General features: G+C 49.2%; 7 protein-coding genes across 10 annotated transcripts in view; 6 read left to right on the top strand and 1 right to left on the bottom strand.

The window, feature by feature from the left end:
* Positions 1 to 23,588, bottom strand: part of LOC310746927 (asialoglycoprotein receptor 1-like) — a 38,793-nt gene extending 15,205 nt beyond the window's left edge. Inside the window, exons 1-3 of one of the 4 annotated variants that reach the window (XM_083581182.1) lie at positions 23,319 to 23,588; positions 1,490 to 1,660; positions 747 to 886 (exon numbers count right to left, since the gene is read on the bottom strand). In XM_083581182.1, coding sequence (XP_083437308.1) covers positions 747 to 840 — 94 coding nt within the window. In that variant the 5' untranslated portion in view covers positions 841 to 886; positions 1,490 to 1,660; positions 23,319 to 23,588. Of the gene's footprint in view, positions 1 to 746; positions 887 to 1,489; positions 1,661 to 1,839; positions 1,918 to 23,318 lie in introns of those variants that run through there. The other 3 variants (XM_083581184.1, XM_083581183.1, XM_083581185.1) reach the window with 3 other exon arrangements.
* Positions 8,330 to 24,628, top strand: LOC310748680 (zona pellucida sperm-binding protein 3-like; the record flags this gene model as incomplete). Its single annotated transcript, XM_083584526.1, has 9 exons — positions 8,330 to 8,761; positions 11,761 to 11,879; positions 14,418 to 14,521; positions 15,384 to 15,555; positions 17,487 to 17,607; positions 20,054 to 20,145; positions 21,101 to 21,240; positions 23,347 to 23,466; positions 24,618 to 24,628. The coding sequence occupies exons 1-9, from the start codon at positions 8,399 to 8,401 to the stop codon at positions 24,626 to 24,628; spliced, it is 1,242 nt and encodes a 413-aa protein (XP_083440652.1). The 5' UTR covers positions 8,330 to 8,398.
* LOC310746974 (uncharacterized protein) lies at positions 23,322 to 41,258 on the top strand. Its single transcript, XM_083581253.1, has 6 exons — positions 23,322 to 23,466; positions 32,097 to 32,219; positions 33,377 to 33,460; positions 35,013 to 35,150; positions 39,441 to 39,578; positions 40,923 to 41,258. Exons 2-6 carry the CDS (start codon positions 32,102 to 32,104, stop codon positions 41,066 to 41,068), a joined length of 624 nt encoding a protein of 207 aa, XP_083437379.1. The 5' UTR covers positions 23,322 to 23,466; positions 32,097 to 32,101; the 3' UTR covers positions 41,069 to 41,258.
* An 8,094-nt stretch (positions 41,259 to 49,352) lies between these two features.
* Positions 49,353 to 87,015, top strand: SENP3 (SUMO specific peptidase 3). The gene is made up of 11 exons (XM_083580933.1): positions 49,353 to 49,516; positions 53,420 to 54,423; positions 60,829 to 61,116; positions 65,515 to 65,626; positions 67,370 to 67,517; positions 69,486 to 69,533; positions 72,852 to 72,929; positions 74,781 to 74,918; positions 76,336 to 76,419; positions 77,821 to 77,871; positions 86,084 to 87,015. Exons 2-11 carry the CDS (start codon positions 53,433 to 53,435, stop codon positions 86,192 to 86,194), a joined length of 2,049 nt encoding a protein of 682 aa, XP_083437059.1. The 5' UTR covers positions 49,353 to 49,516; positions 53,420 to 53,432; the 3' UTR covers positions 86,195 to 87,015.
* Positions 87,016 to 92,016: 5,001 nt separating this feature from the next.
* EIF4A1 (eukaryotic translation initiation factor 4A1) lies at positions 92,017 to 102,187 on the top strand. Its single transcript, XM_083581083.1, has 11 exons — positions 92,017 to 92,105; positions 93,926 to 93,974; positions 94,158 to 94,290; positions 94,890 to 95,029; positions 96,113 to 96,281; positions 97,164 to 97,273; positions 97,936 to 98,079; positions 98,192 to 98,329; positions 99,175 to 99,264; positions 99,996 to 100,075; positions 101,309 to 102,187. The coding sequence occupies exons 1-11, from the start codon at positions 92,083 to 92,085 to the stop codon at positions 101,451 to 101,453; spliced, it is 1,221 nt and encodes a 406-aa protein (XP_083437209.1). The 5' UTR covers positions 92,017 to 92,082; the 3' UTR covers positions 101,454 to 102,187.
* Positions 102,188 to 109,695: 7,508 nt separating this feature from the next.
* Positions 109,696 to 119,910, top strand: CD68 (CD68 molecule). Its single transcript, XM_083581090.1, has 6 exons — positions 109,696 to 109,930; positions 110,721 to 111,349; positions 114,502 to 114,621; positions 117,554 to 117,617; positions 118,219 to 118,386; positions 118,990 to 119,910. Exons 1-6 carry the CDS (start codon positions 109,876 to 109,878, stop codon positions 119,127 to 119,129), a joined length of 1,176 nt encoding a protein of 391 aa, XP_083437216.1. The 5' UTR covers positions 109,696 to 109,875; the 3' UTR covers positions 119,130 to 119,910.
* A 2,946-nt stretch (positions 119,911 to 122,856) lies between these two features.
* MPDU1 (mannose-P-dolichol utilization defect 1) lies at positions 122,857 to 135,827 on the top strand. The gene is given in 8 exon segments (XM_083581140.1): positions 122,857 to 123,039; positions 123,041 to 123,149; positions 123,876 to 123,941; positions 124,792 to 124,924; positions 128,733 to 128,818; positions 130,738 to 130,856; positions 133,695 to 133,805; positions 134,533 to 135,827. Coding segments are annotated over 8 exon segments (912 nt in total). The 5' UTR covers positions 122,857 to 122,871; the 3' UTR covers positions 134,653 to 135,827.
* The last annotated feature ends 4,430 nt before the right edge of the window (positions 135,828 to 140,257 follow it).

Below are 140,257 nucleotides of genomic sequence, written 5' to 3'. Positions count from 1 at the left end.
AGGTTGCGCGCGGCTATGGCAGAAGCCAAGACAGTGAGCGGGATGCATCCTGCTCACTGTCTTGGCTTCTTTGCTCTATGGGGCTGGGGGGGGGGGACCCGGGCTTTCCCGGCAGCCCCAAGAAGCTCGCAGAGCAGCGGGAAGGCTGCGCGCCTTTCCGCTGCTCCCCGACCTGCTCTTTGGGGCTGGTGGTGGGCTTCCCCACGCCAGGCCCAAAGAGCAGGTTGAAAGGAACCTAAAGCCTCCGGAGCGCAGTGGATACTCCCGCCACGCTCTTGAGGCTTTGGGTTGCCTTCACTGAAGCCTGGAGAGTGAGAGGGGTCGTGCACATCTACCCCTCTCGCTCTCCTACAGGCTTCCAAGGTAGCCGCCTGAAGGCGACTGAACGCACCTTGAACAGCACCTTGTTTTAGAGGGGGAGAACAAGAAAAAAATATTCTCCCCCTCTCTGTGCAGCACCTCCTACCGCTTCGCTGAAGGGGCGCTGGGCAGAGAGGGGGAGAATTTTTTTTATCTTGTTCTCCCCCTCTAAAACAAGGTGCGTCCTAAGGTCCGGTGCGTCCTATAGAGCGAAAAATACGGTATATTCCACACAGAAAAACAGCGGCAATTTGTTTTTGACAAAGGACAGCTGGACATAGAAAGGGCCCCATTATCTTCAGTAGCTGAGGGCCGCGTCAAACCTAAATCCGGCCCTCCCCACACCCAGTCCGATAGGCCGGCCCCGCTCCATCCCTACTGCGTACCTCTCCCAAAGTGCTGCCCTCTTTCTCCTGGTACATCCAGGCTTTGGAGATCTTCGTACTCTTTGGCCACGCTGGGTTCAGGAGGAGGGTCCATGTCGATGGAGGTGGAGCGAGGTGGGATATCTGGTGGGACCTGAAAGCTGCAAAGATGAACGGGGAGTTGGGTTTTCCTGCATTGCAGCGGGTTGGGCTGGATGACCGCTGGGGTTCCCTTCCAACTCTGCAACCCTTGGACTACTCCCTCGCTTTCCCTTTCTTTGGGCTTACCTTTTCTATCCCGGTGTACTTTCTGCCCATATTCATTTTTATAATAATATATAAAGATAGTTTTTTATTTATACCCCGCCCTTCCCGGGCTCAGGGCAGCTAGCAACAAATTTAAAACAATTGATGCAACGGAAAACAGTATAAAATACAATATGAAACGTGAATAACAATAAATTCAGAATTCAAAAATCAATTTAGGGGGGAAATCCATCCAGTAAACATTAGATGATCACCAGGGCTAGCTGGCTAAATTAGGCCTCTTTGGGCCAGCGAAGAGACCAGGGGAGAATTAGCTGTGGGATCCCAGAGCGGGTAATCTTCATAAAAATAATAAATAATACATTTTATTTATATCCCGCCCTCCCCAGCCAAGACCAGGCTCAGGGCGGCTAACACCAAATATAAAAACAATTGATTGAAATACAGCTTAGAAAACAATATTAAAACACAAGATTAAAACATGAAAATTATTAAACATTAAAAGCTTCCCTAAACAGGGCTGCCTTCAGATGTCTACTTGCTTGGGAAAAGAAGTTGTCATCTCCCTGGCACGGAGGGGGTCCTTTCACCGGGTCGCTCTCTAGTTGGGGGGCCACGGGCGCTTCCGAAAATCGTAGCTTCCTCTTCTCCCCGTCAAAAACGTCGACCTGGGCAAAGTTTGGACAAAGTCACGACCTGCCAACGAACCGATTTCCCAATCGGCGCCAACCAAATCCCACAGCCAAAAGTGGGCAGGGAGCAGGATTGCCACGGGGCGAGCTGCCACGGAAGAGGGATGGGGGCAAGGTTTTGGGGCATCTGGGGTAGCCTGGCTGCCCCCCTTTACCTCCTCCCTCCTTTTTCCAAATTAAAAAAGTTCAGGTCCTCATCCTGTTCCCAATCACCGCATGGCTCAATGACCTTTGCTCTGTCAATATTATTTCTCCCCAAAGCAGCCTTTCCAAAATGCTACCACCCCACAGAAAGTGGGGGGGGGGGGATTTTCAGATGGTTGGTGTAAAAAAAATAATTAAGGTCTTTTTTATATATATATAAATTTTTATTAGTTTTTTAACGTATCATTTCCAACAGTAATTAAACATACTTTTACATCTTATTCAACTTTTTTTGACTTCCATCAGTCCTGTCTGAAAATTTTCCAATCTAATCTCTCAGTATGCATTTCTTATTTTCCCTCTTACATTTCAAACTCAGAACCAATATCTCTATCTTTTTCTACTTTGTAACTCTTGGTATATTTCTCCTTACAAAACCTTTTGTAGTCCTACTAGCGTAATTTGTTGGTTACAGTTGCTCTTCAAATAGTTCGTATATTTCTTCCAATCTTCTGTGAATCTCTGGTCCCGCAGGTTTCAAATCCTTTTTTGTCCAATTCTGCATAGTCCATTAATTTCGTCAGGTAAGCAAAAGGCAATGGAAAGGCTTTTCCCCATTTCCTCCTCCTTGCAGGGAAACATTTGAGGTCAATTTGGGAGAGTCCAAGTGGCTTCAGGATTGCTGTCCCATACTATTTCAGACACATGGTTTACATACTTATGTATGTGTTTGCCTTGTAGGTTTGTTGTTGTCGTTTAGTCGTTTAGTGGTGTCCGCCTCTTCGTGACCCCCTGGACGCCAGGCCCTCCTGTCTTCCACTGCCTCCCGCAGTTTGGTCAAACTCATGCTGGTAGCTTCCAGAACACTGTCCCACCATCTCCTCCTCCGTCCTCCCCTTCTCCTTGTGCCCTCCATCTTTCCCAACATCAGGGTCTTTTCCAGGGAGTCTTCTCTTCTCATGAGGTGGCCAAAGTCTTGGAGCCTCAGCTTCTGGATCTGTCCTTCCAGTGAGCACTCAGGGCTGATTTCCTTCAGAATGGAGAGGTTGGATCTTCTTGCAGTCCATGGGACTCTCAAGAGTCTCCTCCAGCACCAGAATTCAAAAGCATCAATTCTTCGGCGATCAGCCTTCTTGATGGTCCAGCTCTCACTTCTATACATCACTACTGGGAAAACCAGAGCTTTAACTATGCGGACCTTTGTTGGCAAGGTGATGTCTCTGCTTTTTAAGATGCTGTCTAGGTTTGCCATCGCCATTCTCCCAAGGAGCAGGCGTCTTTTAATTTCGTGACTGCTGTCACCATCTGCAGTTATCATGGAGCCCAAAAAAGTAAAATCTCTCACTGCCTCCATTTCTTCCCCTTCTATTTGCCAGGAGGTGATGGGCCCAGTGGCCACGATCTTCGTTTTTTTGACGTTGAGCTTCAGACCATATTTTGCGCTCTCCTCTTTCACCCTCATTAAAAGGTTCTTTAATTCCTCCTCACTTTCTGCCATCAAGGTTGTGTCATCTGCATATCTGAGGTTGTTGATATTTCTTCCGGCAATCTTAATTCCGGCTTGGGATTCATCCAGCCCAGCCTTTCGCATGATGAATTCTGCATATAAGTTAAATAACCAGGGAGACAATATACAGCCTTGTCACATCCATATCATACCTTAAAAGCAGACCCCTGTGGTCAACGCATCCCCCCCCCCCGCCGCCAAGAATTCTGGGAACTGTAGTTTGTTCAGGATGCCGAAAGTTGATACGGGGCGCACAAACACCCCCATTTCCCCTCCCCGACTGATTTAATGGTCAGTTTCTCTTCTCAGGGAAGGTAAAACACAACACAACCATCACTATATCCCATAATTTCACACTCTACAGATTTACAATTCTACAAATATCTCAAAAATAAAATTTCATTGATTGACTTCCAGGATTAAATCTTGTAGCAGCATGGGTGTTTCCAACGTTGCTACCGCGTCAGGGCCAAACCACCTTTGCAAATATGTTTCGATTGGATATATTGCCGTTGTGTTTCACTGGTTAATCCGTACTTTACTTGCAAAGCCTTATATTCCACAAATTTGTAATTTCCATCAATTAATTGATTCAATGGCAAACCGCTTTGATTTTTTTAAATTTTTATTACCATCCCCCAGTGTATAAAACTTGTGAAATAGATGATCTGAAGGATCTGTTTAAAAGTTTACCTCTCTGGAAGGACCTGAAAAGTATCATTATCCTGATCATTGGCCACACCTGTGACTCTCAGGTGAAACTCCAGGTAGGTTTCCCCCCCAATCAATCACATCCTGGCCATTTCAGGCTGCAAAGTTAAAGTGGATTCCTTCTGTTTCCAGGAGCTCCAAAATGTGTCAGACATCCTGCAATAAAGGAAACTGATAGTATATTGGAAAGTTTGGGGTGACTATTAACCAGTGCAATATTTTATAACTCTCTCTGCAAACAAATACGAATGAATAATGTGCGATAAATAGCCAATAGCATTTCATCTCCTTGCAAACGAGACACGGACTGCGATCTCTCTCTCTTTTTTAAATAAATCATTTTTATTAATTTTTGCATATGTTTTCCAAACAAAACTTCACATCACATCACCTTCATTTTGGCTATTATAGCCTGAGGCTTCCATCAATTCTGTCAAGTGATTTTCAAATCTGCTATCTATTCTTGCGTTTTGTTATTATAATTAATGCTTTTCAACTTCATTTCCAAATTATTTCCTTCCGAAATCGTTTTACAATAATTTATACAGCCCCCCTTACAAAACTTCTTGTAAACCTACAAGCGAGGTTACATTAATGCAATTGTCTTTCAAATAAGTCATATATTTCTTCCAATCCTTTAGGTAGTCCTGGTCTTTCTGGTTTTGAATTCTCCCAGTCAATTTTGCCAGTTCTGCATACTCCATCAGTTTTATTTTCCATTCCTCCTTTGTTGGTAATTCTTCCTGTTTCAAACATTGGGCTAGTAATACTCTCGCTGCTATAACTGCGTATAAAAACAGATTTTTGTCTATTCATTTCTGTACCTACAATGCAAAGTAAAAATGCTTCTTTTTTTTTTTTGCAAATGTATATTTCAACATTTCCTTCATCTCATGATATATATCATTTCCCAGAAGCATTTTACTTTCTTACAATCCCCACCCCATGCGGTAAAAGGTACTTTCTTTTTCTTTACATTTCCAACATTTTGGCCAACTTTACTGGTGTTACGGGCTACAATCTCTTTGAGCTTACTTCTGAGTAAACCTCCCTAGGATTGGGTTGCATATCCATTTCAACTCAGTTGGACAGAGTAAACCTGAATAGAACCAGCAACAGAACCATGCCCACTTTAAAAATGCAAAAATATTCTTTGCTTAAAGTTTAGAAAAATCCCCAAGAAATAATTCCTTGCAGAGGGCCTTAAACCTGACCACCACATAGGGGTTAAATCAATGATTTTTTTAGCTGAGAGGTGAAAAAAGTGAGAATAGCTTGATTGGTAGAGTAGGAGATTCTTAATCTCAAGGTCACGAGTTCAAGTTCCTTGTTGGGCAAAAAATTCCTGCATAGCTTTTTTGCTAGGAATTATAGGATGTTGTTGTTGTTGAGTCGTTTAGTCGTGTCCGCCTCTTTGTGACCCCCTGGACCAGAGCACGCCAGGCCCTCCTGTCTTCCACTGCCTCCCGCAGTTTGGTCAAACTCATGCTGGTCGCTTCGAGAACACTGCCCCACCATCTCGTCCTCCGTCCTCCCCTTCTCCTTGTGCCCTCCATCTTTCCCAACATCAGGGTCTTTTCCAGGGAGTCTTCTCTTCTCATGAGGTGGCCAAAGTCTTGGGGCCTCAGCTTCAGGATCTGTCCTTCCAGTGAGCACTCAGGGCTGATTTCCTTCAGAATGGAGAGGCTGGATCTTCTTTCAGTCCAGGGGACTCTCAAGAGTCTCCTCCAGCACCAGAATTCAAAAGCATCAATTCTTTGGCGATCAGCCTTCTTTATGGTCCAACTCTCACTTCCATACATCTCTACTGGGAAAACTAAAGCTTTTACTATACGGACCTTTGTTGGCAAGGTGATGTCTCTGCTTTTTAAGATGCTGTTTAAGTTTGTCTTTGCTTTCCTCCCAAGAAGCAGGCGTCTTTTAATTTCGTGGCTGCTGTCACCATCTGCAGTGATCATGGAGCTCAAGAAAGTAAAATCTCTCACTGCCTCCATTTCTTCCCCTTCTATTTGCCAGGAGGTGATGGGCCCAGTGGCCATGATCTTCATTTTTTGATGTTGAGCTTCAGACCATATTTTGCGCTCTCCTCTTTCACACTCATTAAAAGGTTCTTTAATTCCTCCTCACTTTCTGCCATCAAGGTTGTGTCATCTGCATATCTGAGGTTGTTTATATTTCTTCCGGCAATCTTAATTCCAGCTAGGGATTCATTCAGCCCAGGGCGATAAGATACAGACGAAGGAAGAATGGCAAGACAAACTTACGGAATACGCAGGAATGGCAAAACTTACAGGAAGACTTAAGAGACAATGGCAATAGAGAGTTTGAAAAAGACCTGGTTGTATTTACAGAAACATTGTAAAAAATTGGACTCACTAGTAGGATTTGAATAAACGCTTACGATTAAGAAAATAAGTGTGTGGTTATGAAACAATGAAATGGAAATTAATTAAGTGTAAGATGTGATTTGAAAGAAAATCTGGTATAAAAATGGTAAGGATATAAAAGCATTTTGCAAAAAAATAAATTACAGAAAGTAAGATAAAATGAAGCAGAAATAGCATATATTTAAAGAAGTGGAAGGGGAAGTTGAGGGAAGTCACAGGGGGAATTTTGCTTTTTAATTTTTCTTCTTTTATGTGTCAAATGTGTTGAATACTAAATGGTAAAACCTAATAATAATAATAATAATAATAATAATAATTAATGGGAGGTGGCTTCTTCAGTGGATTAGAGCATATAGCGGAACCTGCCTTTTAAATACTCCAAATGACCTAGTTCTCTGTCCAGTTCTGGGCAGCACAATTTAAGGAGGAGATGGACAAGATGGAAGGTGTGTAAAACCTAATAAAAATTAAAAATAATGAAGATTCCCGAGTCACAGGGGACCAAATGAGCCTTGGAATCCCTTCAAACTCTACAATTCTATGACAGACGGAAGGAAGATAGGCTGTAAATGAAATAAATTTACACGTGGAATGATATTTTTTAAACCAGCAGCTATAGAAATAATTTTTCATTTGATTATATTACTAATGCAATTACCTGGACGTAGTTGAGGCTGTTTTTTGGGGGGGAGTAGGGGGAAACTGTATTTGATTGCTTGTATTGGATGGTATATCTTGTTCTTATATTCAGCTAATATAATGTTTTTTTAAAAAAAAATGAAATCAATTTCCAAAAGCAGCAGGTGATTCTGAGCCATAGCTGTCAACGCTTCCCTTTTTTAAAAGGGAAATTCCCTTATTCCGAATAGGATTCCTTGCAAGAAGAGGGAAAAGTTGACAGCTGGGTCCTGGGCACAGACCGTGGGGCGTTGCGAGGTCCTGTGTGAGTGTCTGGAGGCGGTTGGAGGATGGATGGCGGCTAACAGATTGAGGTTGAATCCTGACAAGACAGTAGTACAGGAGGGGGGCAGGTGTGGAGGACTCCCTGGTCCTGAGTGGGGCAACTGTGCCCCTGAAGGACCAGGTGTGCAGCCTGGGAGTCATTTTGGACTCACCACTGTCCATGGAGGCGCAGGTCAGTTCTGTGTCCAGGGCAGCTGTCTACCAGCTCCATCTGGTACGCAGGATGAGACCCTATCTGCCCGCAGACTGGCCAGAGTGGCGCATGCTCTAGTTATCTCCTGCTTGGACTACTGCAACGCGCTCTGCGTGGGGCAACCTTTGAAGGTGACCCAGAAACTGCAATTAATTCAGAATGCGGCAGCCAGACTGGGGACTGGGAGCGGCCGCTGAGACCACGTAACACTGGTCCTGAAAGACCTACATTGGCTCCCAGGACGTTTCCGAGCACAATTCAAAGTGTTGGTGCTGACCTTGAAAGCCCTAAATGGCCTCAAAGGCCCAGTAGACCTGAAGGAGCATCTCCACCCCCATCGTTCAGCCCGGACACTGAGGTCCAGCGCCGAGGGCCTTCTTGCTGTTCCCTCATTGCGAGAAGTGCAGCTACAGGGAACCAGGCAGAGGGCCTTCTTCGTGGTGGCGCCCGCCCTGTGGAACTCCCTCCCACCAGATGTCAAAGAGAAAAACAATTACCTGACATTCAGAAGACATTTAAGGCAGCCCTGTTTAGGGAAGCTTTTAATGTTTGATGCATTACTGTATTTTAATATTGTGTTGGAAGCCGCCCAGAGTGGCTGGGGAAACCCAGCCAGATAGGCGGGGTATAAATAATAAATTATTATTATTATATAAAAAAACCCTGCGGGTTTTAGGACCCCGGGGGAATGAGGGCGGGACAAGGCGGGTCTTAATTGCTTGAGTCATGTGACTGTGGGCGGAGTCAGAAAGCAGTATAAAAGGACAATCACTTGGCTCTCAGCTTCATTGCGCACCGGGGTTGCAGCTATGGGGCAGGAGTTTGAGATGGGGCTGTTTTTGCTGTGGGGCGTTTTTTTCTGCCAGGGGGCTTTTGCTGACCCCCAGAATCCTGCCTGGTGGGAGCCAGAGACCTCGGATCATGTCCCCTTGCCCCCTTCCTCTGCTTTTTCCAGGGCCGCTCCTGCTACGCCCCACGCCGTGAAGGTTTCCTGCGAGCCCCATCGCCTGGTGGTGGCCGTGCACCGAGATCTCTTTGGGGTGGGCAGGCTGGTGGCCCCTGCCGACCTGACTTTGGGGGCAGCCTCGTGCGCCCCGGTGTCCTTCGCAGCTGGCACCACTGACGTGGTCCTCTTTGAGGCGGGTCTCCATCAGTGTGGCATCGCAGTCCAGGTGCTTTGGGTTCTTTGGGATGGAAGGGTTTTTGTGGGGTTTTTGTGAGGGGGGTGGGTCCAGCTTCAGGGGTGCAGCTTAAAAATGGGGTGCTGGGGGTGTTGGGCAACATGGTGCAGAACCCCCTGGGAGGGTGGGTCTCCCAGGCCAGCCCCATGGAAAGGAGCCGGAGGTTTAATTTTTTTATTGCATTTAATTATCCTTAATTAATGACTCTTTTCCTAGTCTGTCTTGTAATATTTCAAATACTAAACCTCACAAAACTTCTTTTTTTGTTGAATTTTTTAAATTTTCCAAAAAGTTTTTTAAACAAACATAAATCTTCACCTTATCAAATCAATTATCCTTAATTAATAACTCTTTTCCTAGTCTTTCTTGTAATATTTCGAATACTCCACCTCACAAAACTTCTTTCTTTCTTTCTTTTTGAAATTTTTAAATTTTCCAAAAAGATTTTTAAAAAAACATAAATCTTCACCTTATCAAATCAATTATCCTTAATTAATAACTCTTTTCCTAGTCTTTCTTGTAATATTTTGAATACTCCACCTCACAAAACTTCTCTTTTTTTGAAAATTTTGTATTAATTTTCCAAAAAGTTTTTTAAGCAAACATAAATCTTCACCTTATTAAATCACACTTAACTGCATTGTGACCTCACAAAACTTATTGCAATCCTACTAGCGTAATCTGTCTTGCAAGGGCTAAATTCAATGATTCCTTAATTGATGGGAGTTTACTAAAAACAAGGAATTGTGTGTTTGTCAACTTTGGGAGTTTTTTGCCTAAACGTTTGTACGCAGTAGTGTCCAAACTTTTTCCAAAGAGGGCTAGGTTTGATGAAGTGAAGGGCCGTGGGGGCCGAGCAAAGTTGTTGACTTTTGGGGGGATTGAAGTTGTTGGGCTTTATTCAAGATTTTACCCCAAAGGTGTATGGCTTTTTAAAGAATTGAAGTAGTTGAGGTTTCTTTAGGATTTTACCCCGGGAAATTAACTGCTACAGGGGCCAGATTAGGCCTCCAAAACGGACTTTGGACACGCCTTGTTTATAGCATGGATAGGCAAACTAAGGCCCGGGGGCCGGATCCGGCCCAATCACCTTCTCAATCCGGCCTGCGGACGGTCTGGGAATCAGTGTGTTTTTACATGAGTAAAATGTGTGCTTTTATTTAAAGTGCATCTCTGGGTTATTTGTGGGGCATAGGAATTCGTTCATATTTCCCCCCCAAAATATAGTCCGGCCCCCCACAAGCTCTGAGGGACAGTGGACCGGCCCCCTGCTGAAAAAGTTTGCTGACCCCTGGTTTATAGGAATGCAAGAGGAGGCCTTGCAGAATCAGGCCACCAGCTAGCCCAGCTTCCTGTCCCCACAGCGGCCAACCAGACGCAGGCAGCATTCGAACCCAAGACCCAACGCTCCCCTCCTGCATTTCCCAGCCACTTTCATTGCTGCCTCCAGCTGGTGGGATAGCCACTCGATGATAGCCTTAACCCTCCACAAATAGCCTTCTCCTCCCTGTCCCCGCCAAAAAACAGAGCCTGCAGGATCAGGTCCATAACAGCCACAAACAGCCCTCTGCTCCTCCATGAATTTGCCCAGCCCTCGCCATTTCAGTCGGCGGTCACCGCCGCTGCCTCCTGTGGCAGGGAGTTCCGCAGGTCAACCCTGAATTTTAATGTTGTATTTTAATCTTGTTTTTTAAGTGGTGTTTCAATCCATTGTTTTATATCTGGTGTTAGCCGCCCTGAGCCCTGTCTTGGCTGGGGAGGGCGGGGTATAAATAAAATTATTATTATTAATATCTCTGCACTGGAAGCTGCTGGGAGGGACTGGCGTGCCATTCTGAGATCTGCCAGAGACCCTGGACAGGGCGGGCTGCCTTTTACGCTCCGAGTAACCCATAAGGGAACTGTTTGGGAGACGTAGGGGTTGTCGGTCTATGTCTTCCTCGGTTTTAGGAGATTTTGGGGGTTCGGCCAGGTAAACAAGCAAGGTGCTTTCATCTCAGACTTTATTATTATTATTATTATTATTATTATTATTATTATTATTATTATATTTTAATATTCTGTTGGAAGCCGCCCAAAGTGCCTGGGGAATAAATTATTATTATTATTATTATTATTATTATTATTATTATTATTATTATTTTATTATTATTTATTTATTTATTATCTTCCTGAGCTCTGTAGCTTTCAGTGGGGCTGGCCAGGAAACCATCCCAGGGGATGGGGGCTTCTCCGTGGGGCCCGATCCTTTGCCAAAAACTTCCGGCAAGGAGCTAACTTGCCTTGTTTCCGGGAAAACTAAAAGTTTGGGATGGACGTGATACGGAAGGGGGGGGCATGTCTTCTTCACCTTCTTCTTCGCTACAATATATCAATTTATTTCCAATTGTCAATGTCAAAAGGGACTAAAATCTATAAAATTCATAGAAAATCAACATGCCAATTTGCTCAATTTCTCTAGGACTCCATCACACCTCCCCTGTCCTCCATAATCCCTCAAGCAAGGTGTCAAGACCCTAATCCTGTCAAATCACTCTGCCAAGCCTTTCCTCCAGGAAATGCCAGTACATGGACCATTGTCTTCTCATCAAGATGTGCTTATCTGCGCATATCTCCAGCTCTGCATATTCCCCCCTCCCTCCTCCATATGTTAATCCTGTGTAACCCAACCTCTTCTTAATGTATTCGTGATGTAACTGGGATGTGTTTTGCACTGTATCCTGGGACATGGAGGGAAGTTTCAAAAGTTCATGTCACCCCTTCCTCGGGGTTCAATCTCGCCTTGAACCTGTTGCGCAATAAACTTGGATCTTCTGCATCTTGCTCCTGTCTCCGGCTGAGCTCATTTTCCTCCGCAGGGACCCGCGAACTTAGTCCGACGAGCTGGGTGGCAGAGCAGCCTCGCACCCAGATTTTTACCGTAACAGACGGATCCTGCAGTAAGTCCTAGGAAAAGCTCTGAAAGTCAACCCATCTCCCTTTGCTTCTAGATGACTCCAGAAACGCTGATCTACCGAACCAGTCTCTTCCACAAGCCGTCGCCTTCCTCCAATCCCATAATCACCAGGACCAACGCTGCAGAGATACCCATTGAGTGCCACTACCCCAGGTGAGGAAGGCTGCTGGTTGGGTGTGGGGTGAAGCAAGGCTTTTTTCACCTTTGCAAGCCCTTGGCTTCTGTTCGTAGAGTCGCAGAATTGTAGGGTGCGGTGGGCCCTCCGGGGGTCATCCAAACGAACCCCCATCAATCCAGCTAACATAGCGCCGCTTCATGGGTAGGAGAGGGCCTGGACAATTGCTCCTGTACCTTTAAAAGAGTGGTAGATCAGGCAGAAATCCAACAGGTGAAACTCTTCCACAATTTGCTGTCCTTCGTCTCTCTATTTTGGGCTACGGCTTTCATCAGCCTCTGCCAGTGCATAAGGCCTGAACCAGGCAGAGGGCCTTCTCAGTGGTGGCGCCCGCCCTGTGGAACTCCCTTCCACCAGATGTCAGGGAAATAGACAACTATCTGACTTTTAGAAGACACCTGGTGATAAATCATGTTGGAAGTGTAAGATCAAGGAGGGCAATTTTTATCATATGTGGTGGTTGTGTGAGCCTATCAGAAAATTCTGGGAATCTATTTACAACGAACTTAAAAAAATCCTTAAATATACCTTTATAAAAAAAACCGAAGCCTTTTTGCTGGGGATAATTGGAGAGGAAATAAAAAAGGAAGATCAAACACTTTTTCAGTACGCGACAGTGGCTGCCAGAACTCTAATAGCGCAGAATTGGAAGACACCAAAAATCCCAGCCATAAATGAGTGGCAATCCAAACTATTTGATTATTTAGAATTGGCAAAAATGACACAGAAAATAAGAAATCAAAAAGACATAAAGTTTAATAAAGATTGGAATAAATTTATGGCATACATGGAAACAGAGGTAAAAAATCTAAAAATTACAGTAGGTGCGATATAACACTTGTGATGTAAAGATTTTTTTGAGGAAAAGAAACTGCAGATAGAAAAATCTTACAACACATTCCGAAACCGAGATGAAGGGAAGTCAGTCAGTGTTGTGTGTTATGTAGTTAATGTAGTTTTCTTTTGTCCTTTTTATTATTATTTCTCTCTTTTACTTTTTTTTATGTATTCTTTTTTGTGTGAATGTGTTATGTATGTCTCTTTTGTTTGTTTTAATGTACGATGTTACAAAATGAATTAAAATCAATAAAAAGGAAAAAGGAAAAAAAAGGAAAAAGAAAGAAGACACCTGAAGGCAGCCCTGTTTAGGGAGGTTTTTAATGTCTGATGTTTTACTGTATTACAGATTGAGGTTGAATCCTGACAAGACAGAAGTACAGGGGGAGGGCGGGTGTGAGGGACTCCCTGGTCCTGAATGGGGCAACTGTGTCCCTGAAGGACCAGGTGCGCAGCCTGGGAGTCATTTTGGACTCACCGCTGTCCATGGAGGCGCAGGTCAGTTCTGTGTCCAGGGCAGCTGTCTACCAGCTCCATCTGGTACGCAGGATGAGACCCTCCCTGCCCACAGACTGTCTCTCCAGAGTGGTGCATGCTCTGGTTATCTCCTGCTTGGACTACTGCCATGCGCTCTATGTGGGGCTGCCTTTGAAGGTGACCCGGAAACTGCAATTAATCCAGAATGTGGCAACTAGACTGCGGACTGGGAGACCACATAACACCGGTCTTGAAAGACCTTCATTGGCTCCCAGTACATTTCAGAGCACAATTCAAAGTGTTGGTGCTGACCTTGAAAGCCCTAAACGGCCTCAAAGGCCCAGTAGACCTGAAGGAGCGTCTCCACCTCCATCGTTCAGCCTGGACACTGAGGTCCAGCTCCGAGGGCCTTCTGGCGGTTCCCTCCCTGCGAGAAGCCAAGTTACAGGGAACCAGGCAGAGGGCCTTCTCGGTGGTGGCCCCCGCCCTGTGGAACGCCCTCCCACCAGGTGTCAAAGAGAAAAATAACTACCAGACTTTTAGAAGACATCTGAAGGCAGCCCCATTTAGGGAAGCTTTTAATGTTTAATAGATTATTTTATTTTAATATTCTGTGGGAAGCCGCCCAGAGTGGCTGGGGAAACTCAGCCAGATGGGCGGGGTATAAATAATAAATTATTATTATTATTATTATTATTATTATTATTATTATTATTATGCTCTTGGGAGTTGTCTGCTGCATGATGGGAGTTGTAGTTCAGCCACATCCAATGGGCGCCATGTTGGCTACCATTCCCAAAGTACCCTGGGCAAGAGGTCTTGATAGTTAAAGCACTCTGGGAATTGTAGTTCTGAGAGAGGGGGCAGTTCTTTTTCCTAACATCTCTTGGCACCCTTAGCAAACTACAGCTCCCAGGATTCTTTGGGGGTAGCCTTGATTGTTTAAAGTGGTATGATACCACTTTAAATGTCTGTGGGTGGAGGCCTTTAGCTCCTCCCATTATTGGCTGTGGCTCCTCCCACTGTAGAGGATCCCTACCTTCTGCCCTGCCAACCCCCTAGATGTCTGAGAGCAGCGAGGAGTAATGGGCGGAGCAGGAAGCGGTTTCTCGCTCCTGAGGGTGGCGGGTCAGTCTGGATGGCATCTAGGTGCCCCACGGTCTTTGGAATGAGTTCTCAGCTGCTTCTCTTCCCGTTTCCAGGAAAGGCAATGTCTCCAGCCTGGCCATCCAGCCCACCTGGGCTCCCTTCAGATCCACCGTGTCGGCCGAAGCGAGGCTTGGATTCTCGTTGCGGCTCATGAACGGTAAGGAAGAGGGTGGATTCGGGGTGCAGAAAGGGCCTAGCTCAAACCCCCCAACAGGTCTGGTTAGGATCCAGGGCTGCCGCGCACCAGGGCTTAAAAGATGCAAAGTTGTGCGTTAGCCCAAGTCTCCTGCCTCCGACAGGGGACAGCCAAATAACCCCCAAAGCCCACAGATGTTGCTGCGGTTCGCTGTCTCTGAAAATAGAATTTCTGCTTGGCCATTCTGGCTAATAGCTCTTGATACCTATGAGGTCCATCAATTATTTCCAATAATGTTTATTGATTTTCATACAACTATAACACATACTCTAAAACAAATAAAACAAAAAAAGGAGAAAAAGAAATAAAGCAAATAGCTTTAAAAGATATAACATCAAACACATAAACAATACAAATTAATTAATTAGTTACACTTCCAACCTCATAAACATATTACTTGACTTCCTCTAGTCCCTCCCATCTGAATTTCCTTGTAACTAAATGTAGCAGTTTTCCAGTATCATTATTCAAAAGCCATATTCCAATTGTGGTCAAATTTCTTAACTTTTCTTTTTAGGTCCATAAATTACCACAAAGCATATATTCAACAACAAAAAAGCGACAACTTGTTGTTGACAAAGGACAGCTGGACATAGAAAGGGCCTCATTATCTTCGGTAGCTCAGGGCCTCATCCAGCCGAAATCTGGCCTTCAGCTCAGTAAGGGACCCTCCCTGCCCATTCTCAAGTGGCAGGCTGTTCCACAGGCCACTGCAGTGAACCACACTGTCAGCAGGAAAAGTTTGTTTCCTTTTCTCTTCTGCTGTGCTTGCAATTAAAAAAATAAAAAATGATTAACGCATTCATCCTCTCGCGCCGCCAAGATGACTGGAGCGGAGAGCGGCTATCTTCTCGCTTCCAGCTGGGTGAGATCCTGCACCTGCAAGCCCAAGTCGAGGCGGAGAACCACCTTCCCCTAAGGCTCTTTGTGGACAGCTGTGTCGCCAGCCCGGAAGCCACACTGGGGTCTACATATGCCATTGTCGACTCCAACGGGTAAGGAAATAACTTGCATGACTATTTTATTTCGTAAGTTTTATCGTAGAATCGTTGGATTCGAACCCGCAACCCATTTTGCGCTCTATCAGGTGAGCTATCCCCAGTCTGGCTTCTATCCTGAATACCGTATTGGCCCGGATATAAGCCGCGCTTTCTCTCCCCCCCCCCCCAAAAAAATCCGACCCTGAAAAGTTATTAAAGCAGGGCTTGAATTCGCGACCTAACAAAAAATGGTTTTTTACGATATCGCTGCCGGAACAGACGTACGGTAAAACGGAACAGAAGAATGGTTTCATTGCCAATTTGCAAGCTTGAGTACCTGTGGAATTGTAGCAATTGAATAGCATTTTTGATTTTAGCTGACGGTAACTTTTCTGGGCTTGCGAGACCGAAGGCTTAAATTGGCTCGGAGTTACAATTCTACCAACTGCAGCGATTTCGGGAGCGGGTTATATTCGGTTATTCTCTTTTTTGCGGCTTATTTGTGGGTGCGGTTTATATTTGTGCCAATATGGTAACAACAACAATTCTCTTTTTTTTTTTAAGAAATATTTATTAAGATTTTACAAAGACAAATATACAAAAACACATAATAAAAAAATAAAAAAATAAGTAAACATACAGAAAAAATAAGAAAAATTAAAAACAATTATTTTTCATAACTTAAAACTCATTTGCTTGTTTCTTTGACTTCCTCACACCTCCCCTTCTTGTATTCCCATTCTCAACAACAATTCTCTGAGCAGTTCACATATAACGGCATTACCCTATTCATTTAAAAGCAGCCAAAAAACTAAAGAAACTGGATTTTTAAGCTGATAAGATGCAATAAAATCAACAAAATACAGGCCAAGTCACCTTCATTGTCCGGGTGCTGGCTTGCCGAAGCAGAAAAGAGATTTGAGGGTGCATCTAGCTGTACAAGGGAGGTGCCTGTCTAATATCCATTGGCAGGGAGTTCCAAAGACCACGTGGGAAACGGATGATTAAAGTGCTCCCTGAATGGGGGGGAGACAGGCTGCCCAAAGCCAGGAATCCCTGTTTCAGCGGCGCTCAGAGCAAAATCGTTATTTCTAGTAGCCTCTGAGGCTTTGCTTCTGCTGGGATTCCTGCATTGCGGCGGGTTGGGCTGGATGACCTCAGGGTGCCTTCCAGCTCCCTTGCTTGGAAACATAGGAATATGCCTTCTGTCTGGCTAGTAATCTTTTGCCCAGCAATCTAAAGGCCTTGAGCAGAAAAGCCTCTTCCCCGCTAAGGTCTGTGACTTGGGGGATAGAGCGTTTGTTTTGTGTGCAGAGAAGGTTCTGGGTTCGATTCCTGACGGCATATCCGGATATGTCGGGACTTAAAACCTCCCATCAGCACTTCCTAACACGCCTAAAGAATCACAGAGGGCTTATCCAGCCTCCTCTTGTCCTGCCGCTTTGGAAAAATCCACTCTTTAGCGCTCAATCGGCACAAACAGCCAATTCTGGATTGACGTTTGCTCTGATTTAGCACGAAAGAGCAGCTTTTCCTTTGGAAAAGGAAAAAACCCAGTTAAATCGCAGGGAAAAACCCGAGAAAATCTCAATCCTGTATCCTCAGCGCTGTATTGTTTTTAACACTCGATTGGGAGCCACCCAGAGTGGCTGGGGAAACTCAGGCAGATGGCGGGGTATAAATAATAAATTATTATTATTATTATTATTATTATTATTATTATTTATTATCCAAGGGAAAAGGTAGGTGGGAAATCTAGCATAAAGGCTGACCTCGAGGAGTCTCTGGAAACAGAAATCCGCCGTAAGAATTTCCTTTCCTTTTCACCCGAAGGGTGGTCAGCAAATTTAATAAATTTAATAAATGAATGAAATCTGGGGGAAACAGTCAATTTTCCACCACCCTCCAGTCCCCAAAGTCGGTGACGCTTTCTCCCTTTGGCGCAGGTGTCTGGTGGACGGGAGGCAAGAGGGCGTCTCGTCTACGTTCCTCGCACCCAGAGTCTCCGAGGAGACGCTACGTTTCACGGTGGACGCCTTCCGGTTTGCCGGGGACTCCAGGAATATGGTGAGCTGGTGGGGTTTGGCGGTGTGGGAGGCCTTGTCTGGGCCCACGGGTCTGTGGGAGCGAAGTCCCTAGAGCTTTCGTCCACCTGGCGCTGATGGGAGTTATAGTTCAAGGCGCCCGGAGGGCGACAGGATGGCCTAGGCGGGTTTTTCGAAATGGGCTGCACTGCCCCCTGGAGGCAGCTGTGTTACTTGCACAGGTCAGAAATAGCTTCAACTGGGTTTTTGCAATTCTTAAAAATTTTATTTGTTTTTCTTTTCTTTTTTTAATAAATGTTTATTAAAATTTTCCATCTTAGTAAAAAAAAGAAAAAAATAAAAAATAAAAAAATAAAAAAAAACACATAAAGTTTACAATCCGTATTTTCAATGACATATTTCCCTGACTTCCCCACACCTCCCCTTCTTATATTCCAATTCAAATTGTTAGTTCAACAAGTTCTTATCCCCAATTTTTAACCTTTTTATATTTAGCTCATTTTAAAGAAAAAACCAATTTTAACTTATAAACATCCATATTTATACATCAGTACTCATTCTTAAAACCTTTTCCTAAAGTCGACCCAAATTCCCTTCCACGAATTTATTCGTTTTTCTTTTTCATTCATTACATACATCTCAAATCCTTAACGTTTACTATATATTCCTTCCTACCTAGGCTTCTCCCAACTTCCACTTCGGAAAAACGTTATTAATAACATAACATCAAACCTAAAGACGTAGAAGTAAACGCACCATATTATTTCTCTATCTCCTAAACATTTTGTCGTGCTGATAATGTGAATGTTTATTTAAATCCTGCCACCAAGTCTATCGACTTTCTTTGTTTCTGCAAGTATAATATAAATGGTTCCCATTCTTTTTCAAAGCCACTGTGGTCCTTTTCTCTTAATCTGTCATTTTCGCCAATTCTGCGTAGTTCATCAACTCCCTTTCCATAGAGGCGCAAGTTACAGCAACGGCCAAGGCGACATTTTTCCACCTTCGCTGCATCAAGCAGTTGGTCCCTTACCTTTCCCGCCCCGATCTGGCCACAGTGATCCATGCGACGGTCACCTCCAGGCTTGACTACTGTAATTAGCTCTATGCAGGGCTGCCCTTGAAGCTGTCCCAGAAACTCCAGCAGGTGCAGAATGCTGCAGCGAGGTTCCTCATGGGGTCTCTGCCATGGGAGCATATTCACCCAGTGCTTTTCAAACTGCACTGGCTCCCAGTGGAGTACAGGGTCAGATTTAAGGTGCTGGTTTTGACCTTTAAAGCCCTTCACGGCCTAGGACCCTGGTACCTAGGGGACCACCTCTCCCGGTATGCCCCACGGAGAGCCTCAAGGTCCATAAATAGCAACACCCTAGAGGTCCTGGGGCCTAAGGAAGTTAGATTGGCTTCAACCAGAGCCAGGGCCTTTTCAACACTGGCTCCAGCCCGGTGGAACGCTCTGCCTCATGAGACCAGGGCCCTGCAGGATCTGATTTCTTTCCGCAGGGCCTGTAAGACAGAGTTGTTCCGCCTGGCCTTTGGCTTGGAGCCAATTTGATTCCCTCCCTCTTTTTCTTTTTTCTTTTCCTTCTCCTCCTGCGATGAGGCTACATTTTAATATTTTAATGTTGTATTTTAATTTTGTTTTTAAGATGTAATCATTCAACTTGTTTTTATTATTGCTTGTAAGCCGCTCTGAGCCCGGCCTTGGCTGGAGACGGTGGGGTATAAATAAAAATTATTATTATTATTATTATTATTATTATTATTCTCTTTTGCAATTCTGAGCGGCTTGAATTTTATTTTCTCCCTTAGCGGATCATGCAGACTGCCATTCTGAGTGGTGTGTCTTTTTATCGGGGATGGTTTTATGGAACCAAGTGAAGCTGGGTTGGGGACCCACTGACTTACATGCTATATAAATGGTCTAAACTAAAGAAATCAAACAGTTGTAGGGTAAATGGAGGTCCGATTGGGTCAAGGTGGGTTTGCCGCCTCTCCTGATGGGCAGCGATTGTGTGAGTCCCGTGCCCTATGCAAGCCCTAAAATTAGAGAGGCAGTGTGGTTCAATGGTTAGAGTGCCGGACTAGGACGTGGGAAAGAGCAGGGTTCGAATCCCTGTGCCAACTCGGCCAGGAAGCTCGCAGAATGTGACCCTGGGGGGCGGTCACTGCATCTCAGCCCCACCTCTATCCCACAGTGTTTTTGGGTGGGGATCAAATGAGAACTAGGGCCTTGGTTCGAATTCCCACACAGCCAAGAAGCTCACTGGGAGCCGGTTAGCCTTGCTCGCCTCGCAGGGTTGTTGTGGAAAGCGGGAACCATGCCGGTCTCGTTGAGCTCTTTGGAGAAAAAGGCAGAATATTCACGCAATTAATAAGGTGCAACCAGTTGATTGACACCTGTCGCCACTGTCCCCTTGCTGTTTGCCCAAAAAGCCCTTTTTAACCTCCTGCCTTCTCCCCTCCAGCTGTACGTGATTTGCCACCTAAAGGTAACGCGAGCTGACCAAACGCCAGATGTCCGGAACAAGGCTTGCTCCTTTGACGTTGCCAGCAGCACGTGAGTCGCTTGTGAGACGCACAACACATTTCCCCCCCCCCTTCCTGAAGCCCTTTTCACTGTTTACAGGTCCGCCTCTCCTGGTCTGCCCTGCAGAAGACCTTAAGGTCCATGAATAATCACAGTTTAGAGGTCCCGGGCCCTAAGGAAGTCAGATTATCCTCCCCCAGGGCCAGGGCCTTCTCAGTGGTGGCTCCGACCTGGTGGAATGCTCTGTCCCAGGAGACCAGGGCCCTGCAGGATTTAACCTCCTTCCGCAGGGCCTGTAAGACAGAGCTATTCCGCCTGGCCTTTAATTTGAACTTAACCTGATCTTTTATTCCCCTTCCTTCCCTTTTTATAAAGATTTTTATGGGATCCCACAGCTAATTCTCCCCTGGTCTCCTCGCTGGCCCAAATAGGACTAATTCAGCCAGCTAGCCCTGGTGATCATCTCATGTTTATTGGATTCCCCCCTGAAATTGATTTTTGAATTCTGAATTTATTGTTACTCACGTTTTATACTGTATTTTATGCTGTTTTTTGTTGCATCAATTAAGTGTTTTAAATTTTATGTACTGAGTTGAATAGGATCCAAACTGCAGCAGTCTGATTGGTCCTAGAACAATAGGATCCAAAAGGCAGCAGTCTGATTGGTCCTAGAACAATAGGATTCAGAATGCAGCAGTCTGATTGGTCCTAGAACAATGCAGCAGTATGATTGGTTGGCAAGAACCACCCAATCATGCTCCAGATAGAAGTGAATCCACAACTTGATTGGCTTACAGTAGAATTCCGGAATTAGCCAATCATATGCAGCCCATTGTGTAAATAATGTATATAAAGCAGATACTTTGAGGGGACTTTCATTCATTCATTCCTCCTCACCACTATGAGCTGAATAAAGAGCATGAAATCACTTTGCGACTCTGAGTATATTTCAAATTTCTTTCATGCTCTCCGTTTCTCCCCAAAGCTGGCTTCCTGTCGAGGGACCTCGAAGCATCTGCAGCTGCTGCGAGGCGAGGAATTGCGACCGGGTGCCGGCGGAACAGGCCCCCAGCTTCCTTGCCGGACCCCGAGCCGTGGAGATGAGCTGGCAAAGAAGTCTACCAGGTGAATGGGTTTTCTGAAGGCTCGGAGGTCGTCTCCTCCAACCCTGCCCCTTTGGCGTCCTCCCGATATGCATTGCTGGGGGTTGAGTGGGATGATACTACTACTAATAATAATAATTTATTATTTATTAATATTTATACCCTGCCCATCTGGCTGGGTTTTCCCAAGCCACTTTGGGCAGCTCCCAACAGAATATTACAAACATGATAAAACATCGGATATTAAAAGCTTCCCCAAACAGGGCTGCCTTCAGATGTCTTCTAAAAGGCATCTGAAGGGAGGGCGTTCCACAGGGCGGGCGCCACCACCGAGAAGGCCCTCTGCCTGGTTCCCTGCAACCTCACTTCTTGCAGGAAGGGAACCACCAAAAGGCCCTCGGAGCTGGACCTCAGTGTCCAGGCTGGACGATGGGGGTGGAGATGCTCCTTCAGGTCTACTGGGCCTTTGAGGCCGTTTAGGGCTTTCAAGGTCAGCACCGACACTTTAACTTGTGCTCAGAAACGTCCTGGGAGCCAATGGAGGTCTTTCAAGACCGGTGTTATGTGGTCTCAGCGGCCGCCCCCAGTCACCAGTCTAGCTGCCGCATTCTGGATTAATTGCAGTTTCCGGGTCACCTTCAAAGGTAGCCCCACGTAGAGCGCATGGCAGTAGTCCAAGCGGGAGATAACCAGAACACGCACCACTCTGGTGAGACAATGGGCAGGGAGGGTCTCATCCTGCGCACCAGATGGAGCTGGTAGACGGCTGCCCTGGACACAGAACTGACCTGCGCCTCCATGGACAGCTGTGAGTCCAAAATGACTCCCAGGCTGCGCATCTGGTCCTTCAGGGGCACAGTTGCCCCATTCAGGACCAGGGAGTCCTCCACACCCGCCCGCCCCCTGTCCCCCAAAAACAGTACTTCAGTCTTGTCAGGATTCAACCTCAATCTGTTGGTCGCCATCCATCCTCCAACCGCCTCCAGACACTCACACAGGACCTCTGGAGTCTGACCCTACAGTTTGATGATTCTGTGTTGGGCAGCACTGTAGTTGAAGCTGGAGCTCCCCACACAACTTTGGGGGCTTTTTAGTTGAGGAAAGGCAAGTGAGAGGCAGAATGAGGGGATCTTATAATACATGGGATAGAGTGTGTTTTTTTTTCTTTCACAATATGAGAAATGGTGGAAATTCAATGAATCTGAATGTTGGAAGGTTCCGTCGTTCACGCAGCTCAAAGTTAAGCTGTGGAACTCCCTGCCACCAGATGCAATGATGGCTACAAATCTATAATAATATTACTGTTACTATGATTATTACGTATTTATTTAAACCTTGCCTTTCCCCCCCTGACAGGTAACAGATAAGAACAGCCAGTGCTTTTTTTCCTTAAAAAATGTTTAGGGGGGTACTTTCATTTTGCCGCTCATATTTAAATACTGCCCCTCAATGAGGCCAAATTTAGATTCACAAAATGTTCAGGGGTATGCGTCCGTCCCCCCCCGGAAAAAAGCACTGAGGCTAGCTAAAAAAATATAGCAGGCAACAGTCTTTTGAAAACAACGAAACGTGGATAGAATGAAAACAAGATGTAAAGATGGGAAAGCTATTGAAGCCATAAAGATAATTACAACAAGAAAGGCTTTAAAATACAATAAGGAAGGCTTTAAAATAATAATAATAATAATAATAATAATAATAATAATAATAATAATAAATAAATAAATTTATTATTTATACCCCGCCCATCTGGCTGGGTTTCCCCAGCCACTCTGGGCGGCTCCCAATCGAATGTTCAAAACAATACAGCATTAAATATTTGAAAACTTCCCTAAACAGGGCTGCCTTCAGATGTCTCTTAAATAATAATAATAATGATAAGAGGGTTGGGCAAAATTCATGGAGGAGCGAGAGAGCGATCGATGGCCACTAGCCAGGACGCCTACGCTCTGTCTCTGAATCCCAGTTTCTGGAAGCTGCAGGAGGGGAGAGAGGGATCTTGAGTTCGAATCCTGAAGATTTACCTATAATGGGCCTCTGGTTGGCCACTGTGGGAACAAAACCCTCGACCGGACGGGCCATTGGGCGTTTGTAACTCACCCGCTTTCTGGCTTCCTCCTGACCACAGCCGAGTTGACCGCACCCCAGGCCCACCTGACGCTGGGACCCCTCTTTGTTTTCGACTCACCGGAGAACTCTGCAAACTTCCCCGCAGACCCGGCCAGCGCTCAGAAGACAGCAGTGGAAGGTAAATGGGACTCGCAAAACAGATCTTCTTCTCCTTTTCTAGTTTCTCTTCCTAACTTTCCAAGAAAGGAACTGGAAGATGCTTCCTCGGTAGTTTTTTAGGGTTTGGTTTCCACCCTCGGCCGTTTCCCTGGAAATGCCTTTTTCTGCTGACTTTAAAATCTGAGTTTGCTTCGGCCAAAACTGCTTTTGGAGCATTTTAACGAAAAAATTGCGGTGTGTAAAAAGCAGGAAGTTTGTGGCGCTGCCTCATAAGACGCACGGGGGGGGGGGGGCGGTCATCCAAGGAAGCAGAATTCTGGTTTTCAGGACAAAAAGAGACGCAGCACATAATTTGACCCCCGGAACTCACCGCCACAAGATTAGCGGCGGATGGTTTTTTTTCAGGCAAGGAGGGTGAGGTTTGGATGGCTGCTGGTTGCATAGCTGTCAACTGTCCCTTACTTGGCAGGAAAGTCCCTTATCCCAGCGCCGTGTCCCGCTGCTGTCCGTTATTGATGATGTCCCTTAAATTTCCCGGGTTTCAAAGGAAGCAGCTCCTCTCCCTCCCTCCCTGCCAGGGAGGAGGGAGGCTCCAACTGTGTTGCTTGGCTGCGTTGCTCACCCAATAAGGAGTCTGAGAACGACTGGGGGGTGGAGCTTGCATGCCTTGTGCCAATCAAATCGGCCGCGTTGCCTGGGGACTCGCCTTTGCTCAGCGCTTCCCAGCGGAGAGGTGACGGTGGTTTTCCTTGCTGCATCCCCTTTGCCGGGTTGCTGCGCTGTGGGGACCGCCGCTTGAGGCTTCATTTGGCTGCTGGCTGGGCTTTCTGCCTTTGGCTCAGAAGCTGAACATACCTGTGCCCTGAAAATCCCTTATTTTGGCTGCTGGTCCCTTATTTTTGAGGCTGCTGGTCCCTTATTTTCAAATCTGTAATTTGACAGCTATGGCTGGTTGTGAAGGGTGTGTTTTGCTTCCAGAGGTGGCGTGCCCTCTGAGGATCGGTTTTTGGGAATTTCAAGCAAGGAGAGGGGTGTTGCAAACTGCATCCCATTTGCAGCATTCCCTTGGGGGTGCCTAGGTAGCCCCATGCGAAGGGCAGGATCCTGGACCAGCCGAATGGCTCAGCGATTCTCGTCAAAAATATCCAGACCGCCTTTTCGTTCTTTCAGTGTGTGGCTAGATCAGGGGGCAATGGAGAAACCCAAAACGTCCGGAAAACTGGAATAGCTCTGGTTAGCTTAGTTAGATTGCAATGTGGGTACCAGGTGGGTCTCTATAGGGAAGCCGTTCAATAGAGAGGCTGTTGCCATAGCAAAAAAAGAAAAAAATATCTTTTCTCTGCCCTACCTCTGAAGGAGAGGCGCAGCGAAAAACTTGTACAGTGGTACCTTGGTTCTCAAACAACTTGGAACCCAAACAATGTGTTATGTACTGAGTTGAATAGGATCCAAAATGCAGCAGTCTGATTGGTCCTAGAACAATAGGATTCAGAATGCAGCGGTCTGATTGGTCCTAGAACAATAGGATTCAGAATGCAGCGGTCTGATTGGTCCTAGAACAATAGGATTCAGAATGCAGCAGTCTGATTGGTCCACAGGAGCCACCCAATCCAACTCCAGGTGGAAGTGAATCCACAACCTGATTGGCCTACAGGAGAATCCCGGAATTGGCCAATCACGTGGGGCCCATTGTGTAAATAATGTATATAAAGCAGACATTTCGGGGGAACTTCCATTCCTCCTCACCACTATGAGCTGAATAAAGAGCATGAAATCCACTCTCGATGTGGCTCGAGTATATTTCACACTGCAAACCCGGAAATAAGTCTTCCAGTTTGTGAACTTTTTTCGGAAGCCGAAAGTGCTCCATTTTGAGTGTTATGCTTCCAGTTTGAGTGCCAAACTTGCATTTTGAGTGTTACGCTGAGGTCTGTCTGTTTTTGCAATTTATTTTGTGTTTTTGATATTGCTGCTTTTTTTGTTTTGTTTTTGTGACTGTGCTGAACCCAGTTCAGCTACCGACTGATTGTGTAACTGCAGTACAGGTTTATTGCTTTCATTTTATGGATCAATGGTCTCGTTAAATAGTAAAACTCATGTCAAACTGCTGTTTTAGGGGTTGTTTTCAAAAGTCTGGAACGGATTAATCCATTTTGCGTTGCTTTCTATGGGAAAGCGTGCCTTGGTTTTGGAACATGCTTTGGTTTTGGAACGGACTTCTTGAACGGATTAAGTTCGAGAACCAAGGTACCGCTGTATATGTCAACTCAGGGATGCCTTTATATTTTGAAGGCAAGGGAAAAAGAAAAGCCAGCACTATCTGATCCGGCGCAGCAGGGCTTCCAATTTTCATTCTGCTCCCAGGAAATTGCAGAAGATGCAATTATCTCCAAGGGTAATTTGGGAAGCCTCACAGCTCCCTCTAGTGTTGCAGAGCCAGTACTGCCAGAAGCAGGATTTAAATGGTATTTCCAAATATCACTAGGGAGGGGGAGAGAGGTTCAATTCAGGTCACCCTGGAAGACGAACGGACTCAATTTGCCCGATCCGAAACAAGGCGATGGCCGAAACGCAGCCCCCTCTGAAATAATAATAATAATAAATTTTATTTATTTTTTATAAGATATTTATTAAGATTTTTTAAGGTATTACAATAAAATGAAAAAAATAACAAAAATACAAAATAAAAATAATTAAAAACACACAAATTTTCCACTGCTTATTTTCCTTTAGCTTGTTTCCCAGACCTCCTCATACCTCCCTTTTTTGTATTCCACCTCAAATTGTTGGTTCAGCAAATCCTTGCCATTGTGTTTTTACCTATTTATAACCCTTTTTTCATATTCCCTTAAAGCATTACAGCTGGAAACCACTTAATTTCTATCCAACATCATTCTAACATTCGTTAATTTTACAATATTTCTGTAGATAATCTTTAAATTTCTTCCAATCTTCTTCCACCAACTCTTCTCCCTGGTCTCGGATTCTGCCAGTCATTTCTGCCAATCCCATATAGTCCATCACCTTCGTCTGCCATTCTTCCAAAGTGGGTAAATCTTGTGTCTTCCAATACTTTGCAATAAGTATTCTTGCTGCTGTTGTAGCGTACATAAAAAAAGTTCTGTCCTTCTTTGGCACCAATTGGCCGACAATGCCCAGAAGGAAGGCCTCTGGTTTCTTCAGGAAGGTATATTTAAATACCTTTTTCATTTCATTATATATCATCTCCCAGAAAGCCTTGATTCTTGGGCACGTCCACCAAAGGTGAAAGAATGTACCTTCAGTTTCTTTACATTTCCAATAATAAATTTTATTTATACCCCACCCTCCCTGGTCAGAGCCGGGCTCAGGGCAGCTAAAACCGGTAAAACTACAATAAAAACATAATGGGGGGGGGGCAATTTAAAATGCAGCCTCATTTTAAAAGTAGCCGATAGAGCAAGACCATAAGGGGAGGGAAACATAAGGGTCAGACTGAGTCCAAACCGAAGGCCAGGCGGAACAGCTCCGTCTTGCAGGCCCTGCGGAAAGATGTCAAGTCCCGCAGGGCCCTAGTAATTATTATTATTATTATTATTATTATTATTATTATTATTATTATTATTTATTCATTCATTCATTCATTCATTCATTCCCCACCCATCTGGCTGGGCTTCCCCAGCCACTCTGGGTGGCTTTCAACAAAATATTAAAATGTTAGTCTCTTGGGACAGAGCGTTCCACCACGTCGGGGCCAGTACTGAAAAGGCCCTGGTCCTAGTTGAGACCAATCTAACCACCTTGTCACTTGGGACCTCTAAGGTATTGTCATTTGTGGACCTCTCCATGGGGCGTACCAGGAGAGGCGGTCCACACCCTCTGAATTATGGCAATGTGCTTCTCCAGCCTGAGTAGTGGGTACAAAAGAAATGCATGTGCTGGGGTAAATCGTGCATAAAAATGCGTATGTTGAAGAGGGAATTGGAAAGGGCCCAAGGGTCATCTAGTCCAACCCTCTGCAATGCAGGAATCTTTTGCCCACCGTGGGGCTAGAACCCACAACTTTGAGATTCAGTGTCTCATGCTCTTCTAACTGTGCTCTTATGTTAGCTATATTAGTTATATTATTATTATTATTATTATTAATATCAGTGCTTTTTCCTGGGGGTACACAGGGGTACGCACACCCCTAAACATTTTGCGAATCTTTGTACAGTGGTACCTCGGGTTACAGACACTTCAGGTTACAGACTCCGCTAACCCAGAAATAGTACCTCGGGTTAAGAACTTTGCTTCAGGATGAGAACAGAAATTGTGCAGCGGCAGCAGGAGGCCCCATTACCTAAAGTGGAGCTTCAGGTTAAGAACAGTTTCAGGTTAAGAACAGACCTCCAGAACGAATTAAGTACTTAACCCGAGGTACCACTGTAGTTTTGTCCATTTACTTATGATTATTCTTCCCGTTTTGAACTATAAAATGGTGGTTTTGAGTCGAAATGAGAGTACCCCTAAACATTTTAATTTTTTAGGAAAAAAGCACTGATTATTATTATTCTATCAATATATTATTGCTTTACGGTTGTAGGTGACCCGGTGAAGTGATTCTGGGGGGCAACTAATCCATATAATCACAGGGTTGTATTTTTTTTGAAGGACAGACCGGCATTGAAATTAACAAACCTAAATTAAGCAAGTCCAATAACGTCAACATGTCTGCACTGAGCAGCGTCTGCGCTGGGGAAATGACCGATAATAATTATAAACGTGGCATTTTTTTTCTCACGCATAAAATTTTATTTTCAAATGAGACTGCATCTGGCTTTGTTGTTGTTGTTTAGTCGTTTAGTCATGTCCGCCTCTTCGTGACCCCCTGGACCAGAGCACGCCAGGCACTCCTGTCTTCCACTGCCTCCCGCAGTTCGGTCAAACTCATGCTGGTAGCTTCGAGAACACTGTCCCACCATCTCGTCCTCCGTCGTCCCCTTCTCCTTGCGCCCTCCATCTTTCCCAACATCAGGGTCTTTTCCAGGGAGTCTTCTCCTCTCATGAGGTGGCCAAAGTCTTGGAGCCTCAGCTTCAGGATCTGTCCTTCCAGTGAGCACTCAGGGCTGATTTCCTTCAGAATGGAGAGGTTTGATCTTCTCGCAGTCCATGGGACTCTCAAGAGTCTCCTCCAGCACCAGAATTCAAAAGCATCCATTCTTCGGCGATCAGCCTTTTTTACGGTCCAGCTCTCACTTCCATACATCACTACTGGGAAAACCAGAGCTTTAACTATACGGACCTTTGTTGGCAAGGTGATGTCTCTACTTTTTAAGATGCTGTCTAGGTTTGCCATCGCTTTTCTCCCAAGGAGCAGGCGTTTTTTATTTCATGACTGCTGTCACCATCTGCGCTGATCATGGAGACCAAGAAAGTAAAATCTCTCACTGCCTCCATTTCTTCCCCTTCTGTTTGCCAAGAGGTGATGGGACCAGTGTGCCACTGTCAGATCAAGCTTGTATTGCTAGCTTTCTTTGCAAGCCTCTGCTTTCCATCTCTTCCCCCACCGACAGATGGATGGGTAACTTGCTCACCCTGGTCTAAGGGGTCAGGCCGCTGCTGGCTGCCTCCGTGACAGATCGCGTGCACTCTCTGAGAAGTCGGCGCATCGCAGCTGACAGCTCCACACCCTGGGATTTGCCCCCGTTTATTTACATTTGCAAAAAGACTTTTTATTGCAGTTCTGCGCAGAGGAGGAAGTTGCCGCAAAATCATAGTCTCTCTCCCTCTGCCCCGTGATGCAACATACCGTATATTTCACTCTGTAAGACGCACCAGACCACAAGACACACCTAGTTTTTGGAGGAGGAAAACAAGGGAAAAAAATATTCTGAATCTCAGAAGCCAGAACAGCAAGAGGGATCGCTGCGCAGCGAAAGCAGCAATCCCTCTTGCTGTTCTGGCTTCTGGGATAGCTGCGCAGCCTGCATTCGCTCCATAAGACGCACACACATTTCCCCTTACTTTTTAGGAGGGAAAAAGTGAGTCTTATAGAGCGAAAAATACAGTAATTTCAGAGAACCCAGGCAACTGGGGGGAAACGCACTCTGAAGCAAAGAGTGGACACAAAAGGCTCCTTAGAATTACAGTGGTACCTTGGTTCTCAAACAACTTGGAACCCAAACGCTGCAAACCCAGAAGGAAGCGTTCCGGTTTGTGAATGTTTTTCGGAGGTCGAACATGCTCCATTTTGAGTGTTACGCCTCTGTTTTGAGAGCGAGAGAGAGATAAAACTTTATTCGCATTAGCCAATGACCATAGGAACAATAAAACATCACAGTATACGCAGAAAAGGAAATTTGCTGTAAAAGCACAATTTAAAGTCCTGAATCAGCAGTCAGTTAGTGGCCCTTATTCTGACTGCCCCTGCTATGAACCTAGCAACCTTTGCTGTTATCTGCTCATTTTGATCTGATAGAAGAAATGACATTGTGGCAGTGGCTGAGCGCCATGGGATGGTTAGTACGAGTGGGGTGATGATCTCGTTCCTCAGGGTGTTGTTTTTTTAGAGAGAGTCCAAGACAGGAGGACGTGAGCCACTGTTTTCGGTGCTACCATCTCCACAGGGGCAAAGGCGTTTCTCAGGTGGGATCTTTTGGAATCGACCCCCAAGTACCGCAGATGCCGAAACATCCACGATTTTGTTTCTCATGGTTTTTACCGATAATTTTATCGCTCTGTCCTTTTGGCAAGCCGCATTGACTTTGAAGTACAGTGGTCCCTTGGTTCTCAAATGCCTTGGTGCTCAAACAACTTGGGACCCAAACACTGCAATCCCGGAAGTAAGTGTTCCGGTTTGCGAACTTTTTTCGGAAGCCAAACATGCTCCGTTTTGAGTGTTACGCTGAGATCTGTCTGTTTTTGCTATTTATTTTGCGTTTTTTGTGGCTGTTTTTGTGACTGTGGAACCCAGTTCAGCTATTGATTGATTGTGTGACTGCAGTACATGCAGGGGTCAGCAAAAACAAAGTGAATATTTCAGATAAATTTGCAGGGAAACGCTAGAGTTTTGTCTTTTAAATTACAAACCTTTCCGATGGACCAGGCTAGCGCCTGAATGAAACTCCTTCCTTGCATTGTATTTAAAGTTTTACTGTTCTTGCCACTTTCAAAGCTGTTTCCTTCGATCACATTTGTAATATTTAGGATTCTGGGTTGCCACAAGGCAGCCTGCTTTTGGTAACAGCTATTGATTTTCTTATAAATTAAGTGAAGGTTTGTCCATGTGTGGCAAGTAGCAATACATAAATACTTCATGCTCTGAATCTGCTTCAACCGTATGTGAGTAAGGGTGTGTAAGAATAATTTCCGTGCAATATTCCTTGCTGGGTTTTATTGTGTTGCAATATTGTCTTCCTTAGTGGGTTCTGCAAACTGCTATTCTGAATAATACTTTTTTTAACGGGCACAGAAGGGGGAACTGCGGGTGAGTTTATGGAACCAACAGGGCTGTGGCCAAAAAAAAGCTTTGGGAATCATGGTTCATAAAATTATGCCTTGCATGGAGAAAGGAGATACAGACGAGTTTTACTCTCTTTCCCGCTGAGCACGATAACTTGGGGACATGCAATGAAGGCTGAATGTTGGCATATTCAGGACAGATGAAAGTCCCCTCTGCTCATAGCTAGACTGTGGAACTCCCTCCCACTGGAGGCAATGATAATTGCTGACTTCTTGTTGTTGTTGTTGTTTAGTTGTTTAGTCGTGTCCGCCTCTTTGTGACCCCCAAGACCAGAGCACGCCAGGCACTCCTGTCTTCCACTGCCTCCCGCAGTTTGGTCAAACTCATGCTGGTAGCTTCGAGAACACTGTCCCACCATCTCGTCCTCCGTCGTCCCCTTCTCCTTGTGCCCTCCATCTTTCCCAACACCAGGGTCTTTTCCAGGGAGTCTTCTCTTCTCAGGAGGTGGCCAAAGTCTTGGAGCCTCAGCTTCAGGATCTGTCCTTCCAGTGAGCACTCAGGGCTGATTTCCTTCAGAATGGAGAGGTTTGATCTTCTTGCAGTCCATGGGACTCTCAAGAGTCTCCTCCAGCACCAATTGCTGACATAGATGCCTTTAAACATAGGGCCTTCTCGGTAGTGGCCCTGTGGAACGCCCTCCCACCGGATGTTAAAGAGAAAAACAACTACCAGACTTTTAGAAGACATCTGAAGGCAGCCCTGTTTAGGGAAGCTTTTAATGTTTGGTGGATTAGTGTATTCTAATATTTTGTTGGAAGCCGCCCAGAGTGGCTGGGGAAGCCCAGCCAGATGGGCAGGGTATAAATAATAAATTGTTGTTGTTGTTGTTGTTTATTACTATTAAAAGAGGTTGAGGCTAATTCATGGACGAAAGGGCTATCGATGGCTCCTAGCCACAATGGCTCGGCTCTGCCTCCACGTTCAGAGGCAGCGATGCTTCTGAGAACCACAGGAGAAGAGAGGGGTCTTGGGTTCAAGTCCTGCTCAACTGGACCATCCGGTCGGCCACTGTGAGTGCAGGATGCTAGACGAAACTTGTTAATGTTTAAGCAAAAGGCAAAAAAGAAAGTTGGGCTCCTGGCCTGATCCTGCAGATCTCTTTTTTAAAAGTTCTTACGAGCCGCTACTCTAGACGAAACACATCTCCTTTTTCTGTTTTTTGGCAGCCTTCATGCCAGCGATGGAATCCAAGGTGGATGTAATGAGAACCTCTCTGCCCTTCAAAGGCCCGGGAAGGTCGGCCAACATCTCGGAAGAGCAGGAGGATAATCCTGAGCCGCCTTTGGATGGTACGTGCCGGGCGATGGTGTTGATAGCACAAGCTGTGAAAAAAACACATTGCCCTGAGAAGGGAGAGCAATTCGATTTAGAAGCTAGACTGCCGGGTTTTATTTAACTCCCTAAAGCGGTATACGGAAATAGCATTAAAAAGAGCCAGGCAGCGTTGCAGAAAGAGGAATGGTGAAAGAGCATGGCCCAAACTTTGTGGATCGGGGGGGGGGGAAGTCTAGGTCAGTGGTTCCCAAATTCATGGCAGAGGGGGCTCTGGGGGGCTATGCCCTGGCTCAGTGGCATAGCGTGGTTTGCCAGTGCCCGGGGCACTAATAATAATAATAAAAAATTTTATTTATATCCCACCCTCCCCAGCCAAAGCCGGGGCGGCTAACAACAATAAAATAGTACAACATTCTAAAATCATTTCATTATATAGTTAATTCAAATCAAATTGATGGCAACCATTGGGCTAGAGTTCTGTGAGGATTGCCAAAGGAGGGAGTCAGGCTGCGCCCTGACCAAAGGCCTGGTGGAACAGCTCCGTCTTGCAGCCCTGCGGAAAGATGTCAAGTCCCGCAGGGCCCTAGTCTCTTGTGGCAGAGCCTTCCACCAGATCGGGGCCACGGCCGAAAAGGCCCTGGCTCTGGTTGAGGCCAGCCTAACCTCCCTATGGCCTGGGACCTCCAAGATGTTATTACTTGCAGACCGTAAGTTCCTCCGTGGGACATACCAGGAGAGGCGGTCCTGTAGGTACGAGGGTCCTAGGCCGTATAGGGCTTTAAAGGTCAAAACCAGCACCTTAAACCTGATCCTGTACCCCACTGGGAGCCAGCACTGAGGGCCTTCTGGCGGTTCTCTCCCTGCGAGAAGTGAGGTTACAGGGAACCAGGCACAGGGCCTTCTTGGTGGTGGCGCCCTCCCTTCAGATGTCAAGGAAATAAACAACTATCTGACTTTTAGAAGACATCTGAAGGCAGCCCTGTTTAGGGAAGCTTTTAAGGTTTAATAGACTATTGTATTTTAATATTCTGTTGGAAGCTGCCCAGAGTGGCTGGGGAAACCCAGCCAGATGGGCGGGGTATAAATAATTAATTATTATTATTTATGATTCTTGGCCGACTTTCCTTGAGCAGATCCAGCGTGGCAGCCAATGCTTTCTAATTCTTTGCAGTGTACCTGCGGAGAGGCCCCATCTTCATCAGTGAGGCGGAAGAAGGATCTGGGTTTCCGGACCTAGTCGAAGCAGCAAGGCCAGGTACGGAGTTTCCCCAGAATTGCCTTAATTGATACGTGCTTGTATGTAGCATTTGAGAGCAGGAGAAGGTCGTGCCTATCTCCTGGGTGGCACGATGCAAAAGCTCTGCTCCACTTGATCGAGTTCTGCAGAGCGTAGGATTGTAGGTTTGGGAGAGACCCAGAGGTCATCCAGTCCAACCCGCTGTGATGCAGGAATCTCAGCTAAAGCATCCATGACTGATGGCCGTCCAACCTCTTCTTAAAAACCTCCAAGGAAGGAGAGACCATCACCTCCCAAGGGAGCCAGTTCCACTGTTAACAGCTCCTAATTCTCTGCTCCTTCCTTTTAACTGGATTGGGGTGTTGCATTCCAAAGGTAGGGGAGAGATTCCCAGTTATCAAGGAACACTCAGGTGGGTTGGACAACCAAAGCATCCCTGGCCATCCAAGTTCTGCTTAAAGTAAGGTTACCAGATTTTTTCCCAAAGAATCCGGGGACACTTTTTTTTTATAAGAGAAAAAAAGTAATTTTAAAAAAGTTACTTAAACAAGAGGGGACGCGGGTGGCGCTGTGGGTTAAACCACAGAGCCTAGGACTTGCTGATCAGAAGGTTGGCGGTTCGAATCCCCACGACGGGGTGAGCTCCCGTTGCTCGGTCCCTGCTCCTGCCAACCTAGCAGTTCGAAAGCACATCAAAGTGCAAGTAGATAAATAGGTACCGCTCCGGTGGGAAGGTGAACAGTGTTTCCGTGCGCTGCTCTGGTTCGCCAGAAGCGGCTTAGTCATGCTGGCCACATGACCCGGAAGCTGTACGCCGGCTCCCTCGGCCAATAAAGCGAGATGAGCGCCGCAACCCCAGAGTCGGCCACGACTGGACCTAATGGTCAGGGGTCCCTTTACCTTTATTTTATTTAAACAAGAAGTAATATCTTCTCTTCTGTGGTCTCCTCTGTCACACGGCCTTCCTCTGGGCCCCAATCTGCCCTCTTGGAGCGCTAACCGCCGTGGAGTAGGCTCGGATCGGGCCTGGGCTCGGCCATTGTCCTTGCCTTCCCGGTGCCCTCCTACCTCCCCTCTTCAACGGTGGCAATGGCGTGGCAATGTCGGGGCTCCCCTCTTTTTTCTCCTTCCTCTTTCTCTCTCTTCCTTCTCCTCCTCTCCTCTTCCTCCCTGCGTTGGCTCTGGGTTTTTCCTGGCCCCAGAGCACCACTGGGCAGTCGGCTGGGTGGCCGGGCGCTCTCTCGCTTCCAGCTCAATTTGGGTGGTCAGCGGTTCCCCCAGTTGACACTCCATGCGTCCCCAATTCCCCCTTGGCAGCGCCAGTGGCTGTCTCGGCAGCCCAGAGCCAGCCTGGTAGCGCAGTTGGCTCTGGCTGGCGTCAGGAGCTGATCACCGCTGTGGCGCCCGCCATTTTGCCTCGCCGGAAGTCCCCATATGATGTGTCTTGTGCCGTTGACCAATCACGCAACATTCATTACCTCTGGATCTGGGTTCGAGTTCTACCCCAGAGCTCTCTTTGTGGCGAGAGATGGCACAGCTCCTTGAACTGACCTGCCCTTTCTCCCCTCAGAGGCGAGGAAAGCACTGGAACTGAAGGCTGAAGTTGTCACCATGACCCTTGAAGGTGCCATCTCCAGGGCAGAGAACCATACCACTTCCAGGACTGGGGAACTCACTACCACTGCATCGACAGCTGCTCCCAAAACAGGTGAGGCAAGGGGCTTGAGTCTGGACCTTGTAGTCTCAGAGCTTGGGATATTCTTCTTCTCTGGTGATCACTCGTACCCGAGTAAGATGGTCGTCCATAAACAAGGTTTAAACAGTGAGTCTGTAAGTGACTGTGGAGGCCAGTTCTAGATTCACACATCGTTCCACAGTGGGGACATTGGTTTCCGAATGGAAGTCAATCACGGTGTGGATTCACCAAGCATGCCTTCCTCCTAGCACGTTTCTCCCTTGCGTCCTGAGTTCGAGTGTCTTCAAAGCCCTCAACGCCTTTGGTAAAGGCTGTTCTCCAACTGGAGCGCTCGCAGGCCAGTGTTTTTATACTACATTTTAGATTTGCCTTGAGACCGTCTTTAAACCTCTTTTGTTGACCACCAGCATTACACTTTCCATTTCTAAGTTCAGAAAAGAGTAGTTGTTTTGAGAGACACGATAATCTGGCATCCGCACAACATGACCAGTCCAGCGAAGTTGATGTTGAAGAATCACTGCTTTGACATTGGGGATCTTTGCTTTTTTCCAGCAGTAAAGTTGACCCCTGACCATTAGGTCCAGTCGTGGCCGACTCTGGGTTGCGGTGCTCATCTCACTTTACTGGCCGAGGGAGCCGGCATACAGCTTCCGGGTCATGTGGCCAGCACCCGCCGGAGGGGTACCTATTCATCTACTTGCACTGGCATGCTTTCGAACTGCTAGGTTGGCAGGAGCAGGGACCGAGCAACGGAAGCTCACCCCGTCGTAGGGATTCGAACTGCCGACCTTTGGATCAGCAAGTCCTAGGCTCTGTGGTTTAACCCACAGCGCCACCCGCGTCCCCAGTAGCAGACTAGTATTAGTTCGCCTGTCTTCCCAAGTGAACTTTGAGATGTACCTGACCTGGCAGCCCCATCTACTAGTAGCGGCTAGTCTCATAAGCTGATGTGTTAACGCTGTGGCACAGCTTCTGTCTCCAACGCGCCTCATTCCTTGCCCCCTCTCTCGCTCCAGGGTGGATGCCCGATTTCCAGTTCTGTGCCATGGTGGTACTCATCGTAGAAGCCACTGTTCTGCTCATCCTCTTGGCCATTCGCCTGTCCCCCAGACACTACGGCCGTCCATGTGTTTCAGAGCACAACGACATCCAACATTTTTAAGCATCTTCCATGCAAACTGTTACCAAATAAAGCACTTTAAAGAAACACACGTACGCAGCACCCTTTTGCAGTCTCCGCTCATTTCAGGGATTTGGGAGAAGGGATCTGAGTTCATGAATGCAGCCTTTGACCCCAGGCTGGCATTTTGGGGGACCCATAGCCGAGGTTTTTCTACCACATAGCACCTCGGGATGCGAACGGGATCCGGAGCCCTGTTCGCATCCTGAACAGAACATAAGACGTGACTGGGTGGGTCGCGTTTCGCCACTTCCGCGTGACATGATTTTGACCGTCTGCGCGAGCGGCGAAACCTGGAAGTAAAGCGCTCCGTTACTTCCGGGTCGCCATGGAGCGCAACCCAAAAATACTTATATTGAAGCGTATTTATCCCAAGGTATTACGGGATGCGGGTGGCGCTGTGGGTTAAACCACAGAGCCTAGGGCTTGCCGATCAGAAGGTCGGCGGTTCGAATCCCCGCGACGGGGTGAGCTCCCGTTGCTCGGTCCCTGCTCCTGCCAACCTAGCAGTTCGAAAGCACGTCAAAGTGCAAGTAGATAAATAGGTACCGCTCCGGCGGGAAGGTAAACGGTGTTTCCTTGCGCTGCTCTGGTTCGCCAGAAGCGGCTTAGTCCTGCTGGCCACATGACCCAGAAGCTGTACGCCGGATCCCTCGGCCAATAAAGCGAGATGAGCGCCGCAACCCCAGAGTCGGCCACGACTGGACCTAATGGTCAGGGGCCCCTTTACCTTTACTACGACTGTAATACTGGACAACCTTGAGTCAGGCCGCAACCACTTCTGAGTCCTGATCCAGTACTTGCATATACCCTCCGACATTTCTCTGATGAAAATAGGGACATCTTACTCAGTGCTATATTTCTTGAAAAAGAGGTGCCAGAACTCACCATGAACGCCGTCCTTGTTCTCTTATAATGGCCATGGTGCCTATTTGAGAGGTGCCAGAACTGGAAAAAAACTCTGGTCCTATTCCATATTAATAATAATTTTATTGGTTATACCCTACCCATGTGGCTGGGTTGCCCCAGCCCAGGTATCAGCAAACTTTTTCAGAAGGGGCTGGTCCACTGTCCCTCAGACCATGTGGGGGGCCAGACTATATTTTTTTTGGGGGGGGAATGAATTTCTATGCCCCACAAATAACCCAGAGATGCATTGTAAATAAAAGGACACATTCGACTCATGTAAAAACACGCTGATTCCCGGACCGTCCGCGGGCCGGATTTAGAAGGCGATTGGGCCGGATCCAGCCCCTGGGCCTTAGGTTGCCCACCCCTGCCCCAGCCACTCTGCGCAGCTTCCGACATACAGTGGGTCCTCTGGATATGAATTTAATTCGTTCCTGGGGTCCGTGCGCACCCTGAAAAAATCTGTATCCAGATGCGCTGCTTCTGTGCACACACAAGCGGCGAAATCCAGAAAAATACTTCCGGGTTAGCCGCTTTTGCAACCCAAAGTTTATGTTACTCGAGAGTAACGTAACCCGAGTGTCTACTGCAGGGGTCAGTGTGGCAGGAAACTTTTTCAGCAGGGGGCCGGTTCACTGTCCCTCGCACCTTGAGATGCATTTTAAATAAAAGGACACATTCTGCTCGTGTAAAAACACACTGATTCCTGGACCGTCCACAGGCCGGATTGAGAAGGCGATTGGGCCGGATCCGGGCCTTAGTTTGCCTACCCATCAGGCATCACCATTGCTATACTCTGACACCTGCTAAAAACGATATTTAGCAATCTGTACATTCATCTTTATAGTCAACACCCTACCTAATAGTGAAAGATTCATTCTATTCCAAATTTGCAAATTTATTTTATTATCTTCCCAAGTTTTTAAATACCGTATTTTTCGCACCATAGGGCGCACCGGACCATAGGGCGCACCCAGTTTTTAGGGGGGGGAAATTAAGGGAAAAAAAATCTCCCCCCCCAAGCTCCAAAGAACAGCGTACAGGCTGCGCACAACCTCTCCCTGCCGGAGGGGTCGCGCGCGGCTATGGCACGAGCCAAGGCAGTGAACAGGATGGATCCCGCTCGCTGTTTTGGCTTCCCCTTTAGCCCCGTGCAGCCTCTCCTTGCCGGGAGACGCTGCGCAGGGCTTTCCTGGCTTTCCTGGGAGGTGGGGGGGATTCCCTCACCTCTCGCAAAAGCCCGCAGAAGCCGCACAACCCCTTTAAAGAGATCGCGGCTTCTCCTGGCTTTTCTGGGAGGTGGGAGAAGGGACTGATGCGACCAGTCAGTCCCTTCTCCCTCCTGTGGAAAAGCCCGCAAGAGTGCACAGAGCTTGTGTGCAGCTCTTGGGGGCTTTTCCCGCCTGCCCTCCCCCCTGCATTCACTCCAGAGGACGCACACACATTTCCCCTTGCTTTTTAGGAGGGAAAAAGTGCGCCCTATGGTGCGAAAAATACGGTAATTATCTTTTACAAATTAATATTATATTAAATTATACTCAACCTTTCTTTCCATCTTTTAACCAGATACATCTTGTAATTTATTTTTACTCTCATCATTCATATTTTTAACCAAGAGTTTGGTTTTATCTTTATTTGATCTGAAGACCTGCTACCTTGCCATTTTTTTTAAATCTCTTGTAATGCTTTTGGGATTGACTCTATTGGTTCTTCTACAGATACATAGTGCAAGTTTAAATCTGTTTTTAGCCTCCTGTCGTTTTATATTTTCAAAGGTCATGGTGGTTAATTTTGCCGCTTGATAATTTTATGCACCCGATGGTGTAGAAAATGACAGGAAATAAATATATAAAGCTGTTCAAAGAGAGGTCGGGTGATCATCTGTCAGGAATTATTTATAGCTGAGATTCCTGCATAAATGCAATGGGGGGTCAGACTGGATGGCCTTTGGGGTTCCCTCCACCGCTTGTTAGAATCCTTCTGTCTTGAGAGTGAGCAACCGGCCCAAATTCACGCCTGCTAAGCTTTCTGGTTGCATGGGGATTTGAACCCCCTTCTCTCCTAGATCCTATTCTGACACTGTCACACCAGTTCGAATCCATTGCTTCGGGTCATGCCCTCTGGATCTGGGTTCGAGTTCTGCCCCAGAGCTCTCTTTGTGGCGAGAGATGGCACAGCTCTTTGGACTGACCTGCCCCTTTCTGCCCCCGCAGAGGCGAGGAAAGCGCTGGAACGGAAGGCTGAGGTTGTAACCATGACCATCAAAGGTGCCATCACCAGGGCGGAGAACCGTACCACCTCCAGGACTGGGGAACTCACTGCCACTGCATCGACAGCTGCCCCCGGAAAAGGTGAGGCAAGGGGCTTGTGCAAATGTGACTCTGGACCTCGTAGTCTTGGAGTTTGGGATATTCTTCTTCAGCAGTGAGTCGTAGCCGAGTAAGATGGTCTTCCATAAACAAGGTTTTAACAGTGAGTCCGTAAGTGACTGTGGAGGCCAATTCTGGATCCACACGTCCTTCCACAGTGGGGACATTGGTTGCTGGGTGAGAGTTGATCATGATGTGGATTTGCCAAGCGTGCCTTCCTCTTAGCACGTTTCTCCCTTGCGTCCTGAGTTCAAGTGTCTTCAAAGCCCATGACACCTTTGGTAAAGGCTGTTCTCCAACTGGAGCGCTCGCAGGCCAGTGTTTCCCAATTCTCGGTGTTTATACTACATTTTTAAAGATTTGCCTTGAGACAGTCTTTAAACCTCTTTTGTTGACAACCAGCATTACGCTTTCCATTTTTAAGTTCAGAAAAGAGTAGTTGCTTTGGAAGGCGATCATCAGGCATCCGCACAACATGACCAGTCCAGTGAAGTTGATGTTGAAGGATCATTGCTTTGACACTGGGGATCTTTGCTTTTTTCCAGTACAGTGGTACCTTGGGTTAAGAACTTAATTCATTCCGGAGGTCCGTTCTTAACCTGAAACTGTTCTTAACCTGAAGCACCACTTTAGCTAATGGGGCCTCCTGCTGCTGCCGTGCCAAAAGAGCACGATTTCTGTTCTCATCCTGAAGCAAAGTTCTTAACCCGAGGTAGTATTTCTGGGTTAGTGGAGTCTGTAACCTGAAGCGTATGTAACCTGAAGCGTCTGTAACCTGAGGTACCACTGTAGTAAGGTAAAGATAAAGGGACCCCTGACCATTAGGTCCAGTCGTGGCCGACTCTGGGTTGCGGTGCTCATCTCGCTTTATTGGCCGAGGGAGCCGGCATACAGCTTCCAGGTCATGTGGCCAGCATGACTAAGCCTCTTCTGGCGAACCAGAGCAGCACACGGAAACGCCGTTTACCTTCCCACCGGAGCGGTACCTATTTATCTACTTGCACTTTGACGTGCTTTCGAACTGCTAGGTTGGCAGGAGCAGGGACCGAGCAACGGGAGCTCACCCCGTCATTGCGGGGATTCAAACCGCCGACCTTCTGATCGGCAAGTCCTAGGCTCTGTGGTTTAACCCACAGCGCCACCCGCATCCTTTTCTAGTAGTAGACTAGCATTAATTCACCTGTCTTCCCAAGTGAACTTTGGGGTGTACCTGACCTGGCAGCCCCATCTGCTAGTAGCGGGTAGTCTCATAAGCCGATGTGTTAACGCTGTGGCACAGCTTCTGTCTCCAACGCGCCTCATTCCTTGCCCCCTCTCTCGCTCCAGGGTGGAGCCCCACCTTCCAGTTCATTGCCATGATTGTGGTCGTCACCGAAGCCACCTTCTTGGTCATCCTTGCGGCCATGTACCTGCCCTTCAGACGCACTGGCCATCCATGTTCTGCAGCTCACCACGACATCGAACGTTTTTAAGCATCTTCCATGCAAACAGTTACCAAATAAAGCACTTTAAAGAAACACACGTACGCAGCACCCTTTTGCAGTCTCTGCTCATTTCTAGGATTTGGGAGAGGTTCATGGCTCTGTCCTGCGCTCAGTGTTCAAGGTCTTTATAAAATTCCTTGGATGAAAGAATTTAGCAGATGCTCATTCAATCTGCAGATCACACCAAACTGGGAGGGGTAGCTAACGCCACAGAAGACAGAATTGAGATTCAGGGTGGCCTCAGCAGATCGGAGGGACAAAACCAGGGCGCTTTTCCCAGCGGGAACTGTTGTAAACAAAAATTGCCCTTTTCCCTTATGGGGTATCCAAGAGACCATATAGAGTCCTTACATAGGTTCCCTATTGGTAGGAGAAGATAACAGAGGCCAACCAGAGAATATTGAGAAGCAAAGCAGCTAGTAAGCCTGATCTTTATTGATCTGTTGCAACAGGGTGCTCCCCTCACACGCAGGAGGACGGAGGAGGACCCCGAACAAAGGTGTGCCCGTCCTTATATAGACATTTTAAATTCCCTGCCCTGGAGTCCAAGACCACCCCCAGAAACATCATACATACATCACAGAAGGGGTGTAACCTAAGACCACCCCCCAGATATCATACCTACATCACAGAAAAGGCGGTCTACAACATAAATCTGAGTGCTTTGTTTACCTCCTGTCCTTGTTTATCTCCTGTCTGGCAGGTTACTAGATTGGATTCCTGGGTAGCCTGGCCAGTCTTTTGTAATGTATGCGGATGATACCCAGCTCTACCTCTCTTTTAAATCAGAACCAGTGAGGGCGGTGAAGGTCCTGTGTGAGTGTCTGGAGGCGGTTGGAGGATGGATGGCGGCTAACAGATTGAGGCTAAATCCTGACCAGACAGAAGTACTGTTTTGGGGGGACAGGAGGTGGGCAGGTGTGGAGGATTCCCTGGTCCTGAATGGGGCAACTGTGCCCCTGAAGGACCGGGTGCGCAGCCTGGGAGTCATTTTCGACTCACCGCTGTCCATGGAGGCGCAGGTCAGTTCTGTGTCCAGGGCAGCTGTTTACCAGCTCCATCTGGTACGTAGGCTGAGACCCTATCTGCCTGCGGACTGTCTCACCAGAGTGGCGCATGCTCTGGTTATCTCCCGCTTGGACTACTGCAATGCACTCTACGTGGGGCTACCTTTGAAGGTGACTCAGAAACTACAACTAATCCAGAATGCGGCAGCTAGACTGGTGACTGGGGGCGGCCGCCGAGACCATATAACACCGGTCTTGAAAGACCTACATTGGCTCCCAGTACGTTTCCGAGCACAATTCAAAGTGTTGGTGCTGACCTTTAAAGCCCTAAATGGCCTCGGTCCAGTATACCTGAAGGAGCATCTCCACCCCCATCATTCTGCCCGGACGCTGAGGTCCAGCGCCGAGGGCCTTCTGGCGGTTCCCTCATTGCGAGAAGCAAAGCTACAGGGAACCAGGCAGAGGGCCTTCTCGGTAGTGGCGCCCGCCCTGTGGAACGCCCTTCCAGCAGATGTCAAAGCGATAAACAACTACCTGACATTCAGAAGACATCTTAAGGCAGCCCTGTTCAGGGAAGTTTTTAACGTGTGATATTTTACTGTATTTTTGGTTTCTATGGAAGCCGCCTAGAGTGGCTGGGGAGGCCCAGCCAGATGGGCGGGGTATAAATAATAAATTATTATTATTATTATTATTATTATTATTATTATGATAAATACTTAGTTCCTGAGCCAGGTCACAGGCTCACCCTATTCATACACAGACATACCCTTAAGAAAGGATTTGTGCACAAAAAGACAATGGGGAGGCTTTTCCACTTTGACCTTGCAGAGAAAACATTTGGTCAGTTTGGGAATAAAAAATGGTTCCAGGTCGGTCTTCCTGTGCTGATCTATGTATGTGCTTGGTTGGTATGCTTATGAACGTTACCATATATCTAAGACCATAAAATTCCTATCACATTATAAAATGCCTTGGATGAAAGAGTTTAGCAGGTGCTCATTCAATTTGCAGATCACACCAAACTGGGAGGGGTAGCTAACGCCGCAGAAGACAGAATTGAGATTCAGGGTGGCCTCAACAGATCGGAGGACTGGGACAAAAACAGGGCTTTTTTCCCAGCGGGAACGCCATAGCCACTGTAAGAGAACAGGAGAGGCGTTTATGCACCTCTTTTTCTTGAAAAATACCACTGGCCAAAACTACCAAGATGAATTTCAATAGGGACAAATGTCAGGTTCTGCACTTAAGCAGAAATAACCAGGTGCACAAATATAGGATTGTGGGGTGGGGCACAGGGCCAGATTTAGTTTTGATGAGGCCCTGAGCTACTGAAGGTAACGGGGCCCTTTATATGTCCAGCTGTCCTTTGCCAAGAACAAATTGTCGCTGTTTATTGGGTTGAATATATGCTCTATGGTAGTTGATGGACCTCATAGGTAGCTAAAGCCATTTGCACATAACAAAATATGAATTTTATCAAAATAATTGTTGAAATGAAATGCAAGCAGTCCATGCAGAATGTAGGCACCCTATATATAGAAAGGAGTAAACCAGTGATATTTTAGGGAGCAGGCTAGCAGGCGGGGCCCGTGACTTACATCATAGGAGCCCACACAACACGAAACACTGCTGCTGTATATAGGTTTTGTTTGTTTTTTATCTTATATTTTGGAAATGTGCATCCAGCTTTTTCCCCTTATTTTTTTTGGGGGGGGGCAAGAGAATGGGGGCCTAAGCTATAGCTTGTTTAGCTTATACTTAAATCCGGCACTGGGGGGTGATGCCGAACTTTTCTATTTACAACAGTGGGGGCACTTGGCTTGCCAGCAATGCATGTGAAAAAGATTGAGGGGTCTTGAGTTTGTAACCGCTAGGAGAATTGTATCTCTGTGTGTGGAATAGGGACCTCCTAACCAACCACGGGAGTCCCATGGACTGCGACAAGATCCAACCTCTCCATTCTGAAGGAAATCAGCCCTGAGTGCTCACTGGAAGGACAGATCCTGAAGCTGAGGCTCCAAGACTTTGGCCACCTCAGGAGAAGGGAAGACTCCCTGGAAAAGACCCTGATGTTGGGAAAGACGGAGGGCACAAGGAGAAGGGGACGACGGAGGACAAGATGGTGGGACAGTGTTCTCGAAGCTACCAGCATGAGTTTGGCCAAACTGCGGGAGGCAGTGGAAGACAGGAGTGCCTGGCATGCTCTGGTCCACGAAGAGTCGGACACAACTAAATGACTCAACAACAAACCAACCACGGCTCCCAGGACTCTTAGAGAGGAATCAAAGCACTTTAAATGTACGAACGTGGCCTGAAAAACAACTTCCAAGAAATAAGAAGATGCTGTCCTAAGCCTTCTTAACCACTTCCTCTTCACGGTGTCAGCATTATTCCGAAAATAATAGAACTGCAAACCAGCTTACGAGCAAGAGGAGGGGAGCAGCGTCGAAGACTTCCGCCCAAGTTATGAAAAAGTAAGGCAGTCGAAGCGACCAGCTGCCACATGTCACCCACTTGGCCGTGACTGACGCTATTTTCAGTCCTATGCTGGTAAATTCAGGTTTTGCCATCGTGGTTGATTGGCAGACCTTGTGCAACAAACCATTGTGCAATAAGGAAGTTGCTTCCCTTTCCAGGATTTTCGCTTTCATCTCCACGAACAGAACGGATCAGGGCCAAAGGTCACTCCTTCCTCCCCTTGCTTTGGTGTAACGCCCCCCGTCTTGCCCAATATCGTTGCCCCCTTCTACTCTACGCAGACGACGCAGTGATCCTATCCTTCTCAAGAGTCGGCCTTAGGAGGGCATTAAAAATTTTTGATGTTTACTGCAAATCAAATTTTCTTACAATTAACCATGGTAAGTCCAAAGTCCTAATTTTCACCAAGAGTCGAAAAACCTATAATTGGAGAATAGACGGAAAAGCTATTGACCAAGTCTTTAAATTTCAGTACTTGGGAGTCCTTCTCCAACACAACATGGGCTGGAAGGTCCATCTTGCATATGTATTAAACAGAGCTAAAGCCCTTTCCTTTGCGCTACTGCGTTTTTTCTTTTCAGATGGGGCTTTCCATATTCCATCAGTGCTAAAAGTTTTCAAGGCAAAGGTGATTGCAACAATAGCATATGCAATCCCAATATGGGAGCCCTTTGTTAATCTAACCCATTTGGAGGTAATCCAAAACCAGCTTCTAAGAAGGTTGCTAAAATTACCCAGGTGTGTAAGCAATACTGCTATACGACTGGAACTAAATGTTACATCTCTAGAAACCACATTATGGAAATGCATCCTCTGTTACTGGTTGGCATTATGGCATAAACTTCCAAATCTCCACTTGATACAGTGTCTCTGGAGAGATGACTTCCCTAGCCCCTGGGCAAAAATAATACATGGGAAACTTGTGTCCCTAGGACTATCTCCATCTGAACTATTAAAATTGGATTTAATTTCTGCCAAGAGAATTATAACTCACAAATTAGAGGAGATGGATTTACAATTTAATATTGCGACAGGTGGTGGCACCTGTTCGCCAATAAACCTTGGCTTAACACCACCAACGAAACTTCCATCTTATTTAACTACCTTATCTGTGGTGACGCACAGGTATGCCTTTATAAAGGCTAGATTCAATGTTTTCCCATCAAACGTGTTGGGTAACAGACTCTCCAACGGACAGATCTCACTCCTCTGTGACTGTAAAAGTGGATCTATAGAATCGTTATATCATATAATCTTCTGTTGTCCATTATATTCGGCTTCACGGTCCAAGTTTCTGGCCCCATATTTATTGAGAATTGCTGACAGACCTCAGGAAGCCCAAATAATATACTTATTAAACGACGAAGATACAAGTAGATCCCTTGCAGTCGCTAGATACCTGATTAATGTTTTATTTCAAAAGAGGAGAAATGGATCACTGTATGACTCTGACAGCTTAGCTAAACTTAAGAACCATCAATAAGTGCCAGAACTAAGACGCATACCCCCCAAAATCTGATGGATTTGAATTGCGGTTTACATAGAGGGAGCTTATTGTGTATAGTGTTTACTTAACTGAAGTAAAATTGGTTTTATATGGGTGTTTTAACTTGGAACTGTTTAAATTGTATTGTTTATGGATAAATTTTGATGTATTGTTTTCGATATGGGCCAATGGCCGCAATAAATAAATCTATCTATCTATCTTTGGTGTAAGGTTTTAAACACAGGCCAGTTTCTCACACACTGGGGAAGATGGGAGTCTAAGCAAGCAGCAAGTTTCGGGCTCTCGCGGTCTGAATCTGTATTGGAAATGTTTTTTTAAATATGTTTTTGTTTCATCACTCGTCGCTTGCTGTCCTGGGACAAGGCAGGCAGGATATAAATATAGGAAACAAATAACTGCAGGCTTTATAATGACCCTCATATTGTGGGTCAGGTGCAGGCACCTGGTGAAACAGTTTTCATGAAGAATGCCAAACAGCCTGCCACTGGGTGTGTTATTCTCAACACCGAAGAGTCACTATAATTTTAATTAAGCCTTTGATGTAAGGATCACAGTCTGTATCCTTTTGCTTCCCTCACAGCTTACAATTTTCTCCTTTTGGGGGTCTGCTCTCCTTGGATTCCTCCTCCCCTCTCCCAATTAACCTCCGTCTCCAGGGCTTAGTGGTGGGATTTAAGCAATACCCAACCTCATCCCAGGACGCAGAAGTCATAGCACTGACCAGAGCACTACAACTCTGCTGGGTGCAAACATCTACATAGATGAGGGTGAGGGAAGAAACACTGGGGTGGGCCGCCCCATGGCATCCCTGGGGGCTGCCCCTAGGTCTCAGGTCTGGATGCTCCTGAACCAGCAACCTTATCTCCACCTCATTCATTTCAAGCTTGCAAGCTCCAGTCCAGCGCAAACCTGTAAATGGTAGCACAGACTATGGGATGTCTGCCCCTTGTTGTAAACAAAAAGTGCCCTTTTCCCTTATGGGGTATCCAAGAGCCCATATAGAGTCCTTACATAGGTTCCCTATTGGTAGGAGAAGATAATAGAGGCCAACCAGAGAACATTGAGAAGCAAAGCAGCTAGTAAGTTTGATCTTTATTGATCTGTTGCAACAGGGTGCTCCCCTCACACGGAGGAGGACGGAGGAGGAACCTAGAATAATGGCGTGCAAGGCCTTATTAAGACTTTTGAAATTGCCACCCTGTAGATCAAGACCACCCCCAGAAACATCATACATACATCACAGAAGGGGTGTAACCTAAGACCACCCCTGAGATACATCACACCTACATCACAAAAAAGGCGGTCCAAACAGAAATTTGAATGTTTTTCTCCTGTCCTTGTTTATCTCCTGTCTGGCAGGTTACTTGATTGGATTGCCTGGGGAGCCCGGCCATTCTTTTGTAGTGATAAATACTTAGTTCCTGGGCCAGGTCACAGGCTCACACCCTATTCATATCTTAAATGTGCCCTTAAGACAGGATTTGTGAGGAAAGAGACAATGGGAGTTTTCCCACTTTGACCTTGCCAAGAAAACATTTGCTCAGTTTGGGAATCAAAATGGTCCCAGGTCAGTCCTCCTGTGCTGATCTGTGTATGTGCTTGGTTGGTACACTTATGAACACTGAACATATATCTAAGACCTCAAAATTCCTATCACACCCTCTCCCAATTAACTTCCGTCTCCAGGGCTCAGCGATGGGAGGGAGCGCAGAGGAACAAACAAACACACACAAACAAACAAACAACATACGTATGTGCACCCGCCCTGTGTATTTTGATAGTTTATTTTGTTTTGACATCTTAGAATTAGAGGTGAGTGTACACAATGGCATTCACCTCTAATTAAAGAACCTTTTAATGAGGGTGAAAGAGGAGAGCGCAAAATATGGTCTGAAGCTCAACATCAAAAAAACGAAGATCATGGCCACTGGGCCCATCACCTCCTGGCAAATAGAAGGGGAAGAAATGGAGGCAGTGAGAGATTTTACTTTCTTGGGCTCCATGATCACTGCAGATGGTGACAGCAGTCATGAAATTAAAAGACGCCTGCTTCTTGGGAGAAAAGCAATGACAAACCTAGACAGCATCTTAAAAAGCAGAGACATCACCTTGCCAACAAAGGTCCATATAGTTAAAGCTCTGGTTTTCCCTGTAGTGATGTATGGAAGTGAGAGCTGGACCGTAAAGAAGGCTGATCGCCAAAGAATGGATGCTTTTGAATTCTGGTGCTGGAGGAGACTCTGGAGAGTCCCATGGACTGCAAGAAGATCCAACCTCTCCATTCTGAAGGAAATCAGCCCTGAGTGCTCACTGGAAGGACAGATCCTGAAGCTGAGGCTCCAAGACTTTGGCCACCTCATGAGAAGAGAAGACTCCCTGGAAAAGACCCTGATGTTGGGAAAGATGGAGGGCAGAAGGAGAAGGGGACGACGGAGGACGAGATGGTGGGACAGTGTTCTCGAAGCTACCAGCATGAGTCTGACCAAACTGCGGGAGGCAGTGGAAGACAGGAGGGCCTGGCGTGCTCTGGTCCAGGGGGTCACGAAGAGGTGGACACGACTAAAGGACTAAACAGCAACACGTACACAATGGCCAGTTCTCTGGCACCAACATTGCCAGGGGCCACCCCTGGGTCTCCAAGTCTTTCCCCCCAAAGAATTCTGGGAACTGTAGTTCACCCCACCCAGCACCCCAACAAACTTTTTTAATGCTGCGAACCCTAACCCTGAGGTCCTCAGCTAAAAGACGGTATACAAATGTAATTAATAATAATAGTTTCCACAGGATTCTGGACTACAATTCCCGACAGCCCCTGCCAGCGCAGGTGTGCTGGTTCCCAGGGGCTGACGGGAGTTGTAGTCGGAAAAGCCCTTGGATGGCAGCGGGCTGAGGGAAGCCGGCTTCTGGAATACTAGATATTGTCTCCGTATGTGGGATTGTTACGCTCCTGTCGCATTGATATTTATATTTTTTCTTTCTTTTAGGGCCCCCCGTTTCTCCAGACGCTGATGGACTACAGCTCCCGTCGGCCTCAGCGGCAAGCCGCGAGCGATGACGGGAGTCGTAGTCGGACAGCGCCCGACGGGGCCGCCGCCTCAGGAGTTAGGGCAGCGGCGACGTGCAAAGAACGCGACGCTGCTGGGACTCCGCAACCCCTCCGTCAAGCAACCGTTACGCCAGGACTGAGGCAGAAATGCCCGGATGCTGAGGCTTGCGTCGTGACGTCGCTGGGCAAGGAGAGGTGACGAGGGGCTGCCCCGCCCCGCCCTCCTCCGTCGGCGTGGCCCCGCCCCGACGCCGGCTGATGACGCCTTTGGGCGGCGCCGGCAGCCGCGGCGGCTCCTGAGGGAAGGAGGCGGCGGCGGCGGCGGCGCTGGGAGGCGAGGCGTGAGAGAGAGGCCTCTGCCGCGTCCCGCGCCTCTCTCCCCGCTGCGGGACAAGGTGAGGCGCCCCCGCGCGCGCTGAGGGGCCGGGTCCCGTCCCTGGGCCTCCCCGGCCTCCCTCACCGCGGGACCCTCCTCTCCTCGCCCCCCAACCCTCCTTTCCCGTCGTCCTCTGCGGCTGGCCCCCTCGCCCCACACCTCGCCCAGGTTAACCCGCCCGGTTATCTCCCCGGCCACGCCCCCTCCCCTCCCCCTCTTTGTATTGGGCTCCCCCCCACCAACGCTGCCCAGCCACGCCCCCTCCCCACCCCCCACCCCATGGGGTCTCCGTGAGAGGTGCACCTAGATTCCCTTGCAGGCAGGCAGGTCCCTGCCAGACTCGCCCCCTTCCTAAAGGGCTGAGGGAGGTCAGGGGGCAGGACTGGGTGGGGGTGGTAGGGAAACTCGGCCTGTTTGTGTCTGGAGAAGAAATATATTATATGTGTGTGTGTGTGTGTGTATGGGATGCGGGTGGCGCTGTGGGTTAAACCACAGAGCCTAGGACTTGCCGATCAGAAGGTCGGCGGTTCGAATCCCCGCGACGGGGTGAGCTCCCATTGCTTGGTCCCTGCTCCTGCCAACCTAGCAGTTCGAAAGCACACCAGTGCAAGTAGATAAATAGGTACCGCTCTGGCAGGAAGGTGAACGGCGTTTCCGTGCGCTGCTCTGGTTCGCCAGAAGCGGCTTAGTCCTGCTGGCCACATGACCCGGAAGCTGGACGCCGGCTCCCTCGGCCAGTAAAGCGAGATGAGCACTGCAACCCCAGAGTCGGCCACGACTGGACCTAATGGTCAGGGGTCCCTCTCTCTCTCTCTCTCTATATATATATATATCTGCTTGCTGCTCAGTGAAGGGGAAGAGGGCATGGCGGGGCAGTGGTTAGAGCACCTGCTCTGCACGCATTGCAGGGGGTTGGGCTGGATGACCCTGGGGGTCCCTTCCAAGTCTACCGTTCTGTGGTTCCATGCAGGAGGTCCTGGGTTCAGCCACCAGCGGCGTCTCTAGGTAAGAGGAGGAAGACGCCTCCGGGAGGAGAAGGACTATGTTGATGGCAGGAGGGTTACTGCTTCGGCTCCATCCAGCGATGCTTCTGAATGCCAGTTTCTGGAAACTGCTGTAGGGGAAAAGGGTGCCACTGCAGTTACGTCCTGCTTACGGGTTTCTTATCTGGTCGGCCGCTGTGAGAACAGGGTGCTGGGCTAGGTGATCCAGCAGGTGTTTCTTTCGTTCTTAGGAAACTCTGGAGAGTTCCTGTGTGTTGTTGAGCCAAAGTGCACACCTCTGGAGGGAAAGGGAATTGGCTTGGGGGTAGTGCATGTGTGAAGGTCCCAGGTTTGATCCCCAGCAACGTCTCTTGGTAAGGCTGGGAGAGGCTCCTGAGCTGGATGGAGCCCCCCCAAAGGTCTGAGTTGGGCACTTTCCAACCTTCCAGTTGGGACCACAGTGGGACAGCAGGTCCTTTGCATTCAGAAAACTTGGTGTCTTAAGCATCTGCAGGTAAAAGACTCTCAGGTGGCTGGATGTCTCTGCCAAAGTAAGGGACTGTCAGTCAAAGTAAATGACAAGGCGGTGCGATTTGGTTTCCTCTCCCCTTTGCACTTTGCCTTCCCAGCCTTATTCCCATACTGAAAGCCAGTATAGGAGAGAGAGAGAGATGGAGTTACACTCTCCTATACAGTGGTATCTCGGGTTAAGTACTTAATTCGTTCCGGAGGTCCGTACTTAACCTGAAACTGTTCTTAACCTGAAGCACCACTTTAGCTAATGGGGCCTCCTGCTGCCGCCGTGCCGCCAGAGCACGATTTCTGTTCTCATCCTGAAGCAAAGTTCTTAACCTGAAGCACTATTTCTGGGTTAGCGGAGTCTGTAACCTGAAGCGTATGTAACCACCGTACTGGCTTTTGCAGATAACTGAGGGTTTGACACTAACCTCAGTTTTCCGAGTTACACTTCACTCGGCAAACAGGTTTGTGTCAAACCCTCGGTTTTCTACGATGTCCTCTTGAACCTGCATTCTTCTACCCGCTTTGCGTGGCATAAGAAGCACCTGCTAAATCAGGCCACAGAGGACCATATCTAGTCCAGCATCCTCATAGCAGCTAACCAGATGCCTGTGGGAAACCCAAAAGGAGGACCTGAGCATCAGAGCACACTCTCCTTCGATGGTTTCCAGCAGCTGGTATTCAGAAGGAGACAGGGCAGAGGCATCATGGCTACTAGCCATCCATAACCCTCCTCCATGAATTTGTCCAGTCCTCTTTAAAAGCCATCTAGGTTTGTGGCCGTTAATGCCTCCTGCGGGAGCAAGTGCCATAGTTTAAGTATGTGCTACGTGAAGAAGTCCTTTCTCTTATCTGTCCTGTAACTAAGTGAATAATGTGGCAGCGGCCCCCTTGCCTGAGGCTGGGGGGGGCAGGGGGAGGTTGGCGTTCATTGAGCCGGGAAGCCCATCCTAATTTTGCTGCAAGCTCCTGCACCTTCAGATATTTCAGTTGAGCTTTCCAGCCCTGGTTTAGGGACCGTCTTGTTCAGCTCCCTCTTTGGCAGCGGAGTTTTCTGTCATGGGATGTAACACCCACACTGAGTGAAGCCAGCCAGGTATAATGAGCAAGCACTCCAGTTGGCAGGGGAATGCCAGGTCATCTCAGGTGTGTGGAAAGCTTTTCCCCTAATCTGCATGAAACATGCGAGACTAGTTTAAAGGGAGCCAGGAATCAGTATTGGGAACTGTGTGCAGAAGAAGAAAAATGGAGGAACAAATTCCCAAACGGTGGCTCAAACTGGAGTCACATTTTACAGATAGCTTTGTGCAAATATCTTCAGGGGCAAACGTTCTCCCTTGCTTTGAAAGGGAAGAAAAAGGGCATTGAGTTATCTGAACTTTTCATTATTTATTGCATTTATATACAAAGTTTTTCTCTAAGTAGCTGAAGGTAGCATACATTGTTCTCCCCATCCCTGTTGGATCATTGCAACAGCCTTGTGAGGTAGGTTAGGCTGAGAGGCAGCCACTCCCCCAAAGTCGCCTTGTGAGAGCTTCATGGCTGAGTGGGAATTTGAACCCTGGTCCTTCCCAGCTCCTAGTCTTGAGACACTGCACCACACTGGCTCTCAAAACGTAACTCCCAGTGTACACCAAGGATGGGATTTGAACCCATGCTCGCAGAGCCCAGCCCACTGCCTTAACCACTTAGCCACCACCTGTGTAGGAAGTGTAGTCTTGGAGGTACGCAGTCCAGCTTCCGACGTGCTTTGGTGTTTGTGGTTTTTCTTAAACGCATTAAAGCACTGTCTGGTCTTCATGGATGCAAAGATATTTGGAAAGGTTGCTTGAAGGCAAGCTGGGAGGGCCAGGCAGGAACTGGGTCTTACGTCCACCTAAGTGTTTCTGCATTCTGTACAACGTCTCCTGCCTGTGCCCAATGCTAGACATGCACACTATGCTAAACAAGCAGCCATCTCCATAATAATAATAATTTATTATTTGTACCCCGCCCATCTGGCTGGGTTTCCCAAGCCATTCTGGGCGGCTTCCACAAGTACCAAAAATACACTAATATGTCATACATTAAAAACTTCCCTGAAGAGGGCTGCCTTAAGATGTCTTCTGAATGTCAGGTAGTTGTTTATCTCTTTGACATCAGATGGGAGGGCGTTCCACAGGGTGGGCGCCACTACCGAGAAGGCCCTCTGCCTGGTTCCCTTTAGCTTTGCTTCTCACAATGAGGGGACCGCCAGAAAGCCCTCGGTGCTGGACCTCAGTGTCTGGGCTGAACGATGGGGGTAGAGACGCTCCTTCAGGTATACTGGTATCTCCATGCGTCCTGTCGCCTCTGGTTTTCTCAGTGCGGAAGCCCCTCCTACTCTTCTCCCATGACCGTAACGCAGCCCTTTCTTTCTTTCTCTCTCTCTCCCCCCGCAGCCACGTCGGCACCATGAAGGAAATGTTTCAAGACGAGAAGTATTGGGGGGGCCCGTCCCCCAGCCTCCGCGACCCCACGGGGCACCGGGACAAGCTGTGCCGCCCCTCCCAGGAGTGGGGCGAGCCGGAGCGCAAGCACGGCGGCTGCTTCGAGGGGAACCGGCGCCTGGCCTACGCGAAGAAGCAGCCCCTGGGCTTCAGCCCCTCGTCCTCCGCCAGCGAGGAGGAAGAAGGGAGGTGGGACCTCCCCTGCATGTCCGGTTGGGAGGTGGCCGGCGTGGGCCAGTCCCACCCGGCCCAGAGCAAAGCCGGCAGGGCGAAGGTCCCCCGGAGCGGGGGCCGGGCCTGGCCCTTCGACGTGGCCACGGGGTCCGGCTCCCGGAGGCGCCCGCAGCTCCTGGGGGCGCCGAGGTCGCGCTGCTTCCGCCGCCAGCGCCGGCGTGCCCTGCGGGCCTTCCGCATGCTCCTCTACTCCAAGAGCTCCTCCCTGGCTTTCCATTGGAAGCTGTGGGGCAAGATGGCCTCCAGGGGGCGCCGGCGGGGAGGGGGAGCAGCGGGGGCAAAGCGGGCACGTTCGTCCCTGTCCCTCTCGCCCGGCTCGCAGCCCGACGACGACCACCTCCCTCTATACAAGAAAAGCTGCCCCCTGCGGGAGGAGGACTGCCGGGGCGGGGCCAAGCGCAGGCCCCGCCCCGCCCGCTTCAAGCCCCGCCCTCCCGAGCCCCACCTGGACTACGACTTGGACGGGGCGTTCCCTGCGTCGTCGTCCTCCTCGCCCCCTCCGGCCTCTTCTCGCCTCAGCTTGCTGGGGGCCCTGATGGACGACGCCTCGCCCTACCCTCAGTACGTGGAGCTGCAGAGGGTCAGCTTCGACAAAGACCCCGGAGCCGCCGAGCTGGAGGAGGAAGCCGCCGGCCTGCTCAAGTACCCTGGCGGAGGGGCCCACGCCTCCCCCAGGACTAGAAAGGGCGGAGAGGCAGAGCACAGCCTGGATGGAGACGGAGGTAAAGCTCACGTTTAACCGCTGCCCTTCGACCCCTCCTGGTGTTTGTGGGGGCTAGCTAGTTGCGCTGTGTGGATTATGTGTAGCGTGCTGCGTTTCTTGTTTATTCGTGTATTTATTCGGCACGTCAGCACCCTCCTCCTCAGCCAAAAAAGGCTCCCAGAGCAGTTTACGCACAATCGGAACGAGACCCTACCTGCAGGCTTAGGCTCTTAACAAAAACACACAACTACGCAGCACACAAGGAAAGAGGGGCAGGGAGGGAAGAGGAAAATAAAAACAGTTCTTCCAATAATAATAATAATAATTTATTATTTGTACCCCGCCCCTCTGGCTGGGTCTCCCCAGCCACTCTGGGCAGCTTCCAACAAAGATTAAAAATACATTAAAATGTCACACATTGAAAACTTCCCTGAACAAGGCTGCCTTCAGATGTCTTCTAAGTGTCGGGTAGTTGTTTATTTCCTTGACATTTGATGGGAGGGCGTTCCACAGGGCAGGTGCCACCACCGAGAAGGCCCTCAGCCTGGTTCCCTGTAGCTTTGTTTCTCGCAATGAGAGAACCGCCAGAAGGCCCTCGGAGCTGGACCTCAGCGTCTGGGCAGAACGATGGGGGTCGAGACGCCCCACTGGCACAGTTCAGGGGCAGGAGGTGCCTGATGGAGCTGGGCAAAGCCGATGAAAAGACCCTTCCCTGTCCCTTCTCTCCCACCAGGGTATGACTGTCGAGGGGAGGGGAAGCCTGGCGGACCTGGCCTGCCGCAGTTTTAAATACCTGCCTGTGCCTTCTTAAACTGGTGTGCCTTTCCACCGTGTTTGCTTGTATACGAGGTGGGCTAGCATCACAGTGAAGGCTGGATGGTGCCCAGTTCAAATCCTGCCCCGGCTGTTCACTAGGTGAGCCTCTGGGAAAGCCGCTTGCCCCTCTGCTCCGTTTCCACCAGATACTGTATTTTTCGCTCTATAAGACGCACCCGACCATAAAAAATATAAGAATAGGAATAATTTATTATTTATACACCGCCCATCTGGCTGAGCTTCCCCAGCCACTCTGGGCGGCTCCCAATCAAGTGTTAAAAAAAATACAGCGTTAAATATTTAAAACTTCCCTGAACAGGGCTGCCTTCAGATGTCTTTTAAAGATAGGATAGCTGCTTATTTCCTTCACATCTGATGGGAGGGCGTTCCACAGGGCGGGCGCCACCACCGAGAAGGCCCTCTGTCTGGTTCCCTGTAACCTCACTTCTCGCAATGAGGGAACCACCAGAAGGCCCTCGGCGTTGGATCTCAGCGTCCAGGCTGAACAATGGAGTGGATATGCTCCTTCAGGTACACAGGACCAAGGCCGTTTAGGACTTTAAAAGTCAGCACCAACACTTTGAATTGTGCTCGGAAACGTCCTGGGAGCTAATGTAGGTCTTTCAGGACCGGTGTTATGTGGTCCCGGCGGCCACTCTCAGTCACCAGTCTAGCTGCCGCATTCTGGATTAGTTGCAGTTTCCGGGTCACCTTCAAAGGTAGCCCCACGTAGAGCGCATTGCAGTAGTCCAAGCGGGAGATAACCAGAGCACCACTCTGGCGAGACAGTCCGTGGGCAGGGAGGGTCTCATCCTGTGCACCAGATGGAGTTGGTAGACAGCTGCCCTGGACACAGAATTAACCTGCGTCTCCATGGACAGCGGTGAGTCCAAAATGACTGAATCAAATGTTGAAGAGGAGGGAGGATCTTCCACCTTTGGGGAAGCTGGATCTGCTGGCCGCCTATCAGTGTTGTCCCTGCTGGGGGGATCGGAGGAGGCGGGCGAGACAAAGCAACACTCTTCATCGAAGCGGGAGGAGGAAAGGAAGGGAGCCCTTACGGAGTCCCTTCCTTACCTCCTCCCGTGTCACTGAAGAAGCGCTGCGCTGCTCTGCTGAACCCAGCAGAGCAAGAGGGAGAGCTGCACAGCGCCTCTTGGTCTGCTGGCTTCCCAGCGAAGCAGGATGAGGGACGGAAGGGGCTCCTTAAGGGCTCCCTTCCGTCCTTCATCTTGCATCGCTGTGAAGGCATCAGAACAAGAGGCGTTGCGCAGCGATCCCTCTCGCTGTTCTGGCTTCTGGGATAGCTGCCTGCCCCCCCTGCATTCGTTCCATAAGACGCACACACATTTCCCCTTACTTTTTAGGAGGGGAAAAGTGCGTCTTATAGAGCGAAAAATGCGGTGTTTATAGATGCTATGGCAGAGGAGACAATGCACATCTGTTTACGCAGTTGTTACGAAGACCAACAGGATGCCTGTGGATGGGGTGAAGGGGAGGCAGGTGGCATTCTGTCCCGGCCAGGTTGATGGAGAAGGGCTGGTGTTTTCCCTCCTCTTCCTTAGGGAGAAACCAAGTGGTGAGTGGTCATGACAAGCTCAGTGATAATGCACCTGAACTTCCTTTCCGTGGCAAAGGTTCCAGGTTCAATCCCTAGCATCTCAAAGTTGAGCTGGGAAAGATGATGATGATGATGATGATAATTATTATTATTATTATTATTATTATTATTATTATTATTATTTCTACCCCGCCCTCCCCAGCCAAGGCCGGGCTCAGGGCAGCTAACAAGCAATAATAAAAACAAGTTGAATGAATACAACTTGAATACAACATTAAAATACAACATTAAAATATTGAAACATTAAAATATTAAAATGCAGCCTCATCACAGGAGGAGAAAAGGAAAAAGAAAAAAAAAGAGGGGGAGGGAATCAAATTGGCTCCAAGCCACAGGCACGGCGGAACAATTCTGTCTTACAGGCCCTGCGGAAAGAAATCAGATCCTGCAGGGCCCTGGTCTCATGAGGCAGAGCGTTCCACCAGGCCGGGGCCAGAGTTGAAAAGGCCTTGGCTCTGGTTGAGGCTAATCTGACTTCCTTAGGGCCCGGGACCACTAGGGTGTTGCTGTTTATGGACCTTGAGGCTCTCCGTGGGGCGTACCGGGAGAGGCGATCCTGTAGGTACGAGGGTCCTAGGCTGTGAAGATGGCCTCCTTCGAGGCGTTGCAGTATTTTCTCAAACTCCCGCGGTTGTTGGACTTAGTGATGTTAAATTCTCTAGAATAATCTTTTGCAGAATATTCTCGATTAATGAGAATACAGTGGTGCCTCGCAAGACGAAATTAATTCATTCCGCAAGTTTTTTCTTCTTGCGAGTTTTTCGTCTTGCGAAGCACGGTTTCCCATAAGAATGCATTGAAAATCAATTAATGCGTTCCTATGGAGACCGCCTTCAGACCAGGTCCGGGGACAGTCTGTCCCCGGACCTCTTCTGAAGGCTGGCGGGGGGAGAAGGACTTTTCTCCCCACCGCCAGCCTTCAGAACAGCCTTCTGCTTAAGAGCGCCCCTCGTGTGGGGCAGCAGGCTGCTATCCGCAGCTTGGAGAGCCCTGCGGGGAAGTCCTGCAGGGCTCCCCAAGCTGCGAATGTCTGCCCCTCGCGCGGGGCGCTCTGCTTAAGAGCGCCCCTCGCGCGGGGCAGCAGGCTGCTATCCGCAGCCTAGGCAGCCCTGGGGGAACTCTTCTGAAGGCTGGCGGCGGGAGAAGGGCTTTTCTTCCCACCGTCAGCCTTCAGAACAGCCTTCTGAATGTTGGCGGTGGGGAGGAAAACCTTCCTCCCACCGCAAGTCTTCAAGACAGGTCGGGAACAGAGGAGAAGCGCTGCGCACCTTCCCCTCTGTTCCCGGACCTGTCCTGAAGGCTTGCGGTGGGAGGAGGGCTTTCCTCCCCACCACCAACATTCAGAATGCTGTTCTGAATGTTGGCGGTGGGGAGGAAAAACCCTCCTCCCACCGCAAGCCTTCAGGACAGGTCCGGGAACAGAGGAGAAGGCGCGCTGCGCTTCCCCGCTGTCCCCAGAGATTTCCCTGTGGGCTTTCGTCTTGCGAAGCAAGCCCATAGGGAAATTCGTCTTGCGAAGCCGCTAAAAAATCGGAAAACCCTTTCGTCTTGCGGGTTTTTCGTTTAGCGAGGCATTCGTCTTGCGGGGCACCACTGTATTAGAGAATTTTCATTTAAAATAGGAGAACATTCTTTTTAATGCATTGAAAATTATATAATTAGTTAACGTACTTGTTCAGATGGCAACCAAAAACTGTACGGACACTTCTATTCAATGGGGCAACGCAGTGAATTCACATTCTTTGATAGGCCTAAATTTGAAACGACCATCATAATATCAATCGTACCGGCTATATAAAGGTAAAGGTACCCCTGCCCGTACGGGCCAGTCGTGTCCGACTCTAGGGTTGTGCGCCCATCTCACTTAAGAGGCCGGGGGCCAGCGCTGTCCGGAGATACTTCCGGCTCACGTGGCCAGCGTGATGAAGCTGCTCTGGTGAGCCGGCACCAGCGCAGCACACGGAAACGCCCTTTACCTTCCCGCTATAAAGCGGTACCTATTTATCTACTTGCACTTAAGCGTGCTTTCGAACTGCTAGGTGGGCAGGAGCTGGGACCGAAAGACGGGAGCTCACCCCGCCGCGGGGATTCGAATCGCCGACCATGCGATCGGCAAGCCCTAGGCACTGAGGTTTTACCCACAGAGCCACCCGCGTCCCCGCACCGGCTATATAAAAGAGCACAAAAATTGTAGCATTACACGGGAAACATAGTACAGTGGGCCTACTGCAAATACTTAAGTAGTTCTAAAACTGTGGTTGTAGGCCTAAATTTGAAACGACAATATTATAGCATTAAACTTGAATTATTATTACAGTAGGCTCATAGAAGGTCTAAATTTTTATTACAGCTTGACTTATTATTTACTAGTTTTTTAAATTTGGGTTGTAAAACTGGTTCTTACATTAGAATTTGTAGTTTGTGGAGAATATTCTCCGGAGAATTTTCTAGCAGAGAATATTCTCATTCTCGAGAATATTATCACCTCACATCACTAGTTGGACTACAACTCCCATCATCCCTAGCTAGCAGGACCAGCGGTCAGGGATGATGGGAGTCGTAGTCCATACCCAAGTCTGAGAAACACTGCTCTTGAGAGCTGCTTTCCCTGGGAGTAAATCTTATTGAGCTTAGATGGATGAGTTGTCTGAGTAATAAGGCAACTTCTTCCCTATATTCTTAAGCAGCAGGTACTGTACCGGGTGTCGCTTAAGAGATCTAAGAAATCAATGCAGTTTCAGAGTTGGTGGTTAGAATCAGTGCAGCTTTGCAACGTTCGCTCTGCCTGGGCACAAGACCAGGCTGTGTGTCTGGAGGTCCTGGGCTCCCCAGACGACAAGACCCCCTCTCACTTTTCCCAAAGGGAAAGCAGACATTGGGCACCAGCTTGGCTGCAGGAATTTCCAGAAGGAGACTCCATTTCGAATTTCTCTCTGCCATCTAAATGGCGTCCAGTTGCATCCAAACACAGATAAAAAACCTGGTCTTTGATCTCAGGAACAGTCATGAGAAATTTGGTGAAGTCCTCCTCCGTTGTCTCCCAAGATAGGCGGAGGCTCATCAAATCTTAAGAGGCGTCCAGTGCATAGCGAAAAGACAAGAACAAAATATATACTGTAGTATCAGAAAGTGCCCAGCATTGCCCAGGAATTCGGGGGGCGGGGATCCTGAGATTTATAAATAGATAATGTAGTTTGTTAGTTTCTAGGGCTGTGCATGGAACTTACCTGGAGAATACCTGGCCAGGGTCTGGCCCCGAATCAAACAGATTCCATTACCACAGGGGCCATAGATGAGAGGTCGCCTGACCCTCAGCACTGGACAAATGGGGGCAGTAGTTGGTTTTTCTGGCCTCCCACCCCTAGTCCTGAGGTTAGAGCTCCTCTTCCTACCAAACCACTGCACAGCCCTATTTTGCTCTATAAGACTCACTTTTTCCCTCCTAAAAAGTAAGGGGAAATGTGTGTGTGTGTGTGTGTGTTATGGAGCGAATGCAGGCTGCGCAGCTATCCCAGAAGCCAGAACAGCAAGAGGGATTGCTGCTTTCACTGCGCAGCGATCCCTCTTGCTGTTCTGGCTTCTGAGATTCAGAATATTTTTTTCTTATTTTCTTCCTCCAAAAACTAGGTGCGTCTTGTGGTCTGGTGCGTCTTATAGAGCGAAAAATACGGTAGTTTATTTTCATATTTGGTTGAAAATCAGTGCAGCCCTGAACGTTCCAGCCCGCCATCTTGGTCAATGATAACCTCAGAGGTGTCAAAATTGTTTGGAATCGTCTTGGTTCAAAATGGGTTGGGGCAGTGTCCAAACACTGATGAGAACAGTCTCCCCCGCCTCGTCGCTCCAAGCTTGGCACCGATATCTCACGAGACGGGTGAAGAAACCGCTTTCCGAAATGTGTAGTAGTTTTGGGGGGTGCTGCTATTAACGTATGTGGGTCCCTGCGAGGCCTCTGAAACCCTCCCGCCTCTCTCTCGCGCGCTGCAGGCCCCATGGACGCCCTCCCCAACGGCTTTGCCTCCCTCACTCCCGACGGCGACCTCTGCTCCCTCCCCGGAGTCACGGACGCCACCATTCTCATCAGCAACGTCTGTAGCATCGGGGGCCACGCGGCGGAGGAGCTGTTCCAGGGGCCCCGGGACAAAGACAGGCCGCTGGATCCTTCCGGGATCAGGCTAGAAGGCGACCTGGCCACCGAAGGCAGCCAAGAGAGACCCGGCGAGAAGGCAGCGCAGCACAGCCCCCTGAGAGAAGAACACATCACATGTGTCCACAGTAAGGAGAGGGGGCCGAAATGCGTGGGTGGGCAAGCAGATGAAACAGTCCCCTCCTTCTCCCCCCCCCCACATGGGATCTTCAAGGCTATTGTCCCTAGACTGTCTTGGACGGTGGTGGTTGCTTCGATCTGGCTTCAGGCCCAGCTGGAGGAGGGAAACAGCCTTGGGGGCTCCGGGGGCCGTGGGGGAGTCCTGTCTGCTTAGTTTCCTTGGGCCTCTTAGCAGCCTTCGCTACCCTCGGCTACTATACGATACAATGATCTTTATTGTCGTTGTCCCATACAGAACAACAAAATTGAAAATCTGCATCAGACATTCAGAAACCAACAAGCCTGCTATCCCAGCCTGGTTAGCCTCCTAAAAACTCTGATACCCCATAATTAAATACAATATACTCCCGTAGAGACTACCTTACACTGCGTTTAAAACCAAAATCGCATTTGGATAGAAACTGTTTCTCAGGCGGCTAGTCCTAGTCTTTATAACCCTGGGCCTTCTTCCAGAAGGCAGAAGCTGAAAGAGATCATTTCCGGGGTGCGCACTATCCTGCGCTATCTCTGCCGCTTTCTTATGGCACCTAGAAGCGTAGATTTGATCCAAGGTGGGAAGAGTGCACCCAATTATTCTCTCCACAGACTTTACAACCCTGGGCAACATTGTTTTTTCCCTTGACCGTGCAGCTCCCAAACCACACACACAGACCACAAGTTAATACACTCTCAACAGTACAATAGCACCCTTCTGAATCGTTGCATCGGGGTTTGACGTTGCAATTGCTCCTGCAATTTTTCTTTCTATCTGTTATTATTGTATTTGCATGCTACCCTTCATTTGTGGTTCTTGGGGCGGTTCGCAACATGAAAATGCAAGATCAAAAACCACAAAATGCATAATTAAGAACACAAACAAAAAGAAACCCCTCACCCCACGTTTAAAAGGGCATTAGATGTTAATCAGCCCAAGGCCTGGTTGAAGAGGACCATTTATTTATAACGAAAAGGAGAAAAATATAATGGCCGGCGCCACCGTATTTTTCGCTCTATAAGACGCACCAGACCGTAAGACGCACCTAGTTTTTGGAGGAGGAAAACAAGAAAAGAAGAAATTCTGAATCCCAGAAGCCAGAACAGCAAGAGGGATCTGGCTTCTGGGATAGCCGCACACAGCCTCTTCAGGGCAGCGGGATGAAGGCTCCCCCAAGAGCCTGAAATGCATGAAAATGCAAGATCAAAAACTCTTTAAAGAGCACGCGGAGCTCTTTTCCTCGGGGAAAGGCCCCCAAGAGCCGCACACACGCTCCACACGGCTCTTTAAAGGGAGCTCTGAGCAGAGCCTCCCGCCTGCATTCGCTCCATAAGATGCACACACATTTCCCCTTACTTTTTAGGAGGGGGAAGTGCGTCTTATAGAGCGAAAAATACGGTAATATAAAGAACAGGATTGTGTATTTAGGACTTCCCCTGGCCCCATCTGATCTCCTTCCCCAGCAGCTCACTGCCTCCTTTATCATGATATGGTGAAGGCATTAACTCTCCCCCACAAAAAAAGCACGTAGAACTGCAGAAGGAAGCTGGAAGACCAAAGCGCGCTCCCTCTTTCTCTTCCTCCCACTTCCTCCTTCAGCAGACCGTGCTTTCCAAGGCTTGGAAGAGAACCCAAGAACAGGAATCTCAGTGGCCGAGAGGGGAGAGGGGGAGTAATCTGGAGGAATGGAAAGAGAGGCAGAAAATGAGGAAGGCATGGAAGTCAGGGAGGGGGGAGAGTGCAAAAGGGAACACACACACACACAATTTCTTTTAAAATGGATGCTTTTAAAATTACACCCACATACCCTAAGGGGCTTATCTCCTTCCCATCCAAATCACAGATCAAATCTATCTCCATTGGCGGAACACTACAGATCACAGCTTCAGGGCTTTTTAGCTTTAAAAAAGGTAAAGGGACCCCTGACCATTAGGTCCAGTTGTGGCCAACTCTGGGGTTGCTGCGCTCATCTCGCTTTATTGGCCGAGGGAGCCGGCGTACAGCTTCCGGGTCATGTGGCCAGCAGGACTAAGCCGCTTCTGGCGAACCAGAGCAGCGCACGGAAACGCCGTTTACCTTCCCGCCGGAGCGGTACCTATTTATCTACTTGCACTTTGACGTGCTTTCGAACTGCTAGGTTGGCAGGAGCAGGGACCGAGCAACGGGAGCTCACCCCGTCATTGCGGGGATTTGAACCGCCGACCTTCTGATCGGCAAGTCCTAGGCTCCATCCGCGTCCCTGTGTTTAGCTTCAGCATAATGCAAAAACACGGCTCCAAGGGGCTCGAAATTATTTTCAAGGGATCTCCCGCTAAACAACTAATTCCTAGGTCACCTCTCATGCCCACAGCTGTCTTCCGTTGTTTATTGGTGGTTCTGCTCTCCTCGGGTTAAATAATAATAATAATAATAATAATAATAATAATAATAATAATCCTGAAGCTTCATGAGGATCTGTGCCTCGGACCAGGGCTGGATCTGTAGTTTTGTTCCCTGTGCGGACTGCAATGTCCGCTCTAATTTGATGGCATGTAAAACGGGACAGCTAAAATGAAGTCCTTCGTGCGACGCAGTCCAACAGTGGAATCCTCTCCCCCAGGAGACAGGGATGGCCAGCAACGTGGATGGATTTCTAAGAGGTCTAGACAAATTCATGGAGGAGGAGAGAGCTATCGATGGCTGCTAGCCAGAATGGCTGTGTCTCTGCCTCCACAGCTGGAGGAAGCAATGCTTCCGAAGGCCAGTTGCTGGAAAACGCAAGAGGGGAGACTTGCTCTTGGGGTCGGATCCTGCTTACAGGTTTCCCACTGGGGCATCTGAGTGGCCGCTGTGAGAACAGGATGCTGGGCTGGAGGGACCATTGGCCTGATTCAGCAGGGGTTTCACAACAAACACACTGCTGGATGGTAAAAAAGAAAACAGCCCGCCAGCAACGATTACGATATCTTTATTGTCATTGTCCCATGCAGGACAATGAAATTGAAAAACTACATAAAACTACTACAAAACTACATAAAACATTCAAAAACCCCTAAAAACCTCTAAAACCCCATTTTAAAATACACTATACTATAGAGACCCCTTATGCTGCGTTTAGAACCAGAATTGCATTTGGATAGAAACTGTTTCTCAGACGGCTAGTCCTAGTCTTTATAACCCTGGCCCTTCTTCCAGAAGGCAGAAGCTGAAAGAGATCATTTCCGGGGTGCGCACTATCCTGCGCTATCTCTGCAGCTTCCTTGTGGCACCTGGAAGCGTAGATTTGATCCAAGGTGGGAAGAGTGCACCCAATTATTCTCTCTGCAGTCTTTACAACCCTGGAAAGCATTGTTTTTCCCCAGGTCCTTTGAGAGATTGTTTTTCCGGAGGATTCTCAGAAAATATAACCTCTGCTGTGCTCTCTTCACCAGGTCTTTGCTGTTCTCTCCCCAGGTTAGGTCATCTCTCAACTCCATTCCCAGAGTGCATTCAACAGCCCTCAGAGTGGTTTACAAAAAAAGATAAAGCAAATTTATTGATAAGAAAAATAAGCAACGATAATTTAAGATCAACGCACACAGAAAGTAATTGAACCACAAATCTACAATAATAGAATATGGTGTCGGGATTTGGAATTCAAAAGGTTCAGTTTTAATTCTGCTGGATATGACCTCACAGCGGGACATGCACACACACACACACACACACACACACACACAGCCCTGTCTCCATCCACAGAGAGCCCTGTTGTTGTAGTTGTTGTTGTTTAGTCGTGTCCGCCTCTTCGTGGCCCCCTGGACCAGAGCACGCCAGGCCCTCCTGTCTTCCACTGCCTCCCGCAGTTTGGTCAAACTCATGCTGGTAGCTTCGAGAACACTGTCCCACCATCTCGTCCTCCGTCGTCCCCTTCTCCTTGTGCCCTCCATCTTTCCCAGCATCAGGGTCTTTTCCAAGGAGTCTTCTCTTCTCATGAGGTGGCCAAAGTCTTGGAGCCTCAGCTTCAGGATCTGTCCTTCCAGTGAGCACTCAGGGCTGATTTCCTTCAGAATGGGGAGGTTGGATCTTCTTGCAGTCCATGGGTCTCTCAAGAGTCTCCTCCAGCACCAGAATTCAAAAGCATCCGTTCTTCGGCCATCAGCCTTCTTGATGGTCCAGCTCTCACTTCCATACATCCCTACTGGGAAAACCAGAGCTTTAACTATACGGACCTTTGTTGGCAAGGTGACGGAGAGCCTACTTCCTTTTAATATTGAAAACTGGCTTCTGCACCTCCAGGCTATTCTTAGGGGCGCCCAAGCAGTGTCCATCCCTCCCACAATAAACTCTGGCTTGGCTCCCTTAAGCCTTCCAGGCTCCCGTGGCTTCAGGTTTCTCCTCCTGTCGTTTCTGCCAGACATCCTGGACGAGTTCCTGCAGACGTACGGCAGCCTCATCCCCATCAGCGTGGACGAAGTCGTGGAGAAGCTAGAGGACATCTTCCAGCAGGAGTTCTCTACGCCCCAGAGGTAGGGCCTCTCTTCCCACTTGGGGGAATTTGAGTCCTTCCCCTTCCACTCTGTCTCCAGGTGTGCTGGTCCCGGGGGGGTTACCGTGAGGTGTGGTCAAAGTCCGGTCCTGGGTCGAGGGTCTGGAGACTGTCCACCAAGGGGGAAGCGGGGTCCAAAGCAAGAAGCCGGCCGTGGTTGGGAACTCCAGGAAAACAGGTCTGGGTGCTGGCAGAAACAGGTTTCCAACGTCGTTGCTCCCGCAACCTGGGACTGGGCTGACTGGCCTTTATCCCCTCTGAAGCCAGGGGCGGTCCCAGCCCACTGGTGACCCGCCTCTCCTGGCCTGGAGGTGAGCACTCCTCCTGAGAGAACCCAGTTCCCTCCGCCTCTCTGCCCTGAGCCTCTGCAGCTCAGGAGAGGCTGGAGGGTTACTGGACCCAGGGGCAGCTTCACCTTCCCCTGACAGGGCTGGGAGAGGCACACCTGCAGGCAGTGGATCCTCAGATCACCTCCGGAGCCAGAGTGGATGCATCTGGTGTCTGCTCCTGAGGATCCGGCACAGGTGCAGGCCCTTCAGACTCAAGCCCCTGCCCCAGCTCAGCCGGCCCTGGAGGCGGGGACTCCTGTGCAGGCTGGGATTCCTCAGGTTCAGCCTCTGAATCAGATTCCCAGGCCATCACACCAGGCAGGGGAGTGGCAGAGAGAGCTGGGTGAGGGCACCCAGTCTCCAGAAATCGAGGCTCCACGTGGCTTTAAAGCTGAGTGCGAGGGGCTCAACCAGGAGCCCTGGGTTGTTTCCTTCAGCGCCTGGGGCTAATGTGGGCACCTGATGCCCAGGGCTTAGTAATTTTACAGACCCGACTTCCTGGATTGGCTTCGGTTAAGACTCTGCTTTGTTTGCAACATGACTGCATCTTACCGGCGTTTGGTTCCAAGGGTTAGGGCGCGCGCACAAATATTGCGTACAGTGGTACCTTGGTTCTCAAACTTAATCCGTTCAGTACAGTGGTACCTCGGGTTACATACACTTTCAGGTTACAGACTCCGCTAACCCAGAAATAGTACCTCGGATTAAGAATTTTGCTTCAGGATGAGAACAGAAATCGTGCTCCGGCGGCAGCAGGAGGCCCCATTAGCTAAAGTTGTGCTTCATGTTAAGAACAGTTTCAGGTTAAGAACGGACCTCCAGAACGAATTAAGTATTTAACCCGAGGGACCACTGTACTATAAAATGAGTAAGGCAGTATTGTAGATGATAAAAATTTAAAACTAATTTTTTTTCTTACCTGCGCTGATAATAGTCATTGTTTGGATGGGGGGGCTTTTATCCGTTTCCGCAGTCACACAATCAATCAATCAATCAGTAGCCGAACTGGCTTCCACACAGTCACAACAACAAATTAGCCGGAAAAGTCTCAAAAACAAAAAAGCAAAATAAATAGCAAAAACAAAAGCGCCAAACTTGGTCCGTTCCGGAAGTCTGTTTGACTTCCGAAATGTTCAGAAACCAAGGCGCGGCTTCTGATTGGTGCAGGCACCCCGAAACAATAGCCGGCAGCCTCATTGGATGTTCGGCTTCCGAGAAACGTTCAGAAACCGGAACACACACTTCCAGGTTTTCAGCGTTTGGGAACCAAGGCGTTTGAGTATCAAGGCGTTTGAGAACCAAGGTACCACTGCATACCCAAATTCTCAGAGCTGTCCCCCATGGCATTTTTGTTCTCACGGTGATCCCTCTCTGGGTCTCTCCGCACCTTGCAGGAAAGGCATGGTCAACCAACTCATCCAGTCCTACCAGCGCCTGCCGGGCAATGCCATGGTTCGGACCTTCCGGGTCACTTATAAGCGCCACGTGGTCACCATGGACGACCTGCAGACCCTCTACGGGCCCAACTGGCTCAACGACCAGGTAGGCTGCGCTTTTTTCTTCTGAAATGGCTGCTAGAAGCCCTGATCCAGGGGGTCAGCAAACTTTTCCAGCAGGGGGCCGGTCCACTGTCCCTCAGACCTTGTGGGGGGCCGGACTATATTTTTTTGGGGGGGGAAATGAACTAATTCCTATGCCCCACAAATAACCCAGAGATGCATTTTTAAATAAAAGGACACATTCTACTCATGTAAAAACAGGCTGATTCCCAGACCAGATTTAGAAGGCGTTTGGGCCGGATCCAGGTCCCGGGCCTTAGTTTGCCTTCCCATGCCCTGATCTGTAGGAACTCTGATGCAGGAAATACGGCAGCCCTCTCCCAACCAGTTGTTCAGTGAACCCCCAATTAGAAAGGACTTCTACGAACAAATTCGTAACAAAGCGTATACGGGGTACTTCTACACAACACACAAAGAGTCGTAAAGCATTCTCCATCAAGGAAGCTCATCGATCATGGGATGTGAAATGTCTCACTCCACACTGGTATCAGCTTATATAAAGGTAAAGGGACCCCTGGCCGTTAGGTCCAGTTGTGGCCGACTCTGGGGTTGCAGCGCTCATCTCGCTTTCTTGGCCGAGGGAGCCGGTGTCCAGCTTCCGGGTCATGTGGCCAGCAGGACTAAGCCGCTTCTGGCGAACCAGAGCAGCGCACGGAAACGCCGTTTACCTTCCCGCCAGAGCGGTACCTATTTATCTACTTGCACTTTGACGTGCTTTCGAACTGCTGGGTTGGCAGGAGCAGGGACCGAGCAACGGGAGCTCACCCTGTCGCGGGGATTCGAACTGCCGACCTTCTGATCAGCAAGTCCTAGGCCCAGTGGTTTAACCCACAGCGCCACCTGCGCCCCTCTATCAGCTTATATGGTGTGCCCCAAAACGTTTGGTCTCGACTGTCGCACTTTAACCCCCATCGCCTTGGCAACCAGGCCTTCAGTAGGGGCTGTTGACAGTCCAGTCCCTTTTCTTACTTCCCTGTCAAAGATCTTCAAGGAGAGATGCTGGATTATCCCCTCCAATGTTCACTCAAGAGCAGAAATAGCAAAACATCCTGGCTGGCCTTGTTGCTTGCGCCTCTCTTGAGGTCAGATCAGGAGAAATAAGGAACGCAGCGTAGGAGGGGAGGCAGGAGAGCCACAAAACGCAGAAACACCAAAACCAGGCCGGATACGTTCTACGTGAAAGGTTAAAAGTGATCAACGCTGAAACAAAACCCGTATCGAGAATTCAATAATCAAATTCCAGATTTTTTTACATCGCTATGAATGGATGTATGAATGCTAGCTGGCATAATAAATCTGTAGGGTGGAGACTAGCAAGGGGTCCTGCCATTTCCTTTGAAGAGGAGATGGAAGAGATTAAAGAAATATTGTCTGGTTTACTCCGCCCCCCCTTTCCTCTCCCTCCGCACTCCAGCCCTCCCCGCCCCCTGTCAGGCCTTCCTTCTTCATATCTTTATCCATGTACACAGTCTGTTCATTCGAGCTTGTATGTTGGGGTTGGCTTCCCCTCTTTCTATCCAGTTCCTGCAAAATGCCCATTTATTTGTGATTCTTTGGCATTTATTTTCCCATCTATCCTCTACCACTATCTGTGCGAATATTTCCGATTGTACGTATTCAAAAACATAATCATTCCATTTTTCCATATTCCCTTTGGCCTTTTCTTTCCATCCCAGTGCAATAAATGCCATTCCAGCTAGAATCATAATCTTCTACAACTCTTGCTTATTACTCTTTACTTTGTTATTTTCCAGTATTCCCGAAAATAACAAATCCCTATTAACTTCTATGTTTATTTGAAATAGTCCAGAAATTACCTTTATAATCTTTTGCCAATATTCCTTAACCAGATTACATTCCCACCACATGTGTGAATATAGTCCTTTTTCCGGACCACAAAGAAATCTTGTCTGTTGACCCCTAACCTATTTGCCTCCTTTTTTCTGGGCAGGTAATGAACATGTACGGGGACCTCGTCATGGACACAGTGCCAGACAAGGTGAGCATCGCTGTTAACCTCCCAGTGATCTTTGAGCAAAGGGAGGCATATAACTTTAATAATAATAATAATAATAATAATAATAATAATAATAATAATAAATTTAAAAAAAAATTCACTTATGGGGGGGGGTTAAAGACAGTGTGGAGACCCATAGAGGGAGCGAACAGGCCCTTCGCCATGTGTTCACAAGAAGAGCCCCACCGGATCAGGCCCGTGGCCTGTCTAGTCCAGCATCCTGTTCTCACAGTGGCCAACCAGGTGATGCCTGAAAGGGAAGCCTTACATGCAGGAACAGTGGTGCTCTCCCTGCTTGCGATTCCCAGTGTAGGGATATCGCGGAGTGGAGAGTGAGGTCCGGAGGGAGCACACGCCCCACCAGCAGGCAGTCACAGTCTGCCTGCACGCGTGACCCTGGGGTGCAGAGAAAACCCCCCCTCAGACAAGCCACGGCTGTCGGAACATCGTCCCCTCTGTCTGACCTTTTGCAGTCTCAGCAGTCAGCGGTGTCCTGTCTGTAACCTTTGTCCCTGAGACCTTTTGTCTCCTTCGTCATATCCTGTGCAAGGGGAAAATGACGCTGTGGAACAGGTGCCAAAATAACCTTGTACCACCCCACAATCTCAGGACGGAAGATGTGTAAAGGTCACAGCCCAAAATGTATCTGCCTGGCTTGCATATTTGTCTCAATAAAAGGAGGCTCCACAGGACTGGCAGCAGCTTGCTTCAGCCCACCTGTGGGCAGCTCACATGATGATCAACACCTGTCTTGGGCCTTCACTTCACAGTGTGGAGGGAGCGAACAGGCCCTTCCCCATGTGTTCATAAGAAGAGCCCTACTGGATCAGGCCCATGGCCTGTCTAGTCCAGCAATCTGTTCTCACAGTGGCCAACCAGACGATGCCTGAAAGGGAAGCCTTACATGCAGGAACAGCGGTGCTCTCCCTGCCTGCGATTCCCAGGACCTGCTATTCAGGGGCGTTTACTGCCTCCGGCAGGACACAGCCATTGCGGCTGGTTATTATTTATTAAATTTGTACAACCGCCCCTTCACCCATAGATCTCAGGGAAGTTTACAGCCAAATTACAAAAAGTGTGATGAAATGATAGCCTCGTCCCCTGCGATTTTGTCCGATTAAAACCATCCAAGCTGGTGGCCGTCGCTGCGTCCTGTAGGAGAAGATCGCAGCTTGTTCCTTGCTGAAGTAGCCCCTCTGCTGAATCTCAGTTAGGCATGGACCAAGAGAGAGGGAGCTTCATTCTTCCAGCAGGTGAGGGTGACCTGACCTCCCTGGAGAGTCACGCTAGCAGCAGCACCCACCTCTTTGTTGCCATGGGAAAGGAGGAGAACGACAGGGAGAGACTAAGAGAGGCGAGGGGAGAAAGGCCGGCCCTGTGGGATTATACAAGGTGCCATCCTGCGCTGAAAAAAGGGTGCTGGATCTGGAAAGGTTGCAGACGGTTTGAGCCGATGGACCCGAGCGGCTGTCGTTCTCCCTTATCACCACTTGGTGGTGCTCGTGGAATGGGCGCCAACCTGCCGCAGCCTTTGCAAACCTCTTTATTATTATTTACAGTATCTACCATATTTTTCGCTCTATAAGACGCACCAAACCACAAGACACACCTAGTTTTTGGAGGAGGAAAATAAGAAAAAAAAATATTCTGAATCTCAGAAGCCAGAACAGCAAGAGGGATCTGGCTTCTGGGATAGCCGCACACAGCCTCTTCAGGGCAGCGGGATGAAGGCTCCCCCAAGAGCCTGAAATGCATGAAAATGCAAGATCAAAAACTCTTTAAAGAGCACGCGGAGCTCTTTTCCTCGGGGAAAGGCCCCCAAGAGCCGCACACACGCTCCACACGGCTCTTTAAAGGGAGCTCTGCGCAGTGAAAGCTGTAATCCATCTTGCTGTTCTGGCTTCTGGGATAGCTGTGCAGCCTGCATTCGCTCCATAAGACGCACACACATTCCCCCTTACTTTTTAGGAGGGAAAAAGTGAGTCTCATAGAGCAAGAAATACGGTACATTTATATGCAGGCAGCAACCTTCTTAGGCGTGTCCAATACATGCACGACTGCTCGCACGCACATCGCACTGAACCCAGAAGTGAGAGGGGTTCCAGAACGTGACCCTCAAGCAAATCAGTCGTTACCTGCGCCACCTTTTTCTCAAAGGAGCTCAAAGCGATGTACAGTGGTGCCTCGGGTTACATACGCTTCAGGTTACACACTCCGCTAACCCAGAAATAGTGCTTCAAGTTAAGAACTTTGTTTCAGGATGAGAACAGAAATTGTGCTCCGGCGGCGCGGCAGCAGCGGGAGGCCCCATTAGCAAAAGTGGTGCTTCAGGTTAAGAACAGTTTCAGGTTAAGAATGGACCTCCGGAACGAATTACCGTATTTTTTGCTCTATAGGACGCACCCGACCATAGTACGCACCTTGTTTTAGAGGGGGAGAACAAGAAAATAATCCCCCCCTCTCTGCGCAGCACCCCTTCAGCGAAGCAGCAGGAGAAACAGAGCCCCTTCCATTTCTCCTCCCGCTTTGCTGAAGGGGTGCTGCACAGCTCTCCCTCTACCACATTGCCTTCACCTTCAGTGTTCCCGCTGCGCTCCGGAGGCTTCAGGTTCCTTTTGCTGAAGCCAGGAGAGCAGGACTCTCCAGGCTTCAGCAAAAGGAGAGGCGAAAGTAAAGGCTTCAGCGAAAGGAGCAGCCTTCCCGCTGCTCCCTGAGCTTGTGGCGCTGGCGATGGGGGAAAGCCCTGCTTTGCCCCAGCCCCAGCCCCAAAGAGCAGGTCGGGGAGCAGCGGAAAGGTTCCCCCAGCCCCAGGGACCACACAGTCACTCCATAAGACGTACAGACATTTCCCCTTAGATTTTAGGAGGAAAAAAGTGTGTCTTATGGAGCGAGAAATACGGTAAGTACGTAACCAGAGGTACCACTTGTACATGGTTCTCCTCCATTTAATTCCCGCAAGAACACTGCGGGATACGTTAGGCTGTGAGAGGCAGCGACTGGCCCAAGGTGACCCAGTGAGCTTCACGGCTGAGTGGGAATTTGAACCCTGGACTCCCAAGCCCTAGCCTTCTAACTGCTACTTGGCGCTACTGCCCCTGGGCCACGAGAGTGCCAGATTGGCACGGGCTTGTATACACACTATCAATGACTGGGATCTAGCAGGTTGGTCCAGCTTGGGGGTGACACCACCCTCTTCCCGCTGCTTTGACTTGCTTCCTGCCTTGACGCTTCCCTCCCCTCCATCCCCACACGTGTTGCCTCTTTCATGGACCCAAAGCCACTTGTTTTCTCTTCCACCAGGTTCATTTCTTCAACAGTTTTTTCTACGATAAGCTACGAACCAAGGGGTATGAGGGAGTCAAGCGCTGGACCAAAAACGTGAGTGGCTGCCAAGAATTCTCTGCTCTAGTGCCCTTTGCAGGGTGTAGGAGCACAGAGCGAAAAGGGGGGGGGGTCCGATTTATTTATTTTTAGAAAAAAAAAACACCAAATAAATTATATACCACTGGATTTAGGGAGGGTGGAAGGCCTCAGAGGGGTTTCCGAAGAGAATGAAACAATAAAATCACCAGTAAGAAGAGTGAAAGCAACCATTGAAATGTTCAAAAGATTAAATCAGCAATAGACTAAAAAGAGAATAGAAAATACATCCACATTCTAAGCGTCTGGGTGGGCCAAGCTGGCAGGAGATGAAGGGAGTTGGCTACCCAAAATTGACAAAACATAGATTGGTGGTAGAGTGGCTTGCAAGCAGAAGGTCCTGGGTTCAACTCCTGGCATCATCTTCAGGTATGGCTGGGAGGGACTCCTTGCTGAAATCCGGCAGAGCCGCTGCTGAGCTAGTGTCAGGAGTGAGCCGGCAGCAAATAACACTGTTCAAGTTGAAGCTGACTCCTCATTAGCAAGAACACAATCTGCACGGACTTGGCTGAGCGGCAGGCCTAATGAACACAGCCGCTCACCCCTGGTAGGTCTTGCCCCACAGATCAATTGCCGAGACTGAAATTTCCACCTTTCCCACAGCTGTTTTGTTTTTATAAAGGATACTTCAATAATTTTTTTAGCTCATCATAAATTACATTCCAGAATTCTTTAATTTTCTTGCATGCCCACCACATGTGTGACAATGAAAAACATAATATTTCAGCTGCCGTTCATTCGTTTCCAGCTTTGTATTCTTGTTATAAAGAAAAAGTGCACCTAGACATTCCGTCGCTGTGCCCATATAACCTAGGTTCAAGGTGCGATTTAGCTCCTAGCTTTCATAGCTCAGTTTCTAACACTGCTCTGAGCCTTCTTCGCTTGGGGGTCCCCCAGCTAGTTCCCTCCACCATTTCTCTGCGGCCAACCAGTCCATGACAGCTAGGAGGGCGAACAGTCTGATTCTGTTCGAGGCAGCTTCCGGTTTTCCTATGCACCAGTGGTCTGGCTCTCAGAAAGGGATCTTCAATCCCCAAAGAGTGCGTCAGAGTAGGACTGAGACAGACCCGGAGTCTGGGACTCTGGAGAGCCCCTGCTGCCAGTCCGTGCTGGCAGCACTGAACAGGAGGCCCCGAAAAGCTGAGGTCGTACGAGGCAACTTCCTGTATTGCCGAACGTCCAAGAGGAGGGAACACAGAGGGTTGGACTGGATGACCCTTTGAGGTCCTCTGCAGCCCTGTGATTCCATGGGGGATGGTGGAGGCAGAGGAGAACTTTTTGGGAAGGGGCTGCTGAGTCTGACCCAGTGTGCCTGCCCCTTAACAGGAGGACATCTTAAATATTAAAACCGTAGAATAGCTTCGGAAGTGGATATAGGCTGTAGGTTTAGAAGTAGAAGATAGGGTATTTTAAAATAGTATTATTTGTAAGTGATAAAATGTGAAGTTATTTTAAGTATGATTTAAAAAGAAGACGGTTAGAAATCATGATACATGTAAACTGCTAAAGATGAAGTAAAATGAAAATCAGATAGGTGGGACTTGGGGAAGCCAACTTAACAATGTTTAGAAAAATAAGGCTATGACAAGAATTTGTTCGTATTGTTTGTTTTTTCTGTCTGTGTTTTTTATATGTGTAATTGGATTTAAACTGATTTTATAACAAATTGATTTTAGAATGCTGTATTGTTTTACTGTTGTTAGCTACTCTGAGCCTGGCTTCGGCTGGGGAGGGCGGGATATAAAATTATTATTATTATTATTATTATTATGATTAAATGAATAAAAAATTGGGGGGGGAACCAAACAGGTGGACATCTTCAACAAGGAGCTCCTCCTCATTCCAATCCACCTGGAGGTTCACTGGTCTCTGATCTGCGTGGAAGTGAAGCAGAAGAAAATCACGTACCTGGACTCCCAGCGCACCCTCAACCGGCGGTGCCCCAAGGTAAAGGGCTTGGTGGCCGGGCCATAAGCAGGGAGCCCCTTCCCTTCCTCCTCCTCTGATAGCTCCCACAGTCGCTGTGCATTTGGACCACTTTGAAACTGGGCCGCCACAGCTTCCGTCCAAGACCCAAGATGTGTGATGAAGGATGCTTTAGGGATTCTCTGGGGCCACCGTCCCCCACAGCCATGCAGTTCCTTGAAGGGCGGGATCCCTGGCTGCTCAGCACGATGGCTGCGCAGAACCCCCACTATCTGCGAAGTCCTCTGAAAAGCAGTCAGTGGGAATCGCACTGGGGCAGAGCGTTGCCCTAGGACCCAGGTTCTGCTTCTGGCCTTCAACCCTTCTGCTTGGCCCCTGTGAAAACAGGATGTTGGACCAAGCGGGCAGTCTCTGGCCTGACCCACATGCTACAGAGGCCCTTCTTAGGTTCCTGTTGCAGTTATTTCCTTCATATACCATCTACGGCTTTCAAGGCCTGTGGGGAAAACCCCAAGCCTCTTAGCTTTTCAGATTGAGGTTGAATCCTGACAAGACAGAAGTACTGTTTTGGGGGGACAGGAGGCGGGCGGGTGTGGAGGACTCCCTGGTCCTGAATGGGGTAACTGTGCCCCTGAAGGACCAGGTGCGCAGCCTGGGAGTCATTGTGGCTGTTTAGGGCTTTCAAGGTCAGCACCAACACTTTGAATTGTGCTCGGAAACGTCCTGGGAGCCAATGTAGGTCTTTGAGTGTTATGTGGTCTCCCAGTCCCCAGTCTAGCTGCCACATTCTGGATTAATTGCAGTTTCCGGGTCACCTTCAAAGGTAGCCCCACGTACAGTGGTATTTCTGGTTACGTACCTAATTCGTTCCGGAGGTCCATTCTTAACCTGAAACTGTTCTTAACCTGAAGCACCACTTTAGCTAATGGGGCCTCCTACTGCTGCCGCGCCACCGCCACCTGATTTCTGTTCTCATCCTGAAGCAAAGTTCTTAACCCGAGGTACTATTTCTGGGTTAGCGGAGTCTGTAACCTGAAGTGTATGTAACCCGAGGTACCACTGTAGAGCACATTGCGGTAGTCCAAGCGGGCGATAACCAGAGCATGCCCCACTCTGGCGAGACAGTCTGCGGGCAGGGAGGGTCTCATCCTGCGTACCAGATGGAGCTGGCAGACAGCTGCCTTGGCTTCCAGGGTAGCAGTGCTGCAAGTGGTTTAATAGTAATAATAATTCTGTTATTTGTACCCTGCCTATCTGACTGGGTTGCTGCAGCCACTCTGGGCGGCTTCCAGCATGCGCAAAAACACAATGGGCTTGAGAGGAGGGGGTGAGGGTGGTCTGGCTATCCTGCCTTTTAGGAAGGGGGCTGAGAAATGGACCACGCTTCCCACTGTACTTGCTCACACTCAAAAACTGCCTGTTCTCCTTGCCCCCCCAGCACATCTGCAGATACCTGCAGGCGGAAGCAGACAAGAAGAACCGTCCGGACTTCAGAGACGGGTGGAAAGGGGTTTTTCAGATGGTGAGTAGTATCTCTCCGCCCCATTAGCTCAGCGGAGGGAGCAGAATGCGGCTATGCCCACGCTCCAACCTGCAATGTTGTTGTTGTTTAGTCGTTTAGTCGTGTCCGCCTCTTCGTGGCCTCCTGGACCAGAGCACACCAGGCCCTCCTGTCTTCCACTGCCTCCCGCAGTTTGGTCAGACTCATGCTGGTAGCTTCGAGAACACTGTCCCACCATCTCGTCCTCCGTCGTCCCCTTCTCCTTGTGCCCTCAGTCTTTCCCAACCTGCAATAACTGGGCCAAAAACGGCTGATTAGCGCAAAGAATGGAGTTACCAGGGTTTGCATCGACGCAGAATGCTCTTAAGAGAAATCGGCAAGATTTCTGGTTTGTCTGCGAAGGGAAATGGCGATGCGGTGCGAGTCACCCATCTAAAAGACGACAGTCACCGGGGGTTTTGAGCTGTGGGGGTGAGTGCCAGGGTTAGACACCCCCCCAAAAAAAGCCCCACAGGTAGTGGGATGTCGAGGCAGCAAAGGGGTTGAAAAGAGAAACAAACCAGAAGCGGAAGTTGGGGGAAGCCCAGGAGGGGAGGGAGGAAGGAATGCATAGCAAATGTTACGAATATGAGATGCATAGCTGTCAACCGTCCCTTATTTGGTGGGAAAGTCCCTTATCCCAGCGCCGTGTCCCGCTGCTGTCCCTTATTGATGACGTCCCTTAAATTTCCCGGGTTTCAAAGGAAGCAGCTCCTCTCCCTCCCTCCCTGCCGGCCAGGGAGGAGGGAGGCTCCAACTGTGTTGCTTGGCTGCGTTGCTCACCCAATAAGGAGTCTGAGAACGACTGGGGGGTGGAGCTTGCATGCCTTGTGCCAATCAAATCGGCCGCGTTGCCTGGGGACTCGCCTTTGCTCAGCGCTTCCCAGCAGAGAGGTGACGGTGGTTTTCCTTGCTGCATCCCCTTTGCCGGGTTGCTGCGCTGTGGGAACCACCGCTTGAGGCTTCATTTTGCTGCTGGCTGGGCTTTCTACCTTTGGCTGGGAGGGGCTCAGAAGTTGAACATACCTGTGCCCCTTGGAAAATCCCTTATTTTGGCTGCTGATCCCTTATTTTCGAGGCTGCTGGTCCCTTATTTTCGAGGCTGCTGGTCCTTATTTTCCAATCTGTAAGTTGACAGCTATGATGAGATGTGTGTAATGAATGAAAAAGAAAAATGAATAATTTTTTTTTTTTTTTAAAAAGGAAAGAAATGGGGAAATCGGGGGCAGGTTTTGGATAGGTCTCTCTTGATTTCCAAGCGCTTGAGGGAGCCAGTGACCCAGAGCGGGACTGCAAAGCAGACCTCCCTGACAGAGGGATAACCATTTGGTTCTGCTGTTCCCCCTCCTCGCCCTGACCCGATTTCCCTTTCGTTCCTTCCAGAACATCGCCAGGCAGAACAACGACAGCGACTGCGGCGCTTTCGTCTTGCAGGTGAGGCGGTGGGGGCGGGCAGGAGGGGTCTTGAGGTTTTCAAAAAGCAACAGATCCTTTATGGCTTTCAGAGGGGAAAAGGTGCCGTTTCCCCTAGTCTTCTCCATCAGCTGCCCCCGGTCCCCTTGGCCATAGACATTCATGCTGCCCAGGGGGTGGAAATCCAGGGAAGCTGAATGCCGGGAAGATTCAGGACAGAAAGAAAAAAATCCTTCTTCACACAGTGCAGGATTAGACTGTGGAACTCCCCTCCACAGCGATGGCCACCGACCTAAATGGCTTTAGACAAATTTGTGGAGGGTGTGGGGAGGGCTATCGATGGCTGCTGGCCTTCACAGTTGGAGGCACCAATTCTTCTGGGTACCAGTTGCGGGAAACCGCAGGAGCGGGAGAGCGGCTCTTGTGTTCGAATCCTGATTGCGGGTTTCCCACGATGGGCATCTGGTTGGCCACTGTGAGGATTCTGGACTGGACGGGCCACTGGCCTGATCCAAAAGCTCTTCTTATGTTCTTATGGCTGCCTAGGTGAAAAGGAAGAAAAAAAAGAATCGAAAATTTTAAACCAGAAAGCATCACAGCCCAGAAGGACAAATTTATAAAGAGCCAGGGCAGCTTCGAAGGGATAATAAAGTATTGGCTCGCACAGTGGTTTCCTTTACACATAATAAAGACATATAAGCCACACACACACACACACACACACCATATTTTTCGCTCCATAAGGCGCACCGGACCATAGGGCGCACCTAGTTTTTAGAGGGGGAAATAAATAAATAAAAATCTTTTTTCCCCTCCAGCCCCAAAAGAGCAGCGTACAGGCTGCGTGCAACCTCTCCCTGCCGGAGGGGTTGCGCACGGCTATGGCACAAGCCAAGACAGCAAGCGGGAGCCATCCTACTCGCTGTCTTGGCTTGTGCCATAGCCGTGCGCAACCCCTCCAGCAGGGAGAGGCTGCGCGGGGCTAAAGCAGCCATAGCCGCGTGCAGCCTCTCCCTGCCGGAGGGACTGCGCGGGGCTATCCCTGAAGCCTTCGGAGTGCAGCGCAAGTTCCCGATGCGCTCCGCAGGCTTCAGGTTCCTTTTGCTGAAGCTGGGAGAGCAAGACTCTCCCGGCTTCAGCGAAAGGAACCGGAAGCCTCCAGAACGCAGCAGGAACTCGCGCTGCGCTCTGAAGGCTTCAGGCGGCTGTCCCTGAAGCCTGGAGAGCAAGAGGGGTCGGTGCGCACCGACACCTCTTGCTCTCCAGGCTTCAGTGAAAGCAATGCGAAGCCTCCGGAGCGCAGAGGGAGCGCACCCGCTGCGCTTCGGAGGCTTAGCGTTGCTATCGCTGAAGCCAAGGAGCCTGCATTTGCTCCATAGGACGCACACACATTTCCCCTTCATTTTTGGAGGGGGGAAAGTGCGTCCTATAGAGCGAAAAATACGGTAGTTTTCTCTACCTGTGAGTTCCATTATTATAGGGAATAAAGGTTCTATGTAGCCTTAAATGAGGCAGACATCTGCATAAACAGATGGCACTATGCAGCCATGTGCCTCAATCTTTCTGCAAGAGATGAAACCATGCCATATATTTAAAAAGCAGTCATTCAAGCTCTGCCCTTCAGTTGCTTTGAGTTCGTGAGATATCTTTTCAGGAGGTGATTTAAAAATAAATATTCAGGCGTACGAGCTATATGTTGCTGTTGTATTTTCCCTCTGAAGGGCATTTCACCTTTTATAAAGCCCCTGCGTGGAAGGGCAGTACCAAACCATGTAGTAATCTCGTCTGATCTTACATATAAGATCTGCTTTCACCCCACCCCGGTTGAGAATGCTTTCTCTGTTGCATCTGTTGTCTGTGTGAGATGATCAGACTCATGCAGTTTTCCTATTAATTCCTACATGTCCTTGCTGGGACATTCTGACATGTCAAGTACAGTGGTACCTTGGGTTAAGTACTTAATTCGTTCTGGAGGTCTGTTCTTAACCTGAAACTGATCTTAACCTGAAGCACCACTTTAGCTAATGGGGCCTCCTGCTGCTGCCACGCTGCCGGAGCATGATTTCTGTTCTCATCCTGAAGCAAAGTTCTTAACCCGAGGTACCATTTCTGGGTTAGCGGAGTCTGTAACCTGAAGCGTATGTAACCTGAGGTACCACTGTAACTCATCCTTTTCAAAAACCAAGCACTTCTTTCAAAAGAATGATCCGGAGACTTGGGTCTGGAAAGGCAGCCAAGCCGCCATCTTAAAACCTTCCACACCATGGCTGTGTTTTCGCTGTTAACAGAGTCTGTAAAGCTACGACAAATCATTATGTGAAGGCCTGCGAGGTTAAAAGGGAGTCCTCATGTCCACGAAGGTTGGGAACCGCTGTTCTAAGTGTTTCTGCTGCAAAAAAAAGCTATGCATTTAATTAAATCTACATCCCACCTTTTTCTCCAAAGAGAGCCAGTGTGGTGTAGTGGTTAAGAGCGGTGGACTCGTAAATCTGGGGAACCGGGTTCGCGTCTCCGCTCCTCCACCTGCAGCTGCTGGGTGATCTTGGGCCAGTCCCACTTCTCTGAAGTCTCTCAGCCCCACTCACCTCACAGAGTGTTTGTTGTGGGGGAGGAAGGGAAAGGAGAATGTTAGCCGCTTTGAGACTCCTTAAAGGGAGTGAAAGGCGGGATATCAAATCCAAACTCCTCTTCTTCTTCCAAAGGAGCCCAGGGTGGCATGGGGTGGGTCGGCAGGTGTGCATGTCTGCGTACACACATTGCTTTTCAGGTGAACGTCATAAAGGTGGCTTTAAAGCCCTAAACGGCCTCAAAGGCCCAGTAGACCTGAAGGAGCGTCTCCACCCCCATCGTTCTGCCCGGACGCTGAGGTCCAGCTCCAAGGGCCTTCTGGCGGTTCCCTCCCTGCGAGAAGTGAGGTTACAGGGAACCAGGCAGAGGGCCTTCTCGGTGGTGGCGCCTGCCCTGTGGAACGCCCTCCCTTCAGATGTGAAGGAAATAAGCAGCTATCTGACTTTTAGATGACATCTGAAGGCAGCCCTGTTCAGGGAAGTTTTTAACATTTGATGTTTTATCATGTTTGTAATACAGTGGTACCTCAGGTTACATACGGTTCAGGCTACAGACTCCGCTAACCCAGAAATAGTACCTCGAGTTAAGAAGTTTGCTTCAGGATGAGAACAGAAATTGCGTGGCGGCGGCAGTGGGAGGCCCCATTAGCTAAAGTGGTGCTTCAGGTTAAGAATGGACCTCTGGAACGAATTAAGTTCTTAACCTGAGGTACCACTGTATTGTGTTGCGAGCCGCCCTGAGTGGCTGGGGAAACCCAGCCAGATGGGCAGGGTAATAATATTAAGAATAACAATAATAATAATAAATTATTATTATTAAATGGAAATAATTCAGGCAAATAAGCATCATCAAATTTGCAGCCAGAAAGCAGGATTTCCCCCTTCCCGCAAATAAAAGAGAGGGTGGTCAGGAGGCAACCTCTGTTTGCAGCAACTGCAGCTCGTATCATGGGCAGCACACGAGGCTGTTCTGCCTTCCTCCCGTCTGTCAAGATTTTACTTCGAAACAACAGGCTTCAAAACACTTGCGTGGTCAGTCCAGGCCTGGCGGAATCTCAGAAGCCGTTTTCTGGGGGTGGGTGGATGCCCGGGCAGCAGGAAGAGTCAGTCCCAGTCCTGGAGGGAGGCTGTCCTGCAATGTGCGTAATCGGGGCAGGTGGATAGAATCCACCTAGACGCTAGACGCTCACAGAACTTTTTCTTCTTTAGTGCATTCATTGCGATTTAAAGTCCTTAAGAGAGAACAGTGCGGCTGCATTTGGGAAAAGTTCAGGAGAAGGGCAACCCAAATTATCAAGGGGGTTTGGCGATAAAGGTTGGAGATTGGGGGGAGGGCAGAGAAAAGGCAAGTAAGAGGCATGAAGGTGGAAGTTTGTAAAATGATGTGCTGCACAGAGAAAGCAAGGGTTTCCTCCCTCTCGCGCGACACATTTGATGGAAGCCGGGCGGTGGAGGGTTCAGGGGAGATTCAATAAAGTCCTCCTTCACGCAATACAGAGTTAAACTGTGGGACTCCCTCCCACAGGAGACGGGGTGGCCATCTCAGAAACCTCATCAGGAGGGCTTTAAACTGACTAATGTGGGGGAGGGAGACAGTGCTCCTGAACGTAGGAGTCTATCAATTGATGAAGATGATCATCCAAATGTCATAGACCAAATGGAGCAAACAGCACGCAGACCTAGTGGTGGGAGGAAAAAATCCTTAAATAAGAGACACGGGGGAATGATTAATGGACTTCAATGTCTGTACACTAATGCGCAAAGCATGGGAAATAAAGAAGATGAGCTTGAGCTCTTGGTACAGCAAACTAAATATGACATAATAGGCATCACTGAAACCTGGTGGGATAAGCCCCACGATTGGAATGTAATAATGGAGGGATACAATCTATTTCAGAGAAACAGACCAGACAAGAAAGGAGGAGGAGTGGCGTTATATGTCAGGGATGTGTATACCTGTGAAGAGATCCGAGATTTAGAACCTCAAAGCCAAAGTGAGAGCATTTGGGTGAAAATTAAGGGAGAGAAGAATAACAGTGACCTCATTGTGGGAGTTTACTATAGATCCCCAAGCCAAACGGAGGACATAGATGATGCCTTCCTGGAACAGATGGCCAAGCATGCAAAAGGAAGGGAGATAGTAGTAATGGGGGACTTCAATTACCCGGATATTTGTTGGATGTCAAACTCAGCCAAGAGCATAAGGTCAAAACAGATTCCTCACTGGCCTTGCAGACAACTTCATTGTCCAGAAAGTGGGAGAAGCAACAAGAGGAACAGCCATTTTAGATCTGGTCCTAACCAATGTTGATGACCTGGTTAGTGGGGTAGAAGTGGAAGGATCATTAGGCGCGAGTGATCATGCTCTTCTGAAGTTTACTATACAGCGGAAAGGAGCAGCCAAGCATACTAGGACTCAATTTCTTGACTTTAAGAAAGCCGACTTCATAAAACTTAGGGAAGTGCTGGGTGAGATCCTATGGACAGTAATACTAAAAGGAAAGGGAGTTCATGATGGCTGGGAGTTTGTTAAGAGGGAGATAGTAAAAGCACAACTTCAGGCAATACCAATGAGACGGAAACATGGAAGGCACCTAAAGAAGCCAGGGTGGCTCTCTAAAGAACTTTTAACTGAGTTAAGATTAAAAAAGGATGTGTACAAAAAATGGAAAAGGGGGGAAACCACCAAAGAGGAATTCAAACAAATAGCCAGCACGTGTAGACACAAAGTCAGAAAAGCTAAAGCACAGAATGAACTCAGGCTTGCTAGAGAGGTTAAAAGCAACAAAAAAGGCTTTTATGGGTATGTTCGTAGCAAAAGGAAGAACAAAGAAACAGTGGGGTCACTCAGAGGAGAAGATGGTGAAATGCAAACAGGGGACACAGAAAGGGCTGAACTCCTCAATGCCTTCTTTGCCTCAGTCTTCTCCGATAAAGAAAACAATGCCCGACCTGAAGAATTTGGAGCAAATGATTCAGCAGAGGAAACACAGCCCAGAATAACTAAGGAGATAGTACAAGAATACTAGGCTAGTTTAGATGTATTCAAGTCTCCAGGGCCAGATGAACTGCATCCAAGGGTATTAAAGGAACTGGCAGATGTGATCTCAGAAGCGCTGGCAGTCATCTTTGAGAATTCCTGGAGAACAGGCGAAGTCCCGGCAGACTGGAGGAGGGCAAATGTTGTCCCTATTTTCAAAAAAGGGGAAAAGAGAGGACCCAAATAATTACCGCCCAGTCAGTCTGACATCAATACCAGGGAAGATTCTGGAGCAGATCATTAAGCAAACAGTCTGTGAGCACCTAGAAAGGAATGCTGTGATCACCAATAGTCAGCATGGATTTCTGAAAAATAAGTCATGTCAGACTAACCTGATCTCGTTTTTTGACAGAATTACAAGCCTGGTAGATGAAGGGAACGCAGTGGATGTAGCCTACCTTGATTTCAGCAAGGCATTTGACAAGGTGCCCCATGATATTCTTGTAAAGAAGCTGGTAAAATGCGGTCTTGATTATGCTACCACTCAGTGGATTTGTAACTGGCTGACTGACCGAACCCAAAGGGTGCTCATCAATGGTTCCTCTTCATCCTGGAGAAGAGTGACTAGTGGGGTGCCACAGGGTTCTGTCTTGGGCCCGGTCTTATTCAACATCTTTATCAACGACTTGGATGATGGACTCAAGGGCATCCTGATCAAATTTGCAGATGACACCAAACTGGGAGGGGTGGCTAACACCCCAGAGGACAGGATCACACTTCAAAACGACCTTGACAGATTAGAGAACTGGGCCAAAACAAACAAGATGAATTTTAACAGGGAGAAATGTAAAGTATTGCACTTGGGCAAAAAAAATGAGAGGCACAAATACAAGATGGGTGCCACCTGGCTTGAGAGCAGTACATGTGAAAAGGATCTAGGAGTCTTGGTTGACCACAAACTTGACATGAGCCAACAGTGTGACGCGGCAGCTAAAAAAGCCAATGCAATTCTGGGCTGCATCAATAGGAGTATAGCATCTAGATCAAGGGAAGTAATAGTGCCACTGTATTCTGCTCTGGTCAGACCTCACCTGGAGTACTGTGTCCAGTTCTGGGCACCACAGTTCAAGAAGGACACTGACAAACTGGAACGTGTCCAGAGGAGGGCAACCAAAATGGTCAAAGGCCTGGAAACGATGCCTTATGAGGAACGGCTAAGGGAGCTGGGCATGTTTAGCCTGGAGAAGAGGAGGTTAAGGGGTGATATGATAGCCATGTTCAAATATATAAAAGGATGTCACATAGAGGAGGGAGAAAGGTTGTTTTCTGCTGCTCCAGAGAAGCGGGCACGGAGCAATGGATCCAAACTACAAGAAAGAAGATTCCACCTAAACATTAAGAAGAACTTCCTGACAATAAGAGCTGTTTGACAGTGGAATTTGCTGCCAAGGAGTGTGGTGGAGTCTCCTTCTTTGGAGGTCTTTAAGCAGAGGCTTGACAACCATATGTCAGGAGTGCTCTGATGGTGTTTCCTGCTTGGCAGGGGGTTGGACTCGATGGCCCTTGTGGTCTCTTCCAACTCCATGATTCTATGATTCAGTTTGGAGGGCTCTAGAAGAGGATTAGACAAATTCGTGGAGGAAAGGGCTATCGAGGGCTAGTAGCCACGATGGGGGGGGGGACGCGGGTGGCGCTGGGGATAAGGGGGGACCCCAGATCCACTGAGCAGAGGTCCTCACTCTTGGCTGGGTAGATAATGCTCTGGGGGGTCTTATTCAATCGGGCAGTTGGCCCCCAGCTACACAGCCACCACCTTCCCCTTTCTGCGGAAGAAAAATCAAGCCTCAACGCTGTGATTAGGGGTGGAAGTGTTGTTTATTAAGACAAGGCAGCCCCACCGGCCAGACCCTCTTCCGAGCTGATCTGTCGGGTCTCCCGATTACATACAGAACTGAACAGCTTTTACAGGAATGGCAAACTTACCCCAATGAGACAAGAAATGAGCATTGCAGGGGGGAAAGCACAGGAACACAGCTTCGCTGCTCAAATCCTCCTTGCTGGCTTTGAAAACACGCCAGTGCAAGTACAGTGGTACCTCTGGATGCGAACGGGATCTGTTCCGGAGCCCCGTTCACATCCAAAAGCGAACGCAACCCGCGTTTGCGCGTGCACGGGTCGCGATTTGCCGCTTCCGCACATGCTCGTGACGTCATTTTGAGCGTCTGCGCGTGCGCGAGCGGCAAAACCCGGAAGTAACACGTTCCGTTACTTCCGGGTCGCCGCAGAGCGTAACCTGAAAATGCTCAACCTGAAGCATATTCAACCCGAGGTATGACTGTAGATAAATAGGTACCGCTGCGGCGGGAAGGTAAACGCCGTTTCCATGCGCTCTGGCACTCATCACAGTGTCCTGTTGCGCCAGATGTGGTTTAGTCCTGCTGGCCACATGACCCGGAAAGCTGTCTGTGGACAAACGCTGGCTCTCTCGGCCTGAACGCAAGATGAGCGCCGCAACCCCAAAGTCGCCTTTGACTGGACTTAACCGTCCAGGGATCCTTGACCTTACCTAACGGGCACCTGGCTGGCCACTGTGAGAACGGGATGATGGGCCATTGGGCCTGATCCACCAGGGTCTTATGATGCTCTTAGGTATATACTGCTGATCCTCCTTTCCTTTCTCTTCCAGTATTCCAAATTCCTGGCACTGGGCCTCCCCTTCTCCTTCACCCAGCAGGACATGCCGAAACTGCGCCGTCAGATGTACAAGGAGTTGTGCCACTGCAAGCTCACCGCGTGACGAGCTCACACACGCAGAACACACACACACACTCATACACACACAACACAACACACCCTCCCAAAGACCGACTTGGACGGCCGGACACATGACTCCTCCTCTTCCAGCTTGACAGCAGACATCCGATTTGGGGTGTACGGAAAGCAGGCAGGGGGGGTCCTTAGGTCACTGGAACTCGTTGAGGTTTAACAAGCGGACTCGTTTGGGGGGCGGGGGGTGTCGTTTTTAACCCGAGTTAAATCCCCCTCCCCTTTCTTCTTTTTCTTCTTCTTCCTGGTCTCTCGTTTTTGTTTCGTTCGTATTTAAAACCGACCTCCGGAGGGCCCTTTCTCCGGGTTGGTTCTGTTGGGGAAGTTGCGGGGATTTTTTGGGTGGGGTGGGGAGACACACGACGGATGGGTGGGATTGAGGGCAAGCGGGTGGGATTGGGGAAGTTTCTTATCACCGAACATGCCCTCTGCACATGTTCCGCTCCGGTTCGGAGGGAGGACTGGGGGGGGGGGTAGAGTCCAAAAACGAGGGACCAGGAAGGCGGGCACGGGGGGGCGGCGGCATAAATTACCCTCCTGCCCCCCCAGCTTCTCCCTCTGCTTTATCTCGCCCTGTTAGTTACTTGTGTTAGTGGATAATGTATGTTCTGGTTTTTATCCCGCCCCCCGCCCTCAAGGGAGAGGGAGTTGGAACAGGGGAAGAAGGGGCTGTGGTGGGCGGGCGGGGGGGGCAGGTTTCTACACTGGGGCCGAGATAACGGAAACAAGCATTTTTTTATACGATGGCTACCATTGTGGGTAATAAAAGAAAAAGCATTCTTTGGAGAAAAAGGCATTTTCTAACCTCCTTGCGATGCATGGCAGTTGCACAAAGGTGTTCTGTGCAGTTTTACGAGGCGAGCAAAGAGTTTTGCACCTCCTGCCCTAGATCCGCTTTTTAAAAACAATATATATAGAGAAAAGGACACGGGTGGTGCTGTGGTCTAAACCACTGAGCCTCTTGGGCTTGCCGATCGGAAGGTCGGCGGTTCGAATTCCCGCAACGGGGTGAGCTCCCGTTGCTCGGTCCCTGCTCCTGCCAACCTAGCAGTTCGAAAGCACGTCAAAGTGCAAGTAGATAAATCGGTACTGCTCTGGCGGGAAGGTAAACGGCCTTTCTGTGTGCTGCTCTCATTTTACCAGAAGCGGCTCAGTCATGCTGGCCACATGACCCGGAAAAACTGTCTTAGGACAAATGCCAGCTCCCTCGGCCAGTAAAGCGAGATGAGTGCCGCAACCCCAGAGTCCTCCACAACTGGACTTAACGGTCAGCGGTCCCTTTACCTTTACCATTTTTATATATACAGAGAAACAAAACAAGGTCCTAAGCCTTTGTGGTGGTGAACACTGTCGGTGGCTAGGCTCTACCTCCACAAACAGGGACAGCAACGCCTTTGAATCCCGGTTTCCGGAAACTTGCAAGTTTCCCACTGGGAAATCTGGTCAGCCACTGGGAGAACTGGGTGAGGCCTCATTTGGCCTGACCCAACAGACTCCCCTCTCACCCTGCAATAGAGGAGCTTCGACAAGTGTGATGAAACCTCGGAATGGTGTGTGTTTTGGGGGGGCGGCATTCACCCGGCCTTCTTGGGGTGGAAGGCGGGGGTTCTGTCCCCCCATAGATCTGCGTCCTTCTCCCTCCATGGCATGCACGATAAATCAGTGTGGAAATCGGGTTTTTAAAATGGAACCTCCAGAGCGCCATTTCTCCAGGTTGACTCTGCTGGGAAAGTTGGGGGTCGGGGGGGGGGTTGCAGGTAAGGGGGTGTGATTGAGCTAGGGGGTGGGGATTAACACTGGAGGTCCGAAGGCAGCGCCATCTGTTGTGATCAATCACAGAGCAAGGTAGCTCTCACTTTTCTCTGCCGGCCCTGTTATTTCACCTTTTCCACTGAGCTCAAAGTGGCATACACGATTCTCCGCATCCACCCAATTCTTCATCTTATCCCAACAACCGTGCGAGGTAGACTGTTGTTGTTTAGTTGTTTAGTCGTGTCTGATGCTTCGTGACCCCCTGGACCAGAGCACGCCAGGCTCTCCTATCTTCCACTGCCTCCCGCAGTTTGGTCAAACTCATGCTGGTCGCTTCGAGAATACTGTCCAGCCATCTCGTCCTCTGTCGTCCCCTTCTCCTTCTGCCCTCCATCTCTCCCAACATCAGGGTCTTTTCCAGGGAGTCTTCTCTTCTCAGGAGGTGGCCAAAGTCTTGGAGCCTCAGCTTCAGGATCTGTCCTTCCAGTGAGCACTCAGGGCTGATTTCCTTCCGAATGGAGAGGTTGGATCTTCTTGCAGTCCACGGGATTCTCAAGAGTCTCCTCCAGCACCAGAATTCAAAAGCATCCATTCTCCGGCCAACAGCCTAGACTAGGCGGAGAAAAGCAGCGGCTGGTCCAAGCTCACCCAGTGGCCGGGGGGGGGGGGGTGGATTCGAACCCTGGTCTGTCCCAGGCCCTAGTCCAACACACTAACCACCCCTGGCTCTCTGCTGGAGGGAACACAGGCATTGTGGTGGGAGAGAGGATAGTTGGAGAGCCATTCTAAAATCGGAGCCAAGCGTTATGAAAGCAGGGGGGCGTGCTCATTTGGGGGGCCTGGAGCAAATTCCCCACAATATGCGTGTGGTGCGTTCCAACGTGGATCTCAGCTAAACCTACGCAGTGTGTGTTTATGGTGCATCTTTCATGGGCATCACACCCCCCTGGGTGCAAGAAGTTCTGCTGACTATCTGGTTTTTGCTGCATTATTAGTTTCCCTTGAACCCAGTCCTCCCTGTAGTGACTCATCCACTGGATTGAAAGCCTATGTGCTTTTGCTCCTCCGCAACGGCTCTGGGAGTGAATCACTCGGGTTACTCAGAGCCAGGAATCTTTTCTAGTCCAGCTCAAAATATTCTGGCCACTGGTTTCTCCCTCCTGGAAGGGCATAGTCGGGGCTTTAATTATAAAAATATTTATGTGCCACTGTATCGCAAAAAAAAGGATTGAAGTGGTCTGCAAGAATACCTATGTACTGTACTGTAAAATCAACTAGCCATTGGAGAAAGATAATGGTCTCAATTGCCTGCACATCCCTGGAAGCGCAGAAATGTGTTTAAAAGCTGGCACAGAAGGTGTCAGTGGCAGGGAGTCCCACAGGAACGGGCCAAAGACACAAAAGGCTCGGTTTATTGTCGTTAGAACGTGCCTCGCAAATCCAGGGGGCAACCAGCGAAGTTCCTTCAGATAATCTCAATGATCAAGCTAAAGTATAAGGGCCCAGAAAGTCCCTAAACGTACGCCACTGAACCTGGCTTGGTTTTAAGGGTAGCGTAACATTGGGCGGGGATGCGGGTGGCGCTGTGGGTTAAACCACAGGGCCTAGGACTTGCCGATCAGAAGGTCGGCGGTTCGAATCCCCGCGATGGGGTGAGCTCCCGTTGCTCGGTCCCTGCTCCTGCCAACCTAGTGCAAGTAGATAAATAGGTACCACTCCGGCGGGAAGGTAAACAGCGTTTCCGTGCGCTGCTCTGGTTCTCCAGAAGCGGCTTAGTCCTGCTGGCCACATGACCCGGAAGCTGTACGCCGGCTCCCTCAGCCAGTAAAGCGAGATGAGCGCCGCAACCCCAGAGTAAGTCACAACTGGACCTAATTGTCAGGGGTACCTTTACCTAAGATTGGGCAGCAACTTGGAGCTTCTCAGATGCTAGGAAAGCTTAGGTCTGCCTCTGGTGTTTCCATTGCTGTTTATTTTAGAGATTTGAATCCCTAGACTGGTGGCAGAATGGCCAATGAGACCATAGAACACTGGTTCTAAAATCCCTACATTGGTTCCCATGACGTTTCCAAGCACAATTCAAAGTGTTGGTGCTGACCTCGAAAGCCCTAAATGGCCTCAAAGGCCCAGTATCCTTGAAGGAGCGTCTCCACCCCCATCGTTCTGCCCGGACACTGAGGTCCAGCGCCAAGGGCCTTCTGGCAGTTCCCTCCCTGCGAGAAGTGAGGTTACAGGGAACCAGGCAGAGGGCCTTCTCGGTGGTGGCGCCCGCCCTGTGGAACGCCCTCCCATCGGATGTCAAGGAAATAAACAACTACCTGACTTTTAGATGGCATCTGAAGGCAGCCCTATATTGGGAGATTTTTAACGTCTGACGTTTTGCATTTTTTTAATGTTATGTAAACCACCCAGTGTGGCTGGGGAAACCCAGCCAGATGGGCGGGGTATAAATAATAAAATTATGATGATGATGATGATGCCCTTCGTCCGAAGATCCCAGGGCGGTTCACAACCGAAACATGCAAAATGAGAACACAAAATAATCCTCCTTGATTACTGGAGATGCTGACTGGGGCTGATGGATGCTGTCAAGTCCAACATTTTCCTCCTCTCTCTGCATTTTGCTTTCCAAAAACTGAAAGTGCCTCGGCACCCTGGATCAGTTTCAAGGTGGGCCAAGGAGGTTCAGGCGAGGGCTTCGTTTGGCTGCCTCGACAGCAGATTTTCGGTATTTACAAGGTGCCTGTTAATCGCTTCCTGCAGTGGGCCCCTAAATAGTTTAATTTAAAAACAGTAAAATATAACAGGTGGTGGTTTGTTTTTGAGAGAGAAATCAGCTGTTGCAACCCACCTTAGATTGGGCTGCTCACCTAGTCGTCACCCACCCACCAGTTGAACACCTTTGAAATAAAGGCTTTGAAATAAAAATGGGGGAGGGCAAAGGAACAGGACAGTGGAGAAGCAGGGGGGGGGACCCAGTCCAGTGGGTCAGCAGAAGGGGATCCTGACCAGTGGATCAACTGGGGGGGGGATCCGATCCACCCTCCCAGATACAAGAGGGGTTGTGGGTTGGGGGGAGTTTTCCAGTTTCAAAGGTGGAGGGGTCAGGAAATTTGGGTTTTTTTGTGGGGGAGGGCCCAAATCTTCCTGCCCAGGAACTTCCACACCACCTAGAAGTGGGCTCCCTTGTAATGAGTCGGGGCCTTTTGCTTAAAAAAAAAATGCAATTTATTTTTAAGTATAGGGTTTTTTTGGGGGGGTCTCTCAAAATTGCACCCAGTGCTTAAATTTCAGCCCAGCCCTTTTAACTTGGGGGGGGGGTGCAAATCTTCCTGCCCAGCAGCTAGAAGGGGGCTCCCTTGTAATGGGCCGGGGGGGGGCCTTTTGTAAAAAAAAAGCAAATTATTTTATTTTTTTGCAAAAAAATTTGGAAAGGTTTTTTTTTGGGGGGGGTCTTTCAAAAATGCACCCAGTGCTTAAATTTCAGCCCAGCTCTTTTAACTTTTTGGGGGGGGTGATTTTGTCCCCCCCCCAGGCCTATATCACGTGGTGCTCTGCCCTCCCCGCTGGACAAAGGCAGCAGGCCCAAAATTCAGGCCCCAACGCCTAACCACGTGGGCCTTTTTCCTCTCCCTGTCTCCCCCCCCTCCTTAGAACCCGCCTCCTCCTCTTTCGGGCTCCCATTGGCCCACCGTCTCGACGGACGCGGCCGCCGACCAACCAGAACCCGGCGCTCCCCGCTGACGTCACGACGCCCGACTTCTTTCCACCTCTCCCTTTCCCCCAACCCCCCACGCTCCCCTCTCTCGGTTTGACGTCACCATTAAAAAAAAAACCCGCCCGTCACGGATCCTCCTCGTCCAATGGGAACGCGGTGGCGGCGAGCCGCTGGCCAATGGCGTCTCCGGAAGCGGAGGAGGGGGAAGGCGGCGGGCCAATAGGGGCGAAGCCGGTCGGGGAGAAGCGCGCGGGGCCAATGGCGTGAGGCGGGCGGCTGGGCGGGCTCAGGGGGGAAGAGGGCCAATGGAGGAGGGGCCGCGGGGCGGGGCCTCGGCGGGATGTTATAAGGGGGAGCGAAGCGGGCGGGGCTAGGACCTTTTCCCCAGGATGTCTGCGAGTCAAGAGAGCCGGTGAGTGAGCGGGCGAGGGAGAGAGAGAGAGCGCGCGCGGCAGGGCCTCCCCCCCCATATCCGCCCTATGGGCCCGTCCAGGCCTCTTCTCCTCCCTCAAGGTTCTATGGGCGGACCGAACCATTACGCGGCAAAGGGGGGGGGGATAAGCGAAAGAGAGGCGCTTTCCTCACAGCGAAAGAACCGCGAATTGTTTCCTCCTCCTCCTCGCCTTCCTCCATTTTGTTCCCTCGCTTTTAAGTCCCCCACCTCGGCTCATTCCACGTGGCCGGCCAGGTCGCGGCCGGCGCCCCCATTTTCGGGAGTGGACCCGTCCTCCCCCCGTAAGGTCTCTGCGGCTTTGGGCCGAGACCATTTTCATCGCGGGGGGGGGGGAGAGAAAAAAAAAGCCGGAACGGGCCTCGCTCCCCAATACCGGCGTGTGGAGAACTTCCTTCGCCGCCATTTCGGCCGGGAGGGAGCGCGGGGCGTCGCTTTCTGTAATGGCGTTGTCTCTTATTTTCTCCCCTTTGGGGGGTTTTATCTCCCCCAAGTTTTTTTTCTCGAATGCTCGCGGGCGGTTCCATTTTTCGTCGAGAAAAAGGGGGGGAATCTCTTCCTTAAGGCTTTTTTTTGGTGAAGAGGAGGCGATATTCTTTCCGTGCCGAGTGTCCCCCGTGTGGAGGGCGAAGGGAAAAAAAGGCGGCCTGCCCCTTTTTTCTCCTCTTCCCCCTCCCTTTTCAGCCATTTTGAGCCTTTCCCTCTTACACAAGTTTTCCTCCTCCCCCCCCCCCCATTTCTCCTTTTTCCTCAGTGGTCTGCTCCTTCCCCCCCCTCCTCCTCATTTGGACTCGCCCATCCTTTCCCCGCTCCCCCCCCCCCCCCGGGGGGCAGTTGGGCAATTCCATTTCCGTACCGCGCAGACTTGGCACGGGCGAGCCCATTTTAGAGAAATGGGGGGGAGACAGAAGCATCGCGGTCTTTATTTTTTTTTCTCCCCCCGCGGCGGGCGCGTCCATTTCTCCCTTCGTTTCTCCCCCCCCCCCCCTTTCTCCCGCCCTGCCTATTGTCCTGTCGCTTCGCATCCGGGAACTCTGCGCCCGTGACGTCACGGGCCTGTGGCCAGAGGCGCGGGGAGGGAGGAGCCTCTTGCCCTTAAAAGGAAAGCAGGAAGAAAGAAGGAGCGGGGAGGCACGTGGGGAGCGGCGAATGGGCCGCCAGGGGACACGTTGAGCTTACGGCATCGCCTCCCTCCTCTTTGGCTAGGACGGGGTGGCAAAGGGGCCTGTGGAACTCACAGCCACCAGATCAGGGGAGGAGAGAGCAAGAGCTCTGCTGGATCAGGCATCGCCTTCCTCCTCTCCAGCTGGGGGGCGGGGGGAGGAATAGCTGGAGCTGACAAAGAGGCCTGTGGAACTCACAGCCACAAGATCAGGGAGGAGAGAACAAGAGCTCTGCTGGGGTTGGCAAAGGGGCCTGTGGAACTCGCAGCCACAAGATCAGGGAGGAAAGAACAAGAGCTCTGCTGGGGTTGGTAAAGGGGCCTGTGGAACTCACAGCCACAAGATTGGGAGGAGAGAACAAGAGCTCTGCTGGATCAGGCCAGTGGCAGTGTACCTCTGGCCAAACAAGTGGGAAAGCCCTGGTGGTGGTGGTCAAATTCTGACCTTCCAAGGGGAAAACCTGACCTCTATTTGTCACATAAGGCTATTCCTTACATAAGCTATTGCAAAACAAAGTGCCTTTTGGAGCCGTAATAATATGCAATGGGTGGGGAGTGCATTTATATTTTCCTGGTTGCTCATTTGAGCGCTTCTAAAATGTTGTTTTTCTTCCTCTAGACCTAGAGACAATGGCCCCGAAGGGATGGACCCCGATGGTGTCATTGAGGTAAGAAACTACCCATGTCCGGAGTCAGTTGGATAACTAAATAATGGGGGAAACATACCATGATCTCTGTATCCCAACCAACACAGTGGCATCCAGATTGCCCAGAATACCTGCTTGGGTGTTACTTTTGAGAGGGTTGGGACTTGGCTGAGGGAGCTCACCTTTCCCTGCTTCTCCCTACAGAGCAATTGGAACGAGATCGTTGACAGTTTCGATGACATGAACTTGTCGGAGTCCCTCCTGCGAGGAATCTACGCCTATGGTTTTGAGAAGCCCTCCGCCATCCAGCAGCGAGCCATTCTCCCTTGTATCAAGGGTGAGGCTAACTGCTCAAGCACACTTCTTCAAAAGGGGGTGGGGGGCCCTGTGTAGAAGGAGGGGAGTATAGGGAAAGGCAGGCAGCGAAAGAGAGAAAACATTGATTTCTAAGTTGACTGCTTAGAGTGCTACGCTGGCGAGCAAGCATTAAGTCCGTCCTGCTGTCTGCCCTACAGATATTTTGGGCTTTCATTTCCATTAGTCCTCTATCAACGTGGCTAGGAATGATGGGGATTTGCAGTCTTAAAAATCTGGCATGCCCCAGGGTGAGGGTGGGGGCTGATTTTTTCTGATCAACAAAACTAGGCAGGAAGGAAGGAATTTTGGGAGATCTTTTCCAAATGCAGCTGTCCTACTTGCCTCAGGTCCTTGTCTCCATCATCCCCCTTGCTACTGGGCAAAGAGGCACCTCTGAATGTGGTGACTATCTTATATCTAGCAGGGGGATATAAACGTTACCCTATTCATCCCAGCACAGCATTCCTCCCCGTGGCTGTCGGCTGGTTCATGCTGGGGAAACACCCTGTCACGGTTGGCAGGATGTGGTAGTTGTCCTTGTGTGTGTTTGTGACACCGTCCTGCTTTCCTTCTGCCCAGGTTACGATGTGATTGCTCAGGCCCAGTCTGGCACTGGGAAGACCGCCACTTTTGCGATCTCCATCTTACAGCAAATTGAGCTAGACCTGAAAGCTACCCAAGCACTGGTCCTGGCCCCAACAAGAGAGTTGGCTCAGCAGGTAAGCCTTTCCCCCCTCTTTCCAGCCCATAGTAATAATAATTATTTATTATTTATACCCTGCCCATCTGGCTGGGTTTCCCCAGCCACTCTGGGCGGCTCCCAACAGAATATTAAGAACACCATCAAAACTTCCCTAAATAGGGCTGCCTTCAGATGTGCACAGCTTTGTCTTGTATAAAAACACGTGTCCTCTTTTTGCAGGTGGAACTGAGGGCCCCAAAAACAAACTCCAGAGGTCTCCATTCATTCCTCTGGTTTAATGGGCAAAGAGGCGCCTTTATAAACTGTCTGACAGACAGAACGTGCACAGGTGAAGCTTTATCCATAATTGCATTTCTGTACTAGGAAAGGCTTAACCTGTTGGAGTTTCTGCCTGCCGCACAGCTGTGAAAGGCGCAAGGACCCTGCTTCTCTCCCCCCTTCCACCAAAATCTGAGCAGACGTGTATAAAAGTTTCTGTTCAATTTATATCCTGCGGTAAAGCCAAGGCCATAAACCTATGGCCCATCTAGCACCATAATCCTGTTCTTGGTTTCTCCAACCTCTCTTAAAGCCATCTGAGTTGGTGACCTTTGCTGCATCCTAAGGGAGGGAGTTCCACAGACTTAACTGCGTGAAGGAGTGCTTCATCTGTCCCCTTAAGTGACCCTGCTTGCCTCCCAGGCTCCTGTCCTCCCTTTGACATTGGCTCCCAGCCTCTTGTGTCCTGCGTCTCCTTCCTTGGCGTGCAAGAGCATTTTGAGGGGCTTTATTCTTTTCCTCCTGGCCTGGTCCCGCTTCACAAAGTGAAACCAAAGAGGCTTGCCGCTGAAGGAAGGAATCCTGTTCTCTTCCATCTGTCTTCCCTCCCCCAGCCAGTTGACGAAAGAGGCACCTTGCAAAAAGTGGGGGCCTCTTTTTCTCCGGCCGGGGGACAGCGACCATCCCTGTTCATCCCAGCACAGTGTCTCTCCCGTGGCTGTTTGCTGGTTCATGCTGGGGAAACAAACGTGTTGGCACCGGGAGGCCATTACCCTTGACCAGCGCCAGGTAAGAGAATCCAGACCCCGCTAACAACTCTGCCCCTCTCATCCTCCCACAGATCCAGAAGGTCGTGATGGCCCTAGGAGACTACATGGGCGCCTCCTGCCATGCTTGTATAGGCGGGACTAACGTCCGCGCCGAGGTGCAGAAACTGCAGATGGAGGCCCCCCATATCATTGTCGGGACCCCTGGACGTGTCTTTGACATGTTGAACAGGCGATACCTGTGTGAGTATCTGCATTCTTCAGTTTCCCTCCAGGTAGCAGCACAATCTGCAACTCATGATCTTACAATCTTTATAATAATAATTTGTTATATGTTTCCCCAGCCACTCTGGGCAGCTTCCCACAAAGATTAAAAATACATTAAAGTGTCACACATTAAAAACTTCCCTAAACAGGGCTGCCTCATTGCCGAAAACACCCATTTCCCCCAACATCTGGTCTGCCTGTGTTTTTATGTAATAAGTTCGCTTAATTGTAGTTATTACAGATTAAGCTTTCTCAACCCATTTGGCTCTAGTAGGCTGCCATAACCTGAGCAGCAGTTTTAAGGTTAGACACGATTCCTCTGCCAGAATTTGAATCCATAGATTTCAGGTCCTGCAGAACAAGCTGGCCCCATCTTCCATGGGAGATCCCTTCGGATATTTGAAGCTGGGTATTGGGTGGGATAGAATTAATAGAGGCTATTGGGCAGGGTAGAAATAATACATTATTATTTGGGGTGCCCTCAGTCTTCTCCACACTAGACACACCCAACTTCCTCGAAGCGTTCCTCATCAGGACTTTGTTACGAGCCTTATCTCTGGCTTGTGTGACTTTGCTCCAGGCGGCAGAGTTGCCATTTTCATAAACCAGATCCGTATCGCCCCGCCTTGCTGTTCTGTGATGATCTCCCATGCGTGTCATCTGACTCCCATCAACCCCCCATATTTCCCTCCCAGTTGGCGTTCTGCTGTGCTGGGAGAGAAAGGTGTGGGTTTCGGAAGTGATCATAGCTCTTGAAAGATTCCTGAGAACAGCCGCCAGCCGCCATCCCATTGAGGAGACACTCTGTCTCTACCACCCCACTTCAAAGTCCTCACCAAGGCTCCTTTGTCTCTGCAGCGCCCAAGTTCATCAAGATGTTTGTGCTGGATGAGGCCGACGAGATGTTGAGCCGAGGTTTCAAGGACCAGATCTATGACATCTTCCAGAAACTGAGTGGGAACACACAGGTACGGTAATTTCTCACCTCGCTGGGGCAGAGAGTTCCACAGGTCTTGGCCAATGGTGCTTATCGTCGTCGAATGAGCCTCAGTAGGCTCTTTAGATCTCTGCGATGGAAGGTTTAGGCCAGTGGTGGCCAAATTTGGCCCTCCAGTTGTTTTGGGATTACAATTCCCATCATCCCTGTCCACTGGTCCTGTTAGCTAGGGTTTATTTATTTGGACATGGGTATTTATTAAATTTTATAACAAATAATGATACAAATCTCATTCACCATGTTATTTACAATTATTCTCCCTTCCCTCAACTCCCCTCTTCTGAGTTTTTTAGTTTTATTTATTGTATCCTGCTTTTCCTACACAAAAATAAAATCCCTTATCATTTCTCTGATGGTGATGATGGGAGTTGTAGTCCAAAAACAGCTGGATTGGCCACCACTGTTAAGCAAACCTTGAGGTACCCTGGACCTAAATTGCTCACAGCTTTGTTCAAGGACCTTGAACCTGGCTCACATACTCTCTGCCAGGTGATTTCCCTCCCCCAGTAACCCGACTGCCACGTTCTGCAGCAGCTGGAGGCTCCTGAGCCAGACCCAGGGCAGCCCCACATAGAGTACATAGCCTTGAGGGTACCAATGTATTGACCCGCAGCCCCTCTGCCCCCTTTCCAGGTGGTGCTTCTGTCTGCCACCATGCCCATGGATGTCCTGGAGGTGACCAAGAAATTCATGCGGGACCCGATCCGTATCCTGGTCAAGAAGGAGGAGCTCACCCTGGAGGGTATTAGGCAGTTCTACATAAACGTGGAGAGGGAGGTACGTGGCGACTGTTACGTGGGGGTTGTGGGGTGGCCGGGAGGAGGTGTTGATTTAAATTTGGAGTGGGTCTTCTACTTCGGTTATAACTCTCCTCCCTCTCGTGCCAAAGGAGTGGAAGCTGGACACCCTGTGCGATCTCTACGAGACCCTCACCATCACCCAAGCCGTCATCTTCATCAACACCCGAAGGAAGGTGGACTGGCTCACCGAAAAGATGCATGCCCGGGACTTCACAGTTTCCGCCATGGTGGGTGAAAGAGCCTTTCCTTGCGGGGAGGGGGGAGTCCTGTGCAGGGTTGTCTGATGGGGATGTATCTCAGTCTGTATAAATTTGCTTCTGTGGAAAGGGCCCGGGAGCCTTTAAGCACAAGCTGTGTTAATAGGATTGCAGGCAAGAAACTAGATAGTGGTTTCTCAAGCTCACCCACCCCTCTTCTGTATGCTATAAAAAGCATTGTTCAGAATAGGGGTTTTCGCAACCCGCTGAAATTGAAAGCAGTAGCAATTGCAGTTACTCTAAATCCAATTAAAATTTCAGTTTAATGCAACAAAACTGCTTAACTTCAACCAGCAATCACCAGCTTTTCAAAGGCATTTACAGGACATCCTTGCCTCTTTGCACTGTCCTCAATAATCCCCCTCCCCACCCCCCTCAGAAAGTTGGCCACCAAGGATTAGGTGTCTTGTGAACTGAGTTGGGGGAGACTTTGATGCTGTCCCAGGAATGAAGAAAGGCATGCTGTGAATTTAACTAAAGTGTGGCTTTTAAAATTGTCAATAAATTTAGTTTTCTCAACAACAACAAAATAGGAGGAAATGGTAAATTTTTCAACCTTCGAGTTAGAGAAAAAGCAGCAATTCAGATAAACAATAGCGTCAACACCATGTAAGAAACAAAAGATTATCCAAAAGTGAGATCAGGGCACAAATGAGATGATTCTGTAATGTGACGCGAGAAGAAAATGGGAATAGTCACGTTTGGGAAAGAAAATGGGTAAGGGTTGTTGGGTTCTATAATTTTCCATAAACTTACAAAATTAGATTAAGGTGCTGGGGGTGAAAACCAACTCTCTCTCTCCACCTTCTTTGCAGCATGGAGACATGGACCAGAAGGAGCGCGATGTCATCATGAGGGAGTTCCGCTCTGGCTCCAGCCGTGTCCTGATCACCACAGACTTACTGGTTAGTGTGGGGCGTGGAAGAGGGACGTCCGCTGAACGTGGGATGATTCAGGAGAGGTTGAACTGTGGAACTCACTTCCACAGTGGGCAATAATGGCCAACGACAAATTCACGGAAAACGCCCTTGTGCAGTGCAGATTAGTTGCACTACAGAGAGCTTGCTGGGGAGACCACACATTACAAGGAACACAAAATAACTTTAGCAAGCTTTTAATAACAAAAACTCCTTTTGCATTAAATATATCAACAAGCATGACCCATCCACCAGGGTACTGAGAGAGCTAGGTGCTGCTCTTTATATACTATACCCAATTGCCGACGCAGCTTAATTAACACAACTTAACAGCGCCTGCTATACTGCTTCACAGCTGCAAAACTGAGTCACGTTATTTGCTGTTGCCCTTAAAGACATACACATCTTGTGGAACAATAATGAACCTTCAAATTTAAAGAGACCATTCAACAACACCCACGTCGTGCTTGTGGGTCTGCCGTGTTTGTCCGGTTGGCTCCCCACCCAAGGAGATTCCCTCTCTGCCTGGCTGGCGCAGTGCTGCTGGCGGATTGTAGCTCCTTGGCACACGAGTCGCGGGGGCTGCTCTTCACCATGGCTGGCACCCGCCACCAAGGTGCCCTGCCACGTAGCAGCCGCCCACAGTTGGAAACTTGCAAGCACAACCGGGTGATAGCTGTTGGCGAAACTGCTAAACTGTCCGCACTTCTCATTCCCAGGCCCGTGGCATTGATGTCCAGCAGGTGTCCCTGGTCATCAACTACGACCTGCCAACCAACCGTGAGAACTACATACACAGGTGAGATCCTTGTTTTTCTCCCCCTCACTTTCTGGTCCCTCTCAGGCTTCTTTATATATAATTATTTTATTAAATTTTTCCATTACAAATAAGTCCATACAACCATGTTTGCAAATTTCCAATTTTTGAACTTCCATCGGCACCTCCATCAATCATCCATTTTCCCTATCTTCACGCATTTTCTATATATAATATTGCCCGTTAATATTATCCTTCCATCTCTGTTTCTTTTTTACAATATACTTGTACTATCACAAAACCTCCTTAAAACCCACTAGCGTTATCTGTTCATCACATATAGTTTTCAGATAATCCATAAACTTTCCCCAGTCCTCGATGAATTTGTGATCTTTCTGGTATCTAATTTTCCCAGTCATTTTATCCAGTTCTGCGTAATCCATAAGTTTCATTCTCCACTCATTCAAAGTCGGTAGTTCCTCTTGTTTCCATTTTGGGGCCATTAATATTCTTGCCGCTGTTATTGCATACTGGAAAAGTTTGTAATCCCTTCTATTTATCTCTCTTCCTGTTATTCCTAACAAAAAGGCTTCTGGTTTTTTTACAAACGTATATTTAAGCATCTTTTTCAACTATATCATAATGCAAAACACCACCACCACCCCATTGTGGTGCTGTTGCTGTCACGCAGGGGGCGCTGTGGTCCAAAGAACAGCCTTTTGGGCTTGCCGATCAGAAGGTCGGTGGTTCAAATCCCTGTGACAGGGTGAGCTCCCGTTGCTTTGTCCCAGCTCTTGCCAACCTAGCAGTTTGAAAGCATGCCAGTGCAAGTAGATAAATAGGTACCCACTGTGGCAGGAAGGTAAACGGCGGTTCCATGCGCTCTGGTTTCCGTCACAGTGTCCTGTTGTGCCAGAAGCGCAAGTTGCCTATGGACAAACAGTGGCTTCCTCGGCCTGAAAGCCAGATGAGCGCCGCAACCCCAGAGTCGCCTTTGGCTGGACCCAACCGTCCACGGGTCCTTTTAGTGTGTTTTTGGTCTTTGTTGGAAGCCGCCCAGAGCGGCTGGAGAAGCCCAGCCAGATAGGTGGGGTACAAATAAAATACTAATATTAATAATATTTATTACCTTTACCTTGCCTAATGGGCACCTGGCTGGCACTCTGAGAACAGGAAGATGGGCCATTGGGCCTGATCCACCGGGCCTTATGTCTTTTACCTTTTACCTGCTCCCCCCAGTAAACACTTCCCTCTTTTTCTTTCGCACCCCTCCAGGATCGGCCGAGGGGGCCGTTTTGGAAGGAAAGGAGTTGCGATCAACATGGTGACGGAAGAAGACAAGCGCACGCTTCGCGACATCGAGACATTCTACAACACCTCCATTGAGGAGATGCCTCTCAACGTGGCTGACCTCATCTGAGCTGCCTCCGTAGGGGCTCACTGTGCCTGCGAGAACCCCCCCTTCCCGCCCCCCCAATTAGGCACAATCCTCTCTTACCCCCCACCCTTACAAAAATGCCTGCCCTTTTCTATTTTTTTGAGTTTTCTTGCCTTTTGAATAAATGTCACTCTCTCTGGGGGCAGAATGACCTCTTTTAGTGTTTACTGGCGCCTTTTCTCTTGTCTCGGTCTCTCCCCCCCCCCTTACTTGTCGACTTCACTAGGAATTCGGGAAGCAGATCATAGAAGCCACGATTCCTGGCATCTATAATCTCCTCCCTGCTGTGCCCCACCCCACTCCCCACGGGGAAAAAAGACGTATTTCATAGTCTCTTCAAAATTCAACCTTTCAACAAAATCGTGGTGCTATAGCAGGAAAGACGACCCCCCCCCCTTGGAGAATCGAAAGGGTGTGGGTGTTTCTGTTTTCTCCCTGACTTAAAAATCATTGGTTCAGAAAAAGGAAAAAAAATCACTGATTCAAAGCAAATTGCCAAGACGTTTTGTTTCCCCCCTCCTCTGTGTATCTCAGAAATGAGACCTTTTCCCCCCAACACACTTTGTTAAGATAAAATCTAAAAAAAAATTGAAAACTTTTCATACGGCAAAAAAATCTGTACGTGCAACCTTAAGACCTTTTTTTTTTTGTATAGCTATTATTTATTCAAAAGGAAAGTTACAGTGACCAAAATAAACGTGATCTTGAGAAAACTCTATGCGCCTTGGGTGATTTTTGTGAATTTTTAAGAAAGGGAGGGGGTGCCTTACTTGACCATTTGCCTCCGAGAATATTAGTGCTATCAAAGTGGGGAGGGGGTGCTTTTATATAATAAGTTTTTCTTTCAAGGTCTTCAACCCTGTGAGGCATCGTGGCCGGGTAGGGATTCGAACCCTGCACTTCCAGCACCCTAAGCATTTGGCCACAGTGGCAAGACACAAGGTCTAGAAGCTTGCTTTTTTATGAGGAAGTGACGGCAAGCTTCTATGCTGTGATAGCTTTTTTCTTTATGGACAGCAGAGGGCTTTCAGATCCTGCTTTAAAGAAAGGTGTGTGATGCAAAATGAAGGCATTTTATTGCAGGTGCGAAGAAAAGGAAATATTAAGAAAGAGATCGGTAGAAAAAGACAGTCACGGAACCAAGAAGTTGCCCAAAACAAATTAAATACTGTGAAAATCCCTGAAACGAGAAGTAATTGACTGGAAATATAATCTTCTGGAAATTAAATAATAAGAATCAAAAAGTTTAAGGGAAAAATTAGAAAAACCTAAAATTGAACACAGCCTTAACGGGATGCAGGCTACAAACCTTGGAAGGAAATAGAAAAATCAAAAACCTTAAATGACAAAAATTCAAAAAAAGGGTAGAACTCCCCAAAATTCTGAAGTATTGTAATCCTAGCTTGACCCAGGTGAAGCAAAGCACAGTTATAAAGGATTGAGGACTCAAAAGATAGTTTCCAATACTGAATTTACAAAAAAGGTTTGAAAAACTAAACGACAAGTTTTAGACACAGCTTGGGTTTTGAAGTTGGAAAATGACAACAGTGGAGGTGCTTGGTTTGGGATGTATCCCTTGACCTGTTCTTGTTGGGCAAGCAGAGTGGGGTGGTCAGCTGGGTGGGTTTTGCTAATGCACCTGGGAGCAGCTTAAGGTAAAGGGACCCCTGACCATTAGGTCCAGTCTTGGACGACTCGGGGGTAGAATCATAGAGTTGGAAGAGACCACAAGGGCCATCGAGTCCAACCCCCTGCCAAGCAGGAAACCCCATCAGAGCACTCCTGACATATGGTTGTCAAGCCTCTGCTTAAAGACCTCCAAAGAAGGAGACTCCACCACACTCCTTGGCAGCAAATTCCACTGTCAAACAGCTCTTACTGTCAGGAAGTTCTTCCTAATGTTTAGGTGGAATCTTCTTTCTTGTAGTTTGGATCCATTGCTCCGTGTCCGCTTCTCTGGAGCAGCAGAAAACAACCTTTCTCCCTCCTCTATGTGACATCCTTTTATATATTTGAACATGGCTATCATATCACCCCTTAACCTCCTCTTCTCCAGGCTAAACATGCCCAGCTCCCTTAGCCGTTCCTCATAAGGCATCGTTTCCAGGCCTTTGACCATTTTGGTTGCCCTCCTCTGGACACGTTCCAGTTTGTCAGTGTCCTTCTTGAACTGGACACAGTACTCCAGGTGAGGTCTGACCAGAGCAGAATACAGTGGCACTGTTACTTCCCTTGATCTAGATGCTATACTCCTATTGATGCAGCCCAGAATTGCATTGGCTTTTTTAGCTGCCGCATCACACTGTTGGCTCATGTCAAGTTTGTGGTCAACCAAGACTCCTAGATCCTTTTCACATGTACTGCTCTCAAGCCAGGTGTCACCCATCTTGTATTTGTGCCTCTCATTTTTTTTGCCCAAGTGCAATACTTTACATTTCTCCCTGTTAAAATTCATCTTGTTTGTTTTGGCCCAGTTCTCTAATCTGTCAAGATCGTTTTGAAGTGTGATCCTGTCCTCTGGGGTGTTAGCCACCCCTCCCAGTTTGGTGTCATCTGCAAATTTGATCAGGATGCCCTTGAGTCCATCATCCAAGTCGTTGATAAAGATGTTGAATAAGACCGGGCCCAAGACAGAACCCTGTGGCACCCCACTAGTCACTCTTCTCCAGGATGAAGAGGAACCATTGATGAGCACCCTTTGGGTTCGGTCAGTCAGCCAGTTACAAATCCACTGAGTGGTAGCATAGTCAAGACCGCATTTTACCAGCTTCTTTACAAGAATATCATGGGGCACCTTGTCAAATGCCTTGCTGAAATCAAGGTAGGCTACATCCACTGCGTTCCCTTCATCTACCAGGCTTGTAATTCTGTCAAAAAACGAGATCAGGTTAGTCTGACATGACTTATTTTTCAGAAATCCATGCTGACTATTGGTGATCACAGCATTCCTTTCTAGGTGCTCACAGACTGTTTGCTTAAAGATCTGCTCCAGAATCTTCCCTGGTATTGATGTCAGACTGACTGGGTTGCGGCGCTCATCTCTTTATTGGCCGAGGGATCCGGCGTACAGCTTCCGGGTCATGTGGCCAGCATGACTAAGCCGCTTCTGGCGAACTAGAGCAGCGCACGGAAATGCCGTTTACCTTCCCGCCGGAGCAGTACCTATTTATCTACTTGCACTTTGATGTGCTTTCGAACTGCTAGGTTGGCAGAAGCAGGGACTGAGCAACGGGAGCTCACCCCGTTGTGGGGATTTGAACCGCCGACCTTCTGATCGGCAAGCCCTAGGCTCTGTGGTTTAACCCACAGCGCCACCCGCGTCCCCATACTCCAATGTGCAGGTGTCTTAATAATCCAATGCATTTTTAGTCTAAACTTTCCATGCCATCCTTTTGGCAAAGCCCTTTTGACTGCAGACTTTTTGAGTGTCTCTCCAGTTCGGTGTTTGGCACATCCCGATTCTCCTTCTGATCGGCAAGCCCTAGGCTCAGTGGTTTAACCCACAGCGCCACCCTTGGCAGCCTCCAAATGGGGTCCAAGGGCTGCCCCACAAAAAGCGTGCTGCAGTGATCTAGGCTTGGCTGCCTGGCCTTAAGCCATTGTCTGAGACAGCAGTAAATCATCTCTGTCTTGAAGCAAAGGTGGGGGGAGAGGACTTGGGGGACAAAAATAGGCTTGATCCCCCATAGGTAGGCCCTGCTTCCAACCCCAGAGTTGCCCCATATGGGTACCCTTCTGAGGCATGATGGAAACTGTAGTCCAGACTATCTGGAGGGTTCGCATATAATAGCGGTGTGCCAGCTGTTCTTTAAGCCCCAAAGTTAGCCTTCCTGCAAAATCCAACTGCGATTTCATGTTGTGAGATCTGCAGGTATAAGGTGGCATGCAGATTTGATTAATAAAAACGCTTGCTGGAGTACGTACGCTGAAATGGTGTAAGCTGACTGGAAGAATTAAAGATAAGGACAAAAGAGACTTTTTTAAAAAAGACTGGGAACCTTTAAGGTCATAGCTACAGAAAGAATGTAAAGAAATAAACGCACTTGCAGGGTTTGACCAAAAACGTACAATTGGCAAAAGAAATAGTGAAAATAGAAAAATGAGGATAAAATGTTAGGAAGGACCAAATTAAGATAATAAGGAGAAATGGCGGTGTAAAACAGGAAGGCAAGTTGTGGGGAGGGGGTACTTGAGAAGGCATTTTGTGTTTATATGGGTTGTGATTTCGTTTTTTAAAAAAATGTAAAATTTAATTTTAAAAATTACCAAAAAAACAAACTAATAAAAAGGCTAATGAGGCAAGCCGCGTTGGGGCTGTGTTGCTCGGAAAGTGTGGCTTATGACTACTTTGGTTATATCTAATAACGTAAACCTTCTGTAAGCCAACAGGTGGCAGGTTCAATTCCCATCACAGGCCACTGCACATTCCTGCATTGCAATTTATTGTGTATTTAATATTTGTGGAGCGACGCGGGTGGCGCTGTGGGTTAAACCACAGAGCCTAAGACTTGCCGATCAGAAGGTCGGCGGTTCGAATCCCCGTGACGGGGTGAGCTCCCGTTGCTCGGTCCCTGCTCCTGCCCACCTAGCAGTTCAAAAGCACATCAAAGTGCAAGTAGATAAATAGGTACCACTCTGGCGGGAAGGTAAACGGCGTTTCCGTGCGCTGCTCTGGTTCGCCAGAAGCGGCTTAGTCCTGCTGGCCACATGACCCGGAAGCTGTACGCTGGCTCCCTTGGCCAGTAAAGCGAGATGAGCGCCGCAACCCCAGAGTCGGCCACGACTGGACTTAACGGTCAGGGGTCCCTTTACCTTTACCTAATATTTGTGGGGAGCTGCCGAGAGAGGCCAGGGAAACCCAGACAGATGGGTGGCATGATAAATAGTAAAATTATTATCATGCTAGACGATGCTCATGTTCCCATCCGGTTCCAGAAGCCGCTGCTATCCTCCTCTGTAAAGTTACGCAATTCTTTCGAGCTACCTTGAGCTGTGGTCCCAACTGTCAGGTTGGCGGCTGGGCTGGGCGGAAGAAACTCACTTGGCGCTCATTTTGGGTGTCTTCCCCATCACATGAGTGTCAGACTGTCCTCCTGCGGGCTGAGATGAGGAAGGAGGATCTGCTGACTCACAGGCCAGCAAGGCCACTATGAGACACAGCCGGGTGATCTGTCTTCTCGGCCCAAGTCGGCTCACAGCTCATCTCCTGCACCAGAGACCACCGCCTGCCTCAAGGCACCCGGTATCGTCAGCAGCATCCAGGCCAGGGGGGCTGTTTCCTTGGGGGGAAATAACCAAACAAATCCCTGTGTTGCAAAGAGAACGTCGGCAATGTCTAGGCAACACAATGACCGTGTACATGTGCAATAGACAATCTTTTATAGAATTCCTTCAGACCACAAGAAGTCCAAAATGAAATCTTTCGTCTCAAAGTCTCTGAAAATCTTTAAATGGCTGGGTCGGGACAATATGGGATTGGGGGGGCAACTCCCATCTCTTGCGGGGGCTCAATTAGTGCCAGCACCTTCCGTTAAGAGTTTGGGTGTAATCTTCGACACCTCCCTCTCCATGGAGGCGCAGATTGCAGCTATAACAAAGGCGGCATTTTTTCATCTCCGCCAAGCTAAGCAGTTGGCTCCTCACCTCTCTTGCCCTGATCTGGCCACTGTGATCCACGCGATGGTCACCTCCAGACTGGATTATTGTAACTCGCTCTACGTGGGGCTGCCCTTGAGACTGACCCAGAAACTCCAGCGGGTGCAGAATGCCGCGGCGAAACTCCTTACGGGGTCCTCACTGCGGGATCACATTCAGCCGGTGCTATACCAGCTACACTGGCTCCCGGTGGAGTACAGGGTCAGGTTTAAGGTGCTGGTTTTAACCTTCAAAGCCCTATACGGCCTAGGACCCTCGTACCTACAGGACCACCTCTATGTCCCACGGAGGACCTTACGGTCTTCAAACAAAAACGTCTTGGAGGTCCCGGGCCACAGGGAGGTTAGGCTGGCCTCAACCAGAGCCATGGCCTTTTCGGCTGTGGCCCCGATCTGGTGGAACGCTCTGTCACAAGAGACTAGGGCCCTGTGGGACTTGACATCTTTCCGCAGGGCCTGCAAGACGGAGCTGTTGCACCAGGCCTTTGGCCAAGGCACAGCCTGACTCCCTCCTTTGGCAATCCTCACAGAACTTCTAGCCCAATGGTTGCCATCAATTTGATTTGAACTGATTTTATAATGAAATGATTTTAGAATGTTGTATTATTTTACTGTTGTTAGCCACTCTGAGCCCATATTCGGCTGGGAAGGGCAGGATATAAATAAATAAAAAAATATTATTTATTAAATGAAGCGAGGTCCCACACTTTGTACGATGAAAGACAAGCTGTGAAATGACTACATTGTTACATGAGCACTGTTCCACAGCATTTGATATTTACATTTACATACATTTATTCGAAATAAGTTGGGTTTATGAAGCAATTCTATATCTTCCCACCACGCTGATGAATAATTCTACGAAACAGTAGTCAATATCCGGAATCACTGTTCAGTGTTGGACATCATATTTGCTGAATACACAAAGCTTCACAGCTTGTCTTTCATTGTACAAAGTCTGGGACCTCGCTTCATTTAAAGATTTTCAGAGACTTTGAGACTTAAAGATTTCATTTTGGACTTGTTATGGTTTGAAGTAATTCTATAAAAGATTGTCTATTGCGTATGCCCTTGGGGGAAAGTGCATATATGTCCACTTACATAAAATACAGACACTGGTTTTTAAACAAACCTCAGAGCGGTTCACCAAGACGATAAAACGATATAATGACCACTAAGAAAAAGTAACAGCGATAATGTAAAAGTTTCAAGAAGCTACCACAGCAAGACAAACCTAGACAGCATCTTAAAAAGCAGAGACATCACCTTGCCAACAATGGTCCGTATAATTAAAACTCTGGTTTTCCCAGTAGTGATGTATGGAAGTGAGAGCTGGACCATAAAGAAGGCTGATCACCGAAGAACGGATGCTTTTGAATTCTGGTGCTGGAGGAGACTCTTGAGAGTCCCATGGACTGCAAGAAGATCCAACCTCTCCATTCTGAAGGAAATCAGCCCTGAGTGCTCACTGGAAGGACAGATCCTGAAGCTGAGGCTCCAAGATTTTGGCCACCTCATGAGAAGAGAAGACTCCCTGGAAAAGACCCTGATGTTGGGAAAGACGGAGGGCACAAGGAGAAGGGGACGATGGAGGACAAGATGGTGGGACAGTGTTCTCAAAGCTACCAGCATGAGTTTGACCAAACTGCGGGAGGCAGTGGAAGACCGGAGTGCCTGGCGTGCTCTGGTCCAGGGGGTCGCGAAGAGGCGGACACGACTAAACGACTAAACAACCACAACCACAGCAAGAATGCCCCACTTTGGCCAATCTACCTGCAGTCGTCTTCTTACGTTCTCACAATTTCTTTTTGTTTCTTTTTTTTTTAAATCCCCCCTTTTTATTTTATTTAGAAGGTTGATACCCTATCCCCCAGTGCTACAATGCGTGGGGCAGGACGAGGTGTGAGAATCGCAGAATTTTCAAAGCATGAAAACTCTACACAGCAGAGCAGCAGCTGAACTGGAACCAACCCAAGAAAAGCCTCTGGAAATAAATTTCAAAAAGGATTTTGCCTGCTGCCAAAAAGATCTCCCTGGAGGTTGGGCGCCACAAGCAGGGGCCTAGCGCCTTGCCTCCAAAGATTGTGGTGGGCCCTGCATGCTAGAATTCCCAAGTTTGATCCCGGGAAAGTGTCTCCACACATTGGACTACAACTCCCATCATCCACGACAACAGGCTAAGCTGATGCTGGACGATGGGAGTTGTAGTCCAAAGTTGTCTGGATGGCATTGTGTTGGCTGAGTTGCTTTAAATCAGGCCTAGGCAAACTCCGGCCCTCCAGATGTTTGGGAGTACAATTCCCACCATCCCTAGCTGACAGGGCCAGTGGTCAGGGATGATGGGAGTTGTAGTCCCAAACATCTGGAGGGCCGGAGCTTGCATATTTCCACCGTGCCTGTCCTGTGCTGGGCAGGGCGATGAACCCACCTGTCTCCCCCCAACCCCAGGTTAATTGTGGCTTTCAGTTTTTATTTAAAAAGTAGAAAAAGATGCAGAGCTCAACAGTGGCGACAGAGAAGCTTCAGCTGCCGTCTGCATCGTGTCTCAGGGGGAAGCAAAACTCCCCCGGATCCCGTGGCTACTGGGTATTTGGCAATTCAGCATCCCAACTGAGTCACTGGTTGTGAAGGCAGCAAATTTCATTTCCTTCCCTTTATTTGAGAGCTGTGGGAGCACGAGACAGAAGCGAGCAGAGGCTCCCAGGGCGAGAGGCGGAAAAGGTGCAGCAGATCGAGCCCCGTTCGGAGAGATGGGACCAGCTGCGATGTCTTCAATTTGGCTCATCGGATACTTCTTCCTGGCAGGTTGGTACATATATATTTGTCTATACCTGGCCTCCTAGTTCCCTTTGTCGTGTGGCTTAGAAAGGAGCTAGGCAGCAAGAAACATAGAGTTGCTGTGTTCGGAGGGACCCCAAAGCTCATCCAGCCCAACCCCAAGATATGCAGGAATCTCAGCTAAGAGTCCATGACAGTTGGCCATCGAACCTCTACTTAAAAATCTCCAAGGAAGAAGAGCCCATATCCGTCGGAGGGAGAATGGGTCCGAAAAACCTGTTGACTCCTCTCCAAAAGAGGCAGCCTGGTTTGGATGTTGGACTAGGGGGAGACCCGGACCCGGGTTCAAATCCCACCCCAGCTCAGCCACGAAACTGACCTTGGGGGGCCTGCCTTGTGTGCATTCACTGAGGAAGAAGAACCATGCGAACAACCACCGTGAGAAAATGGTGGGACAGAAAGGCGATAGGTATTGATTCAATAAATAAATACAGTGGTACCTCGGGTTAAGAATACGTTCCGGAGGTCCGTTCTTAACTGTTCTTAACCTGAAGCACCACTTTAGCTAATGGGGCCTCCTGCTGCCGCTGCACAATTTCTGTTCTCATCCTGAAGCAAAGTTCTTAACCCGAGGTACTATTTCTGGGTTAGCGGAGTCTGTAACCTGAAGCGCCTGTAACCCGAGATACCACTGTAAGTCGATCGGAGAGGTGTTGTTGAGCTGGGGTTAGGGGCTAGGGAGACTGGAAGCTTGGCTGTCACCCATGGGTGCCCAGAACTGATGTTTCCATCTTTCTCTCTCTCTCTCTCTGCCCAGCTTACAGCTCTGCTCAATATACGGATACGTCCCAAGTGGCCATGAAAGAGACAGGATTTCTGGAGTCTCCGCTGTGCTCTGGCGCCGATGTCTCCGACCCAGGCTGCCCGCACCGTAAAAAGTCGGTTACGCTGCTGCCCTCGTTCACCAAGACCACGGCGCACCCCACAACACACACCACGCCACGGCCCACAAAACACACCACGGCGCACCACACAAAACACACCACAGTGCACTTCACAAAACACACCACTCCACGGCCCACAAAACACACCACGGCGCACCACACAAAACACACCACGGCGCACCCCACAAAACACACCACGGCGCACCACACAAAACACACCACGGCGCACCCCACAAAACACACCACGGCCCACCACACAAAACACACCCCGCCGCACCCCACAAAACACACCACACCGCACTCCAAGAAGCACACCACTCTGCACCCCACGGCACACCCCAGGAACCGCACCACCCCACACCCCGGCCCCACCCATCAGCCCACGCAGCCACCTGTCGTCCACGTCGGAGATTATGCGGTCCCAAAGGGCTCGAACCCGTGTTTGCGGGTTCAAGCAGCGCTGCAGCTCCGAGTCCGCTATACCGACAAGGCCAAGCAGGAGGTAAGAGATCCGGGCGGCTGTTGGGGAGATGGTGATTCCGTGACCTCGGGAGGCCGTGGTCTGTCCTCCGTCGGAGGCTTTCAAGCCCAGGTTGGGATGGCTGCCTGTCAGGGGTTCTGGGTAATAATTATTATTTATACCCCGCCCATCTGGCTGGGTTTCCCCAGCCACTCTGGGCGGCTTCCAACGGAATATTAATATACAATAACCTATTAAACATTAAAAGCTTCCCTAAAGAGGGCTGCCTTCAGATGTCTTCTAAAAATCTGGTAGCTGTTTATTTCCTTGACATCTGGTGGGAGGGAGTTCCACAGGGCGGGTGCCACCACCGAGAAGGCCCTCTGTCTGGTTCCCTGTAACCTCGCAGGGAGGGAACCCCCAAAAGGCCCTGGGAGCTGGACCTCAGTGTCTGGGCTGGACGATGGGGGTGGAGACGCTCCTTCAGGTCTACTGGGCCTTTGAGGCCGTTTAGGGCTGTCAAGGTCAGCAGCAACACTTTGAATTGTGCTTGGAAACGTACTGGGAGCCAATGGAGGTCTTTCAGGACTGGTGTTATGTGGTCTCCCAGTCCCCAGTCTAGCTGCCACATTCTGGATTAGTTGTAGTTTCCGGGTCCCCTTCAAAGGTAGCCCCACGTAGAGCGCATGGCAGTAGTCCAAGCGGGAGATAACCAGAGCACGCACCACTCTGGCGAGACACTCTGCAGACAGGGAGGGTCTCATCCTGCATACCAGATGGAGCTGATAAACCAGGGTCCCTCCCAACTCTACAATTCTGTGGTTGTGTCTGAACGAGGAATGTTGAGCAAGGAGGTGCTGACGGCCTGGGCTCCTGGGGGACGGGAAGAGGCCGACCAGCTCTGAGTGGTCATTTCTGTTTCCCCTTTTTCCCTTTCCATATTGACACAGGCCCAGCGGTTTAAGCTGGGAGGGGACTGTCAGGGAGCGGAGCTCAGTGGTTAGAGGACAGGAAGTTTGTGTGTGTGTGTGTGTGTGTGTGTGTGTGTGTTGCACCGCCTGCCCTTGGCTTCCTTCCTGCCCCTCCGTGCGGCAGGGGAGGACGCCATTTCCCTCGGCAAAGGTTCCCGATTCAATTTCCCGCAATGTAATAGGAAGCCGAGAGAACAGCTATGGCGGCAGGTGAAGCGAAAAGACGGGAAACGAAACTTTAAAACAAAGGGTTAAAGGGTGAAAGTCCAACGGAAGAATATCGGCATTATCTGGTGGTTAAGTTCCACGTCTGCCAACAGACTTGCTTGAACGGGACGGTTCTGCTGTAATATGTAAAAATGAAGGGAAGGCAGAATCATATAAAACGTGCCTGGAGGTTCTAGGCCTCATGAAAATCTCAAATTATATGTGGTTTTATCTAGGATTTGACGGCAATGAGTGGCAAAGTTTCCGAATACATCTGCCCTTAACAGACCTCTTAGGATTGCCTGATAAATATATGTATAGCCCAGTATTTAAAGTCTGTGTTTATATTAATAGGTTTTGTGGTTTTTTTAGGGAAAAGGAAAATACACATTGGCCAGGCACTTAGAGGAGGTTACTTAATATTGGGGTTTCAATTGCTTCAGTTGCCCTTGTATGGCTATCTGTCGTGGATGCTTTAGCTGAGAGTCCTACATTGGACTGGATGACCTTTGGGGTTCCCCCCCAATTCTACAATTCCATGATTCTGTGTTTCCAATTCCACAATGCCCTCCCAAATGCAGGGAACCCAATCCCGAGGGTCATTTGCACATTTCCCCCGTTTACGGCATACGGCAACATCTTCTGCTCACTTGTACTTTCGACAGCCTTTAATAACTTGATAAAAATTGTGCATGCTTTAGAAAGTCTGTGGCTTTGCAGTTTAGGCTTGGAAGCCGCAGGACCTTCAGAGAGAAGCGAGACCTGTGGGGTGGGGAGGTAGCAGTGTCCAACCCACAGACAAAAGACGAAACTGGCTAGGTAGGAAAAAAACCTGAGCAAAGGCCACAACACAAATGCAGATTAGATAGATATGATACAATAATCTTTATTGTCATTGTCCCATACAGGACAACGCAATTGAAAAAATCTACATCAGACATTCAAAAATTGACAAGCCTGCTATCCCAGCCTGGTTAGCCCCCTAAAAACTCTGATACCCCATAATTAAATGCAATATACTCCCATAGAGACTACCTTACACTGCATTTAAAACCAAAAATCGCATTTGGATAGAAAGTGTTTCTCAGGCAGCTAGTCCTAGTCTTTATAACCCTGTACCTTCTCCCAGAAGGCAGAAGCTGAAAGAGATCATTTCCGGGGTACGCACTATCCTGCGCTATCTCTGCCGCTTTCTTATGGCACCTGGAAGCGTAGATTTGATCCAAGGTGGGAAGAGTGCACCCAATTATTCTCTCTGCAGTCTTTACAACCCTGGATAGCATCAGATAGATAGATAGATAGATAGATAGATAGATAGATAGATAGATAGATGAACTCTCCAAAAGGGAAAGAAAAACTCTGGTGGCGCAGCAATGAAACTGCTGGCACGTTTGCAAAGCTAAGCAGGAACTGGTATGGTTTCAAATTGGATGGGACACGACGTGTTGAGATTCCTGCACTGCAGCGGGTTGGGCTAGATGACCCTATGGGGTCCCCTCCAATTCTACAATTCTGTCAGGGCTTACTCTGGGTACCGGCAGCATTATCTGGGCCCGAGTGGAGCACTGCAAGGTGGACTGGGACCCCCAACCCTCTCCTAAGCTGCTGCTTATGTATACATGGGAAGAAAAACGTGAAGGAAGTTCTTGCAGCACAGAGTTGAACTGTGGCACTCCCTCCCACTGGAGACAGGGGTGGCCACCAACCTGGATGGCTTTAAAAAGAGGCAAATTCATGGAGGATTAGAGCTTTCCCCTCCCCCTGCAACAGCTAAGCTTGCTTTTCAGCTTCAAATCCTCCAGCGGGAGATGCGTGACGACAGCCTTAGCTTTCTATGGCTATAGAAAGAAAGGAGCCTGGCGCTCGGGACTCTTGGGTCGCTCTCTAAACGGGCGCGACGTGGCTGAACGTTGGGCTTGTGCCAGTTTCTCCCTCCTGCTCTAGGTCCAAGCTGAATTTCCTGGGGATTTGCAGGGTCCTGCTCTCTCACACACCTTCACTCTTCCTCTCTTCCAGCTCTGGGGGGACTTTGCAGTGAACCCCAACCGCACAGACTTTTCCGGGAACTGTACCAACCAAACAGCCGTCCTCCACCTGCACTTCCTAGAGGGCAACCTTCTCTTTACTTTCAGAAAGGTGAGAGGGAGGATTGGAGGGGGGGCTGGTGGGGGTCATGAGAAGGTATATATCCCCAATGCCTGGTCTTTACAGGTACGCTGCCTCTGACTTTGGAGGTTCTATTGAACGACTGCGGCCAACAACAAGCAGACCTCCTCTCTCTGTGAATTTTTCTGAGCCTTTCCTTCTCTGAAAATTTCTTCTGGTCCCAAAGGAGGGTTGTTAAGGAGACCCCTATCCCACTCCCCGATGCAACTCCCTGAGAAGGGAACCAGTCTGGGAATAGCAGCTCTGAGAGAGCAATAAAGGTACCCCAACAATTCTTAACAAACTACAGTTTCCAGCATTCTCTCGGCAAGGGGAGTCATTACCGTTTAAAGTGGTACGGCGCCGGTTTAAACGGACAGTGCCAGAGATTTGGAGCATCTAGCCTTGTGTCTCTCTCTGTGTTTACCTTTGATACTCCTAATCTAATATCTAATCTAAAATTATTTTTATCAGGTCCAATTCAAGTTGATTAAGTTATTACCAGGTCCAATTCAAGTTGATTAAGTTATTATCAGGTCCAATTCAAGTTGATTAAGTTATTATCAGGTCCAGTTCAAGTTGATTAAGTTATTATCAGGTCCAATTCAAGTTGATTAAGTGTGTCTTCCTTCCTGGGTGGGAAAGTTTGGGAATGAAATGGGAATTGGGGGAGCAGGAACACTTAACCTATTAAACTTTCCAGCACCATTTCCCTCTCTGTGTTTATCTTAAAATCAGAGCAACGTACCGTATTTTTCGCTCTATAAGACGCACCAGACCACAAGACGCACCTAGTTTTTGGAGGAGGAAAACAAGAAAAAAAATATTCTGAATCTCAGAAGCCAGAACAGCAAGAGGGATCGCTGCGCAGTGAAAGCAGCAATCCCTCTTGCTGTTCTGGCTTCTGGGATAGCTGCGCAGCCTGCATTTGCTCCATAAGACGCACACACATTTCCCCTTACTTTTTAGGAGGGAAAAAGTGAGTCTTACAGAGCAAAAATACGGTAATTTCTTTTAAAAGCTGATGAGTTTGTTTTAAAAGCTGGCCGAGTTCAGCGCATGACTGATGCGCTCATAGCAAACCTAACCTGGCACGAACACCAACACAAATGTCTTTCTTGAAAGGCGGGTCCCTCGAACGTTCCCGCGTGGTACGGACCCACGCCCATCAGCCGGCGGGTTCAGGTGCGTCATGAGCGCAGCTGTGGGCGGCAAAACGACTCGGCTGCAACTGGGGAAGCTGATCTGGCCTGGAAACTCCTGGCTGATCCAAGCCATGAGTCACTCTCTGGCAAAAGGTCCTTCGAGCCGGCTGCATCGGAGGCCGGAAAGACTGGCTTGGCAGAGGCCTGATGGCGTGCGCTGACCCCATCCTAAGAATATAATACAGTGGTACTTTGGGTTACATACACTTCAGGTTACAGACTCTGCTAACCCAGAAATAGTACCTCAGGTTAAGAACTTTGCTTCAGGATGAGAACAGAAATCATGCTCTGGCAGCGCTGCGGCAGCAGGAGGCCCCATTAGCTAAAGTGGTGCTTCAGGTTAAGAACAGTTTCAGGTTAAGAACGGACCTCCAGAACGAATTAAGTACTTAACCCAAGGTACCACTGTATAATAATAATTATTATTTATACCCCACCCGTCTGGCTGGGCTTCCCCAGCCACTCCGGGCGGCTCCCAATCAAGTGTTAAAAACAATACAGCATTAAATATTATAAACTTCCCTGAACAGGGCTGCCTTCAGATGTCTTTTAAAGAGAAGATAGCTGCTTATTTCCTTCACAAGGGAGGGCGTTCCACAGGGCGGGCGCCACCACCGAGAAGGCCCTCTGCCTGGTTCCCTGTGACTTGGCTTCTCACAGTGAGGGAACCACCAGAAGGCCCTCGGAGCTGGACCTCAGTGTCCGGGCAGAATGATGGGGGTGGAGACGCTCCTTCAGGTCTACTGGGTCTTTGAGGCTGTTTAGGGCTTTGAAGGTCAGCACCAACACTTTGAATTGTGCTTGGAAACGTACTGGGAGCCAATGGAGGTCTTTCAAGCCTGGTGTTTTGTGGTCTCGGCGGCCGCTCCCAGTCCCCAGTCTAGCTGCCGCATTCCTGATTAGTTGCAGTTTCCGGGTCACCTTCAAAGATAGCCCCACGTAGAGCTCATTGCAGTAGTCCAAGAACCTAAGAAGAGTTTGCTGAATCGGGACCCTCCAGTCCAGCATCCTGTTCTCACAGCGGCTGGTGAGAAGCCATAATGGGAAGCTGACAAGCGGGATTCGAACACAAATCCCTCTCTGCTTTCAGAAGCATTTCCTGCCTCCGACCGTAGAGGGCAGAGCGTAGCCATCTTGGCCGGTAGCCATCCTCTTCCGTGGATTTGTCCAATCCTATTCAAGTGGAATGGAGTTCCGCAGTTCGCACTGCGTGAAAAAGGACTTCCTTTCGCCTTTCCTGAACCTCCAAACTTCCAGCTTCATGAATTCTAGTTGTTATGAGGAAGGAAGATTTTTCTCTTTCTGCTTTCTCCACGCCACACAGTTTTTGTTTCCATTTATTTATTTATATTTTATAAACGCGGGTCACATCGCCACTCCACTCACCTCTTCCCCAAATTAAAGTGTTGATTTCAACCGCCGCCACTTCCCCTTCGGAGAAATACGTGCCCGGTTGAAGTTCAATCACCACATTGGAGAGGAGAAACAAAACATGATTTTTAAAAGAAGTTTGAAACTTCAAAATGGTTCATTGGGAGGCTATTGCTATTAGTCCTCAGGGAGGGCAGGGGGTGGGAATTAATCTGGAACGGGTGCTTCCAGTGGGGCAGCGAATTGGCTTTGTCTCGTAAACCTCGCAGATCCTAAGTTGCGGCCTGTGCTACCCTAAAACAGGCGTGGATCAGGAAAAACAAACCCAGATTTCTTTGTTTCCTTAGAATAACACCAGAAATATATTCTACCTGAGTCGGGTACAGGCCTACCTAACGTATCAGGCTGCAGGTAAGGTCATTTTGGGGGGCTGGCTCTGAATTCGGGGGTCGCCATCATTGCTCATGGACCTCTTGAGGCGAGGCCTATTCCGCCATGGAAATGCTCAAATCGGGGGGTGCTACACCAGTTGGGTTTCTGCCTGCCGTGCAGCTCTTGAAAAAATACCACGTCCATAGTAAGCCCTGTAAATGTCATTTTTATGGGGTTCCACCCCAGCCGCAAGCCTGTTTACGACGGCTTTGGCCCGTCAGCAAATTTTAGAGGGTGATTCGGAGGCATGGGGGAACAGAAAGCGAATCCAGCCAAGATCCCTACAGCAGCTAAAGGGATCACAGAGGAAGCAGAGGGTGTTGTTCCTCCTTTGCGGGGTGGAGCAAAAAGAGCCATCGGGGTCAGTCACGTTCCGGAGGGTTGGAATAAATGACCCCTGGGTTCCCTTTCCAACTGTACGGTTCTGCGAACCTGCACGGCGATTCTGCCAGGTAGGCTATAGGCTGAGATTTGCCGTGGCTTCCCAGAGGTGATTATGCATTAATCCACATGCCGTGTTAAGATTAAAGGGCTTCCGGGTGGTTCAACAGGCCCCAGACGACTCTCTTTGTCCCTCCAGCGAAATCCTTCAGAGCCGACAATTCCTCTCTCCGCGAGTTCGAGGCCAGGCTCGGACACTCTTACCAGTGCCGGAACCGCACCTTGGTCCTGGCAGAAGGCTTTCGTCTCAACGCACTGCAAGAGCGGGTCCAGGCCTTTGACCTTAAAGATGGAAAATTTGGGGAAGGTGAGAGACTCCCTGCATCGTACCGCAGGCAGTTCTTTATTTCCTTTTCTTTAAACAGCTGTACTTCAATGTAAAGGGACCCCTGACCGTTAGGTCCAGTCGTGGCCGACTCTGGGGTTGCGGCGCTCATCTCGCTTTACTGGTCGAGGGAGCCGGCGTTTGTCCGCAGTTTTCTGGGTCATGTGGCCAACATGACTAAGCCGCTTCTGGCGAACCAGAGCAGCACACGGAAATGCCGTTTACCTTCCCGCCAGAGCGGTACCTATTTATCTACTTGCACTTTGACATGCTTTCGGACTACTAGGTGGGCAGGAGCAGGGACCGAGCAACAGGAGCTCACCCCGTCGTGGGGATTCGAAACGCCAACCTTCTGAACGGCAAGCCCTAGGCTCTGTGGTTTAACCCACAGCGCCACCTGCGTCCCCATACTTTAATGTGCAGGTGTCTTAATAATCCAATGCATTGTTAGTCTAAACTTTCCATGCCATCCTTTTGGCACAGCCCTTTTGCCCGCAGACTTTTCGAGTCTCTCTCCAGTTCAGTGTTTTGCACATCCCGATTTTCCTTCCTCTCCTCACTGAATTCCTTCTTTGCCTGTTTCAGCCGAGGTCTGCCCGGAGCAGAGACGCACCCTTCTGGTGCCCATCATTATCGGCGTCCTCCTTCTGGTCCTCATCCTCATCGTGGTCGTGGCCTTTTTCATTGGGCGAGCGCGTGGCCATAGGGGCTATCAAACCATTTAAAGGGGAGCCGTTTTCAACACACAGCTGGGCCTAAAGAGAACCAAGAACGGGTGTTTTTTTTTGTTAAAGGGGGGGGGTGTCTTTCTGCAACAGGGGGAGAGGGGGTTGACACCCCCCCAGGGGTGGGATGGGAGTTCTCCGAGTTGCTAGACTCGCACCTGTTTCATTCACTCGCTTGGACTGCTGGTTCACACAAGACACACCTGGGGAAGTGAAAAGGACAATACATTTCTGCACAAAGGTGCAATTTGTGGGCTGAGGGGCTGTTACATCACTTCTGTCAGACTGCGCTTTAAACCTGGGAGGAGAATCACAGAATAGTACTGCTGGGATCCCCAAGGGTCATCTAGTCCAACCCCCCTGCAGCTATGGAACCCCTTGACAGGCGGCCGTCCGACCTCTGCTTAAAAACCTCCAATCTCAATTGAAACGAGGCTGGGCTTATTTCTGGAGCAACTATCTTGTTAAGATCAAGTGTTTGGGCAAAGTATTTGCACTGACCACGAAAAGCATTATCTGGGTGTGGGACTCTCCACAAAAACTTGTATTAAGAACTGGTGCACATACCATCGATAATCCGAAATGGTGCATTTGCATTCTGAAAGTACGCCTTATAAGCTCCTCCAGTTTGCTCCTCAAGCCCTTTCATCTGCTCTGCTCTGCGAACCCTTTAGGGGGACTCGAGACCCCCAACTTCATACGCAAAGTGCGCTGATCCCAAGCTCTTCGGGCGGAACACCCCACCGCTCACAACAGGTCAAATAAATACCTTTGAAAATTATTCAGGTGTTGGTGATTTCTCTTCCTCCTTGACCAGAGTGCGAGGAGTAGAAAGGGCAGTTCCCAGGGCTGGGAAGGGTGTACAGCGAGGCAGCACAGCTTATTGAAGTCTCATGGCCTCACCAGGATCCTACAAACCCTCCATCCCCATCGCACCTGACATTTGACCAGGTTTCCAAACTTGCCCGGAAAGTCACACGGCTATGACGATACCTCTACCTTGCCTGGACTGAGAAATTAGTTTAGACATCTCTGGCTTTTATGTGCCTGTACTGCGCCCAGCCGTACAAAGATTAAGCACATCTCATTTGATCCCCACAACAAACCCTGTAAGGTTAGGCTGAAAGTGACAGACTGGTCCAAGGTCACACACCCAGTGAGTTTTGTGGCCCAGTGGGGATCTGAACCCGTGTCTCCCAGACCCTAGTCTGACACTCACCACCACCAAACCACAATGGCTCTGGAAATCAGACTCTTTTCCACACTGTACACAGATGCTTCCCGTGTTCCAAGAGCTGTAATAGCTTAACCTGAAAAACTACAGACGTCGCAGTTTTTAACTCAACACAGGAAGCACATGACATAGAAAGATTTTATTAAAGACTAGTATTTTATTAAAGACTAGTATTTAATACTTAGTATTTCATTAAAGACTAGATTTTATTAAAGACTAGTATTGGAGCTGAGGCTCCAAGACTTTGGCCACCTGATGAGAAGAGAAGACTCCCTGGAAAAGACCCTGATGTTGGGAAAGATGGAGCGCACAAGGAGAAGGGGACGACAGAGGACGAGATGGTGGGACAGTGTTCTCGAAGCTACCAGCATGAGTCTGACCAGACTGCGGGAGGCAGTGGAAGACAGGAGTGCCTGGCATGCTCTGGTCCAGGGGGTCACGAAGAGTCGGACACGACTAAACAACAACAGTATTCCCCACTTCCCGCAAGATCCAAGCCCACTTTCCCTTCCAATTGGATATGGCACACTCACTTCTAACCTCCAAATTCCAAATATTATTCGGCCTCCCCCAATGCCCACCCTCCCAAGCCATATTGCTTTTCTCCTTTTCCCAACCCACCCTTGCATTTTTGGCACTAGTCCTCAAGATCGGAAACCCAATTCAGGTGAAATAATTGCCGCTAACGTTATCGAGGGAGGCTGCTGACGGCGAATGCTGAACTTCAAAACGCATGGCGTCCATGCGCCTTGGCCTGCGCCAGCCAGCCTGCCACCACTGGGCAGTTTTGGACTCTTCACCTCTTCTCAAGCCCCTGCCAGCCAGGGCAGATTTGCCTGCCGAAATGTTCTGTGTAACCCGACGGCCTGCAGATTCCCGCAGCGACACGAGCTACTCCGTTCCCAGAGGAGCGTTTTGCAGCTCCTCCACTTCTTCCCCAATCAGCCTCTCAGCGCTGACGCCAGCGCGTCACGGATCGCTACGGCCTCCGCGTCTTCCTCCTCCTCCCCGCCGTTGTCGAACGGGTGTTCCTCCCGCTGTTCGTCAGCATGGTGCTCCATCCAACAGGGCTGGAAAACGTCCCCCCGCGCCTCGCAGACGTTGTGGAGGGTGCAGCAGGCGGCGATGAGCGTGGGCAGGAAGGAGACGTCGGTGTCGTTGCGTTTGGTGAGGCAGCGCCAGCGTCCCCGCAGGCGGCCAAAGGCCACCCCCACCACGGTCCGTGCGGCGGCAGCATACTCGTTGAAGCGGTGTTGGGCGGGAGTTAGGACCTCGTCCCGGTAGGGCCTCATGAGCCACGGGAGGAACGGGTAGGAGCAGCCGCCCAGCAGGTAAACGGGCACCTGCACCCCACGGATGGCTTGGGACGCCCCCGAAAAGAGCTCGCCCTCTTGCGCACGCTGGTACAGCTCCGACGTGCACAAAACCTGGGTGTCCGTCACCCGTCCCGGGCAGCCGACGTTGATGTCCCAGAAGCAGCCGCGGGAATCGACGGCGGCCTGGACCACCACCGAGTGCCAGCCGTGGCGGTTGTAGTAGCCGGCCGCGTTCTCGTTGGGCGCACGGATGGGGACGTGCAGGGACCCCAGCACGCCGGCCAGCTGGGGCAAAGGGAAGCCGTTGCCCGCGGCCACTTCCGCAGGGTCCGGGGGCCGCACGTAGAGCGGCGTGAGGATGCCCACCACGGCCTCGCAGACGTCGCGCAGAATCTTGCAGACGGTGGAGCGGGAGACGCCGAAGAGCTGCTCCACCGCCCGGTACTCGGTGCAGGCGCCCAGGCGCCAGAGCGTCATGGCCAGGCGCACGTCGGCCGGGATGGCGCGGCGCATGTTGGTGTCGCGCCGCTGGATGGCTCCGCGCAGCTGGGCGCAGAGGTAGTCGAAGGTGCCCGGCGAGACGCGGAAGTTTTCCACCCACTCCCATTGGCTGAAGGCCTTGGCGCGCACGATTTCCCAGAAGGCCGAGCTGCGGGCTTTGCTCCACAGGCGCCGCTCCCGCAGCAGCCGGGGAAGGCCGCCGTCTCCGCCGCTGCCAGGGTCCTGGCAGAAGCCCGCCAGGCCGGGCGCCCGAGCCAACGTCCGGCAGAGCCACAGCAGGGCGAAGCGCTGGCGCTGGCGGGCCTGGGCGCGACGGTGGCGGGCGGCGCGGCGACGTCGGGCGGCCTCCCTCAGGCGCCGGCCCCGCTGGAGGCGCATGTAGTAGAGGAGGCACAGGGCCACGGTGCCCCGGCTGAGGGTGGGCAACAGCTGGGGCGCCTCCTCGCCCCTCCCTGGGCCAGGGGTGCCACTTGGGGGGCAAGATGGCTGCCCAGGCGTGGCGGCCATTTTGTCCCTTGACCAAAGTTCGCCCAGCCAATGGGAAAGCGGCACCTCAGCTCAGGGCGCTGGCAAAGGATGCTAAAAACGGCGCATGCGCAGAGGAACCGCACAGATAGCAGTCCCACAGAGAATGCGCATGCGCGTGTTAAGTCGCCCGCCGCCGCCGCTGTGCGCACGCGCAGCTCTTTTAATGGCGGCCCGCACGAGGCGCGCTTGCGCATTGGTCGGCAAGGTTGAAATGGCCGCCGGGCAGGTGGGAGACGCCGCGCATGCGCACCAGGGGAAGGCGTTTCTCTCGCTCGCTCTCCGGCGCGTAGGGGTTATGGAGGCGGAAGTTTCGCCCAGCTTCATTTGCTCCCACCTTCGTCAAAATGGCGGCGTCGACGGCTCTGAAGGGCCTGCTGGTCCCACACGTCCTCCCGGAGAACTGCTACGACGAGCTCTTCCTCAGCCTCAACCTCTTGCACAGTGAGTCGCGCGCTCTTCGACGCCCTTTTTGTCCTGCCGGGGACCCGTCACGTCGCCGCCGTAGCAACGCCTGGCCTGGCGGAAGTGTCCTGTGGGGGGCGACTGGGCGCCATTTTGGCGAAGGGCGAAATTTTACCCCGGTGGCCATTTTGGTAGAGGGCGGAAGTGGCAGTCGGCTCCGTTTCCGGGCCTCCTCTCTTCCCTCACCTTGCAGCCGGGCGGAAATACCACGAGATTTTTAATTTTATTAACATTTGGCCCTAGAATTACAAATAAAACTATCCTTTTTGGGGAGAAAAGCTTATTTTTTTTAAAAAAAAGCTTTCAATATGAAGATGCTACCCATCGTCTCCTAAAAAGGGTCGTAGACGAAGCACAGCGAAGGCTCTCGGCGCCATGTTGGTTTTGGGCACGAAGTTCATGTGGCTGCCTAAGGATCTTTTAAGCCCCGCCCCTTTCCCCTCAAGCAGGGCTGTCATTGGTTAGGCACCTGTCAGGTAGACCTCTAGCAGGTGAAGTGATGAGGGAAACCTCACCGGTGGAATGTCTGCCTGCCATGCAGAAAGCAAGGCTGCTGCTCCTTCATGGAGCTTTCTGCTACGTGCAGAAATTGGAATTTATGTCCCGCATCACGGGAGTATTGTAAAAGAAAAAAGCAAAAAAGCATCACTGTTAGCAATCAATTATGTTTTGTATCCTTTTGTCTCTTTCCCCCTGTTCCTTCAGTTCCATGCCTCAAAATCTTCATCAGCAAGGGCCTCGGATTCGCCATCGTGGCTGGTTCCCTCATGGGTACGGACACCTGGACTTCTCAGTCAGATAATCTGACTTTTAATAGAAACTATAAGGTTTTTTAAAAAGGTTTTTCTGTTTGGTTTTGCGCATGTGTATTCTCTGCGGAGTGTGTGTGTGTGTGTATGTATGTATATGTGTGTGTATGTGTGTATATATATATATATATATATATATACACACTGTATATATTTGTGCGTCTGTGTGTGTCATTTTGACTTACATTGGTAAGAAAAAAATCAATAAGTTTAATAAATAGTACTTATAAAAATAATAATAATACTGAGAATAATAATAGAAAAAGACTTGAGAGGTGAGATAGATAGATAGAATTTGTATACTGCCCTATACCCGGAGGTCTTGTTCACAGAACAAGATCAACATAAAAACCGCAATACACTGGTACCTCAGGTTACATACACTTCAGGTTACAGACTCCGCTCACCCAGAAATAGCACCTCGGGTTAAGAACTTTGCTTCAGGATGAGAACAGAAATCGTGCTCTGGCGGTGGGGCGGCAGCAGGAGGCCCCATTAGCTAAAGTGGTGCTTCAGGTTAAGAACAGTTTCAGGTTAAGTACGGACCTCCTGAACGAATTGAGTACTTAACTGTATTATATATATATATATATATATATATATATATATATATATATATTCAAAATAAAAACAACAACCCAATAACACTTGCACACACACCATCCCCTCTCTGTCTCCTCTTCCCTGGCCTAAACACCTCCCGCTTCTCATATATCCTTCTTAAATTATGGCACCCAGAACTGGACACAGGTCTGACCGAGGCAGAATAGAGCGGGACTCTGACTACTACTTCTTCCTCCCTCTTTCTGCAGTGAAGCTGCCCCAGATCTTCAAGATCCTGGGGGCCAAGAGCGCTGAGGGGCTGAGCTTCCATTCCATCCTCCTGGAGCTGCTGGCCATCACCGGCACCATGGCCTACAGCATCGCCAACGCTTTTCCGTTCAGGTATGGGCAGCGCCCGAGGCCTTTATTTAGCTGCGATTGAAAGCCCACCAGACAGCCACAAAGTCCAATGAGTCTGCTTCCCCTCTGAGAACCGATGGGTCAGTTTCTCCTTCGTTGCTGTATATAAGGTTTTTTTTAAACAAAACCAGTTCATAATAGAGTACATAAAAACGTACTTTCCCCCGCTTGAGCCACGACTGAAACGGGCAGCTCTCAGGAAGTGAGTTATCCGTGTCTTCCTGCTAGGTAATTTGTAGTCCTCTCAAGCTAAGCAACAACCTGAGGTCCACGCAGACCTTTCGACGGGCGGCAGTGCCGAATTCGAATCCCAACATTTGTTTTCACGCGCGCACAATCCCGCTAGTTACAGGAGCGTGTGGCCACCTCCTGCTCTCTTAACAGCCACCTGATCTGCAGAGGTCTAATCCTTTGCCGGAACGATATCGCCAGCCGATCCCCGGAGTTGCAGTTTTAAAGGTGTACGGGCTGATTCCTGAAGTCCCAAATCCTGCCTTTTTTGGGGAGGGTGAGGCGTTGTCAATGCTCAAGTTTCTGATCCTCTCACACCCTTTTCGTTCCTCTTTGCTGTTGGTGGTAGAAGGAAAACAATGCCTTGAAGGAGGGAGCTGTTGTTGTCGTTTAGTCGTGTCCGACTCTTCGTGACCCCATTGACCAGAGCACACCAGGCCCTCCCGTCTTCCACTGCCTCCCGCAGTTTGGTCAAACTCATGCTGGTAGCTTCCAGAACACTGTCCCACCATCTCGTCCTCTGCTGTCCCCTTCTTCTTGTGCCCTCCATCTTTCCCAACATCAGGGTCTTTTCCAGGGAGTCTTCTCACGAGGTGGCCAAAGTCTTGGAGCCTCAGCTTCAGGATCTGTCCTTCCAGTGAGCACTCAGGGCTGATTTCCTTCAGAATGGATAGGTTTGTTCTTCTTGCAGTCCATGGGACTCTCAAGAGTCTCCTCCAGCACCAGAATTCAAAAGCATCCATTCTTCGGCGATCGGCCTTCTTTATGGTCCAGCTCTCACTTCCATACATCACTACTGGGAAAACCATGGCTTTAACTATACAGACCTTTGTTGGCAAGGTGATGTCTCTGCTTTTTAAGATGCTGTCTAGGTTTGTCATTGCTTTTCTCCCAAGAAGCAGGTGTCTTTTAATTTCGTGACTGCTGTCACCATCTGCAGTGATCATGGAGCCCAAGAAAGTAAAATCTCTCTAGGACTTCCGGGTTAGCGCGAACGGCTAATGGCGGATTCCCTCCGAGCTCCGGAGGGAATCGGCTCTTCAGGAGCGGGGTCTTGCCGCTGCGGCGAAGCGGGGACCCTTAGAAATCACAGGCGGGGAAGCCTGTGAACTTGGTGACTCGGCGGGCACCATTTGCGTCCCCCCCGACCCGTGAAGAAGCCTTTTTAAAGGCTTTGGAACGGGGGACGGGGTGAGTGGCGCGGTGCTGAGAGTCGACTGCTTCTCCTGGGGAGTGAAGCCGCGAGCCATGGTCGGAGGGCGCTGACTTTTTCCTGTGAACAATCGGACCCTAAAAGTAACAACCCGTGAGTAGTACGGAAATTGGACTTTTTAAGGAAATTTCTTTGGAATCTGGCACGATCGGGGAAGGTGCAAACAGGAAGTCCGCCTCCCCGCCTTGTAAAGGATCTAAAGCAAGGACTAGTTAACTAAAGTCGAGAGAATTGTCTTTTCGATAAAAGATATCAATTTCACGATTTGGCGATACAATAAGTAATTGTGCTGGAGGATAAGAGTTAATTTTGAGAATTGAAGTTCCACCCCCCCCCCCCCGGACCCGGGAGTGATTCGTGAGAGAGCCTGCGGAGGAGACATAGAGAAGTTTGACAGCTGTCAAATTTAGCTGTCAAAAAGGAAAAAGAGAACTTTGTTTTTGCTGTCTCTGCTGGATACAGTTGCTGCAATTTGGTTATATTTTGTTGAAAATAAGTAAGAACTGATACAAATTAACCTGACTTTTGGATTTTAACTCGAAAGAATACTAAGTTACTAAATCCCTCTAGAGGAGGATTTGGGACACTACAAGAATGGCTGGAAAAGGGAAAATCCAGGCTGGGCTGGACAGAATATTTGTTCTCCTGGGAAAGTTACAAGGTCAAATCGAGGTTTTGTCTACAAATGTAACAACCTTGAATTTAAAAGCAAATAACATTACGGAACTTGATAAGGACTTGACTCAGGAAGCCCATGCAGCTGGACAAAAAGAGGACTTTGAGAATCTTGAAAGTGTGGAGAAAGAGATACATGTTGTTCTTGAGGAGAAGGAAGGAGGAGCTGCAACTTGGCAAATGACAAATGAGAGCCAGAGGCCTGACATCATGCTCAAAAAGGGAAACAAGAAATTAAACCAAAGGCCTGACAGGATGATTACAAAGGAAAACAAGTACTGGATGATGAAATTCTGGTTTAAATTGGTGAAGGAAGAATGGAGAGATTCCTTTGTGTGGAGACCGGAAGATCTATGGATTACAAATCTGATTAAAGTGGAAGCTGGAGTCTTGGTGACAATTGGACTTTTGGACCTGGCTTTTAAGTATGGAGGCCTGGCTGGAAGAAATTTGGACCTTATTGAGACAGAGCTCCTCCGAAATTTAGAGTTTAATATCAAGGACTATCAAAAAAACCGGCAGAGAGGAACTGAGAGAGAATTAAGAGCCTCGGACGTGAGATCTCCAGGCTGACAGAAGATTAAGACTGGACATTTGTTGGGGATCGAAACCGGGAAAGGGGGTGGTGGGGTTTGAGAATCCAAAGGGTGTATAACTATGATCTGTCTTTTTTTTTTGTTTGTTTTGTTTGGTTAACAATATGAAAATTGGGAAATTCGTGGAATGGAACTAGGGTCGACTTTAGGAAAAAGATTTGTGTATTGAGGTACAAATATTGATGTTTATAAGTTAAAATAAGTTAAAGAAAAAATGAATTAAATATAAAAAGGTTAAAAATTGGGGATAGGAACTTGTTGAACAAACAACTTGAATTGGAATGCAAGAGGGGGAAGTGTGGGGAAGTCTGGGAAATATGGTAATGAAAATATGAAACTATAAATTTTAAATTTTTCCTCTTTTTTTGCATTTTTTTGTTTTTTCTGATTTTTTTGTATTGAATTTGAAAAATCTTAATAAATATTTCATTAAAAAAAAAAAGAAAGTAAAATCTCTCACTGCCTCCATTTCTTCCCCTTCTATTTGCCAGGAGGTGATGGGCCCAGTGGCCACGATCTTCGTTTTTTTGATGTTGAGGTTCAAACCATTCCAGGCAGGTAACAGGCAGCTGGAAAAGGAATTTGGATCAAAAGATTTCATTTCTCCCCTAACACATCTGTTATGTACTGAGTTGAATAGGATCCAAACTGCAGCAGTCTGATTGGTCATAGAACAATAGGGTCCAAAAGGCAGCAGTCTGATTGGTCCTAGAACAATAGGATTCAGAATGCAGCAGTCTGATTGGTCCTAGAACAATAGGATTCAGAATGCAGCAGTCTGATTGGTCCTAGAACAATGCAGCAGTATGATTGGTTGGCAGTAACCACCCAATCATGCTCCAGATAGAAGTGAATCCACAACCTGATTGGCTTACAGTAGAATTCCGGAATTAGCCAATCATGTGCAGCCCATTGTGTAAGTAATGTATATAAAGCAGATACCTTGAGGGGACTTCCATTCATTCCTCCTCACCACTATGAGCTGAATAAAGAGCATGAAATCACTTTGCGACTCTGAGTATATTTCAACATCTCTCTTTTTATCTCTCTTTCCTCCCCCCGACCCAAACATCAGTTCCTGGGGTGAGGCTTTCTTCCTCATGTTGCAAACCGTGGCCATCGGATTCCTGATCCAGCATTTTGGGGGCCACACAGGACGAGGTGAGTGTGGAACCAGAGTCTAGAGTACATTTAACTGAATCATAGTTGCAAGGGGTTCCTGGGGTCATCTCGTCCAACCCCCTGCAAGGCAGGAATATGCAGCTGTCCCACGCAGGGATTGAACCTGCAACCTTGGCGTTATCAGCAGCGCCAACTGAGCTATCCTGCGTTCAAGAGCTATTAGCCAAAACAGCCAAGCAGAAACTCCATGTTCAGAGACAGCGAACCGCAGCAACGTCTGTGGGCTTTGGGGGTTATCTGGCTGTTCCCTGTCGGAGGCAGGAAACTTGGCTAAGGCAAAACTTTGCATCCTTTAAGCCCTGGTGCTCAGCAGCCCTGGATCCTAACCAGACCAAGCTTTGGGCTTTCAGCTAGGCCCTTTCCGCACACCGAAGCTGCCTTCTTCCTTCCCGTTCATGAGCCGCAACGAGAACCCGAGCCTCGCTTCGGCCAACACTGTGGACCCTGCTGAGCTATCCACAGGAATTTCAGGAATTCTAAATGCATGCTGTATGTGTAGCACGTACGTTTAGCCCCTTGTGCCTTGTTTTGATTTCGTAAGCTGGATAGGAGAGACGACACGATAGAATTTTTATAAAATTATGCCTGGCATGAAAAAAGCTTTTCCTCCCCCTCTCATAACACTCAAAAGGCCGTAGACACCCAAGAAGCTGGAATGTTGAAAGGACAAATGAATCTTCTTTTATTCGTGCAGCACATAGTTAAACTGTGGCACTCCTTCCTGCAGGAGGCAGCCGCGATGGCCACCAACTTGGAAGGCTTTAAAAGGGGATTGGACAAATCCAGTTAGGAAGAGAGGCTGCTATCGATGGCTACTAGGCAACACGATGACCATACGCAATAGACAATCTTTATAGAATTCCTTCAAACCATAACAAGTACAAAATGAAATCTTTAAGTCTCAAAGTCTCTGAAAATCTTTAAATGAAGCGAGGTTCCAGACTTTGTACGATGAAAGACAAGCTGTGAAGCTTTGTGTATTCAGCAAATGTGATGTCCAACACAGTGATTCCGGATATAGGCCACTGTTTCGTAGAATTCTTCGTCAGCGTGGTGGGATGATCTATAATTGCTTCATAAACTGAAAATAAAATTGTAAACGATAATACAAACAGTAATGAAAAAGAGTTCATTACTGTTTGTATTATAGTTTATAATTTTTGTGAAGTGATTTTTGTATACAGGTCATCGTCTGTAAAATTTTATTTTCAGTTTATGAAGCAATTACCGTATTTTTCGCCCTATAGGACGCACTTTCCCCCTCCAAAAATGAAGGGGAAATGTGTGTGCGTCCTATGGAGCGAATGCAGCCTTTCGCTGAAGCCTGGAGAGCGAGAGGGGTCGGTGCGCACCAACCCCTCTCGCTCTCCAGGCTTCAGGAAGCTCTCCGCATGCCTTCAGGAACTCCCGCCGGGCTCAGAATGCTTGCGGATAGCAGGCAGCAGCCCGAAGCTGTTCTAGCTTCTGGGTGGTTGCGCAAAGCCTCTGCAGGGCAGCGGGGTGAAGCTACCCTGCTGCCCTGCGGGGGCTTGAAAGGCTGTCCCCGAAGCCAAAACAGTGAGGCGGGGCACTGCACAGCCCTCCATCTCGCTGTTCTAGCTTCGGGGTGGCTGCACTCCAAAGGCTTCAGGGATCTTTGAGGTTGGCGGTGGGGGAAAACAGCGCTTCCCCCCACCGCCAGCCCCACAAGCTCGGGGGGCAGCGGCAAGGCCTGCTCTTGAACGCACCTTGTTTTTGAGGGGGAGTACAAGAAAAAAATTCTTTTCCTGTTCTCCCCCTCCTATGGTCCAGTGCGTCCTATAGAGCAAAAAATACGGTATATATCATCCCTCCTTATATTCTTAAGCCAGGTTGCAGGGCTGCCTTCGTGACGCAGCGTCTCTTGTTTCAACCCGTAGGTGTGACCTTCCTGCTCGTCTACTTCGGAGTCCTAGCCCTCCTGCTCTCCTCACTCACGCCCGTGGGGGTCGTGACGGCGCTCCAGGCGTTCAACATGCCCGCCGTCATAACAAGCAGGGTAAGGGGCACCCGGGGGTGTGGGCATCGGAGAAACTCTGCCCCATAGGCGGGCCCGCTTGCCTGAGTCTCAAACTCTGCACTGCTCCTTATCCCTCTCGTTCCTCTAAAGACTGCCAACCTGCCTAATGTTTTGTGCTGTTGTTTTGGGGAACAAAGTGGGTGCTGCTGCCCTGGGGGTGGGGGCCGCTAAGAGGCATGGGGTGTGTGTGCTGGAGGTGGTCCCCCCCAAGCACATCAAACTCAGAGATCATCAGGGGTTTGGGCTGGGTGTTCATCAGTATGCGGCTGAGACCCAGCTCTGCCTCTCTTTTAAATCGGAACCAGTGAAGGTCCTGTGTGAGTGCCTGGAGGCGGTTGGAGGATGGATGGCGGCTAACAGGTTGAGGTTGAATCCTGACAAGACAGAAGTACGGGAGGGGGGCAGGTGTGGAGGACACCCTGGTCCTGAATGAGGCAACTGTGCCCCTCAAGGACCAGGTGCGCAGCCTGGGAGTCATTTTGGACTCAGCTCTCCATGGAGGTAGGTGCAGGTCAGTTCTGTGTCCAGGGCAGCTGTCTACCAGCTCCATCTGGTACGCAGGATGAGACCCTACCTACCCACAGACTGTCTCGCCAGAGTGGTGCAAGCTCTGGTTATCTCCCGCTTGGACTACTGCAATGCGCTCTATGTGGGGCTAGCTTTGAAGGTGACCCAGAAACTACAACTAATCCAGAATGCGGCAGCTAGACTGGGGACTGGGACCACATAACACCGGTCCTGAGAGATCTGCATTGGCTCCCAGGATGTTTCCGGGCTCAATTTAATGTGCTGCTTTTGACTTATGAAGCCTTAAACGGCTCAGGAGCGCAATACCTCGACCGCCTCTTCCCATATGAACCGACCCGGACCCTGAGATCATCTTCTGAGGCCCTCCTTCGTGTGCCGCCTCCTTGAGAGGTCCAGAGGGTGGCAACACAAGAACGGGGCCTTCTCTGCAGTGGCTCCCCGTCTGTGGAATGCTCTCCCCAGGGAAATCCGCCTGGTGCCTTCCTTACACACCTTTAGGCACCAGGCAAAAATGTTCCATTTTCACCAGGCCTTTGGTTGATCTTTTTTTTTAATAGATATTTATTAGAATTTTACAACACATAAAAAACAGACAAATCCACACAAAAAACCAAATAATACACACTTAATGAAAAAGAAAAAGAATCCACTTTTAAATTTCAAGGTTCTATAACCCTCTTTCCTGACCTCCTCACATCTCCCTTTTTTGTGTTCCTCTTTATTCCGTTGAATTCAGCAAATTCTAACTCTCTTTCATATCTCATTTATAATTGTATACTCCCACTTGTTATATCTCTAATTTCCCCTCTTTTTTGAATCCTTTTTTTCATAGCTCTTTTAACTATATCCCAAATGCCGTGTTACCTTTAGATCCCACATCATTTTAACATTCAAACAATTTACTATATTTCTGTAGATAATCTTTAAACTTTTTCCAATCCTCTTCCATCAACTCTTCTCCCAGGTCTCGAATTCTGCCGGTCATTTCTGCCATCTCCATATAGTCTATCACTTGCATCTGCCATTCTTCCACGGTGGGCAAATCTTGTGTCTTCCAATATTTAGCGAGAAGTATTCTTGCTGCTGTTGTTGCGTACATAAAAAATGTTCTGTCTTTCTTTGGCACCAATTGGCCTACTATGCCCAAAAGGAAGGCCTCTGGTTTCTTAGGAAAGGTAAATTTAAATACCTTCTTCAGTTCATTATAGATCATTTCCCAGTAAGCCTTAACCTTTGGGCATGTCCACCAAAGGTGAAAGAACGTTTCCTCAGCTTCTTTACATTTCCAACACTTATTGTCAGGCAGGTGATAAATTTTTGCAAGCTTGACTGGGGTCATGTACCACCTGTAAATCATTTTCATAATATTCTCCTTTAAGGCATTACATGCCGTAAACTTCATACCGGTGGTCCACAACTGTTCCCAGTCAGCAAACATAATATTATGACCTAGATCTTGCGCCCATTTGATCATAGCTGATTTGACCGTTTCATCCTGTGTATTCCATTTTAACAGCAAGTTATACATTCTTGACAAAATCTTAGTTTTCGGTTCTAACAATTCTATTTCCAACTTTGATTTTTCCACCTGGAAGCCAATTTTTTTATCCAAATTATAGGCCTCTCTTATTTGATAGTAATGAAGCCAGTCTCGCACTTTATCTTTAAGTTTCTCAAAACTCTGCAACTTCAATTTGTCACCTTCTTGCTCCAGAATTTCCCAATATTTTGGCCATTTGGCCTCCATATTGAGCTTTTTCTGAGCCTTAGCTTCCATTGGCGAAAGCCACCTTGGGGTTTTATTTTCCAATAAGTCTTTGTATCTTATCCAGACATTAAACAATGCTTTCCTGACAATATGGTTTTTGAATACCTTATGTGCTTTAACCTTGTCATACCACAAATATGCATGCCACCCAAAAACATTATTGAAACCTTCTAAATCCAAAATGTCTGTGTTCTCAAGAAGTAGCCAGTCTTTCAGCCAGCAGAAAGCTGCTGATTCATAGTACAGTTTAAGGTCTGGCAGGGCAAATCCACCTCTTTCCTTTGCGTCAGTTAATATTTTAAACTTTATTCTAGGCTTCTTGGTTGATCTTCTTGACATCCATCCAACACCCTTTTAGAATGTGGTTCTTTTTGGGGGGGTTTAAATTGGTTTATTGTTTTTGGTTTGATTTTATATGTTGTACTCTTGCTGTGAACCGCCCCAAGACCTCCAAGTATAGGGCGGCATGTAAGTTGAATAAATAAATAAAACGTCACACCTCTTCCCTGTGCCCCCAACAGCTCCTGCAAGCAGCCACAAATTACCGCAACGGCCACACAGGACAGCTCTCCGCCGTCACAGCCTTCCTCCTTTTTGCGGGCTCTCTGGCCCGAATCTTCACTTCCATCCAGGTAGGCCGGGGTTCACCTGCCCAGGGCGGGTGGGGAGGGCAGAGAGGCGTCATTCAAGTACGTTTCCAAGCACAATTCAAAGTGTTGGTGCTGACCTTGAAAGCCCTAAACGGCCTCAAAGGCCCAGTAGACCTGAAGGAGCGTCTCCACCACCATCGTTAAGCCCGGACACTGAGGTCCAGCTCCGAGGGCCTTCTGGCGGTTCCCTCATTGCGAGAAGTGAGGTTACAGGGAACCAGGCACAGGGCCTTCTTGGTGGTGGCGCCCTCCCTTCAGATGTCAAGGAAATAAACAACTATCTGACTTTTAGAAGACATCTGAAGGCAGCCCTGTTTAGGGAAGCTTTTAATGTTTGATGCATTACGGTATTTTAATATTTTGCTGGAAGCCGCCCAGAGTGGCTGGGGAAGCCCAGCCAGATGGGTGGGGTATAAATAATAAATTATTATTATTATTATTATTATTATTATTATTATTAAAGGCTAGCAGCCCAGCCCCGAAGTAAAGGAAGGAGGCATTGGGCTTGCAAGAAATCAACACACACCCCCCGTTGCTTTCTGCATTGCGGTGGAGCATGGGTGGGGTCTAGATGTTGTGGTTTTTTAATTTAAAAAAAGTTGGGAAGCCGCCTCGCATCCCAACTTGGGCAGGCAGGCATCGGGGGGTGAAGTTAGGGTGCAAATAAAATCAACAAACCTGCCTCATTTGCCCTCTCCCCACCCGGCAGGAGACGGGAGACCCCCTCATGGCTCTCACCTACGTCGTGGCCTCATCCTGCAACAGCATCATCACGGGACAGCTGATTTATTACTGGAACGTCCCTGTGGACAAGCGCAAGAAGGAATAGGAGTCCTGGAGGGGTTCGTGACTCTTCCTGGCCCCCCCCCCTTCACACACCCCACCACCCTCCTGGACAAGAAACACATCAGGAAAAGGGCCGATTTCCCAGGAAGTTTTCTCTCTCTCTCTCTTTTTGCATTCTGAGCCAAGGGACAGTTGCAGTCTTTTTCTCTGGGAATCTCGTGGGATTTGTATGCTGGAAACTGGGGTTGCTTTTCTTAACCTGCTGGGATTCGCCCACCCCGCCAGCAGGGCCAAGGTGGGGTGAGGCCTATGAGGAATAATTGTATATTCGGGGATGGGGTTCTGCCTCCAGACTCCTCCAGTAACCCCAATACAGGTGGGAGAATGTCCTGATTCAGCATCCTGCGTTCTTCTTTAATCCAGCCCTTCGCTCAGAACAGTGAGGACTAGAATCTTGGTTCTCTCGCTAGAAGACTTGGCCATAGCTCAGCGACGAGAGAAGTCTAGCGTCCCAATGAAGGGAAGTCGTGTTGCTATTTAGTTGTTGAGTCGTGTCACACTCTTCGTGCCCCCCTGGACCAGAGCACGCCAGGCCCTCCTGTCTCCCACTGCCTCCCACAGTTTGGTCTGACTCATGCTGGTAGCTTCGAGAACACTGTCCCACCATCTCGTCCTCCGTCGTCCCCTTCTCCTTGTACCCTCCATCTTTCCCAACATCAGGGTCTTTTCCAGGGAGTCTTCTCTTCTTCTGAGGTGGCCAAAGTCTTGGAGCCTCAGCTTCAGGATCTGTCCTTCCAGTGACCACTCAGGGCTGATTTCCTTCAGAATGGAGAGGTTTGATCTTCTTGCAGTCCATGGGACTCTCAAGGGTCTCCTCCAGCACCAGAATTCAAAAGCATCCATTCTTCGGCGATCAGCCTTCTTTATGGTCCAGCTCTCACTCTCAGACCACACCTGGAGTCCTGTGTTGGGCACCGCAATTTGAGAAGGATATTGTGCCGAGGTGGGCAACCAAGAGGATGAAGGGTCTGGAAACCATGCCTGATGAGGAACGGTTGAAGGAGTTGGGGATGTTTAGCCTGGAAAAGAGGAGACTGGGAGGAGAGATCTTCAAATATCTGAAGGGCTGTCCCATGGAACAGGGAGCATACTTTGCTTTCTCCTGCTCTGGACGGCGGGACTTGAACCAAGTAAACACCAGGAAGAATTTCCCCCCTGGAGGTTGTGGTCTCTCCTTCCTTGCAGGTTTTTAAGCAGAGGTTTGAAGGCTATCTGTCATAGATGCTTTAGCTGAGATTTCTGGATTGCAGGGGGCTGGCCTGGGCGACCCCCGGGGTCTACAACCGAAGGACCGACCTTGCATGCAGAAGGTCGCAGGTTCAATCCCTAACGGTGCCTCCGGGTAGGGTTGGGAGAGGCTGCTGCCTGCCGTGTAGACAATACTGAAGTAGGTGGGTGCCAGTGCCCTGAATAAAAGCCACTTCCCATCGCTGCCAGCAGAGGGAGTTCTTGGGTTTGCTCCATCCAGGTGGGTCAACTTAAAGGTAAAGGGACCCCTGACCGTATTGTCCAGTCGTGGCCGACTCTGGGGTTGCGGCGCTCATCTCACTTTATTGGCCAAGGGAGACGGCGAAAAGCTTCCGGGTCATGTGGCCAGCAGGACTAAGCCGCTTCTGGCGAACCAGAGCAGCGCATGGAAACGCCACTTACCTGGTACTGGAGTGGTACCTATTTATCTACTTGCACTTTTTGGGGTGCTTTTGAACTGGCAGGTGGGCAGGAGCAGGGAGCGAGCAACAGGAGCTCCCCCCTAGCGGGGATTTGAACCGCCAACCTTCTAATTGGCAAGCACTAGGCTCAGCGGTTTGGACCACAGTGCCACCCGAGTCCCTATATTACATTATTGTTATTGTATATTACATTAAAGGTAAAGGTAAAGGGACCCCTGACCATTAGGTCCAGTCGTGGCCAACTCTGGGGTTGCAGCGCTCATCTTGCTTTACTGGCCGAGGGAGCCGGCGTACAGCTTCCGGGTCATGTGGCCAGCAGGACTAAGCCGCTTCTGGCGAACCAGAGCAGCGCACGGAAACGCCGTTTACCTTCCCGCTGGAGCGGTACCTATTTATCTACTTGCACTTTGATGTGCTTTTGAACTGCCAGGTTGGGAGGAGCAGGGACCGAGCAATGGGAGCTCACCCCGTCACGGGGATTCGAACCGCCGACCTTCTGATCGGCAAGCCCTAGGCTCTGTGGTTTAACCCACAGCTGTGTCTCTCTCTTGCACCCGGCTCAGCTCAATCCAGCCTGCAAAAATACCACATGCCCTGCAGGGGGAGGAAATGGGTGCTTCTCTCTCTGGTTTGTCGGTGATGCTGGCCAGGGTGGGGGGGCAGGGGAGGCAGCCAGCCAGGGCGGGGCAGGGCAGGGCATCCTAATTGGGGAGCTTAGCAAGATTTCGCTTCAGGGAGGGAGAGCAGGTGAGTCAGAGCAGATCTGCAGCTGTCTTCCTGGAGTGCAGTGGGGGGGGGGGGTTGTAGCGTTTAAACCTTTGCCAAAGGGTGTTTCCCCCCCCCACCGCCCCACCCTTTTACACACACACACACACACACACACACACACACATCACTGCTTTTAGAATCGCAACATCGCTGTAACTAAGCTGCTGAGATTACCTGCCCCTCGGCTTGGATTGCAAAAGCAGCACACATAAAAGCCCGGTGGATCGGGCCCCCTAGCCCGTCCAGTCCAGCTCCCTGTTCTCACAGGGGGCCAAATTCCCCTCAAAACATGGGTAGGCAAACTAAGGTCCAATCGCCTTCTCAATCCGGCCCACGGACGAGCGTGTTTTCACATGGGTAGAATGTGTCCTTTTATTTAAAATGCATCCCTGGGTTATTTGTGGGGCATAGGAATTCATTCATTTCCCCCCCATCCCAATATAGTCCGGCCCCCCACAAGGTCTGAGGGACAATGGACCGCTCCCTGCTGAAAACGTTTGCTGTGCCCTACCTAAGAATCTAGGTAGACTGTCTCTGGAGCTGGAGTCTCCATGCTCACTTAAGAGCTTGGATCAAACCCAATTTCCCATCCAGTCCAGCGACCTGTTCTCACGGGGGCTGACTAGGTGCCCCAAAGGGAAGCCCGCGAGCAGGACCCGAGTGCGAGAGCCGCTCTCCCCTCCTGGGGTTTCCTGGAGCTGGGATTCAGAACCTTGCAACTCGAGCAATGTATAACCATTTCGGCAACTGGAAGCGGTTTTGTCAAATCGTTTTTCAAAGCCCTTTAGGTTGGTGGCCTCCTGTGGCAGGGAGTTCCATTGATTAACTGCCCACCTGCCCTGATCACAGGTGGGTTTAATCCTGCAGCCTTTTTTCAGTGGCCACCTCCCAGGGAGAGCATCTCCATCTCTTATGAAGGGAATTTTAAGCTACTTGGAGCCCCACATCGCATCTTGTGACAACATAGATCTTTAAGGTAAAAAGATGCGTTTTCAGCTGTGCAGGATCCATTGCCCATCACTTAATTCGGATTGTGGAAAGACGGGGGCTCACTCTTGCCACCCCAATTCATCAGCCTCTGGGGAGCACTTTTCCCTAAATTGCTGTTTTTGGACCACAAACCCCACTCAGATATAGCCAGTGCAACCAGGATGCTAGGAGCCAAAATATCTGTAGGGAGACAGGCTGCCCCAATGCCCCCCTCCCTCCAAAATGACTTGGCGACTGCCTCTGGCAACCTCTGGGCTGGACTACTGCAATGCTAGCTGCTTGGGGCCACTCCTTGAAGACTGTCCCGGGACTTCAGTTGGTCCAAAATGCAGCAAAAACAGCTGGGTTCCTGGCTGGGCTTCTGTTTTGATCTCATGTAATCCACCCACCCCACTGTTTCAATTGTTCTGTGTTTTATATATACACCATTAAAAAAAACAAAGCTCCTGTTTCAAAACAGCCGAGCTGGTTCAGGATGCTCAAATTTGTGTTTGAAACCCTAAAATTATAACGCGGGATTATTTTTCCGAGAAACCAAGCGTTCTTATTGGGAGCAACATTTGAAAAAAGCCGGCAAGGACTTTCTCAACCTCTGGAAACAGTTTTGAAAACCAGGAGCATTCCTGGGATTGCAGTTAACGGAGGCACATGAGATCGCTGGACGCTGTTTTGGTGTCATTTTCCCATTTTTTGAGGTTGTTTCTGGCCCTTTAAAATGGGTTTGTGCTGAGATCAGCAGAGAAGGCCCCGGGGAACATGGAGGTAAGCCCAGGGGTAGAACAGGGCCTTCACTGTGGTGGCCCCTAATCTAAAAGACCAGAGGTGCAACTGGTGCATTCTTGACACAGCTTCCACTGGGTGTCAAAGACCTGTTTACCCTGGGTTGGAGTTTTTGACACTCAAAAGGGTATATTTTCCAGACCCGGCTTATTTTTACACCCCAATTTTTAATCGTGTGGTTTTAATGCCGTAGCCTCCGAAAACTGAGCAGTAAAGAAACCAGCTTTGCAAAATCCGGTGCCCTCGGAGCGCAGGAAGGAGGCAGCCATTGCACAGCGATATCTGGAAAGCTGTGCTAAACTTAATAACTTCTCCCCGCACCCTGACTTCAAATGCATTTTCTGCTTTTCCTCAAAGGTGACCAACAATTCACTCGTCTCAGTGTGCAAGGAGAAGCAGACACACAGTGGGAATGGAATTAACTCTGCACTAATGCAGGTTCCTAAACTTCCCCACGTAGTCACAACTGGCCCAGCGCCAGTGGCAAAATACGACGGGCACCTCGAGAATTTCGAACCGTGTTTTGGGATGTTCCTTTTCCCATCCTGCAATAAGTCTCCTCGAGAGGAGGAAGGGGAACTGGTGTGCCGTTTTTTATTTGAGAAAAGCCTTTTGGGGAAAAACAAAATGCACCGTTTTCACTCAAAGCAGCATCCGGGTTGGAAGGGGGGCCCCCAAAGGTCATCCATCTCAACCCCGCCGGTAATGCAGGAGTCACAGCCAAGAATTGCGCTATTCACAAGGCTTTAAGTCGACCGCGTTGTCTCTTGACCCAAAATGCCCCCAAATGCTGCAACCTTTCCTTCTAAGGAGGCCAATCTAAGTCATTCCGCTCGCCCTTTTCGGATCAGGGCTGGAAGGGACATGTTCAAAAGGGCGGGCGGGGAGTAGGGCTGCCCCCGAAAACTGGGCTCGCTCCGGTTCCCGGGCCTGCCCTACCCTTGGCACACACCTGTCCTGGCACGAAAGAGATGAGTCACCCATCGCCAGAGACTGGAAGGAGGTGGGTACAGAAGGGGTTGCCTGCGCTGTGCCAGAGGTACCCAGAAGCAGCCAATCCCCTTTTCTTGTAGAAAAAGAGACGGTCATGGAACAGAGAAATTACACAAAACAAATTAAATGCCGTGAAAATCCCTGAAACGAGAAGTAATTAACTAGAAACATTCTCTTATAGAATTAAACTAAATAACAAAAATCAAAAAAGTTTAAGGAAAAAATGAGAAAATCCCTGAAACGAAAAGTAATCGACTGGAAATATTACCATCTTATAGAATTAAACCGAATAAAAAAAATCAAAAAAGTTGTAGAAAAACCTAGAACTGAACAAAGCCTTAACGGGACGCCGGGGGGTACAAACCTCGTTTCACTGAACTATTCAGT

This window comes from Podarcis filfolensis (assembly GCF_964270895.1).
Source record: "Podarcis filfolensis genome assembly, chromosome: 13".
Lineage (NCBI taxonomy): Eukaryota > Metazoa > Chordata > Lepidosauria > Squamata > Lacertidae > Podarcis > Podarcis filfolensis.
Note: the sequence above shows the minus strand (reverse complement) of the source record. Positions and strands in the feature narration are given on the sequence as shown.

What these genes read in the sequence shown, in the direction of transcription:
- EIF4A1 (XM_083581083.1), top strand. Translation starts at nt 92,083, where the DNA reads ATGTCTGCGAGTCAAGAGAGCCG. An exon ending in TCTGCGAGTCAAGAGAGCCG is followed by an intron (nt 92,106 to 93,925) that starts GTGAGTGAGCGG and finishes TTCTTCCTCTAG; the next exon opens with ACCTAGAGACAATGGCCCCG. An exon ending in ACTTCACAGTTTCCGCCATG is followed by an intron (nt 98,330 to 99,174) that starts GTGGGTGAAAGA and finishes CCTTCTTTGCAG; the next exon opens with CATGGAGACATGGACCAGAA.
- CD68 (XM_083581090.1), top strand. Translation starts at nt 109,876, where the DNA reads ATGGGACCAGCTGCGATGTCTTCAATTTGGCTCATCGGATACTTCTTC. An exon ending in CCGACAAGGCCAAGCAGGAG is followed by an intron (nt 111,350 to 114,501) that starts GTAAGAGATCCG and finishes CCTCTCTTCCAG; the next exon opens with CTCTGGGGGGACTTTGCAGT. An exon ending in AGATGGAAAATTTGGGGAAG is followed by an intron (nt 118,387 to 118,989) that starts GTGAGAGACTCC and finishes TGCCTGTTTCAG; the next exon opens with CCGAGGTCTGCCCGGAGCAG.
- SENP3 (XM_083580933.1), top strand. Translation starts at nt 53,433, where the DNA reads ATGAAGGAAATGTTTCAAGACGAGAAGTATTGGGGGGGCCCGTCCCCC. An exon ending in CCAACTGGCTCAACGACCAG is followed by an intron (nt 67,518 to 69,485) that starts GTAGGCTGCGCT and finishes TTTTCTGGGCAG; the next exon opens with GTAATGAACATGTACGGGGA. An exon ending in TGGACACAGTGCCAGACAAG is followed by an intron (nt 69,534 to 72,851) that starts GTGAGCATCGCT and finishes CTCTTCCACCAG; the next exon opens with GTTCATTTCTTCAACAGTTT.
- LOC310746974 (XM_083581253.1), top strand. Translation starts at nt 32,102, where the DNA reads ATGCCAGCGATGGAATCCAAGGTGGATGTAATGAGAACCTCTCTGCCC. An exon ending in AGTCGAAGCAGCAAGGCCAG is followed by an intron (nt 33,461 to 35,012) that starts GTACGGAGTTTC and finishes TTCTCCCCTCAG; the next exon opens with AGGCGAGGAAAGCACTGGAA. An exon ending in GACAGCTGCCCCCGGAAAAG is followed by an intron (nt 39,579 to 40,922) that starts GTGAGGCAAGGG and finishes CTCTCGCTCCAG; the next exon opens with GGTGGAGCCCCACCTTCCAG.